Raw genomic sequence first — 144179 nt, forward strand, 5'->3', positions numbered from 1 at the left:
TACAATATCTTAGTACACTGCAAAGAACCCTACAAGTTGTAGTCGGCAGCATTTCATAATAAAAAATAAATAATACTGAGGAGTTTCATTTGTTCACAAACCTGCTGTGAACCAGCAGCGAGGTGATCTACAACACTGGTTCCCGATCTTTTGGGCTGAAGCAATGCAAATAAACCAGAAAACTGACATTGTACAGCACAAACTGTCTGCACGTGTCCTGACCTACAGGTTGAGAACCAGTGATCTACAGTAACGTCCTGCATTCATTAAAATCACTTCCTCAAAAACAGGGGTTCTGAAAAAGCTGGAACCGCTTTGCTTTGTTGAGCTGAACACATGTATCCTGTGTGGCTAACGCTAGCTGTATGCAATCAGGTTTTTTTTGGCCCTTTGGAGTTTACGTACTTTAATGTACAAACTTTTACTCACACAGGTGAGAAAAGAAAAAAGAGGTTTCTTCCAAATACAAAAGAGGTTGTCGCTTTACACTCACTCTTACGCTAAAACAAACGTGCGTAAGGCCACACTTCAACAGGGTAGAGCGAACAAAAGTCAATCTATACATGAATTGAAAACATTCAGAGCTTCAGTGTACGGAGTAAAATGTCCCGGCATTCATACTGTCTCCTTTTTTCTTTCTTTTAATGTTTGGCACATAAAATCAGTCACACGCGCTCTCACACAATGTCTCAAATCTCTTTTTCAAACACAGACATGATTACGTTTACATCATTCCTCGACAGTGTCGTACATTCCAGCTGTTCGTGATCTTTAAAGTCTTATCACTTCTGGTCCGAATATGAAGGATAAAGGACGGGAATGCAATGAGGAGAACAAACAAAACAAAAGATAAATACGCATTCATCTAACTGGCATTGCAGGTGTTTGAATCTTCATGGATATGTACAGTGAAGTGCTAACCGAGACTGGTTATGTTCAAAGAAGGAAAATGAAATGTTCAGGGTATCAAGTCCCATTAGGACTGGGCAGGCACTACTTTTTTAGGGGTGGCTGGCTTCTTGGTTTGCCAGAGGTGGTTGTGGATTGTCACTGCGTCCACGCTGGCTGACATGGTCTTAGCTGGTATCTGGCTGAACTGCTTCTTGTCTGAGTTGTACTTGTAGAGGCCATCGATCATCTTGCGTGTGATGCTCTTGGGGCCGATGCCCGTCAGCTTGTTGATCTCTTCGGTCTCGGGGCAATAAGTGTAGAGAGCGCGAAACTGGCATCCGGCATCTCGGAACAAAACCAAGAAGTTGTTGGCTTCTGATTTCTCCATTTCCTGTCAAGATCAGGGGAGTAAATGTGGTTAGATAAGTAGGTGACATATGCTTAAGGACACTTGATGTGCTATGTAGATATTTTTTCCTATTTATAAATCTGTGACTTAAAATATCAACAGGATATACAGCTTACAAAACACTCATGATACATGAATTGTGAAGTGGCTATGATCTCTGCAGAGATTATGCCAAATGCTGCATAACTAATCAGATAGTGCCTTACAGTGCGAATGGATAATGAAACATACTGCAAAGGCAAGCCAAGAGTTACTCAAGGCAAAGAAATGGGATAGTCTTCAAAAGGTTTGCACTTCAATCACATCTTGATTGTTTCAAATCCACTGTGATGGTGTACAGAGGCAAATCTACAAAAACTCTGAATTTAAAGACCACTTTATATGAAAATGTACACTAAACATACACCTCAAAGAGAGTCAAAGGTCCCATGTCAGTTTTAGTGCAACTGTAAGTATAGTTATGAAGGACATGTACCTCCAAAATCTTGTTCTTTTGCCCCTCGTTGACCTTCCCTGCAAGGCAGCAGTGTGCCAGAGCATTTTGGATGATGTGCTTGTTAGATTTGGCGCTGGGCTCCTTGTACAGCCTCGGTCCTGAAAGAAAGACGGAGGCAGGGAGATCAGGATGGGACTGTTGCCATAGCAACCACTCCAGTGATGTCAAAGGAAAGACTTGTTTGCTTGGTTTTACTCTTTCTGCTGCTGAATCGTGTATGATGATAGCTAAGGGTAGGGTTACCAGTTAGTCTGACAGAGGAATGTGAGCTATTTGAATCAGAAACAACTGTTTATATCACTACTTTGAACTGCAATCAGTACAAACGGAAACCCAGCTTCAGACAATGAGATCAACATAAAAAAAATAAAAATAAATAAAAACAAATCTCCAATGGATAGAACAAAGATCTAATTTAACAACTGTATGTTGTGAATATTTGCCACTTTTAATATGTGTCTATAAACTAAGACGTGTACTGAGTTAACCTACCAGTGTACTCTGTATTTGATGTAACAGAAGAGGTGGTGGATCCATTTTCCCAGTCCTTTTCTCCATTCCTGCTGCTGGAGCGACTGGGGGACAGGAAACCATCAGCAGAGTCAGGCCTAGAAAACACACACACACACACACACACACACACACACACACACACACACACACACACACACACACACACACACACACACACACAGACCGTTAGTTTACCTCTCTGGATGTGTGCTGATCCTGAACACTCAGCACAGCATACTGCAGGCACTGCTATTCAGTTCAGTTTGGTCATCAAAAGAAAGGACTTGGTTTGGGTTTTAGCTGTGTGACAAAGTCATGATAACCAGGGCAGCAGCAAAGCTTGCAAGCGCAGGCAGTGAATACAGTTTGGTGCATTAAGCTCAGTAAAAAAAAGTTCAGATACATTTTTTGTGCAGGATTTGGCATTTACTTGCTCTCACTGTAAGACTCTTTGCATTTGGAGTATTTTAACTTCACAATATTAAATCAAATGCTGCTTTTTACATGGACACCACCAAATTACATGATCTGTGCCATGCATTTGGTAAATATAAGCAAAGAAAATGCAAAGTAAGAGCAATTAGGCCAACTTGTGCAACTAAACTGACCATATTAACAAGTCATTTCAGCTTTCTTTGAATAAAAAAAATGTGTTTATGACTTGATAAGATGGATGCTCTACCTCGGGTGTGCATTGAGTTTGTCAAGCAGTGGTTCTGAATAAATCACCTGGTGTTTTATCAGACGTAAATAACCAAAGCAGGTGTGGACATTGGTGAGAACAGCACAGCAGAAGGGTAAGCAGGAAAGAAAAAAGTGATTGTTTTGTGATGGTGATACTGAAGGAAGCATAGCGGACCTGCTTTGAAGTTAGTTATGAGTGTCTCAACAAAAAAACATTTGCTTTTGCTTAAAGTGCTTACACAATCCCTAACAAAACCCATTGTGGTCTAAAGGGTTTTCAGTGCAGGATTGGGCTCAGGACAGCATGAATTGCCTTTAAGATTTCACCGTCAACCAGAAAAACTAACCTTCTCCTTCTCAGTTTAGGAGAGCCCAGAAAGTAGAAGAGACCGCTAGAGGCTAAACTAGAACTTCTGACGTGTCAAACAACATGAAAGGAAAGCGTTAAAAGGGAAGACTGAGAGAAAACAGGAAAAATGTTAGATCTGAGAGTTAGAGTTAGTCTGCTGGTCCAATTAAATGCACATCACGGCAGGTGTGAAGGATAAAACTCCTACTGTAACACCGGAGAGCACTTCAGCACGTGCTCTGCCTGAGAAGGCAGTGCGAGTTTACTCTGTACTATATATCTGGCATGGATTTAAGGCTCTTACAGCAAGTAGAAAAGGTTAAACCAGTAAAATTATTTACTGCTGAATGGAACACAAAAATCTAAACCAAGTGTTAAACCTGTTTCATTTTGGGGGAAAAAGAACCCAGTAACATCTCACCTTGCTGCTCTCTTCTCAGAGTGAACGCTGTCGTTGTCTCCCAGGTTGAGTGAAGCAAGGGACAAGCTGGAGACTGAAAAGACACGCTGGCGTGAACCTGGATGTGAGATAATCACACGTGGCACAACACAACACGACACGATTACACCACAGCACGAATGAAAACACCACCGGACTGTCCACGGTGTTTTGTGCCACCTGCGACAGCATTAGAGCCTCAGTGCTGCGACTGAAATGTCTCACAACCACAAATACATGCAAAACTGACTAATATGATGCATAATTAAACACATATTCAGTAAAATCAGATCATATAATGCTTTTTTAAAAATATACACATATCACACATGCATACACTGATGCTGCTTCCTTCAACGTGAGGTTTTAATTTGTTATTTTAGAATAATTTTTCAGTATACTAATTATTATTATTATTGCATTAATATCAATGCCATATATTAGCTTGATATTTTTACTACCGTATATAAAACAGCATTTAAGGAAACATCAGGAGGAAGGCAGCACTCAGCTGGTTGCTTAACACAGTCTAAGGTGGCACAATGCACTGCAGCAGCGAGACACTGATGTGACAGACGAGATGGCATTGACCTCTCTAAGAGAGGGGGTCATCTCCATGGTTACCTGTGGCAGCCCTCACAGGGGTTTTGGGTGAGTCCATGCTGTCGCGATGGATAGACTTCGGTCGCCCTCGCCTCTGTTTGGCCCCTGCCGCGGGTCGAGGTTTAATGACGGTGTCCATGTCCTCCATCAGCTTCAGCTGCTTCCTCCGGAGGTACTCCTGCTTGATGAACTCCTTCCTGGCCTTGTCCTCCTCCTTCCTGACACGCTCCTCTTCGGCTTTCAGTCTGAACAGATGCAGGGATGGAAGGAGAGTTAGCAATAAGATACTTTGAAATGCTAAATTCACCATATAAGAGACAGCCGATTGATTGGTAAATATTGCACTGCACCGCTATTAAAAAGAGACTAGTTATTTGGCAAGATGTTGAACGTTAATCAGGTCTATAAGTCTTAGATATATTAAGCAAATATTGGGACATAATGGGCTTTAGAAAGCTGTGACGTTACTATTACTATCTTGTGATGTTTCATAAATGGACAGAATGAAGAAAATACATGGAAGATAATACAAAATGGAAACAAAAAATATGAGGAAAAAGTAGGAAAAAGATTCTAGTAAAGCATCAAATAAAATCTCAACAAACAAGTTAATTTTTTTTCTCAGACGGACACACCGAGCTTCCTCTTTTTTCTGCTCCAGCTCAGCTTCCAGCTGCATCTTCTTCTGCTGGCTCTCCTTTTCCCTTCGCATCCTTTTCTCCAGCAGTGCAGCCCTCTTCTGCGCCATGTTCTCCTCTGCTTTTCCATCCTCCTGTAGGAACACAAGGCAGCTGGGTTAAAGTGTGTGTGTGAGGTAATGCAAGCTGCTGTGTCAATTTATGAATATTATACGTTTAGCTGTTTATCTGTTTTTCATCAAGCAAAGTTGACCTTCTGTGGTTGTGATGAAAATCCAGAGCTGGCAGAACCGAGTGTCATTTTGATACCCAGTAAATCCTTTTTATTGTTGTTTTGTTCAATCTAATCTGATATAATGAAGAGGTGACTCTAAACCTGGATTCAAAAGGGCTTGCAGAAGCCACAGAACAGAGGAATTTCTCAGGGCCAGAAAGAGCACATTCATTTGAAGGCTTTCTAAACACTTTATTATGCAACAGACGCTTTGTTTCATGTCCCTGTGGTTAACGCTGTAATATCTGAGTTCAGACTATAAATATAAACACACGTGACGAAATGAATTTGAATTCAGCTGTTTCTAATGGTGGCACAGCAAACTTCTAATGCAACTCAACTACAAATCTGATTCCTGTAGAGGTTAATTCATGTGACCGCTCATTGCTCATCCCTCTGTATCCACCCTCGTTTTCTAGCCGACCCATCTTCAGCCCCGTGTTTCCACAGCTGCGCCTGAATTATTCACAGCAGCCCCAGTTTTGTGACCCACATTGAAGCCCAGACAGCAGTTAGCAGCAGCCGTAGAAGCTATAAAGGGGAAGATGATACTATCCTCAAACAGCATATATCCTGTGCTACTTATCATCTTCACCTAGGAACAAAAACTGTTTCCCTATGAAAACAATCATTTCTGCCCAATTACAAATATGTCTGTAGGTTTTTTCAATTTGTTTTCAACTCAGCGACACGTTTAAATGCCACTCGGGTTGTGCGTGTGTTAATTTTTGTGATTTAGCCTACCTTGAAAAAGAAACCACGGCACAGCTTCTGTTCATCATCTAGGCTTTCCGCATCCCCCTGCTGCATCTCCAGGCTTTCATCCAGAGTTGGATCCTCTAGCGGTTTCACCACTGACAGAGGAACTTCAATCAAACTGCTTTTGGCTTGGCCAGACAATTCTGACTGGAAAGGGATCTCTGTTGGCATCACCGTGAAGGTCTCTATCACAGGGTGGGCTAGAACTTCAGGGAATGTTGACTCTAAAGTAGGTTTGAGCTCTATATCTGACTTCTGAGCTTTCTGGTAATCTGTTTCCATGTCAGTGGTCTTGGATTGGTGGGGAGTTTCTGTTTCCTGGGTTTGGGAATTAGTACCTACTTCACTTTGCTCTTTTTTGTTCTGCAGTTTTGGGGAGGGGGAGCCGGCTATACCCACAAGCTCTCGCTCTGGGGAAATGAGGGAATGTGTTTCCTTGTTTTTATCTGCAACTGGAGCAACCGTCTCCAAATTGGCGGTTGCTGGTTTCTCCCCCATGTAAACGAAGGAACTTGCCAGGGGCTGGCAGGGAGAAAATCGCCGTAGCCTTGGGATGCTATCGACAGACTGTGGCGCGGTTAGGACGCGACTGTAGGGGGCCAGCTTGAGCTCGCTGGGTCGAGGGGTGCGAGGATTACGTGAGTGGAAGGATGCAGATTTCCGTTTGATGCTGGTTGGAGAGCGATGGGTGGAACGAGGGGAGTCAGCCGGAGAAGAGGGTCCCGAGGATCGAGTGACGGCTCCGGCTCGACCGTGCTTCTGTGGCGAGGGGTTTGTATGTGGAGGAGGGATGACCCACGCCTGCTGCTGTTTTTGCTCCCTCATGGCCATGATTACTTCTTGCTGCTGAGCCAATCGCTGCATCTCAGTTTGGAGGAAGGCCAAAGAGTGGTTGAGTTTCTCAATTGAACGTGTATACTCTGTGAGATCCACTTCTGTCAGCTGAGCGTGGCTTTGTCCGCCTTCCTCACCTGCACCGGGAGATTTTTGCCAACAGGAAGCCGTGCTGCTTTGCTCTGCCCCGTCAGGTGTGTCTGCCTTGTTCCTCCCAAATTTAAAGGTAGGACTTGTACTTGCTGACTTTCCTTCTCCCTCAGTTTTTCCTCCCTCTTCTCCACTTGCTGCACCGTCACCTTTTCTCTTTACCACGTTTAGGAATGCTGAGTGGCCCATCTTTTGCCGATGCCTTGTAAAAGCTGCCTCCACTTTCTTCTTCTGCGCCTCAATAGCTTTCCGTTTCTCCTCGAGCCTCATCCGCAGCTGCACCATCTCTGTAGCCATGACCTGAGCGGGGTCATTGGGTGGAAGCTGGACAGGTGTGGGTGACGGCTGTGAAATAGGGGGCGGTGTGCTTTGTTGGCGGACCGGGCTGTGCTCAGGGGTCGGGGCCCATGAGACAGATAATGGGAGCCCAAATTCAGAGCCCTCCGGAGTGGTCTTCAGCGAGCTGCAGCTGCCCCTTCCTGAGTCTGGTGCTGATGGATTAAGCTTCTTCATCTTCTGCTCAGCAAAGCTAGTCATCTTTACTGCTGAAGGGGATTTGCTTTGACTGCTTGGGCAGGGGCTCGGCGTGTCCATGTCCAGCTCCATGTTCACAGAGCAGTCTTTCAGAGAGGAATCTTCATCCAGCATGTCCTCTGTTTGGATATGGATGCCAGTGTCCACTTCTGTGGTGTCCGTTGTGCTCAAAGGTCCTTTGGAGTCCACCTCTGACACTGGATCTAAAGCACCAACGCCGGCACCATGTTCCTGACTATGCAGAAAGAAACCATTGTTGATGCCCTCCACTGGTGGCCTGGTTGGGCTTTGGATAATCTGGAGGGCTTCCTCCGTGGACGGAGTTGTTTCTGTAACTCCTCTGTGTCCGTTGGAGTACCCTTGCTTGCTCGGCTCCATGCCAGCAAGGCTGTCTGGGCAGCCTTCCTCTTCAATGCCGACACTCTGACCATTCACTGGCTGGAAGGACAGGTTGCGCTTCATTCCACGGGGCATGTGAAGGACCTTGAAACCAGAACCATCATCCGTGCTGACAGACCTGACCATGCCACGTGTGGAGGGAACAGTGGCAGGCGCAGACTCCTCTTTATCAAAGGGGATGTCAAAGGACACACCGTAAGGCCCAGATCTTAACACAAAAGACAAAACAAAAAACAACAAGAAATTGTAATTTAATTTAGCAGATTTGGTTAACAAATGATAAAAGGTTAGACATAAAGAGGGCAATGATAACACTCACCTCTTCTCTTTTGGCCAGGTACCGAGATTGCCATCAACAAAGGACATCGAGGTTGACCTCTTGATCTCTCCTGTAAGACGCATATGATGAGTAACAATCACAACAGAATGCTTTTGTATATACTTTGTATGTATTTCCATAAATAAATATAATCACCTGAGTTTCGGGGCTGGGGCCGCAGGGGTAAACTTGAGAACGAGAGAGACAAACATGATGATGGGAACTGAGAATTTTCTGCCACCTGATTTCTTGTCATTGTAACTTGGTGCTAACATACCTGGGTCTTTCAGGGCTTGGGGGCCTTTCCATAAAACTCTTCTTAGTTGCCTTGGAGATGGGGATTACAGGGAAATTCTTCAAGAAGGATGAGGGCTCTGACGTGATAAGACAAATAAAAATGATCGCACTGTGGTTTTTCAATAGACACAATGTAATATTGCATGATCCTTATCTGATTAATTTGTGTATGATTCAGAGAAAAAACATTACCATACTTAGTTACTGCTGCTTCGCTACAAATCGTGACACTAGCATGACTATAGCTACTTTAAATTTAATTGAAATGACATTACATTTTAGGTTAGCTTCCCCTTCATCCATAGTTTACAATGATTTGTGTTTATTGGAATTGTGTATGTTGGAATGAACGTCTGGCCATATGGTTGATTATGCATCTTTGTTCGATCATGTACGCTTTAATGTCTGAATTTTATTCAAAACTGTGAAGCAATTTGTGTCTCTTTGAAAAATGCTATACAAATAAAGTTGCAGGGTTAGAATTTGACACTTGCCTGTGCCTTCGGTATCAAGCTTTCTTGGTTCCACAAATGACGGTTTGACCACCTCAAACCACCAAAACAGCTCTGCCATGAACACCAGGTAGTTATTCTGGGGAGGAAAACAAGAGCAAGATTGAAACCATTCAAAAACACGTAAATGCTACAGCACAGAGAATAAAATCCGGATGAGTCCAAAACAGCTTCATTCAACTGCATTGTCTGATTTGTCCAGCAGGTGTCTCTGTTAAGCTGAGGTATCATAAACTTGTATTGTACCCTGTGTATATATGACTAATTAGTTGATAGAATATCCTCTTTAAGAGAAACATGCCTCACAGTTCAAACGACTGTAGAGTCATTTACAGGGAAATTATATTTTCTCTGTGTTGGCTCAGGCAATGTAAATGATGCTAAAGCAAATAGTAACAGTGCTAGTCGAGAAGCGATTAAGACATTAACCTCATTTACAAAATAGAGGTCACCTGCATCCAACCTGAATGAGACTGAGAGTCAGAGCTCAAAGGGATTTAACACTGCTGTGCCAGGTCGTGTCCACGTTTGAATTGGGTCAACATACACGAGGAGGTGAAACTGCTGGAGGAGAGTGCACTGCGCTGCAAAAAACATCAATCTTACAAAGTCCCTGACTCAGTATTTCATTCTCCCAAAGCACTGTTGTTTGTTTCCTTATAATAATGGGAAAAAAGCTTATTCTCTAGAAACATTGCCTTTCTTCTGCTCCCTCCTTTATAAATTCTTTCAACCTGTCACTGTCTTGAAACAAAGAAATGACCAAATAACATGTCTCCAATCCAAACAGATGAGATTAATTTACAGTAATCAATTTATGCTGAATGATCAGGCCAAATTGTACAGTTTTTCTTTATTCACTCACAGACACACACAAATGCAAATGAGTGGAGTAAAGCACGACCTTGAGGAATCCCACCCTCTACCAGCTCTCAGTCCACGGTCTCCAGACAAAGACAATGGTGCGTGCTCCAGCTCTAAAGAAGCCTGACTCAAGTCATGAGCAGCATCTTTCTGTACCAGTCAAACACCAAAGCGCACGTGTCAACTGAAGCACAAAACCACACCAGGAAGGACGGAGGCAATTAACACCAGCACCCTGCTTGGCTGGAGGGGGGGGGGTGTTACTGCAGCATTTCACATGGTTTTGTTTCCCGTCTAATTCACATGCGAGCGTGCAGGGCTGCAAGAAGACGAAAAGGTGTGTCTGCTGCAGAATCCTGCTCCGCTGGTGTGAGAAGCAGTGGAGCACATGGTTAACAAAGTCGTTAGAGTTGAGTAAGCAAAGAATTACTAATGAACTCCAAATCAAATAGTGCTGGTTACCTTTTAGGTGTGTTCAGCATGTGAAGCACTCCTCAGAAGAAAGAAAAAGCAGGAAAAAAAATGACTGAATGAGAAAGAGACAAAGATCTCCTGTCATCCGCCCTTCCCAGATTGGTGCCACCAGCTTACTTGTTCTCTCCTCCCATCTGTTCGCCCGACTACTACTGACACACCAGGTGTGAGTGTTTTTGCTTAATACCCCCAGCCTCAGCACTCACACACACACACACTCAGTCTGATCCCTTAAACCAACCACTGCACCACCACCACACCTATCTCCCCAGTGAATGGCATTACTGCCTCGTGGGTTGCCAGGTCTGCAGCATTGCCAAGTTCCCTGTCTGCAGATTTGAGTGTGTGCCGCTCAGAATGAAGTCAGATTGGTGATTACTAGAAGACTAGAAGATCAGAGCTGAGAGTGGTGGGGTGGGGGAAGCTAATCCACTTTGCGGGTATAGGAATAAACACCCTCCCCCTCCTCCCCTGTATGTGCCACACACATACACAACAGTGAAACATTCAAATGCATAGGAAAATATATACCAACAAAGCCCCTAGAAATGATGTTGAAGATGCGGCCTATAGCCACACAGTGAGCATTCAGAGGGAATTAATCTTAACAGTCACTGGGCCAGAGGGTTGATTAAAGGATCTACGTCCAGCAGCCAGCCAGACAGACTCACTCCAATCTGGAAAAACCATCCTTTGGTCTTTCGCCAAGTTTATCAGACAGCTGCCAGACGCTTATTGAAAGACGGTAGGAGAAAACATTTGGATTTTTAGAAGCGATTGCTCAGAAACACGTAGTATCGAACATCATATTACTTCCTGTAACCCTGCCACTCTTTACCTGACAGTGAAGAGGAAATTATACTAGACTGCAATGTGCGTTGACTACAGCCACGGCTATTATATGTAATCCTGTGTGCCACTTTAGGAGTAAAAGTGCCATCCTTCACTGCTGACAGTCAGATCATAAACAAATGACTAATTGAGAATCACGTTGAAGAGGGAGATTATGAATTATTGTAAGTGTGTTAACTGCCTCCTCAGGGCAACCGCAGCATGTTTGCGAGGAACCTCGTGGTACAAAAGGAGCTGGTGAATTTCATTTATCTTCCTTGAGTCCACAGATAGCCACTATGATGTGTGAGGAATTAATTAAACATAGAGCCAGTAAATGGGAGCGGGTTGGGTGATTTAGTGGTCTGGTGTCCATTAGCAAATAATGGCCTTAGGTAATGTATGTGATATATGGCTTTTGGGTTCCTTACAGAAAGGAAGAAAGTGTTTTGCTTCTTACTAAGGTATACTGAACAAAATGTCAAGTCAACCTGTCATCACCATACATGCAAATTTTGTGTAACTTGAGAGGAAAGAGTGCAGACTCTTAATCTTGGAGAGGGCTACGTATTTACCAGAAAGAGACCTGGTGTCTGACATGAAGATATCAGGCAGACTAGTTTGGGGGTGTGTGGGCAATAAATGTTCCCACTGTAACGCTTCATGCTCTTTTCCAATTTTCTGCATCTGATTTCTTAGGAAGACTGATAACATCTATTAAATGATCTTCTCCACACCAGCTAGAGTTGATCATTTAAGCTAAACTGTGGCATCTTCCAGGTTCTCTCTTTACTGCAATCCTATATTCTGATGCACTTTATTGTCACGGGGGGCAGGGATAGCTCAGTAGGTAAAGTGGTCGCCCCATGATCGGAAGGTCGGCGGTTCGAATCCACTTAACGGCTACCCTGAGGTACCCCTGAGCAAGGTACCGTCCCTACACACTGCTCCCCGGGCGCCTGCTTAGTGGGCTGCCCACTGCTTCACTGAGTGAATGGGTCAAATGCAGAGAAAAACAAGTAATTTCCCCATGGGGATCAATAAAGTATCCATTATTATTATTATTATGAATTATGACTATTTTAATGTCAATCAATTGAGGAGTGTGTTTTTAACTGTGTTTGGAAACCACCAGCTCTAATCTCCGCTAACCACATCTGGCAGCAGCATTATCATAGGGACACTTTCACAGAGGCAAAGTGTGAGTCTATTGTGTGTGTTACTGTAACACGTGTGCCCAATCTTGTCATCACTTTCTCAAAGATAGTGTCCCATTTACTCTGTTTCCTCGCTCCTTCTCCTTCCTAATTGTTTCAAACTGTGTTATCACACCTTCTTGTCGCTTCTCTCCCGTTTCCACTTTTTTCCACATCAACACCTCGTGCGCCTCCCCTCCCCTCTAAGCGGAGGCTCATTCTCTGTAATATGGTCTCCATCAGCGTGCCGAGCAACAACATACGACCACCGAGGGTGTGACTCCCTGCAATCTGGGTCAAGGTTACTGAATCTAACTAGTTCTGTGTGCATTCGTGTCTGCCGCACTGCTTCTCTCAGGCAATTACTGTGCCTGCTGAGGCTGCTCTACCCCTCCTGAAATCAGTGTCAGCAAAATGCTGCTAATGGCTGGTTCACAAAGCTTGGTGATTATTTTTTTGACACCATGTTGAAAAGAACGCATGTGCTTTGGGCGGAAATTGATATGTCTCTTTTTGCTCTTTTTTTTTTTAGAAATTTTGTGCAAAATAAAGCATGTAAAGGGCACTTTCCTCTAAATATGAATACATTTCATTACTTTTGGCATATAATGATACTTTCAATACTTTCTACCTTCATCATTTTGCTGGATTTCAGCTTCAAAACTGCTTTTTTCAGCGTGTTTCCTTTAGATATTAGACATATTTTAGTCAGTTTGGACAGTCCCCTGAGGTTTGTCCTTTCAGTGACCTGTATTGTGTGTGTGCTCAGAGCTCTCCTACATCTGAGGACATGCTGAGGTGACAGTCAGGGAAAGTCAAACTTATCCAGACACATCAACTTATTTTTCCCCTGCCCGTGCAGCTCTCGGGCAAAACACACTGAGACCGACACACTAAAAACAAACTCATGAGCATGAGAGAGGGAACGTTAGATCAAACCACTGAGCAAACACAAGTGCACTGTGGTTGTGGCAACCACTGGCTATAATGGCAATTTGATGATAAATTAGTAGGTATGCAACAGAAATATATATATATATATGTATATGCAGTATGCACACCAGCTGACCAAGTAAACATACTGAAATGTTGTGGATTCAAAGACAGAGTGGAACATTAGTGAGAGGGTAAAATAAGCTCTTTCCTGTGTGTCTCGAGTGACCTATATATGTTTTTATGGTAACGGCAGAAAAGCAGGGCTGAGCTTAATGTAAAATGCGGACTGTCTCCATGGCACTCCAGCTGCAATACACATTCATACACCAAGAAACCACACACACACAGAGAAACAACAGTGTTATAGACGAGAGAGGACTGAAGGATTTATAAATCAGAAAGGTCTCTGTCAAGAGAAACTAATACTGTCTGAGAAAGGTCAGCAAACATGAGGAGAAACATCATTAGTAAAATTCCTTAAAAGCAGTGGCAACTTTTTAAATGAAATAAACGAGCAAAAGAAAAAGGATGGTTGGAGAAGAAGAAAGAGTAACTAGAGAAGGAAATTAGGAAATGAAGATGAAAAGAAAACAAACAATGGAAAGCAAGTTACAGGGCAGAAAAATGAACGCATGCATAGACTGTTTGGAGGAAAAGGCTGAGTGGAGCTCTCCAAGCTTGTGGCTGGTGAAGACGGATAGTTTGGACTGAAAGTTTCTTTTCCACAGCGTGACTCACCACACTGGCCTACACTGCTGCACACTTCTCTTGTTTCATTTAGCCTGAATCTAACACCACATGGGGTTCTAATCTGTGTCGGTACAACACTTATGAATAATTTTAAAGTGTTTTGAAAAAAAGTCATCAAGTCTGACTGGGACTGACATCGCAAACTAGTGTTTTAAATAGAGCAGGGGGCACTGCGGACAGGGTTTGGATTTTCTGCTAACAGACATTTTTTACTGGGTACCATTCTAACGTTTTAGCAGCTAAAATTCTATTTTTACAACACTGTAATGACTGAGAGTGAAGAATCTGTTTACAGTGAGAACCATGAGACCGCCAAGCAACCAGTAAACCAACAAACCAAAATCAGCATCACAATGCAAGCCTCAGATCACACCACAAACGCAAATGCAGTGCCTAAAAATGTATTCTTACAATCTTATATATTAACTTAAGCAAGTATATCATTAGACAGTAGTACCTTGACGGTGGAGGAGGCGTAGAGCATGTCTTCCAGGCTGAAGTGACAGCAGCTGTTCAGGTTGTCTTTGCAGAAGTCTTGTATTAGCTGCAGGTTGTACAGTCGATCAGCCAGACTCATATTCTCCTTCAGGCAAACATCTGGGAGGGCAGAGAGATCCGTCAGGTGTCACTGTGACGGAGTACGAATTTGATGATTGAAGTCGGTCTGGTTATAATGCAGACGTCAGTGTTTTCCTTTTTACTGTGCTGACAGTAATATTTAAGATCTGTGATGGAGCGCGTTCAGAACAATGCTGTGTCTCTTTTTTAGGAACTGCTGAGGCATTTAAAGCGTAAAGTTTTGAGAACGTCTGCCTGACCAATCAAAACACTCCACAGTAGGCATCAACTGGTGGTTGGACGTAAGGTAATTACATCACATTGCTGATGAAGTGTGTGTAATAGCTGACCAAACACACACAAACACACCCCCACACTACATACATCCACAGTCATTTATCCAAGCTGAAACAATCACAGGAACAAAAGATCAATCAGGAAACACTGTTCATTTAAACATGGTAAACAGCGTTCCCTGATTGATTTTTGTTCCCCTCATTGTTGTCTGTGCGTTTGCATATTTGTCCTGATATTAACTCGGCTCTTTGGCAACACAATGTGATTATCTTGAGTCTATTTTGATGTTTGATCTATTGAATAAACCATTAGCTCTTTCCCTCATAAAGACAACATTTGACGACCTCCCCCTGTACTCTCAATTATTACTCGGCCAACGCGGATGCAGCCTGTGACACTCTCCACTCAGTGGTCAGCAGACTGCAAACACAATCTCCGAGAGCCCTTCTCATAATATCAGGGGACTTCAATCATGCCTCTTTGGACTCCACACTGCCCACCTTCACCCAGTATGTGACCTGCTCAACCAGAGACAATAAAACACTGGACTTACTGTATGCCAATGCTGAAGAGGCATACAGTTCATCACCTCTCCCTCCACTGGGCAAATCTGACCACAACCTGGTGCACCTTGTCCCTGTGTATGAGCCCTTAGTGCGCAGGGTGCCACCAGCCACCCGCACAGTGCTGAGATGGTCAGAGGAGAGCGAGGAGGCTCTTAAGGACTGTTTTGAGTCGACTGTGTGGGAGGTGATCTGTGACGACCATGGAGAGGACATCGACAGCCTTACTACATGCATTACTGACTATATTAATTTCTGTGTGGATAACACCGTACCTACCAGGACTGTACGGTGTTTCTCCAACAACAAACCTTGGATTACCCCAGAAATTAAAGCTGTCCTCAAGCAGAAGAGGAGGGCCTTCAAATCCAAAGACAAAGAGGAGTTGAAAAGGGTGCAGAGAGAGTTGAGGGGACTGATAAGGAATGGGAAGGACAGCTACAGGCAGAAGATGGAGAACCAGCTTCAGCAAAACAACGTTGGTGAAGTCTGGAGAGGCCTCAGAACCATCTCAGGCCACAAACAGCAGAACTCTCTGCCTGGGAGGGATGTGAGATGGGCAAATGAACTGAATCATTTCTTCAACAGATTTGATTCAACCATGAGACAGTCTACAACATCGGCTGCAGACTCACCCACCCCCACTGCTGCTGTTCCACCTCTGACACCTCAGACACTTCACACCTCCTCTATTCACCCTGCTCACTCCCCCCCACCCCCAACAACAGCATCCAATACACACTCAACACAAGGCTCCAGCCTGTCTCTCTCAACCACCCAGGTTAGGAGGGAACTGAGGAGGATTAATGGCAAGAAGGCAGCGGGCCCAGATGGCATCAGCTCGAGGGTCGTCAGGTCCTGCGCGGACCAACTGTGTGGGGTGATGGAGCACCTCTTCAACCTGAGCCTGAGGTTGGGAAGAGTCCCACAGCTCTGGAAAACCTCCTGTGTTGTACCAGTGCCAAAGACTTCACGCCCCAAGGACCTCAACAGCTACAGGCCGGTGGCTCTGACATCCCACCTGATGAAGACCCTGGAGCGGTTGGTCCTGGCTCAGCTTCGGCGCCTAACAAGCTCATCACTGGACCCACTTCAGTTTGCCTACCAGCCTGGCATTGGCGCGGATGATGCCGTCATTCACCTCCTACATCGTTCCCTCGCTCACCTGGAGACCGCTGGAAGCACTGTGAGAATCATGTTCTTTGATTTCTCCAGTGCCTTCAACACTATTCTTCCCTCGGTTCTGAAGGACAAGCTGGAGAACTCTGGAGTGGACCATCACCTCACTACCTGGATTTTGGACTACCTCACCGACCGACCACAGTATGTGAGGACTCAGGGCTGTGTGTCGGACAGGGTCGTCTGCAGTACGGGGGCCCCACAGGGAACGGTTCTGGCTCCGTTCCTCTTCACCATCTACACTGCAGACTTCTCCCACAATTCCACCCAGTGCTTCCTGCAGAAGTTCTCTGATGACTCTGCAATAGTCGGCCTCATCACTGATGGGGACGACAAGGAGTACAGAGGACTGACTCAAGACTTTGTGGACTGGTGCCAGCTGAACTACCTCCAGATCAACGCCAGTAAAACCAAGGAGCTGGTGGTAGACTTCCGCAGGCACAAGCATTCTCCACTGCAACCACTGAACATCCAGGGTATGGACATTGAGGCTGTGGACAGCTACAGGTACCTTGGTGTTCATCTGAACAATAGACTGGACTGGACTCATAACTCAGACGCCCTCTACAGGAAAGGGCAGAGCAGGCTGTACCTGCTGCGGAGACTCAGGTCGTTTGGGGTGGAGGGCCCACTCCTGAAGACCTTCTATGACTCTGTGGTGGCTTCTGCTATCTTTTATGGTGTGGTCTGCTGGGGCGGCAGCATCTCTGCTGGGGACAGGAAGAGACTGAACAGGGTGATCCGAAGGGCCAGCTCTGTTCTAGGATGCCCTCTGGACCCAGTGGAGGTGGTGAGTGACAGGAGAATGGCGGCTAAGCTGTCATCCCTGTTGGACAACGTCTCCCACCCCATGCAGCAGACTGTGACAGCACTGAGCAGCTCCTTCAGTGGGAGACTGCGGCACCCATGGTGTGGGACGGAGAGATTTCGCAGGTCTTTCCTCCCCACTGCTGTCAGACTCCACAACAAAGACTTTAACTGAACAAACACACACATCCACACATGTGCAATAACACTAAGTGCAATAATCTTTTCTGGCATCGTTGTATTTTTACTCAGTTGTATATAGCATTCGTATTCTATTTTTATCTTATTGTATATTTTTATTCTATTTTATTCTACTGTATATAGTATATTATTTTATTCTATTCTGTACAGCTGTGTACTGTATTTATTCTTATTGTATTCTAATTTTTGCGTCATAACTTTTGCACTGTCCACTTCCTGCTGTGACAAAACAAATTTCCCACGTGTGGGACTAATAAAGGTTATCTTATCTTATCTTATCTTATCTTATGAATTTTGACACCTCAATATGTACCAATAAGATGCATTTTGGGTTTAGTTGTTTGGTCAAATAAGCAATTAACTGCTGGTAGATACATTACTGTCATGTTGTACTTTATTATCAAGCCTCCTTTAACTGCAAATTCCACTGACCCACCCACGCTCCTCATGCTTGTTTCTTACCATCCAGTGGCAGCAGCTGAGGACAGTAAAAGTGCAGCAGTGCACCCAGGGCTGAGCCATCTGTGCTGTCTTTTAGCAGGTTGTCCACTGGGGGGATCCAAGGAACTGGCTGGGTCGAGGCCTGCTCCTTCCTGTAGCGAGCCTGCAGAATGTAAAGTACTATAAACCCAGGCCCTTGAGCAAAATTACCAAGCCTACACCTACAGCAGGTATTAAGCCAAATTCCTCCTGCTGTTTCTTACCGTTTCACTAATGACAGCAGCAAAATTAGGGAAGTATAATGGAGCTTTAAAGCAGCAACAAGTGCTGCAAAGCCTCATTGAATTCACTCATGTATTAAAGTAAGTGAACGGCTCTGGAGCCTTGTTGGAACTGAAAGGGAAAAAGAACTGGCACGAGAATGAAGAGAGCTGCATGACTGAAGTAAGTATCACTGATTATTATTCCAGATGTCATGACGTGACCTTAATTATTTTCTCCTTGTATTACAATGAGCTCTTGTTTATGTGGACCATCTTCATCTTCGTACGGATTGAGGAAGGAAAAACATTGAAATATTGCCATTTCCTTATCAATTTGATATGTATAGTAACTGTGGGAGCTTCTAGATTTCTAAAAGCCAATAATAATCAGTGATTTCCCAAGATTTTATAGTTCAAGCTTCCAGTTAGCAATACAAGGAAGCACGTTAGAGACACAAATAATGGCTATATTGACTTTTGTAAACTCAGGCTCATATACAGAACATGGTTAATGATGGACACTCAGATATTAACTGTCATTTACAGCCTACTTTGTCTGCTTTAAATTAAGAAAAGCAATAATCACATGCATACAGCACTTGTAAATCAAAACAGGAGAAGAGAGAAAATATCTGGTTTATATCACAGTGACTGAGTGATTCACACATGACAAAACGATGGCGATCGGACAGAAAGAGCAATGAAAGACAGTCACTCTGGACACAGATGAAAGAGCAGCGCACTGATTAGTTCACTTACAGGCACAAGCTTCATGTACCACTTGGTTGGAGACTGCAGATGCACAGCAAAGGGAAAAGACAAAAAACAGCAACAAAGAAATACCTGTTAGTCAGATTAGTTAGTAATGGGATTAGTATTACAAGCAAAGACATGACAAACCTGCACTTTTTTCAAAGTGTACAAAAAGACTGTATACAGCAGGCTGTTACTGATTACACATATATTACGGTTGCTTTGGGTTACAGAGTTACCGTGTACTTTCCTCACATCAGCTTGGAGGCTCATTCTTTAAAGATACATGGAAACACTACACCACGACTATTTTCCACCAGCTGACAGTTGATGTGTTAAACCTCAAATGGAACTTTAGACTTAAGCATCAAATTCCCCTAAAAAAAGATCACATTGCATCCTGAAACATTTAACTGAAATTTTAATTGCTCACTTTTACCTCACGTTACCTCAGTGGAAAAAAATGTATTACTGTAACCAAACTGTCAGCTATCCAGTGTCACTGTAAGCTGATTCCAAAAAGGAGAGGATTGCCTCAGTTAACAGCTAATTCCCACGCTACGGAGAAGCATCAAAGACCTAAAATGTAAGTGCCACTCAAGAGGTCTGCGAGCCCTCGACTTCAAAGGCACGCAGTGACTCGTGAGAAGATACAGCTGCTTTGTTCTGAAACCCTCAAAAGTAAATATTAATGTCAGCCAGAGGAAAAATAAATATTAAAGACAGCAAAGAGGATGAAAGGATCAATAGTAGCTTTCGAAGATTCTTCTGATTTTATTGGTGCCACAGCTCTCTGAATGATAATTTGATTTGGCTTCTAACCTTCGATAATTCTACTTCCCCCTAAGCTCACTGAACCGGAACGATTCTCGACCTCAATAAAAGTATCATAAACCCTGCAGTCACATCACCTCTCCAGGCTGAGTGACATCAACAAAAACAACAACAGCAACAAAAAGCTGTACCCAATCCATGACCTCACAGAGTCAGTGCAGGCCAGCAGGCCAACTTCAAGATTTGGCTGTCAGTTGGGGAACACAGCAAACACAGAGATCAGGATTTGATCACTTCTCAGGCTCTCATCAACATTCTGTCTCTTTTGGAAAAATTTACTCACAAATCACAAATGTTTGAACTTTTATTTTCTCATTTTAACCCGAGTGTAAGGTTGTGTTTATGAAGAACAAACACAATGACATTTTGCAGCAAGGTAACCAAAACTACTCCAAACCCTGCTGTCCCAGTTTGAGAACAAGACACAGGAAATGGATGCTGTCTGTATCTAATGATGATTTAACCTCCTAGGACCTGGCGTCCACATATGTGGACATCACAATTTGGGTTATTTAGACCAAAATACTCAATTTTGCTCTACAAGGGCCTGATATCCACTTACGAGGACATTATACTGCTACTGTTCTATCGAAATTTTAAACGAATATCGTCATATGGCTCTGATTTTTCATAAAAACAAAAATAAGGTAAAAAAAAATCTGGTAATTCTTTGTTTTTACATTCATTGGGCCCCAATCAGCTCAAATATCAAAGAGAAATTAAAAATGCATAACATTAAATAGTTCGGATCTTAGGCGGTTAAGGCTGGTTAGAGAGTAAAATCTCCACCAATCAAACCCCTGGGGAGAGGTACAGTAATGCCCTCTTTTATCATCTTACAGCAAAGCACACACATGCAAGCACCCTTTATTTCTGTATTTAAACACACACACACCCCACCCAAATTCACCCCAGTCATTCCCCTACTCTCTCTCTCTGTGTTACTAGCAAAGTTCATCCTCTCATACAGAGGATGATGTCCGGTTGAGCTGCAGCTCAGCTTTGGCAACTTTAAAGGATTAGTCCTTCCTTCTCTGTCCGGACGTGCCTTTGCAGCTCCCTCCTCTTATTCTCCACCCACCATCACCTCTGAACATAATGCAGTAGGTTGAAATAAAAACACCGTTGCCCTGGTGAGCGTCAGTCTGTGTCTCTCTATGCCTGACTGAGACAGAGGCTGTGTGCGTGACTCACACTGCAGTAATACTGCAAAGACTAAAGGGGGGGAAGTATTTGGAGGTGGGGAGTGATGGAGAGAATAGATGAATGTGCTAGACATAGACACCCAAAAAAATAGTAGCTATAAATTTTGCATGTAATTGTATTTTTTTCCCTTTTGCTCTTCTGGGTGTTTGTAACTCTTACTTAAAAATAAAAAATAATAAAGAAGTAAACAAACAAACACAAAAAACCCAAACACTTTTTTAGGCTGAAGGCTGCAAGTGAGAAATACATAGTGCTAAAATGCTCTAACTTTGTGAGTCTTTGACAATCAAAGACACATGTTTGTATAGATAAAAGAAAAAAGAGGATGAAGAGAGCTTCATACATGGCTTCATCTGCATTTCATGAAATACTAAGAGGCAGAAAGAAATGGCTGGAATGACAAAGTGAGCTTAAACCTATTCCATCAAGTCTCCTGCTGGCTCAAATTTCACATCTACTACAATGCAGTTCAGTTCAATTCAATTAGTTTTATTTATAAAACTGAATCACAACAACACCAAGACATTTTATATTGTAAGGTGAAGACCGTACAATAATAGAGAGAAAACCCAAACAACCAAATCACTTGGTGACAGTGAGAATGAAAAACTGCCCTTTAACAGGAAGAAACCTCGGGCAGAACCAGGCTCAGAGAGGAGCAGCCATCTGCTCTTACTGGTTGGGCCTGATGTGGGGAAGACAGGACATAAGACATGCTATGGAAGAGAGCCAAAGATTAACAATAACTAACAATTAAACACAGAGATGTGTATAACTTTATAGAGAGTGAAAAACAGGAGGGGAAGAAGAACCACAGCCTATTGTGGCATAACTAACAGATGATTCAGGGCCACCTGATCCAGCCCTAAATATATGCTTGTTGTAAGCATAATCCTAAAAGAATCAAAGGTGTCTGACTCCAGAATCCAAACTGGGAGGGCCTTCCTCCCATTCTAATTTTAAATACCCTAGGAACAACAAGTAAGCCAGCACTCTGACAGCAAGTGACTTTGGGCACTATGAGAGATTATGGGAGAAATATGCTCTCTGATACAAGTCCATCAGTACGCTTGCTGCAGTTTCCAGTATTTATCTTTCTCATATCCATATAATAAGTGAAACTTTAACCATAGAAAAACTATTTTTAAGAAGTTAAATGCAAACATAATGACTGATAAATGTGGACTTCAATTCATCCAAAGGTGTAAAACGGCAGCATCCAATGACTGTGACTTTCTGCGGTGGTTGGACAATGTCATAAGCAGCCATAAGCAAACACAAACACACAACAATCCGCCAAAGCCACCCAGAGGTGACAAATGATGTTACCAAAAAGCCAGCTCTCCAGCTCGGGGGCCAAACATGTGATGACACTCACATTGACAGAGCAAGTTAAAGCTCTTCCGCTTTAAAAAGGGCTTTTCTTATATAATAAGCATGACAAAAATCCGATGATGAAATGATGATGTGATGGCACTTTTTCCTTCAACTTCACCAATTAAAGTGTGTGTCATCCTGTGTGTTTGTGGGGGGCTAGCTGAGGCATGCAGTGCTGTGTCTGCATACTGACTGGTCAGATCAGGATCAAACACTGTGGAAGTTTTCCCGAGCCCTGGGACTGGGACAGAAAATGCACACACACACTAAAACACATTGGACAGGGTTACAATTTTTACCCTTAGGTGAACTTTCTCACTCTCTAAACATCTCTAGGAAAAAGCATCACTGACAGTGTTAGTGCATGGAGTTTTTGCCTGATTTAACTCGGGTAGAAAGGCAGTTTGAAAAACCTGGAAGGCCAGAGGAGCAAGGGTCAAGAAAGGTTATTGGGTGGGATGATAGAGAGAGTCTGGAGAGGGAGGAATGGAGTAACTAAAAAGAAAGAAAAGAACAAACTGCTGATAAATGTCAGCTGAAGTTTATTAATTTTTTTATGGTTATTAAGGATGAGTTAACTTTCAGGGGTCAGCGGTACCCTCCGCATCATTAAAAAACTCACAGCAGGGTGACTTCATAGTAAAAAAAGTAAAAATAATGAATGATCTGGAGTCGAGAAACAGGCGCACAGCATGAAGGATAAGGATAAAGGTGAATACACAGATGACATCATGCATCTCCTCCTCCTCTCCCCCCTCCTCTGTTATCATTCTGCTTTGTCAGGTTGACAGAAAGTGGCTGCCATACCAACTTTGCCCCTTGCTGCTGCACCATAATACTAAATGTAGCTTGACTGTTAGCACACAATGAAGTCATAACAACAGTAAATCCACACGCACAGATGTTTCATCTGAAAAATATATCAGGATTTTATTGCTATTGTTATATGAGTTTCCACAATAATAAAGTCATAAATGACAAAGATGTGATTCCGGAAGTCGGGAGCATTTGCTGCGCCCCCTGTTATTACTGGAGCCCAACTTATTCCTCCTTCTCAAATAACCTCTGTGACAAAGAAAGCAAGGCAAAAGGGACAAATATAAGATTTAGGGCAGACTGGAATGTAGGCCATTTCTTTTTGTGCATACTTGATTCGTACAGATGCTTCATAGGAAAACCCCCGGTTGCTTTAAATCTGATAACACTGTGGCGGTTAACTGAATTAGCCCGAAATGCTAGTAATGCTTGATAAAACAATAGATAAGCAACATCATTATCACAAACTCTTACATCCATATTAACACTATTATATATAATGGACAGACAGTCCTTATGAAGACCCACATAATTTGTGTATCATTTAAAATACAAAGATAAAGGTGACAAAATTAATATTACCTATTGACATATTATATCATAACGTAACATGGCATGCCATCAACTATATGACACCAGTATAAATAAAACTTCAGATATTTGTTTATCTCTGGCTCTCTTGTCCTGTCACCCTCCCCTCACCACCCCTCCCTGAGCCTGATTCTGTTGGAGGGTTCTTCCTGTTAAAAGGGAGTTTTTCCTTCCCACTGTCGCCAAAGTGCTTGCTCATAGGCGGTTGTCTGATTATTGGGGTTTTCTCTCTACTACTCATTACTTGAAGTGACTGTTCTTGTGATTTGGAGCTATACACATAAAATTTAATTGAATTAATGAAATAATTTACATTTCCATATATATATTTAATAGTATTGATGACTAAACAGCACACAAGGTGATGCATATCAGTGGCAAAATGCAGTCAATAAAGCCTATTCTGTCTCACATTATTTGTTAAATAGTACATCACATATGTTATTTACTCCCAGTACTAAGTAGTCCTGTTGTAGGTATACTGTATCTGTGAACATATGGACTGGTATAGACCTGCTTAAGAGATTTATGAGGTATTTGAATTTAAAGAAGGACTTTATGAGATTTCAGTTAATTCATTTCCACCCATGAGAGGCATTACTCAGTGAATCACTAAATTATTTACTGCAAATGCAGTGTCAAACTACAGAATCCAGCATGGATTACTTAAATACAATAAACAGACACACACACAGGCCACACCAGCCTGTCTCATTGCATTCTAAATTACTGCTGATAGTAGAGTCGGTTATATAACTGGTTTGGACTGTGGGCTGGACCATGAACTTGGGTCACCCCTGATTACCTCATTAGACTGCAGAGGGCTGATGTTCTGGTTAAGACAAAGATGAAGTGATTGAAGCATGCAGAGTTGTCAGAGCAGATAAACTCATTATGGTGTTGAAGAAGTAACCTGGTCTTATCTCTTCCTCTCTCTGTGTGATTTAATTAAGACAGATTGAGCGTAATCTAAAGCTCAGACATCTGTGAGTCAGATTTTCTTTGATGGCATCAGGATTTTAACAGCTTAACTTCTGTCCAGGAAGCTGTTCACAGACATAAAGTGACATAGAGGTCTGGGACAAATATCTGTCAGTCAAAAGGCGAATGTGGCAATAATTCTATTAAGCAGAGCCAAGAGTTTTACTTTGCTTCTGTTTACTGTCCAACAAACATTTGTGTTTTTATGCCTAGTTTGTGAAGGACTAAAGATGAGAAATTGAAGGGGAAAAAAATCACCTACCCGAGGACTCCCAGCAGGCTCGGTGCCCTGCGTTTCCTTCTTCCTTTGCTCCTGCACCACAATCTCTTTCAGGTATTCATTTACCTGAAAGAGAGAGCACAAACAAGTTTAAAATGACCCGAGCCACAAAAGCATCAAGAAGCAAATGATAAGGAGTAGTGTATGACTCAAATTGCTCTCTTAGAAAGTGTAATAGCCAAATTAGTTTTGTTATTTTAAGTTAGTCTCATAGTTTATTTTCAAATTGGTAACCTTAATACTGAAATTTTAGTTTCCACATTATTGTCCTGCCAGTAATTAAAGTAACATATATAAAATATTCAAAAACAGTGACACCATGGTCATCTTTTTATTTCTTATTAAGAGCTGATTCAAAGGAAAAAGCAGTCCTGGTCCATTTTTGTGACTTTGTTCTGATTTCTACCAATGACTGTAGAAAACAGTCATTTCTACAGTCATTGATTTCTACAGTAAACCACAACACCAGTCTGTGGATTATACACATTTTACATTAAATTTACTTTATTAACAATGCATTTAAGTGGAGCTGAATTGATTTTATTTAAATCTAGCATCTAGCATGAGTTAAAAATGAGAAATCAGTAAAACACAAGTGGAACCCAACAGAGAGCCATATGTCAGATCAGTGGGACACCAAGACCACACCTCCTGTTTGCTGTTGTGAGTGTGTGCATGTGCGTGTATAGCTGAAAGCTGACAGCAGCTCCTTGTCTCTATTAGAGGAATGCAAACAGACTGTTGTAGATTCTGTAGTACTGTATGGAGGAGCAGCCATATGTGTCTGCAGATGATGACCACAACCACTTACACGCTTAGAAAGTCTGATTTGCTGTGATAGTATAAGTAACACTTTTGTAGGGCATGTTTCATAGGTCATATATAGCCTGATGTAACATGGTTTAAGCCTATATATTAAATGTGAGTTTGCGGATATAAGAATGTTTTGTGCCTGAACCAACACACAGACTGAACACTGACTTATCTCCTGCAGATGTGACTGTAAAAAAATGTGTTTATTGTGACACAATAGAGCTAAATTTAGTGAATTTTCTATAGGTATCAGGATAATAAACAATAACAGGATAATAACAAATAACAAACACATTTTGCTTTTCCAACATCAGCTCTACAAATTCTGTTTATTTCTTCATTTCTATTTGTCTTTTTTGAGTTAATACATTATATGTAGTACACAGTATGACAATGTCTAAGGCAGAAGAAAAAAAAAGGGGGGGGGGGGGATAGAGTACAAATAGACATGCATAATGTATCGCTAACTGCCTCACCTGTAAGGAAGAACAAACATACAACACCTGGAACACAAAAATTAGAAAATTCAAAAGTACATAAATCAGAAATCTTCTTGTGGGGTGTGTTTGTCTTTGTCATAAGCTACAACAACCCCTCCCAGGAGAACTGGGCCAGCCGCAGCCTCCAAGAGTACTGAAGACTCGAGGCCACACATCTCAGCAATATCTGCCTGCCCATCCTAGCAGGAGAAGTGGGAGGCCATAAATAGAATACCCACGGCCAAGGGGTGGGAGTCTCAAAGGACCAGAGACGATGGGCAGCTCACCCCGCTAGAGGCTGCCCTAGAGGCTGTGAGCTAAGATCAGGGTCCCAGGGCTCCAGGGGCCACACCAGAACATCCAGCCACGCGCCCCAGAACCAACAAGTACCCCCAGCGGGGGGTAGCAGCGCCCAGCGAGGAGCGGTGGGTAGGTGAAGTCTTAGGGTTCACCTGCAGACTGAGTCACAACAGTGTGCAGGTATTTTTTTCTCATTTGTAGTGAATCTACCTGTATGCATCATATGGCAGAACCTCAGGGCATGAAGGCAACATGGTGTATCTAGATCAGATTTCATGGTATTTAGGTCAGTGTTTTCGCTGGACTTCACTGTGCAATGTGAATTTCAGAGGTCAAGCTTCATGAAACCGACGTTGGTGAAACGCCCCTGTGTGAGACTTTTGAAAGAGCTCCTTAAAAAGACATTGAACACAATGAAAGGGGACACTTATGAAATGGCAAAATCTCAAAGGGCATTACTTTTGATCAGTCCTTGATGTTACAAAATATTATTTGCTCTTTAGAAAAAAGATTTTTATAGAGGTTCGCCTGTGAGGAGGACAAATTGACCTGTGCTGCACAGCTGAGAGATGACTGATGAGAAACGTTGTTTTGATGTCAGAATGACCTATGCTTCTGCAGGTTTGGATTTCTTGTGACAAAACAAAATGTTTAATCATACGTCGACTCATGGGATGGCTTACAGAAAGCAATACAACAACACCTGTAATCTTAAGACACTAGTCTTGTGGCCCAAACACTTTTTTTGCCAGGTACAAAATACCAGGCACAAACACAGTCATTTCTATCTCTCTATAACATGTCTTAAGAAAACATTGTGTACCATAACTGACCTTGTTGATCCAGGTGGTCACTGCATCCTCAGTGTCATAAGGTGTTTCCACCTCAGGGTAGCAGGATGGATATTGGCAAATGCAGGCCATCACCTTCTCCACGCTCACAGCCTCCACTGTGTATGCCATCATCAGAGTGTCAATCATTGCCAGATGGGCGCTCTGAAAGGGAAAACAGTAACACGATTAAAGGCTGAAAATTAAAATCTCCCAGCTAGCTCACTGTAGTAAAAGAAAAGCAGTCCATCTTGTTTCTTTGCCATAAAATAACAAAACAGTCCTTGTATTATTTGATCATATGCTTTAAGTAGCGAGCAAAGGGAATGAAAAAGCCGTCATTAGTTTCTTCAGTACTGTACAACTGAAACTTTTTCTGAGGTTAAATTTTCCCATGTGGCTGTTGCCCTGGAAACAAATGTGTCCAAGACCCAGTTTGCTCACAGTGGCTGCTGGGCTGTGATGGGCCTGAAGAAAACTTCTTCCTGACAACACTACTGGCATCCGTTCTCTGTTGATTGGCTCATGGTTATTGCTGAAAGCAGGGTGTGTGCTTTTAATTAGATAAAGCCATGTTTGGTGACAGCTTGTGTTATCAGACTGTTATCTTGTGAAGAAAAAACCCACCATACTCTGTACTCTATCGCTTGGCTGCATTTTGGCATATCTACTTTTTCGCTTATTCGGCTCCGTTTTATAACAAAAACAAATATGAATTATAAAAGAAACAATGACTATAACAAGGTGTTAAGTAGCAGCCTGCTCTATTTGGAAACATGCAAATATACACAATAATGTAACGTGCAATGTTAATGTTAAGAGTGGGTTTCAAGTAGTTCTCTTATACATCATCTTGACATCATCTCATCTGCTGACTCTTAGCATTTCCGCTCAGCCACCTCCAGCTCAGCCTCCCCTCTTTTTCTTAGTGGTACTGTCTCCAAGCATCATAGCAGGGCTCACTACCTTCTTGTAAACTTTCCCTTTCACTCTTGTTGCTATCCTTCTGTCACAAATCACCCCTGACACTTGTCTCCATCCACTTCAGCCTGTCTGCACTCTTTTCTTTTCCTCTCAGGGCACCATCCTTTGCTCTCAGCGGTTGACCCCAGGTATTTAAACTCCTCTACCTTCACTACCCCTGCTCCTTACAGCTTCCTTGTTACACTGGCTCCTTCTCATCACAAACAAATAGGGGCTATGTAACCTGATGTAATCCCACTCCCAACTTGAATCCATTTGTCACTGCTACTGCACACCTCACCACTGCCTTACTGTCCTCATACAGTATCATAATTCCTATCTTCCTAATTCCTATCATATGCTTTCTCTAGATCCACAAAGACGCAGTGCCACTCCTTCAGATCTGCTCACTATCCTTTTCCATCAACACTCTCAAAGCAACCCTCACATCTACCGCTGCTCACTGATCGGTAGTTCACTTCTTAATCTAGCTTCAACAAATTTTTTCCACAGCTTCATGTTATGGCTCATTGACTTTATCCCTCTGTTGTTACCAAACATCAACTAGTTCTTGAAAACATGTACCAGTACACTTCTTCTTTATCCCTCAGCCATCCTCTCACTTCCCAAGATTTTGTTAAGCAAAAAAATCTGCTGCCCGCACATCTGCATACCTCCACGGGTATGTCATCTGGACCAACTGTGTTTCCACTCTTCATCCTCTTCACAGCTGCTCTCACTTCCTCCTTACTAATCCTCTGGACTTCCCGAGTCACCAACTTTCCCCAATCCATCCTCCTCTCTCTCATTTTCTTCATTCACAAGCTCCTCAAAATACTTCCTCCATCTTCTAAACACACGCTCTATATTCATTAGCAGACTTCCATCTCTTAACCTCCCTCACCTGCTGCACATCCTTTCAAGCCTGAGCTCTCTGCATAGCCAGACTGCACAACAGAAAGTATTTACAATAATTTGAGACTATACTTGAGAACTACAATAGCTAAAGCCTTTGCTTACTACAATGTTTTGTTTTTATGATGTTAGCAAACATCTGCATCAATGACCAGTCTGTTTTCTTTCATCATGACTAAAAAATATTAATTTGATTGGTTCTTCTATATTTTTATGTCCACTTTTCTAGTTTCTTTTTGAACAACGCACCATTAGTCATGCTCATTAACCATATCAAGTCAAAGCCAGAAAAAATGCATAATTTGTAGTAGAGCAGGGCGATATGACCAAAAATATTTATCACGACATTTGAAAATTTGCGATAACGATATAACTGACAAAACACTTTACAACTCCACAACTTTGTTAGTGCTGTTTTTTATGTGCATTAAAGTTATGTAAAAATTTAACAGTGCAAATGCAAATTCCTCGCTGACAGTTTAACCAAAAGGCATTTCCAGTGGAAATTGGCCGACATATCCTCAGCATAACTTAAAAAGAGGTTATACATACACAATACGGTAATATTATGTTGACGCACAGTACGTATCACTCCGTGAGGCTCCTGCCTACGATAGCCGTAATGCTCCGACAATCCATCAAGCGGTGCGGGTTCGTAGCTTAGCAAAGTCGTACTAAAACATTTGACAGATTTTCGAGCGCCGTGTACCACATAAAATTGTTTCGAGGTCAGTAAACGTTTTTCAAAAAACACGGTAATAACGACGGCCCGCTAGCATGCTCTACCAAAAAGTGCTTTGTTGTGTATCTGACGGACGAAAGCTAAACCAGTTCCACACCATTGAAGTTGCAGCATTTTTACAAACCAATTCTGGTTCATCTGTTTCATTCAACGATCCGCTTTCGCCCTTCTCATTCTCCGTCGCCGCCATGCTTTTTCCGTCATGTGCGTATGAAAACAAAGGCACTGCGCATGCGCGTTTTACCCATATTCTATCGTGATATTTCCTTTTCTTATCGTTGCCCAGCATTATACCGGTATTACCGTGAAAGGTATGATATGGCCCAGCCCTAATTTGTATGATGACATTACTTCTCAAGGACAAAGCAAGGGAATCCTATTCTCTCACGTTTGCAAACTGAGCATATTTTATTGTATCTTTGCATGCACAGAAATGATATGATCTATGATCTTCTATGATTTTCTACTTTGCAAATGACATTTTTTCTTCAGTTCCTGCCTTTAAATCACTCAGTTAGTGAGTGATACCACGTGTGTCCTCCACACACAAAAGGAATCAAACTGCTTTCCATGAGCTAACCAAGTTAATCAGGCTGAAACTTTGAATGTCCTTGTGAAGATTCACAATTATGCAGTCGACCAAAGTTAGACAAAAAGAGCCAACGTTACGAAAGGTATTTCTGGAGAAAGATATTCGTGAGCCATTTATAAGGTGAAAGAGGGCAGAGTAGTAAGAGTCCACATTTACTTATTTACGTGGAGTAAAAAGGCTGACTCGGTCAACAAAGGTTGGTAACTTGTACTAGAAATGTCAGTCCAAATGTAAGTGACGATAAATATGACACAAATGTATTATTTGTATCTCTGAAATGAATTTTCTATCTGCCGTCTCCTTATTCCAATGCCTAATTTCCACTATCTGGCAACCAGGCGGCAAAGCAAACCCATTTAATAATACACTGCCGAGATGCTTCCAGTTGGCCTTCATTTAGCCTGTCCAAACAGTGTCCCAAAGACATACAAACAACAGAAAGTGTGCGCACACATATCCATAATCTGCCCTTTATTTCCACAACAAAATGAACAACTCCAGGCAACATCAATTTTAAAGGCCAAGGGAGCAGCGTAAATCCTCTGAGGGCTCCTTTTCTCTCTCACATCTCCTCCCCCTCTGCCGAGTAATGTGAGAATATCGATTTGGATTGGCTGCGGTCTGACGAGATAAAATGACAACAGTGAGAGTAAGTGTTGTTTACTCGACCGCAGACCTGAAGCCTCTAATTGGACTGAATGAAAACATACTACTGTGTGGGTGAAAGAGGTTAGCGTAGGACTGCGCGTTCATTCGGCTGTTAGTGGAACTGGAATCAAGCATACTTTAGAAAATGACACCTTCTGTCTGCGCTTAAATGTGAAAAAATGCAGTTTTGATTATTTGTGTAAACATTCGTGACATGAGAACTGAAGATGGCGACTTTTGTGTTGTGTTGCCGTGGAGATGGTTGACCCAATACTGAGACTGTAAAGGACGATGCTGAAGTAGGAGAACGGCTTACGTGAGCTCAGATGAGTCAGTAAGCATTCAGTTATTTTCACCTAAATCCTTAAACAACGTGTTTGAAGTATTATTAATAAAAAGCTTAAAATAAAAAGCTTTAGTACTGTGAATTGCATGAAATCAAGTGGGAAACTGTCAAGAGTTAGGTAGAGAAACAAAAGCACACTGTCAGAGCAACATTTCACAGTATTTGTGCTACACTAAACTTCCCCACTTTGAAAGGATTAGATTATTAGCTTCTGTGTTTCCATGTTCCAAAAAAAAAACAAAAAAAACAAATGTAACTGTCTTGTTATATTTGAATAAAGCTGAAAATGCCTCTTTAAAGGTCCAAGCTTTCATCGAGCTAAATGCATGCTTGGGGTGTTCCACTTCTTCGGGAGAGTCGCTGCTCCGTGTAACGGTCAAACAAATGGACTGTGAAGGATCAGCTGACCATGTGTGAATGTCAAATGAAATTTAGGAGACGAGAGAAAGCCTTTGGTGACTGGATGGATGCAAAGGAAAGAGTAAAGAAAGAGGAGAAGAGGCAGATAGGTTGCTGCCAGAGGAAAGGGTCAGCTTTCCTCATTGACTGCAGACCTCCCTGTTGTTTAAAGTAAGGCTTGTTTCCTCTGTTTTATCCCGTGATGTCATGTTTCCTAACCTTTTGGTTTGTGGAGCACATATGCTTCCCCTCAACGATGCTCTACCTCATATTCATGCATCTGCACATATTAAACCTTGCAGCAGCTCTGGCTAGAAGTAGCTCCACTGGGGTATTCAGAGATCAAATGCCCTGCTGGAGGGTATCTAAATGGCTGAAAGAGGGGGAAATGTCACTTATTCATGCCCTTTGATGGAGACTTTTTAATCATAAGGCTGCTTCTCTGTCCCTTAATTCGATTCATCCCCAAGATATCACTTTTATCTCATGGCGATTACAAAAACTGTACAAATAGTTAAATGCTAAGTCATTCTGATTTAATGAATAAACAGGTTACAGACACAAGCACACATACACACACACTATTTTGCTTTCTCATCTAAGCTGATTGTGTCTATAAATCTTGTTTAGATTTCTCAGGAGGTGAGAAGATGCTGCTTCACGGTCAATATCCTGTTTTTATTGTGCTGCTGTATTGCTGGCTTTCTGTATTTCCACCCGGGCAAACACAAAGAAGGCAAACACGGCTCATCCTTAATATGGCTTCATGGTTGAAAAAAAAAAGAAGAAGGGGGGGAAAATAGCAAAGATGGAAATCCACCACAGAAGCCTGATTTAACACAGCACAAAAGAATTGCAAATATGAACCGCAGTGACCTACAAAAGACAGCGCGTGTGACGATTTTTTTCAACCTCACAATCTGTTGTAAATAAACCGAAATCTCAATGTCAGAGCTCTGAGCTGCTTGCTGATCCCTGACACAGGTATTCAGAGAAAGATGCTTCTATAGACTGAGTTTATTTCGACGGAAAATGATCTGGACAGAGTTAATGACTAAACAATACTCGCTTACAATAAAAGCTTGTAGGACTGCACTGAGTCATCATGGATAATGATCCGCTTGTGTCTGTTTTTCTGGTTGTTCGAGGCTTCGCTGATCCTCCCAAACTTCTGCACAATGGTCTCCTGTGCGACCACATGGCCATGGTAGCACACATACTCAGGGGTGATGTAATATTGAAAAGCAGTCTGCTTTTAGAATTAAAGCTCTCCTGACCTGGCACTGAGTCTCGATGCTGGGGCAGATGTCTAAAAACTGAAACTGTCTAGCTTCAGGTAAATTCACGCCAACTCAGCTGGACATGGAAAACCACTCAGCTGTACCTCTCTTTTTGAAGGTCAACACAAGTACCAAAGGAAAGGCAAAAAGCTGGACCGAGAGAGCTTTACTTTCTATTACATGGAGTGAAAATAGGAGAAAAAAACCCCAACAAGGTTTAAGATTTTATCTTTTTTTAGAGTTTATTCCACTGTGAAGGAGCTGAAATGAGTAGGATTTGCTATAGTCCCAGTTACCAGGTGCTTTTGTTAGGATGCCTGGGTTGTTGACCCAGGGTTTTTGAGTTTATTATATTATTTATAATTTCTAGTCTTTGGGTTTTTGTTAGAGTCATGTCTTATGGTTTGTCTCTGTGTAATCCTTAATTGCTGTCTTCCCTGTCCGCTATATCCCCGTGTCCAGTCAGTGTCTGTGTCTGCCCTGGTCCCACGTCTCTGTTCCCTCTGTTGTAGTGCCTGCATGTGAGTCTGTGTCTTTTGTTCAGTCTGTGTTATGTGTTTCCTGTTTTACTTTGAAGGTCTCTGTCTTATCTCAGTGTGTTCAGTTTACGCTTCCTTGTCTTGTCAGTTCTGATTTGCCCCAGCTGTGTTTCCCTCCTGTTGTCCATTCCCTGATTGCTCCCTCTATGTATTTAAGCCCTATGTTTCAGTTTTTTATTGTTGCGATCTACCCTGATCTAGCTGTGTGTTTTGTCTGCCCGTGTAAGTTATTTGGATTCTTACTTTTGTTCTGTTTGAGTTCAGCATTAAAGCTGTTTCAGTTTACGTTTGTCTCTGGAGTCTGCACCTTGGGTCCTTTTCCTGCCTGCACACAGCCGCCACATAACAGCTTTAGACAATCATAGGAAGATTATTTTTTATACAAAGAGCACTACAGGAACTAACTCGACAAGAACAATCTAACAACCACACAGTGAGACTTCAAATGAAAATTAATGAATTGGCACTAAAGGAAACCAAGAAAATGTGAAGTTCATCAACAAAGTTATTACAATTAATCCTGCATGGAATAGTCAAAGGAGCTTGCAAAGAAAAGCGTCTGGACTTCTTTAAGTTGCTTGAAGACGTTTCACCTCTCATCCGAGAAGCTTCTTCAGTTCTAAGGTCAAATGGCGGGGAGTCCCAGATTTAAACCTAGTGGGAGTAACCCCCCACAGAGGGACAAAAGGACCCCCTGATGATCCCCTAATCGCCTGAGCCAAGGTGTGAAACTGGGTGTGGGTCCCAATCAGCCAGGGTTTCGGGTGAGCTCATTGCGAAACCTGGCCCCACCTTATCATGCGAATTCCTGAGGTCAGATGGCCCAGGATGTGAGTGGGCGTTAAGGCGTCTGGGGGGGGAACTCAAAACTGGATTATAGATGGCAGACAGTTGGTGTTGTAAACCACCGCCTCTGTTCAAAGATGGTCGCTCACAGTGGACATAGATGGCTTCTTTCACTCCTCTTTCAAACCATCTGTCCTCTCTGTCCAAAATGTGAACATTGGCATCCTCGAAAGTCTTTAAGTTGCTTGAAGAAATGTCTTCAAGCAACTTAAAGAAGTCCAGCTGCTTTTCTTTGCAAGCTCCAATGACCTGAATGACTGAGAACCTTCATAGACACCTGCATAGAATATTTATATCTTTACTTTTTTCACACCAATGTCAGTCAAGACCAAAATGGTGGCCTGACCAACACAAATGCATGACAGTTTAATTAACTTTAAGCCTTTTCCCAGTAATTCTGCCTGATCTGTCACAAGTTAATGTTGCATTTTCCCTGAAAAAGCTTCTGGTGTGACACAGAATTGCAGGTTTAAGAGATTAAATGTTTTTATGAAGATCATTGCTATAAACCTAAAATTTAAAACCTTCCAGTTTTCTGTGCCTTTAATTACCTTTTCTTTACAAAATGCACAAAACACCAACTGAGAACGCTGGCATCAGTTGTGGGAATTCAGCACTTAACCAGCATGCCTTCCATATGCTCCAAACCCGAAGCTAGCAATTATTTAGAAACCTCAAAGCTACCCTTGGAACTTGACTGAGGGACAGTACCATGGCTTCCATCCAGTGTTGACCTACTCTGTTGAAATGCATGCACTCCGAGTCCTCCCATCATCTTTGAAAACTCCCTCTGTGTTGACATATTTTCATGTGTGGATCGTCTCTATTTCACAGGCTAAATGGATCAGCAAAAACAGGAAACACTGCTGCAGATTTTCTGCAGAGCACTGACTGATTTTACCAGTTATCGGGAATTCTGGATTTCTGCTAGCCAAGCACTGTGGCTTGCTCCACATGTTTGACTTTGCAGATTTTTACCCCAGATCTCCACTAGCATAAAAGCATTTATTTACTATAGAAAGACGCAGTTCTCAGGCCATCACGTGACATTGTGTAATGTGGTTCGCTGCTTATCCATCCATACTGTACTGCCCTGAGTCACTGCTGGCATTAAGCATAACTTCCTGCCTGTGACTCCGCTGAGGCCAGCAAAGACAGAAAGAACTTGGATGTGCCTCTCTTCAACCCTGCTGCTTCAGCTCGTCTTTGTTCACAAGATCAGTTGCAATACAAGAAGAAAAAGATTCTGAGGAAGCCGGTCTGATGTTGACAAGTGTGTTGTTACATGCTTGGCACATAATTTTCTGAATTCATCTTCTGTGTGTGCCTCTTTGCACACGAAGCAGCGTGACAGCGTTGCCGTGTGCTTCTATCAATCCTGCATTTCGGCGTCTCTCCTGGAGTCCATCTCCTCTACTATAACAGCCACTACACACACACAGAGCACACAGCTGCACATACAAGTTCATATCGCAAATAACGACATATGCAGCATAAGCACCCCCACTCTTGCGCCCACCTACACACAAACGCAACACCCAGCCAACTGGTGTGTAACCATGGAAACGGAGTGCCTGCCCAATAGGAGGAGTGATGGAGGCAGCAAAGGAGAGGGAGAATAACAGGAGGAAGTGTACGCTCCTCCATCCATCCATGGTATATATATGTCTTGATGAATCAGTCTGTCACAGTAAAACTAATATTTGGTACACACAGTGTGTATATGGCTGTTGCAATCATTTTTCATCACTCCAAGCTGACGAAAATCCAACTGGGATGGAAATGTACTTAAAATGGTTGATATGGTGTCCATGTGCAGGCCTTTCATCACATTATCAGTAGCAGCTTTATTTAAATAAATAAAGTATTAATGTAGGACAAGTCCTATCATACAGACCAGCAATAAAAACAGTTGTATTATCAGCTGCTAGAGGGAACTGTTGTCCTGCAGAGGTAATGCACGTATGACACAGTTATGTTTCTTGATGCTTCAAAGCTAGCATGTTGCAAGATGACATTCCTCGTCCAGTTTGTTCCAGACCAAATGGGCTCAAATTAAGAAGCTTGAATATAATGTGAAAGTCTAACTTGTGCAATAAATGTGTTATATAATTGGCAGGCAGCTAAACAGAGGGCCAGAACTAGGTTGAATGTAATTAAGTTCGCATACATATAACGAGCATAGCTACCAATAAGGTAAACCTCTGAAAGATTATGACTATAGTGACTATAACCCTGTTTTTGTTTTATTGTTCGTCTTATATACAGTCACAGAGACACATAAAGCCAGTAAATAACCCAGAAAAAAGGACGTGGTGCTTCTACCGGTGGTACTACCAGCAGAAGCACCAGTTCACAAAGTTCTCTTAAATCTGACTTTAATCTTATAAATCTCTCTTAAATCTCACAAGTCTGATTTTAATCTTATTTTGACTTTAATCTCAAAAGTCTGACTTTAATCTCAAAAGTCTGACTTTAATCTCAAAAGTCTGACTTTAATCTCAAAAGTCTAAGCTTCATAGCTTCATAACATGACTCAAAAAGTCATGACCCCAAATTATAGACTTTTACTGGCTCTAATCCTCTTCTGTAGGTTACACACACACACACACACACACACACACAGAGTTTGTCCTTTGGCTACATTCTCACCCCAGCCAATATAATTTAATTTCACCATGGCAACAGAGTGACTTTCTCCAGGATTAATTTTTCAAGTGAAGACACTGCTTGATATTTGATAAGGATTATCTGTTGATTATTGTCTCAAACTTCCTTTTTTGTCACATGCCACATGTACAGTGAAACAACACAAACATGATATTCCTGCTGCAGTACACACCTTTGTGTTTTAAATAAATCCTCCATCATTCCAGAGGACTCACTCAAAGAAGGCCACTGCACTTCCACAAATGAGCACAAGCCTAGCAATTAAAGCTTTTCTCAGCAGGTAATTGTGTTCGCTGTAGTGCTGCATGGGAGCGACAATGTTTAACGCTAACAATATTTCAGTATTGCCTACCTTGACATCCCTCTTTATTCTTTGAGAGCACTACAGGTGGGGAGAGTCAGGGATACAGAATGTGTGTAGGCGACCGAGTGGGAGGAAACTGCGATTTGGATTCTGCATCTTCACGTGTAGAAATGTGTCACATGGCAGAAGAGAGAAGGCTGAGTGGGCAGAATAGTGGCAGAAACGAGAGGGAAGGAAAAATACGACTATAAAGCAACGTCGGGTCGGCAACCTAACGAAATGTCAGCAGTGTGCTCGGTCCTGACACGTGTCAGACGAGACGTCAGCAGCATCTGATTCTGTAGCTGCCTGACCTACTAAAGCTGCCTTCAACATCCTCTAAAGTTGCTTATTCTGAATATTCTTATTCTTCATGCAAACTGCTGAGTCAAAAAAGATGCTAAGCCAAAATGCCACGAAGCATTATTTAACGACACTGCTGGTGCTCTTATCCCGAGCAGCTTACATATACAGCTGCAGGCAGGTGCTCGGTCTCTGCTTCTGGAGTAAAAGCAGTGATGTTTTTCTTTCACTAAAACTTCTCAACACAGCAAACCACCTTGTCTGATTCTTCCAGAAGAAATGCCTTTTTCTCTATCACATGAGTTCACGTCAGACACCTAACAGCCAAGGTAGACACTCAAACAGTCTCTTAATAATTAATAAAGCTCTTCTTGAGCTGCAGTGTGCAGCCAGCTGATCAATATTAATACTGTCTCGCAGTGCTTATCAAACTGCAATCATTCCACTAGTGGAAACACTTGCTCGGTTTGGGTCAGGTTGCTGCCCCAGCAGTGTTCATGAAGACAATGCACTAGCTGTCAGTTCAGTGGATTATTATTTATTCTCACATCAACGTAATTCAGACACTGCACAGATTTTGTACACTTTGTGTGAGTTACATAGAATCTGTCTGCACCGGACGTTTAGATTGTTTGTCGACTTGTTGGGTAACATTTATAAAACTGAGAAAAATCACATCTTCGTGTCTCATTTAATGTCCAGTCTTGGAAATACCAAGGATTTAATGACAACTTTTAACAGACAAAGACCAATGGTGGTGCAGACAAAGAGCCAAGAACAAAGCAACGGGATACAGCAAAACAGGAGGTGGGAGGAATAAGGAGCAAGGAAAAAGACAAGTGAACACAGAGAGGGAAGTGATTGGATTTAATGGGAATGATTAAAAAAGGGGAAAGATTTGGAAATAAAGTAAAAGAGGGGATTTGAAAGTGTCAGGAAGGTAACTAGGGAGTAAGGAAAAAGCACAGAAAGAAAGAAGATAAGAAGAGATGATTAAAACAGAAGAAAAAGGCCAGGACAGAGCATGGAAAAGGAAAGTAATTTCACACTCTTCTAACAGCTCATTTTCACATTCACAAAAACCTGCTCTGTCACACAAACACAAATGCTGACACCCTCTAGCACAACATTCAGCCATGAACCGCAGTGAATTACAATCAAATAAAGAATCCTTGCATTGGGGCAATTGTGGCTCAAGAGTTGGCAGTTCGTCTTGTGACCGGAAGGTTGCCGGTTTGAGCCCCGGCTCGGACAGTCTCAGTCGTTGTGTCCTTGGGCAAGACACTTCACCTACCGCCCACTGGTGATGGCCAGAGGGGCCGATGGCGCGATATGGCAGCCTCACTTCTGTCAGTCTGCCCCAGGGCAGCTGTGGCTACAACTGTAGCTGCCTCCACCAGTGAGTGAATGTGAGAGTGAATGAATAGTGGAATTGTAAAGCACTTTGGGTGCCTTGAAAAGTGCTATATAAATGCAATCCATTATTATTATTAGTGAGACTAGCCAAATAACACTCACATGTGCAAGATTTCCCTTACCTTTAAAAACCCATTAAAATTTAAACCTGGGAGAAATGGTTGCACTGAAACACTTGTTGTAATCTGGAAACTAAGTGCTTTAAACGTAACCGCAAGCAAAACTTAAATAACTTTTACATTAGCATTGGAGGGAAATTAAAACCAGCAAGACTCTACAAGCAGACTGCAGGCATACTGTGTGCTAATTGTGTTGCAATTGCAAATTCACTGAAGCAATAAAGCCTCCTATTGGGATTTTGCCCCAAAATAATGAGGATACCTCAATCTCGCGCAGTATGCTTCCTGCAAAGTCATCTCATCTCTGACACTGACAGACTGAGAGGAGCTGCGAGTGTACAGTAAATCCCACCCTACAGCATGCTTTCATGAAGAAAATACCAACCTGCACAGAGCAGTAAAAGCCTTGAGGTGTGAATCGGCTTGAGAAATGACAAATTCAAGACAAAAATCTGTATGAGAGATGTGTGTAAGTGACACTCTCCATCTTGTTGCATTCTCTTGTTACACTTTGGTCATCTTGCATTGTTATTCTAATGCAATGTGTAGAAGCTGTTGGTGTCCAGCTATACTCCATTAAGAGACTATGTGATTTCCACAAAGTAGTTTAATCACAGTTTAGTATGAGCCAAACTGTATATATATGAACATGAATAAGAACTACTGTGGTTTGTCATGTTTACCTGAATTACCATAGAGAAATGTTTTACAAATAATGGAAGGAAAAAAATGTCCTGATCAGTAAGCAATAAAGGTTTGCACATAAGTTTAAATAAGGGAATACATTTAGTACCTTAGCAAACAATATTAAACTTGGCTTGATCAAGCTAATAAGTAAAATGCATTTATTTACTCTAATATTCTAAAGGAACAGCATACTCTATGGAAACCATGAAATGTGAATATACTATGTAGCTGGGAGAGAAAAAGCTGCAGGGTGATCTTGTATTTGAGTGCATGAAGGCGTAAAAATATGCGTTTCTGCACCTCGACAGACCAGAATGTCTGCTTAAGTAAAGTTTCAGCAACAGCAAGATCAAATAATCGGAAGAGGAAGGAGACTGTATGCGTGATAGATGTCTGAGTTACTGAGAAAGCAAAGCAAAGGTTTACTACCACTGTATTACCACCAACAGCTGGGTGCACGCCTAATACATTACTAAATTCACGCACATAAGAAAGAATCTTTACTGTGTACAGTTTATCAGCTTTCACACAGCTCCCCTACCATTTGCAGAGGCCTCTTTCGCAGGTCTCTCTCAGTCACCAGTCTCTCCTGGTCGGTGACATACAGACCGCGTTGAGCTAGCGCCTGGATGACAGCATCGTGACCCAGCAGCGGCTTGGCAGCGTCACTCTTTAGGATAAGGCTGCCGGCCCTGCAGTAGAGGTCTGCAGATAGCAGGAGGCTGGCCACAGGAGGCTTCAGGTGCTCCTGCTCATACTGGTCTGTGTAGAAAGGGTCCTTCAAGTCTGCTGGGATGCTGTCTGCGTGATAGAGCAGAGGAAGCAGAATCAGCTGACAAGCAGAGCTTAATAGCAACATGGCGCCAAATCATTTAAATAACAATTTATGAATCAATTCATATTAGACATTAAAATGCTGGCAAACATCAGCATGTTTCTAAATTGCTTGCTTTGCCACATCATTGAGGATCATATACGAGAAGGTAAACAAGTATATAATTAAAAGCGCTGATGTAAACAGAGGAAAACAGCTGAAAGCATTCTGGAGCATTAGTTTTCTACCTTTCTAATGAATAGTCATTTAAATTTTCTAATACGATTAAAAAAAAAATAGGATAAACTCAGATGAGCTAATATCAAGTTTGGGCCGTGTTATTCTAAATCTGTCTTCACTGAGGATTTTTCCCTCTGTGGACAGATTGTCTAGCAATACTTTGGCACAACTACTTGTTTTCGTTGCCATGCTTTGACAATAACATCACATGGATATGTGTGGATAGACCTTGGCGTTGCTATAGCAACTGCAGGATGAGCGGTAACCTGATCGATTCATCGAGTGTGTATCTCTGCAGCTTCCAGCTCCCTGGGAACACCCTTCTCACTGCCTGCCTCATCAAAGAGAAAGGCTGCACGTGAGCGTGTGTGCATGTGTGTTCATTACCTCAGGCAAGTCCACTGCACGGGGGATAGCGTACAAATAATTTGAGCAATTCTGGCCCACACCTTTCTATCAAGTGTTTTCACAAATCCACGTCTGGGAACATAAAGTATGTTATGCACAGTTGTTAGTAAAGCTACTGCAAACCCTTCTTTCCCTGGTGCAGATTAAGGAAGCCATGATTAAGCGTTTTCAAATGAGACTATTTGAAAACATTAAATTATGTCTGCAAGCAAAACAGACGCAGGGCTCGTCCCTGTCTCCTTGGCACGGAGAATGGATCTTAATTAGGATAAAAGCCTGTGTGTGTGTGTGTGCGAGTGGTGATCCACACACTGACAGCTTTATGCTGCCCATCCTCCAGCACATGCACACGGAGGTCAATGAATCACCTGCTTTGACTGACCGCTATCAGCAAGGTCATCTGTACACAGTGTTATTACAGCAGAGAATCGCAGGCAGAAGTAGCAACTATCCAGGTTACAGGGTTTCCTGTCAGCACTATATTCATATTAAAGATCCTAACAAACAACAAAAAATACACTGTCTTTATATTAACCCCCCGCACCGCCTTCATCATCCACAGGGAGAGGTCAGAGGTCAGGCTGAGCTCACGGAACACCACCTCTGGAGCTGCTTAGGAGACGATTTTTTATGTTATCTTTCAACATTTTGTGTCCTGGTTTATATTCTGGCATGCTCCTAATCGTTTTAAGGACAAAGAAAACGTTGAGCATGAAGAAGTCGGTTTTATCTTTTTCATTAGCTTGGTAGTATTTGAGCTTTTACGCATGCAGACTCACAATCTTCCATTCAGTCATTGTTACAACTTAATACTTTAAACAAGGACATCCGGAAAAACGTCCTGTTAAGTGAATACAGAGGGAATTACACTCATTGTCTGTCAGCCTCTGGTTTTTACCTGGTATTAAATGGCGCTGCTGTTCTGAGTTCTGAATCAGGACACTGTAAATGTTGGGGGATAGCATTTGACAGCGACTCCTGACAGCAGATGATCTGCTGTACAGCTCACATCTCGCATGTACTCGACTGCATATTCTTGATGTATTCTCGCCTCAATCTAATGAGGCGGATGCATGTAAAGCTTTCACAGCAGCGTAGGCTGGGATCTGGAGATGATTTCGCTCCCTTTCTCTTTCTTGCCCTTCCCCTCCCTCTCTGGGGGGCTGTATTTTTGGAATCAGCCCATTTCATTCAGTTCTGACTGAAAATACACAAGAGAATCAGCAAGGGATCTCATGTTTGCTGAGATATAAGCAACACAGAAACAAGGAATGACGCTCTCAAATAAACTGAGACGATGTGTATGAATCAGGAATATAATACAATAACAACAAAAAAAGAGATAAAGATGAACGAGTTGATAAAATGGGAAAAGGATAGCACAGAAGGATCTTGCACTGCATTTATTAAGACACATTTGCAGTTACTGCTTGGATCCTTTTTATAAAATTGAAAAAGCACCTTTTCCCGCTGTTGTTCATTTTACCTCGTGCATCCAAAAAAGATGTGGATACTCCACCAAAACAGATGTTTGTGCTGTAGTTTTCTATTATAGATGCTCAAATGGGAGCCACAAAATCACACTGATTTGCCACTTTATTATCACTGCATTGCTGGATATGCATCCATGCATCCCCTATATCAGTTATAGTATTTAATGCTAATTCCACTGAAACTGTGGGATTACATCCACTTCGTTAGGTGTCACAGGATGTCAGGCCATACTTACTTTGCAGGCTATTTACTTTGCAGTTCTGACATGGATGCAGCACCCTGGAGGTGACATCATTTGAAACAGGTACTTTAATATCTCTATAAGTATTCTCCATTAAATACCACCCACCCACCCCATTGATTAGGGACCACAGGAAGTGTTTTTTTTTTTAACCTTTCTTTCGTTTGGTATAACACGTATTGCTTTCCTCATAAGAAATGACTGCAAACGATGGTAGTTTCCATGTGAACCAGCCCATATGGGAATTGACTGATAATAAATCATAAATCTCCATTACACATTTGTTGCTTTGGGTTTATTTGGATTCTGACAAGCATGCATTAAAAACAAACAATCAAAAGAAAAGCATTAAAATCATAAACAGACTCGTGCTGCGTCCGGTTAACTGTTGCAGTCGGTGCGGTGAACCTACCTGTCCCGTATGCTTTGGCCACCAACCATGTGAGGCTGCAACACATTTTGGCTCGGGAAAAGTCATAGTGCTCAAAAGACTTTATTGCAGGAGCAACGAACGTCTTCTTAACATCCCTGACGTCCTGAACTTCACCCATATTTCACCCCTTGATTGTTCCCTCAAACCCTACGAAGCGAAAGCATCCCAGTACTGGAATTTGGTGGAAAACTATAAACAGCTGGAAACTGAAGAGATGGTCTGTCTTTCCGCAGATTATTCACAGATATGCATGTCCTTCCAGTAATAAAATGCTCTTGGGGCTAGGTTTGTTTTGTTTTTTTCGGTCTCGTTCACACAATAGGTCGCTACTCCTGGTGTTTTTCATCCATTCTGTTTTCTACCAGTTGAAAGGCTCTCCGTCTGAACAAGCTAGGTTTCCTTGAAAATCAGAGAGGAGGGAAAAATGCTCGTCGACTGGAATGAAAACAACAATATTTCCATTATTTGAGTTGTTTGGCAGCAGACGGCTTCTTCCTTTCATGGCCATGTGTCATTGTATGAATAACCTGTGTGTTTTGCATTCGGTCCTCTATTCGGTGCCGTGATGCGGTTTTCCTGCCGCACTGAGGCTTTCTCTAGCTCTGCACGTTTTGTTGTCCAACGCGCATGTGTGAACGGTGCTTTCAAACTCCACTGGGAATTTTAACACTTTTATCTTAATTCTTTGGAATCAACCGCCCACAAACATATTGTACCGCAATATAGTCGGTAAAACGGCATTAACTTGCTACACTGCAAAATTTCCAACCCGGATTCGTTTAATGGGCTGCATTTTTATTACTTTTACTCATACTCTGTTACCCTGAACGCACCCTTAACGTAAAATATGACATATTAAAAAAATGAAATGAATAAGAAGAGGTCAGTATACAAAGATACACATTTTTAAAACGTCATGTTTTAAATACAATTTTGCTAAAGACAGCGATGTAAATAACAGGGGGGAAAGCGACTCAGCTCTACGAACTACAATTCCCAACGTGCAAAGGAAGCAATGTTGCGGCATCAGTGTGCGTCGGGAACTGTTTGCGACTGTCGGAGGATTTGACGCGAAGAGGTAATGTTGTTTTTGTAAGTAACAACCAAATGGTGGCTCAGAAGTGTAATTTCAAAATACTCAAAAACTTGGTTTCTTCGCAGCAGGAGTTATTTAAAACTTTTATTTGGAAAAAGTCAATTTGGCCCTTTTAAAAAAAGTGAGCTATGGAGGTTCTTCATACTCAATTTATTTGCAGCTGCTGCCATAACATGTCACCTAAATCTTTTGGCGTAACTGAGCGTTTACATCTGCTTTGTTGTGGTTACAGGTAGTATTTAAACATGTTTCTGCCACGAGCCCTGAAGGTGAAGAGACCTGCCGAGGGATCGGCTCAAGTTGTGGTTAAGAAAAGCAAAGTTGTTCAAGAGGAGGATAGCAAAAGTAGCTCCGAGACACCTGCTCAGAGCGAGGAAGCATGTGAAGACACCCAAACACGAGATGCGACAACACACGCAGCTGCAGAGAGCTTAGCACCCGAAGATGGACACAGCTCCCTCTCAGATGACAGTGATGTTGATGATGATGATGAGGAGGAGGAACCAGTGAAATCATTTAAAAAGAACCAGAGATGGCCTGGGCCAGGAGAACCTGTCTGTGTGATGTGTGGTCGCTATGGAGAGTACATCTGTGATGCTACAGATAATGATGTTTGCAGTCTCGAATGCAAAGCCAGCCATTTAGTGCAAATGGGCATGGGGACTGGGGCAGATGCATTTATGCAAAAGGACCAAAATAGACATGAAAGGACTGTTCAAAGTCAACAGCCAGCTGCTGACCCTGGTAGGGTGGTTGAAAGTGAACCAGGCTACTCCTACAGGGAAGATCGGTTCATATCAGGCCTAACAGAGGAGCAAGTGCAACGAATTAAACAGGAGCTGGGCATAGAAACCCAGGGGAGAGATGTCGCAAGACCTGTTGTTGAATTTGAGCACTGCAGCTTCCCTCCCACATTAAGTGGTAACCTGAAAAAGGCGGGGTATGACACACCTACCCCAGTCCAGATACAGATGGTCCCTGTTGGCCTCACAGGCAGGGATGTGATTGCGAGCGCTGACACAGGATCGGGGAAGACTGTAGCCTTTCTGCTGCCAGTGGTCGTGAGGGCACTCGAGGTACAGTATTGAAGCTAATATGCCACATGCAAATGCCATCAAGTTAAATTATATTTGAGGAGGCAGACATTTCTACAGCCTGGATAAATAGCACCACAGCCCAGATCTAAATATGTAAATCTGGACTGAATCTGCTTTTGTATCAAGCATTTGCCCTCCTGAGCTACCCCTTAGGAAGACACTAGACTCCAGTATCTGACAGAAAAGCTGCTCCGTAGCTGCCAGTGACCTCTGCAGATAAAAGAGTCGAATTGAATAAATGTATTCTCAAAAAGACACAAACAATTTTACATTTAAAAATTCACAAATGCTCTCTTGGTGACATGCAGTGTGCAACATTGCTTCTGCTTTCAGAAATCAGCACACAGAGTGGGCAGCCCTGTGGCTTTGATCCTGACCCCCACCAGGGAGTTGGCCATTCAGATAGAGAGACAGGCCAAGGAGCTTGTGATGGGACTCCCCAACATGAGAACTGCCCTGCTGGTCGGAGGCATGCCGCTTCCCCCACAGCTCCACCGCCTGAAGAGCAGCATCAAAGTACAGTCTCTGTTTTGTTTTGTTTTTCTTAAACAATAATTTCCTCCTGCTGCAGTCAAAGCTTGAGGCTGTACATTTGTCCCATGCCATGGTTTTGTTCATTTCTAAATCTCCTTTAGATTGTCATCGCTACTCCTGGGCGGCTCATTGAAATCTTGAAGCAGAAAGAGCTGAAGCTTGACAAAGTGAAGATTGTGGTGGTTGACGAGGTAGGACAAACATATTGAAATTCACAATTGACAAAAACTGTGCACTTTAAGACAAAGTAATTCAGTTCAATTCAATTTATATAGCTTTAAGGATTAGTAATGTAAAAGTTGTGTCTTTTAGAACAAACAACATAATGACAGCTTTTGAAAGTATTCATCATTCAAATCAGTTTTGAGAGTCCTGCAACATGAAAGTTGTGCTGCATCCTGTAGGTGGACACTATGTTGAAGATGGGCTTCCAGCAGCAGGTTCTGGAGGTTCTTGAGCAAGTCCCAGAAGAACATCAGACTCTTCTGGCGTCGGCCACCATCCCCACCGGGACGGAGGAGCTGGCTGCCCGGTTGGTCCGTGACCCTGTACGTATCACTATTGGGGAGAAGAACCAGCCGTGCGCCAACGTCCGACAGATCCTGCTTTGGGTAGAGGAACCTTCCAAAAAGAAGAAGCTGTTTGAGATTCTCAACGTAGGTCATAGATTAGATGCTTTTCAATCTTAACTTTGAGTTTTTAGATTAAAAATCATGAAGTCTTAAAAGGTTTATTATAAGTGGAGTATTTCTGGACACACCTCCACTGCCAGCATATGGTTTCTTTTACTGGTCAGTAGATATTTTTAGTTTTTGAATTCAAAAAAGGTCTAATTGGTCATTGCACTCAAAGAAAGTACTTTAGAAGAAAAACACAAAGTTTTTCATTAGATCAGTTTTAGGTTACAGTTCATTTACTGCTCAGTCTTGACATGCACTGATACCAGCTTGGTATTTTAACAGCTGGCTATTGTTGGTGGGAATATTATAAAGTCCAATAAAGAACCAGCCTCCCCTTCTGCCATATTTAGACAGCCACTGTGGACACTCTGGCCTCTATCTGAAGGAAACGGGTGGGCACAGAGCCACGGCACCACTCCAGGAATCCCAGCAATAGTTTGCACTGTTTATATAAAACAGAAATGGTCGACTTTAATTAACTTGAAGTAGAAAAGTGCTCTTAGGTTGTAGTTTGAGTAACATAAGACTCTTTTCTTATAACTCAGTAACTCATAGTGTAAAGCTATTGTCTCACGAGTGGTGAGTGAATTGTGGAATTGCAGAGGTACAAAACTGGGATTTGGACAAGACACGACAAGAAAACCAACTATCTGGAGTGGACATGACTCAAAAACTAATCAAAGCAGTTGCTTCATATATTGCAGGTCTTACAGCATAGTGCATAATAGTTGGCTCAAGATTACAGAATGTTCTCCTAAAGAACAGTGAAATTAAGAAGGTATGATTGGGAGTATGCATTTCTTCCTTCCTGTCTTGTCAAGTTACAGTTACCTGTTGGAGTGCTGGAATGTATCCAGATATGTAGATGCCTCTACAGGCACATAGTATACATAATGTATTAGTTGTATAGCTTTTTTGGCAATATTTTTGTATAGAAAATATGTAAAATGTTTAAAAAAAATTATTTTGTCACTTTTCAGGATGGTAAGCTGTACCAGCCTCCAGTGGTAGTGTTTGTAGAGAGTAAACTCGGCGCTGATCTGCTCTGCGAGGCAGTCGCCAAGGTGACGGGCCTCACTGCCGTGGCAATCCACTCTGACAAGAGCCAGTGGGAGCGCAACCGCATCCTCCGGGTGAGACCAGTGGGAAAACATGCACAGGGAAGAAAAACCAAACAATGCTTCCATGTTTGGTGTCCTAAAGTGTTTATCTTCAACAGCACAGACAGATACCCACAGCTGAGGCTTTCCCCAGGGATCTAGCTTTAGTCTGCATGTCCAATGCAAAGAGACACAATGCAGAAAAAAACACTGTTTTTCCATTTACGTGCTTTTCTTCTTAAATACTGACAATTTTTTTCTTTTCCAAGATCACAACTTCTATAGGTGAACAGGTGACTAAAGAGGTGTGACTTTATTGAAACAGTTAGACAAGGCCTGAAATAATCCAGAATAAATCTAAATTATTAGGAGTCAAAATGATTTATAATCCCAGAGTCCCACTTTTAGAGTATGTAATTTTACTGGCTGATTGTATCAGACATAAATATGCTGAATTATTTTATGGACACCTTGCTTTGTTATCTGCTGTGTGTAAAATATAATTATGGGAACAACATGCTAATAAAAACAGGCTTGCCAGTAAATGCAGTTCATTATTAATGTCTGCTGTATGTGGTACATACAGACTTCTAATTGTGGTTTTCTCTTCAGGGTCTTCTGGATGGTGACTTTGAGGTAGTGATCAGTACAGGTGTTCTGGGCAGAGGGCTGGACCTGGTCAATGTCAGACTGGTGGTTAACTTTGATATGCCAAACACAATGGATGAGTATGTCCACCAGGTTAGTCAGCACTGCTTAGTATCACTTTGATGTAGTTTCATTAGGAAAACCTTTCAATTACAACAGCTAATCTAATATTACCTTTTTTTCCCATCTAGGTGGGAAGAGCAGGTCGGCTTGGACACAGAGGAACAGCCATCACTCTTCTCAACAACAACAACAAACGGCTGTTCCTGGAGGTGGTGAGTCGAGTCAAACCCACTGGCTCCATTTTGCCCCCTCAGCTCTTAAACTCACCGCACCTCCATGAACAGCAAAGGAGAGAAAAGCAGAGAAACAAGAAGGACCACGAGGATTCACTGGTTACCACAAATAACCTCCTGGACATCATAAAGAAACATGACCGTCGCAAGAAGTAGCAACTTCTTCCAATCTTTCATGGAATGGTGCTTATTTATTGAGTAACCTGTAAATGTTTAGTTTGTATATTTCATTTATAAATAAATGTGTTTTCTGTATCTGTTTTTTTTTTTAGATCTGTGTTTTGTATGATTAATGCAAAGTGACTTAATCAAAAAGCTCCACACAATCTTCCACATTTTTCCGGGCTTGGAACTGGCACTAGTGGCACACGGTGATAGAGGAGTATGAAAGGGGCACTGAAAGAAGAATAAGAATCCTCATTAATCCAGACTTGAACTAAGGTCCAGATGCTTTTGAGCAAGGCACTGAACGCACCCTGCCATTTGTACAAACTTTAATCAGTCTGATTTTATTCTCATATATTATTCCAACTAAAAGGTAAGTTTTTCTCAAAGTTTCTCTGGATGTTTTATTTATATCTCACTGTCTTCCGCAGTAGATGTTAGGGAGTTTGAGACATTTCGTTTATTTTAACGGTAAAGGACTAAATTTAGATGGGAACTTATGACTAGCACATTTTTTCCACTGGTACGCAATCTCAGAGATGACTATCGTTCACAGTTTACTTATTGTGGCTCGGTATTGTGCTGCCATCTAGCGGTATCATAAAGTGCCTACAGGTCGCGACCATGACGTGACGTAGCACTTTCAGAGAATCCAGCCAATCAGCTGCCAGTGACGGTGACGATTTGAAATTGAAGCGGGTAGAGGCGGAAGCGAGCAGGCGAACATAAACAAAAGAAGTTTTTTTTCGCAAGTGCAAGTAATAATTTATTCGAATGGATTTTTATTTTCCTTTAACTAACATATGGAGTCATACTTACGTCCAATTTACGTGGTTTTTAAATGTGTAAAGTGCATCTGCCGTTAACTCGCCTGTCTCGTAATTACACCGTTTAGGTTTCTAACAGTCCACAGCCATGTCGATATTTAGCGTACAAGGGCGGAAACACACCGCTTATTACGACAATCTGCTGTCAACATCAACGTCCAGGACACCCGGCCGAGAGCGAAAGATAGCCGACACGACGCTGGGCAAAAGTGTGACCGCATCAGGGGAGTCTGCATGTGAAGACAGCAGGTCATCAGATAAAAGCCGTCCGGTGAACAGGACGTATGTCGTCTCTGCCCTGTCAAAGAGTGGCAGCGGGCAGCAGACCCCTTACCGAGCCCGGCTCACCCTACAAAGACGGTCAAAGAGGAAGACCGGGGCCGAAACGGCTGAACAAACGATGACAGACAGCAGCCAAAGCACCACAGCAGCTCCGGAGAAGAGACTGACTCTGCAGCGCAGGACCAGGACTCCCTCCATGGACAAGAGCGGACGTGGGCAGCCTGGTGGCCTGCAGTCAACGCCCAAAGTTCTCGGTGAACCAAACGGGAGGACACCTGGTTTATTCAGGTCAATGAGCTTAAGAGAAACTGCGACTCATGTGCAAACACAAGGGAGGTTTGCGCAGAACAAAACCTCCTCCTCTTCTTCATCTTCAAGTAGAAACACAGACGAGACCCATACCTTTAAAACGCCGACCAGAAAGACCCCGTTTGAGAGAATCGCTGCCAAACGAGACGTGTTTGAGAGACTGGCAGGGAAAGAAGCTCCCAAGCCAGCGTTGGTCAAATCTGCCAGTCTGGAAAGGCCCAAACCCCGAGCACAGCAAGCCGAAAACACTAAACCCTTCCCGGCTCCTCGGATCAGCAAGACGACCTCAGGTGTGCGAAGACCTGACACGACGCTGCAGGTGATAAAGACAAAGACCTCGAACCAAAAGGGAGACGTGACCCAGGTCAGGACATCCGATCCTGCTCCTCCTGAACAGATCCTGCCCAGTACCAGTGAGGGTCTGAAGCAGCAGGACTTACTAAAAATGGAAAACAGTGCTGTTACGGTGGCTGTGCGTGTCCGCCCCTTCAGTGCCAGGTTAGTGTTTAACTGCTGGGTGACTGAGAAGCAGGCCCCCTTGTCAGTATATTAAAGTCTGGTTCTGGAATCTGTGTATAAAACACTGGCATGCTACTTGTTTAAAGAAAGACAAACAACACATCTCTGAAGTTTTTTGTTCTGCTCTATTACAGGGAGAAAGCTGAGAAGTCCTCACAGGTCATCTTCATGAATGGCCAGGAGACTGTGGTCCAGCATCCAGAGTCCAAACAGAGCTACTCCTTCACCTACGACTTCTCTTTCTGCTCAGTGGATGCCAGTGACTCCAACTTTGCCTGCCAGCAGACCGTGTATGAGACGCTGGCCAAACCTCTGCTGCTGAGGGCCTTTGAAGGATTTAACACCTGCTTGTTTGCCTATGGCCAGACAGGTTCTGGTAAATCATACACGTGAGTGGACTCACTTTTCATTTACATCAGTGTTCTCACTTATGTGGTCATTTGTTTTGTTTTGTTTTTTACTTTTGTACTGTAATCTGTCACTTTGATGTGTTAAGACTGATTGTTTTGCAGGATGATGGGTTTTGAGGAGGAGGTAGGGGTGATCCCAAAATTCTGCCATGAGCTTTTTTCTAAACTGGCCTCAATAAAAAGTGAAGAGGTAAGCTCTCTCTTTGTTTTTTTACATTTCTATTCCAATTTCATTTTTATCTGAAAAATAATTAAATGATCTGTTTTGGGTCCCTTTTGAATCTCAGGTCAAATGTCATGTAGAGATGAGCTACTTTGAAGTGTACAATGAGAAGATCCATGACCTGCTGGTGACCAGAGAAGAACCAAACCAGAGGACGATGCCCGTGAGTAGTTTGCTGTTTAGTGACACTCATCCCTGCCACATGTTTTTATTGCTAACTTGCCACTGTGGTTGACTTACCACAGGGGGGGGAAATGTAGAAAACCTTTGTTTGGATTTGTTTTCCAGCTGAGGGTGAGAGAGCATCCGGTCCACGGGCCTTATGTCGCTGAGCTCTCAGCGTAAGAAAATCTCGTCTTTCTCTCTTTATTCGCTGAAAGCTTGAACATTCTTGGATGGTACCTTTTTCAGAATTGCTCAGCTTGCTGTTTCTTCACAGGAATGTGGTGCGCTCTTACAATGATGTTCAGGTAAGATGAACCAGTTGTCTTTTTATTAGTGGGTGCTTTCAAGAACAAGCTAGGTCTTCAGTGTCAAGCAGACAAAAAGCCTGTTAACCGAATCTGAAAGGCTTGTCATGGAAATGAATATCTTCAAGTGAGATTTCACACAGAGAATCAATAATAATTTAAAGTACTTTTTTCTTCTTCTTTAGGGCTGGCTGGAGCTCGGCAATAAGCAGAGAGCCACAGCAGCCACAGGAATGAATGACAAGAGCTCCAGATCTCACTCTGTCTTCACCTTGGTCATGACCCAGACTAAGGTACTGTCTTCACTGTGTATTTACACCTCTTTTCCCTCTTTGAGTTTTTATGTAAAAAAATACGTTAGCACGGGGGAGCGGATGAATCGTGCTTACATTAAGTGCCTGTGAGTCCATTTGTGTTTGTGTGTGCAGACTGAGCTTGTGGAAGGCGAGGAACATGACCACAGTATCACCAGCAGGATCAACTTGATCGATCTGGCAGGCAGCGAACGCTGCCACTCTGCCCAGACCAGTGGAGACCGACTCAGGGTGAGCACATGTTAACTACCATGTGTGGTTAAGTCATTAAGCAGTTAATCATTGCTTGTTGGAGATTGGAGATGGAGACTTTTAGGTGAACCACGGTATATAATTTTATCATTCACAAATCAGAGTACAGTCTCTTGTCTCAGAAGGCTCTGGTTTCTTTGCATTGTTGGCCTGTTCATTAATTTTTCTATGCTTATTTTATTCAAAACGATGTCTTTATAGGAGGGCGCCAGCATCAACAAATCACTGCTGACGCTCGGAAAGGTCATCTCTGCCTTATCAGAACAAGCGCTGACCAAGAAGAAAGTCTTCATACCGTACAGAGACTCTGTCCTTACATGGTGAGGGAACAGTGTGCTTGTGCACAATTTCTTTATTTGTTTGTTTGTCAGCAATCACAGTGACGGTTCTCCTCTAATTGTCACCTGCAGGCTGTTGAAGGAGAGCCTCGGCGGTAACTCTAAGACGGCCATGATCGCTACGCTGAGCCCGGCGGGCAGCAACGTGGAGGAGAGCCTGAGCACTCTACGCTATGCCCAGCAAGCCCGCACAATCATAAATGTGGCCAAGGTCAATGAGGACACCAATGCCAAGCTCATCAGAGGTCAGGCATCCATAACATGCTTAAAAATTTGTATACTGTAGACAAAAGGTATCTATTTATAAGCCTTATGTCTAAAGCAGGGTTTCAGGCACACTTACTGTGTTGGTTTGACATGTGAGCCTGGACAAATCCTTGGTCACCTTATAAACTAAAAAAAGAGAGGGAGGGAAAGTAATTTTTATATGAGAGATTCTTTTTCCTTTTTTCCCCTGTAGTTCTTTGTAAACCTGAACATCTGCCTTTCAACACACAAAGCCACACCTGTATTTCCTTTTTTACAACCAAAACCACAGAGTAGCTTCACAGGTGTAGTCAGTATTTTTGGACTGTAAGAACTCTCTCTCACACACACACATATAAATATTTTCATGTCTGTCCTTCAGCTCCTCCTTCATCAGCCTTTTTCCTCTCTCTCTTTTGTTCATCCCTGTGTTTTTCTTTATATGTGATTGTGTTCCTGTTAGGCACTCGCTCCCGATCGCTTTCGCTCTCCTCCTTTACCACTCACCCTCCCGCCTGTCGGCCCGTTTATCCATCACCAGCTCTTGCGCTATCCAGTTGAAATTAAAGCCTGGCCCTAACCTTGCCTCCAGGCCATATTTATGCACTGTCAGTTGCACATGGCGGCTAACTGTCATGCAAGTATTATTTTTCCATAAGATGATAGCGCTGCTGTTTGACGTTTTTAGCACTAAGGGGAGCTCTTGCTGTGGATTTCATTCACGATGCCTGTCAGCGGGAGATGCTCAAAGTGAATGTGACTCAGACAGACAAACCAGTCAACTTCAGTGAGGGACAGTATCGAGCAGTTTGCTGACCAAATCTGAATATTCCTCTCTAAAGTGGCATCATATCTGCACATTTACATAATCTTGCTGCAACAGTTTTCTCAGTAGGAAACAATCTGGATGAATTTTGTGTGTTTCAGAGCTAAAGGCAGAGGTGGAGAAGCTGCGAGCAGCCCAGATGAGCTCCCAGGGTGTCGAACCAGAGAGAGTGAGGCTCTTCCAGCAGGAGATCTCCACCTTGAAGAATAAACTCTGTCAGCAAGAGAGGGAAATGATTGAGGCCAATCGGTCAGCATTACTGCTATAATCCTACTGAATCCTCAAATGAACAGTTCTCTTTTTGCAGTGGAGGGGGTCAAATGAAAGCTAGTTTTAAAGTTATTCTTCACACTCACACAAAGTAATAGTATATTTACAGTGATCTATATGTTTCTGTGTATTTGTGCAGTCTTGATACATACAGTTTGTTATTGAGTTCTAATAACAGAAAGATTTACTTCTTTCCAGTGTATATTTTTATTAGGCTAAAACATTCAACATTCTGATATTAGAAATAAAAATCAGACATTTTTAGCATGACAAAGATGTTAAGTAGAGCCCAACTAATATAGAAATTTTAAATAAAATATTTGTTATGTGTGGTTATTTAGATATTATGACAATGCTCTTTCAATATAATCAGGATTTATTATCACAGGAAGTTGTGCGCTACTCATTTATCAGAATCAGAAATACTTTATTAATCCTGAAGGAAATGATGGAAATTATGCTCTGCTTTGATCAGCTGGTTATTTTTGCTGCTTTCTAAACACTTGTGTTCTCAAGTGGAAAGCTGCAGAGTGCCCTCTGGTGGATGAACTAAGCAACGTCAACCCTCTTAACTTGGTTGAAGGGTGTTTCTCCCATCTCTTCTTTAAAACCTTTTTATTTATCGGCCATTATAAATGCTGATATCAATATATGACTTGGGGTTTACTTAGCAGTGGGTGATGTTAGTGGTAGAATTTGTTCTTATGTCATTTTTGCTTTTGGTTATAAATTATTATTTTTTTTTTTCAAATTTTCCGGCAGGGCGTGGAGGGAGAAACTTGAGCAAGCAGAAATTCGCAAGCGTGAAGAGACCAAAGAGTTGCAGGTAATTTCTTTTTTCGGTGTAACCTTCATTTTATTAGTCTACTCTCTCTATCATTCTGCACCCACCATGCTCGTGTTCAAACACTAATGTTGTTAAAGAAGAAGCTGAAAACAAAGGAGATGAACCCCCCCCTCTATAAATAATTTTTGGTCTGTGTGATCAGAAAGCAGGAGTGACCTTCAAAGTGGACAACCGTCTTCCCAACCTCGTGAATCTGAATGAGGACCCTCAGCTGTCCGAGATGCTTCTCTACATGATCAAAGAGGGTCGCACTACGGTGGGCAAGCTCAAGTCCAACTCCAGCCACGATATCCAGTTGACTGGCGCCCTCATTGCTGACCAGCACTGGTAAGACCAACTCCTCAGAGAGGGGTGAAAACAGTAGCATATTGTTCAGTCAGGTGGAATACCTGCATCAAGATGGATATAACCAAGGAATATGTAGCCCTACGAAGATATTTGGCCACTTTTTTTGCATTTCACCTAAAATAGTTTTTATTTTCTTTATATATATATTTTTTCAGTGTTATATCCAACATACACGATACTGTCAGCATCATTCCGATGGAAAACGCCAAGACTTTTGTTAATGGGAACCTCATCTCTGAATCCACAGTCCTACACCATGTAAGTAAAGCAGCAAGTTCTAACTTTTTTGTCCGTCTATCGCTTCATTTTGTTACTCTCTGTAAATCAAACAGAACGGTCTGTCCACGCAAGGCCCAAAGCGTTTCATAAATGGTTTCTCTCTGGATCTGTGTCTCTTGTCCGGCTTCTAGGGCGACAGGGTGATTCTTGGAGGAGATCACTACTTCCGCTTTAATCACCCAGCAGAGGTGCAGTCTGGGAAGAGAGCGTCATGCTGGACAGGCGAAGGCGACGGTCATAAAGATTTCGAATTTGCTAAAAACGAGCTCCTTGCAGCTCAAAGAGCGCTGTGAGTGGAGGGAAAATCGGCCAGACTGAGGCTTTTCTGTAAAATGTTATTCCGTACTCTCAAAATCTGAATTCCCATTTTTGTGTTTCTCAGGCTTGAGGCAGAAATTGAAGAAGCCCATCTTAAAGCAAAGCAGGAGATGATGCAAGGAATCCAGATGGCAAAAGAAGTGGCTCAGAAAGAGCTTTCTGACCAGAAGGTGCTCTATGAAGAAAAGATCCGAGCCTTGGAGAGAGAGCTGGTATACGAGACTTTCTCTTCTTCTTTTTTTTAAAATCTAGAAATAGGCCAGTTGGATGATATCATCAGTCATTTATTATTGTAACCCTGTATTAGATTATTGACAGTCTGTAATTTTCATTTACTGTAATATTGTAAACTAAAACCTCAAATTGAAATTGCTAGGTGTATTTTCTTAACACTTGTGCATTTTTAAAGAACCTTTAAACATAGTAGAGTTTTGCACGCTCTCATACCCTGTCAGATTATGCAAACTGCAGATAAATGCCAGCATTTCGTTCCTTCAGAATGAGGAGAATGAGCGGAAGCGCCAACAGGAGTTGGAGAAGCAGAGGGTTGCCAGCCAGATGGCAGAGCTCAAAACTGCCAAGCTGGAGTTGGAGCAGGAGGTGGATGTCCAGAGGAAACGTCTCCGTATCCACATGGAGACCCAGGTTAGGATTTTTGATTAAATTAAGGAAATGACAAAAACAGGATGGGCTAGATTATTTTGATTTGTGCACATGTTTAAAAAAAAAAAAAAAAAAAAAAAAAAATATATATATATATATATATATATATATATATATATATATATATATATATATATATATATATATATATATATATATATATATATATATATATATATATATATATATATATATATATATTTATATTTTACACACCCAATTTACATTTGACCAGTCGGCCTTTATGGGAAGCCTCCTGTGTGAAGGTTTTGTGTGTTTGCAACCCTTTGGATCTCAGGTGCTACATTATGAGGTACAGGTGGAGACGGCCTTGCAGGGGAATTGGGCAAAATTAAACAGGACTTTGAACAATCACTTTTTGATGGCATTTTTTTTATGGATGAAAGTGAAAATAGCTCAGGAATGTGCGCCGTACCATCAGGTTTTCCAGAAAGAGACTGTTGCCTTTTCTTTTATTTCCCCTATGACTGTAGGCGGGAGGGAGTAGGTGGGCGAAATGTGTGATATTTTCAAGCAGTCATCTTCTCGCTTTTCTGGAAGTAGGCATACAGGAAATCTATATTCATTAATTATATCACCTCTTTTGTTCGCTCATCCTCATGTTTTCTGATGTTATGTATGAGCATTAGCAAATATGCTGACTCTGGGCTTTATGTTTAACCATTTGGGATGCGTTTTGAGCCACCGTGGAGCTTGGCTTCAGGCGGAATGTTTTACCCTGATGGTTTTTAATGTTGTTTACATTACCATGACTCACTCAAGGCTATGGAAGAGCATCGTGTGCGCCAAGCGAGGATTGTCGAGGCCCTGGAGGCGGAAAAGAAAAAGATTGGCAAGGAGCTGGAGGAGATTCAGAAGAAAAGAGCTTTAAGGGAAAACCATACGCCCCAACATGGTAAGAGTTAAGTCAACACTGAACGTGTTTGGGAGTAAGGATCACATCGTGTAAGCAGAGTTGTCCTGAGCAGCAGAAGCATTAGAGAAAAGCTGTTTGCCACTATATCAACGTACACTGAAGGTAGTAAATATGTAAAGCACTAATGGGCCTCCATATTATTAGAGATGCAGGCTTTTGAACTAGGCGGCGATGACTAGCCAGATGGTCTGTCTCCTCTTTAGACCAGTTTAGAAATGGTTTCCACATTTATCTAAAAGAACTTCAAATTTCAATTTGTCTAACCACAGAACAGTTTTCCACTTTGCCTCGGACCATTTTAGAAGAGCTTTGGCCCACTGCCGTTAGCTTCTTCTTTGACACAGCATACAGTGTTTACAGACAATGATTTCCATGACTGAATCGTGCCTGTTTTTAATGCAGTGCTGCCTGAAGACCTGACGATCACAGGTGTTCAGCATTAATCTTTGGCCTTGTCCCTTGTGCACATATTTCTTCAGGTTCCTGGAGTCTTATAATAATAGTATATTTGTTGGTTTTTCTTTTTTACAAACATTAGACACAGGAGCAGATAGTTGAACCTCTGCCCATCTTATTTTCTAAGCCCCTCTAAGATGCTCCTTTTATAGCCAATGGTTTTATTTGACTCGAGACAATGTTGCGTTAAAATGACTTTTTGGTAAGGAGTGTTGGGGAGTCTGACCATTATGCTGCCCTCTTATTCTGTTCATTTGTTTGTACGAGGATCATATTAGATGAATGGATGCAATGTCGGAGTTTATGAGCCTCTCAACCCTAATCGGTAGAATGTGGAGCACAGCGATCTGCATCTTACTGTAATTCCTTATAAGGTCTTTGAGAATTGTTGGTGGAAATGAGTGCAATAGCCAGTGAGTAGCTTATTTCAACTGTTCCTTTTTACAGTGAATCCCTGCTGTGTACTGTCTTGTACTGCTAAGTAAAGATCATCTGAGCCAAATGATATTTAACTCTGGGCTATCAGTTGAAGGTAGGACTGGGCGATATGACCAAAAATTCATATCTCGATATTCTTTAGCTGGATGGCGATATATATCTCGATATTTTTTTAAAGCCATAAAGTAACAACAAAAAGAGAGTTCTTAGTCACACTGTGTCCCAGATCTCACACTGGCACTTTTATTAACATACAGGGTAGATGTACATGAAAAAATTACTCAGAAATAAATTATCAGCATTTATTAAATAATAATGCTCCATAAATAAAATAAAACAATGTTGTTTTTGTGCATAACAAAAAGCTCACAATTGTGCAGTCAAAATGTAAACTAACAGACCCTGAGCATAATAACAAAGACAAATTTCGCATCTGCTCTGTTCCCAAGTTCTACTGCGTGACTGACAGCCTGGAGTTTGAAATCCTTGTTGTAACCACGTCTATGAACAGGTGCCATTTGTGGTCCTTAAACGCACACAATACGGTAATATTACGTTGAAGTACAGTACGTAGTACTCCACGAGGCTCCTGACTACGGTAGCCGTAATGTAACACATAAAAGCGGTTCGCGATCAGTAAGCACAACCAGAACTCATACATAAGGTGCACTGTCGAGTTTTGAGAAAATGAAAGAATTTTAGGCCGTGCAGCCCCCGTGCATGGGGCTGCATGGCGTCAACGTGTGAGAGCTGTTAGCTCGTTAACACGTTGATGCCATCCAGCCCCATGCTCGGGGCGATCCGCGGTAACTCATTAACAGAGATTTGCCGCATTAATGCAGTTATGGCGTTAATGTCATTCTAACGAGATTACTGCTACCAGCAGTAAAATAGTAATCTCCAAATGTTTTCTTTTTACCGACCAGCTCCTCTTTGATAGCTGATCTTGTTGTTGCCTGCAGGTGAAGCGATAGGGGAGGGGGAGTTGTGTTCAGTGAAGTAGAGAGAGGCAGAGTAACGTTGCGTGGAGACAAAAGTGGACGAAAGAGAGGCAAACTTGTGGCTCCACAAGTATAATTATAACATAACATAGACTATATCGATATAAACAATATTATCACATCTCATATATCATATAAAAATATTTCAATATATTTAAAAACTCGATATATATCGCCCAGTCCTAGTTGAAGGTAATGTTTCATTTCTCTGTCGCAGTCTCTCCACAGTGGGATGCCATGAAGTTGTCCTTGATGATTGAGGAAGCCAATAAAATCAGTGCTAAACTGAAGAAACACACAGTGTTCAGCAGGTAGGAAAGAAAGGATGGGCAAAAGTCGCAGATATTTTTTTATTATGCATCATGTAAACACAAAAATGATGAAGAAACCAGTGGCATTAAAAAAAAAAAAAAGTAAAAGCATGTAAACCTATATCCAGTCTTTGTATTTAGCTACTCCCTAAAATACAGCTGTAAATGAACACGTGGCTGCTGTTAACCTTTGACCTTATTATTTTTATTGACTTTACTCTCCTGTTTTAGACATGAGAGCTCGGAGAATGAGAAGTGCGGTGGTGTGCTGCAGGTGCGAGTTCAAAACACAAAGCTGGGAATTGCCACTTTCTGGTGTCTGGAAAAGTTCCAAAATAACATTGCTGCCATGAGGGAGCTCGAACGGGTAAGTCTGGGATCAATTCTGCGTTCAAATTCATAACCTTTTTTTGCTATCATGTCTTTCTCACATTAACCTGTGTTCTAGTAAGACATAGCACACCTGTTCAGCCTGCACGACTCTTCCTTGTTTTGCAAATTCAGAGCCTGACATCAGCTCCAGTCACTTGCAAATTTCCTAAGTGTTTGACCTCATTTATAGTCCAGAATGGATTGTTTTATGCCCGACAGAGGGATGCTGCCTCACTTTGCGATGCTTTTCTCATTAAGCTGAGTAAATGAGAGTGGACATGTCATCAGGAGTTTATTCACCACAGGGGGATTCCAGCTCTAAAGATGACAATGTGTTTTACGACCCCGATGATGAGTGGGAGCAAGATATATCAGCCTCTTCTTCCTCCGCCGCCTCCTTTTCTCGACGAAGGTAATTATCCAGCTCCTCCTATCCATAAATCCTTCTTCCTAGCATCTTACATTTACATAAGATTAAATATGGAGGTGGGAAAGTTTTTAAAAACACTGCTTGTCCCTTAGGGAAGGGTGTGTGTGTGTCAGTGTACCTTAAATTTCATCTTCATCAGAGCTTTTAGGAAGGAAAAAATAGAAGTGAGCATTTTTGCACTGATTTGCATTGACCCTCTCTCTGTGGACACAAAGCGTGCCACAAAAACAGTTCCCTTTTTAAAAAAAATGTTTTACTTTTCGTATGTGGAAAGTTGAGTGATGGTAAATACTTCAAGTAAATTTGGAATACTTGAGTTATTTTCACAGCCCTCCCAGTTTCCAACATTGTGATTTACAACCTGGCACATATTTCTTGATAGTTAAACAGTCCTGTTTTCTCTCTTTTCCTGAAAACTTTCTACCCAAAAATATTCCCCTCTTTGGTGTATTTCTTGTGTTTATTAATTTTCGCATGCAGGTCAGGCTAAGGTGTTTGTTTGGGAGCGGTATGGAGGACACACACACACACACAGCACCTGCTGTACATGCAGAATATATTCCCCCTCACATTGTGGTTATTCTTGTCAAGCAGTCCTGGTGTTCCCAAACTACCACTAGGCACAGCCAAATGAAACACTGCACAGGCTCTGGGGCTCCACCATATTGCTCTTTTACTCCAATAAACCTTTGCCTAAACAATCATCTCTATTTACTGACCTTTCCACCTCTGGGTTTCTCTTGCAAGTAAAGTTTATTCTCCTGTGTCTAAAGAAAAAGTCAGTATAAATGTTGAACGTTGGCAGCGGTACCAAGTGGGTTTCTGGTTGGTTTGGCTTTAGAAGCAGGAGTTTGCTGAAGAGCAGAAGGATCTCAGGGCGTCTCTACGAGATCCGGGTGCATCCCATTCAGAGCCTCCACAGTGGCTCCTCACAGTCTGCTGGTAAGAAACACAAGTAAATATGCATAAAATATTAAACGTCGTGTTCTTAAAAGGCAAATGTCGGTGGAATTGAGTGGCGAAAAGCTGCCTCTTGTTGTCTTTCTAAAATGCGACATTGTTACATGAATATACATTTTCAGACCTGCATGCAGCATTCAGTGCTACAGCTGTTAAACACTCGACTACATTTGCTTTTTGTGACAAATGATCATCACCCACTCTTCTCTGTGTCTGACCCAGGGTTAATGGGTGTGACCAAATCCCCCTCCCTCCATTCCAGCATCTCAGACCCTGGGATGCCTGGCATCTGCAAGGAGCTAGTTGGCCAATCACTGGCCCGTCTGCGTAGTTCTACAGGGTCGGAGGAGAGCATGGCAGATCGGTTAATCTCAGATCTAAACCTGGTCTACATGGCTGTCCAAACTATATCTGACCTATACGACAGTCTGGATGATGACAGCCAGGATAGTGGTGAGTTCCAGTCAACTTCATAGACATTAGTAAATCACTAGCTACCGATGGATAGGTAATGATTAGAAGAATAATTTGTGGATATTCGTCCTCTGCCAAGGTAAGAGCTGAGCCAAAAGGCATGTATGACCAGGCCACATTCATAAAAGTGGCCTGGTGTTTATTGGGCACAAACTTTTATTGTGGTGCTTTTTGGTGGTTTCTTTTTTGCAGTGTTTGTGGGTAATTTGGTGGCACAAACTGAGTTGGTGAAGGCCACGACAGCCATAGAGAATGCAGTGTTTGTTACCATGCAGTGGTTGGCCAGTGTTAAACCCTCCTCCGGTCTGCTCTACACGATTGCTGAGGAACTTAAAAGCCAAGTCAAGAAGATGGGAGGGTTCTTCCAGATGTTGATTCAGGTGAGGAAAAAAAATACCCAAAGGTATCACACGTTAAAGTGACAGTACACAAGTTTCAAACTGAGGTTTCTGCTTGGTGACGATAAAAGGCTAAGCCAGCCTACATGCAGATTGTATCATTATTCTCTAATCATTACACTCCGCCCATTTTGAGTTCAGGCAAATCAAGCCTTTTTTTTTTTTAAGTTAAAGGCTATGCATTGACATGATGTCTGGGTTTTCTGGCATTTGCAGTATATGAATGAGTCAAAAAGAGTGCAAAATCTAAGCTGACAAATGATTTTCAATTTTGCGTAGTTTGGAGACGGGTGGCTAATCAAAATGCAGAGCATTGATTGACGGGTCTTAGCTCTGAGCTGTTTGAGCTCTGTCTATGGAAATGGCAAAGCTGAGGGAATTCTCAACCTTGAAGCCCCAAACAGAACATGAATATATGGAAACTAAATCTAAATTCCTTGCCACTCTCAGCACCCAAACACACAATTTTCCCCTCTCGATCCTTACTTTTAATTTTTTCTAGCATTTTAATTTATTTACTGCCCCTTCAGACTTTGTTGGCTGTTGTGCTCTCTTGCTTGCATTGATTCACTATTAAATAAATGTGAACTGAACCTGTGTATCAGTTTGTTTGTGCCGACTCGATGCTGAGTGAAACATTCCTCTCCCGCCCTCACATCCAGGGTTGCGAATCTGAGATCACATCGATGGTGAAAGAAGCCCGAAGGAAAACTAGTCAGTGCCTGGATAAAACTTTACTTGCGCTTGGACACATGGCAGTAGTGACAGGCATGTCATTGAATGTCACGGGACTGGGCGCCCAGGCTATGGGCAAGGTAAGACCACCAATAATTTAGCTGGGAGGTCTCTGTTTGGGCACTGTGGGCCACTCTACTCATGCCCCCTCATCACAACTATTAACTGTATGAATGTGAGTGTAAGGTACAGCCATGGTAACACGGTGCACCAATGCTAAGGTTTTATGTATTGGGATGTAATTAATTATCTGGTCCTTAACAGGTCATAAACCTGATATGAATAATAAAACATGATACCACACACTGTCATTATTTATTTAACAAAAATTAAGCCGAAATGTAGAAGCTGTGAGTGGTTAAAACCAAGTCCACCCTTACTGCTTCCACTGGAATTGTTGCTGCCCATTAATCTTGGAAGGGTGAAAGTTTGTTTGAAAATTAATCTGAAATCTGTCATTCTTTGTAGCTCTGGTAACTGACTGGAATAATGTGGTCATAAAAAGTCATTTGTGTCCTTTTGTTTTTTTTAATCGTTAGCCTTCAGTGGTCACGTGTCTAATGAAGGGAACTGGTAAGGGTGTCCGATCTCTCTTGGAGGAGAGCCTCACCATCACGAGGGAAATGCTGAGAGAGGCTCAACTGTCCTATCCCAGAAGCTCAGTAAGAGATCACGCACTTATTTAAAATGTCGTGCCTTTTTGTGCTCATTTATATCACAGAAATGCTATATCTGGTGTGTTTTTAAAGTGCTTATTGAGTTGCTACCCATGATACCTGTCATCTTTACACGCAGGTCCTCCAGAGCCTTAAATCAAAGACTCTTGATTTAGCTCGTGCTCTGGAGAGCTACATGTACTGCCATATTTTGGTAAGTTTCATCAACAGAATCCATTAAAAATCACAATCTGTAGCCTCTAAACCAGGGACGTCCAACTCCTTTTCATTGCACAGACTGTCCTGTAATTATAAATGTTTGTTTTTTAATTTACTGCAAGCGCACCAAAAGTGGAAAAACTGTAATTTTCCCGTCATTTAATTGTTTATCTCTTAACTAATGACTTTATGGCAGTAGGAGTGGATGGGAAAAGCTGTAAAACCTAAGAAAATGCAGTTAGAAGTTGAACATTTACATACTCCTTCATATTTTTTTCTAAAGCTCTCTACTGGGCCAGTTTCAGGTCTTCGCTCGGCCGATTCTTGCCCCCAGGCCTTATGTTTGACACCCCTTCTCTAAACCCTTTAGTTTTTTTCACAATCAGATCTACAACATAATGCAGCTTAAATTTCTTTTTTTTAGCCTCTATTGTTTCATTATCTTTTTTTTTTTTTTTTTATTAAGAATGTAATCATTAAAAAATATGTGTCAAACTTGGGGGAGGGAATAAATGGCATTTGTTATCTGCTTTGTGGAGCTTCATTACAAAAGTCCTGGCACTTGTTTTGGTTTAACCAGAGCAAAAAGACAACAGTGCACGCTCAGCTGAGCATCCTGTAGGTAAAGGTTAAAAACGATCCTCCGTCTTGACACAGGCTTAAATGTTACGGATTAAGACTCGCTGCCACAACAGCCCCATTAAAGATGCCACTCAGCCTTTATTGCTCCTGTAAAGCTTAGTGTGCCGTAAGCTTATCTCTCTGCGGTCATCCCTCGGTGATTGTTCACATAATGAATGTGTTGAATGAAGGGGCATAAGTCACAGCTAACAGGCTTGTTTGTCCTTATCTTAGCCACACAAAGTAGCAGGTTTTGTTTTGGCCTTTTTACCTTTTCAAACCAATACATGACACATGTAGGCAGCTGGGCTTTATGCTGTCCACAGTGTTATTGTAGTCAAATAAAACTGAGTTATATCCTCCAAAAGCTATTTTCAGGGTGTTTTTCTCACTATTGGTAAATGTAGCAGAGGCTTGAACCCAAAATATTTTCAACTTGTAGTGATTCAGGCACTGGCTGCAATTCTTTTATTTCACTTTTTGTGTAAAATCTATTCTGCTCACCCGTTAAAATATAACTTAAGCAAAATACAGGAGTCAAAACTGGTTGCATTTAGTTAATAGTAAATTTCTACACATTATAGTAGGATCTTTGTTGTGTTTTGTATGTAATTTAACAGATGAAGTTACAAGCATGTCCTGTTTGTTTGCAGTCTTGTTGTCATTATGTGTAAGTGCTAATGTCTGCAAACAGGAGAGGGAATCGGAACCACAGGAGGCAGAGGAAGGGGAGGAGGACGCTTTGGCTTTACTTTTGCAGAAACTGAGGACGACATCAACCAAACTGTTCCAGCTGAACCAAGCCATTAGACAGTTGCATTCATCTCTGTCTACAGCCTTACGAGGTAAAGCTTTTGATTCACAGTGTCAAGACACTTACACTAATGTACTTCCTTGATGGGCAAAGGCCAACACTAGCTCTTACAGATTATTTTCTGATAGTTCAGTGGCAGCAGTGTTGGTAGATTTAAGGATGGTTGACCAGTCTGTCCCTGGTGCCCTCCTCCTAGGAAAAGACTTCAAAAGCTGCAGAGATACGATCTCCTCTTCTGCCAAGGCTGTTGACGAGCTGATCACCGGCCTTTCCAAGGATGGAATTGGGGCCCCAACCCTGCAGCTTCCCTGTCTTCAGACCGTAATGTCTGCACGAGATGAGCTCCACTCGACCCTGGAGTCCTTGTCCTCTCTCTGGAACCAGCAGGAGGAGGGAGAGAGCAGAAGTTCAGCTAGTTTTGAAAAGGATACAGAAGAAGAAAGCTCAGCCAAAGAGAGAGCTGCCACTCACAGTACTGTTAGACATCGAGTTGTGAGCAAGATTGTGTACGCCCTCGCTCCAGGTGTGCAGTCTAACAGCAGCCCGCACTGGGTATAGTCTTTATTTGTCGTATCACATGCTGTTTTACAGACTGGTAACAGGAAAACTGCAGTATAGCATCTACAAGCTGTATTTACACAACCATCTGCACACCAGAGCAGTAGTTCCTCTAATTTGTCTTACTTCTAATGTTCTGTAAAGGCAGCTGTTGTTAAAATATTCAAACTGATTTCCCTAGCTTAGTAAAAATGTTGCTTTTCAGCAGTTCACATTTATTTTAATAAAAATCAAGTGTTTTGTTAAACATTTAAGCCACCAGAATGTGTATAGCATTACAATTAGCAGATTAACAGCATTAGGAGTAACTAGCTGTAAAGATGTGCTGTGCCAGGTTTTTGCTCCTTTACTTTATATATTTTTTTCAGAAGCATTTAATAATTTTACTGCTGGTTTTTCTTATTAGTTCCAACATGCAGATTCAATAGTCAGCACCTTAGGTACAACATTTTGTTAAAGGTCTTGATTACCCACATGTTTTCTTTCTTGCATGAAGTCATTTTGTTGTCATGTTTGGATCAATATTGCTTTTGTACATTGAATAACTCGTACTGTAAAATTTGCACTCAGGAGAGACTTGTATATTTGGGGTTTCTTCTCAATACACATACTTTAACAGGGCAAAGTTTTTAATCGTGTTGGTTACTTTTGTTTTTTTATTTAGTCCTTTATATGACTTGGTTTAAAAAAAAAAAATGCTACTTGTACTTCAAAAATATATGCACATGGTTTGATTTTGCAAAGATCCAAACCTTTTATCTTGAAGGATGCTGCTCAATAAACCATGGAGCTGTGGTTAAGACTGCACTCATAATAAAATAAGACTTTGTTGAATTAAAATCAGACCTAGTTTTATTCTTCTGCTGGTCTAACAGCACAGGTATACACAGATGCTAAAAACTAGTCTTGCCCAGCATCATTGCTCCAGTTCAACATCCAAATCTGCGTGAGATTAATATCCTTTTTTTTCCATGTTTAAACTGAAATATCATTATGCAACATTATGCCTTTGGACCACTTTTCTAAGGGTAATCATCATACTATAAAGATTTTATGTATGTGTGTTCCTTATTTCCTCCTGGATGAAAAGAGTGATCTTGATAAAACTTTGCATAAAAGATTAAATATGTAAATCACATATCGAATTTTATACAAATTCCACAGTCATATTTGTACATTTGACAGGTCCGCTGAGTATAGAATGAAATGTCAGATTAGAATGTGGAGTTATAATTTAAACATAAAGATATTTGCATGTTCCATAGCCCAGTGAGGAGAGAGGCAAGGGTTAAAAAAGCTATAAAAACACTGCTTGAATATATATGAAGTTGATAATTGTTCAAATGAAAGAGAACATTTTAATCAATTTCTTGTTTGCTCCCAAACCTATGGCATGACTATACAGAGAAAAGCTTGACAGGGTGTGTAAGGAAAAAATAAACAAATGCACAAAAAGTTTTATGACTCAGTTTCATAATTTCAAAATTCTCCAAAACTAACATTTTCTTTAATTCACTCATATTAAACTCATTAGGGTCAAATTTAGGGTGAACAATATTACACAAGTGCACATCCACACACATCGGAATGCCTTTGATTCTTTGTGTCATTGTGGTGGATCATAAATTTGATTAGTTTTGGAGTTGTACATCTCTGTTCCTTATATTTCGTGTCATGCCTTTATTATTGTTTTATTTGTTGTTTTGCAGCCAGCAGCACATGCGCGCCTCCTCCTTCACTCAATACAGACGCGTGAGAGAGAGCTGTCTGTCCGTGCCATTCTTTCACCTCTCCTCACTATTTCCCGTGTTTAAGGTCACAACATCATCACAACCTTGCTTTGATCTTTGATTCCACTAAACACTTAAATAGGAGCTTTAAACTGTTAAACTTTACTGCTTAACTGACGATGACCTGACAGCAACCAAAACCCTTTTGAAAAGTTTTGCGAGAGTTTTGCAACATAAACCAAAAAATTTTGAAACGTTTCTCACCAATTCACCAAGCAAACAAACACATTTCACCATGTCAGCCAACTCGTCCTTAAGCTCAGATGACCTTGAAATATCTAAAGGGACCATTTTGGGAGATTACTATGAGGTAGAGGGTTTCCTCGGAGAAGGGAGCTTTGGTATTGTAACCAAATGTCGCAATACACAACCCAACAAACTTGTTGCTATTAACCTAAGACCCGAACTCTTCCATGGCATGCATTTTTAATTTCTTTTTGATATTTGGGCATATTGGGACCTGATGAATGTAAAAACAAAGAATTACAAGATCTTTTTTTTACCTGATTTTTGTTTCCAAGAAAAATGAGAGCCACATATGAGGATATTCGTTTAAAATTTTGATAGAAGAGTAGCGGTATAATGTCCTCATAAGTGGATATCAGGCCCTTGTAGAGCAAAATTGAGTATTTTAGTCTAAATAACCCAAAATGTGATGTCCACATATGTGGACGCCAGGTCCTAGGAGGTTAAAGTCAACAAGAGCAACCACGAAATTCTGCAACAGGCAAAAATGGAAACTTTCATCCTGGAGCAGCTGCAAGGCTTGGATGTAGATAGATGCAATATTGTGGAATGGAACGGCTTTTTCCTCGACCACCAGCGGATCTGCTTAGATTTTGAACTCCTCGATCAAAGCCTGCGGGACTGGAATAACCAGGGTCTCGCAATAAGTGAATTGAGGCCAGTGTTACATCAGCTCACAAATGCTCTGTCCCACCTGGGTTCTTTGGGAATAGTGCATGCTGACCTCAAACCTGGAAACATAATGTTTGTGGACCGCGATGAGTGTCCCATCAAAGTCAAACTTGTTCATGTTTTAGATCATGTTTTAGACTCTGGCTTCTACACCAATTACTATTTCATAAAAGACAATGATAATGGACAGCGCTGGACATTTAAGACTGAAAGGCAATTTCAAGATGAGACAGATTATCAATCCAAGGATATTCGATACATAAAACCAGTGTCTTGATGACCTTGAAGAACTAGTACTGGAAGATAGCGAAAAACCTGAAAATAGACAACATTTATTTGTCAGCCTAATCAAACAGATGTTGGCCCTGAATCCAAACCAGCGGATAACACCCTCGGAGGATCTCCACCATCCCTTTTTCAACCCAGGCCTGCACTGGCATGGTCTCTCAGCAGCCTTCAAGTTGGAAAAGAGAAAGATCACACAGAATCAATCTCCAGCATTGCTTCAACCCTGGACAAAAGTAACAAAAACATATACAGGGATTGGAAAAGGCCATTAACAGCAAATTACACTGCAAGAATTAATTAAGCGGCTCCAATAATTATCACTTTGGCTTTTCTCTTTTTCTTTGAAATTTTCACTCCCCCCACCCCAACCAGTCATGGCAGATGGCTGTCTCTTTCTGAGCCTGGTTCTGTCGAGGTTTCTTCCTTTTAGAAGGGAGTTTTTCTTTCCCACTGTCGCTAATTGCTTGCTCATAGGGAATCACCTGATTGTTAGGGTGGCCAAAACTCTAGGGGAACTACCAATTCTTGTGAAAATTTAAAAGAAAAAAAAGGCCTAAAAAAATAAAAACAACTGATGAATATGTTCTTAAACTTAGGCACAATTTTGCTTAAAATCCATTAAGTAATCTCTGTGTCAAGTTCTTACCAATATTCAAAGCGGAGCAGCGGACAACTTACCATCATATCAGTCCTTCAATCAGACCTAATTTGATACAAATTGGATGTTAATTAAATGAACCAGCTTTAAGCATCAGCTAATTGTTAGTTGTTTTTTTTTTAAATATAGTGCTACCCTTTAGCCTCCTAGTACAGCGGTCCCCAACCCCCGGGCCTCGGACCGGTACCGGTCCGTGAGTCGTTTGGTACCGGGCCGCGAGAGTTGAGGCTCAGGTGTGAAATGTATAGTTTTCAGGGTTTTTATCAGTTTTCAGTGTTATTTTGTTATCGTTTTTATCGTTTACTCGGTTTTCCTTGATCTTTTCACGTGTGTTATGAATAAATTTTCTTTTTTTCGGTACCGGTACTAGTTTTATTTTGTTGTATTTATCCGCGACACCTTAAAGGCTGGTCTATGAAAACATTGTCGGGCAAAAACCAGTCCGTGGCGCAAAAAAGGTTGGGGACCGCTGTCCTAGTAGACATGCCTGCGATATAAATGTGAAAATCCTCTTTTCTTTAGAAAAGTTGAGCTCTGAAATTGAAGTCAAGGTCCCTGAGATTTAAGCCTTACAGAGATTTTCAGTAGATACAACCATGGTATTGATTTGAAAATTCTGTGTTACCTCATTTACCTCATTCTTGAGTTATTGCATTCACAAACCTGGGGTCCACAGCAACCCGTCATATAGCAAACTCAAAAGATTAAGAGGTGAAACATGTTGTGGACTACATTTACAGTGGGAAATGTGCACATTCTCTAAGTACCTTGAACTTATTATTTTATTAGAAGAGTCTTATACTGTGTGAGATGTTTGTGCCTATTCTGGGTCAGTTCCAGAGGAGATGCTCGACAAAATCGGGCAGCCAACTGTGACAGTTTGCTTCAAGCATAAACAACCTTTCTTAATCCACATCACAAACTGGCATGGATAATATCTATAAACACACAGTACATTTATAAAAAATTTACAAGTTTCAAGTGCTTTGGAGAGAGCCTCATGAGCTAATAAGTAGCCTACTTCCCAAGGTCTGAACTGCATAGGTCCATTAATGTTCTCCTCAGTCATGATTCTACTATTGGTCGCGATGCCCAAAGTGTGGGTTGCAAAGGTACTGTGGGTACATCAGAAATCCAGTTTGAAATTACTCACAAGTATGTACTACTGGTAAATATTTAGAAATTAATGTATTTATTTATATGAAAAGTTAATTGAAACATATAAGGTGGCTCGTTTGTGATATAGCAGGTAGGTCACACATTTGTCTTACCTCTTTGCATATAACTGGGTAGCAATGGCAACAGCTAACAACCTGCGTTGTTTATGGGTTTTAATAACATTTTCAAGTAAATGCATAACTTTCTGATAGATTTTGTTTAGAGTGATAATTTAAGATTTGGTGTGGCCCATGGGATTTTCAGAAAGAAGTTAGCCACAGTACTCCTGACCTGACTTTGGGAATGGGGTGCTTCAAGCTGCTATTGACCAAATAATGACACAGGCTTGGTTGGTCCTATTGTTTGGAACAGAGAAATGTGTGAATTTATAGGATTTTATTTATTTATTTTTTTATTTTTTTATTTATTGTCAGCAGTGTTGGGCTTAATTACTTTGAAAAAGTAATTAATTATAGTTACTAGTTACTTCTTTAAAAAAGTAACTGAATTAGTAACTGAGTTACAAGATTCTAAAAGTAATTAATTACTTGAAAAGTAACTATTGTGTCACTTTAAAAAAAAATGTTTTAACCCTCTGGGGTGCAGGGTATAATTGGCTATTTTTAACTACTTTTGATTTTACATCTACATTTCACCTTTAAAAACTATTTACTTTGCCTTGTTTGGTATCATCCTTTTCAGCACAACCACACTCGTCTGAATTTACAGTTATGTTTTCATTTTGACATATTGTATTAACACAATTGATCTCAAATCAGACAAAAAACTTAAAATCTGAGTAGAAAAAGTTATAATTTTACTGTAACAACCACAAACATGTTTAATGAAACATATTTCATAACTTTAAATGTAAATATAAATAGTCAATTTTAAAAATCATATGCACAAGTTTTGCAAACAACAAAGCTATTTGCAGCCACCTTTTACCCCTCTTTTTTTTCTTTTTTTTTTTACAACTATTTTAAACTATTTACATAACAATCGGGTTTTCTAGATTCAATAAGATGCCACACAAATTATTTGTGCCACTCCAAAAATTTCTGTCCACTATAAAGAAGAACATCACAGCCTGATACCTGCAGGCCTGACAGCAGGTGTATCACTCCTGTTTTCTACCTGGAGACAGCAGTCACAAGACAACACATTAACTACACACTCCAAACACGCTAAACGTCACAAATCTGTCAGATCTCAAAACTCTCTCTCTCTCTTTTTCTCCTGTCTTTCTTTCTCTCTCTCTCTTTCTCTCTCGCCGTCACTCCTAAAACTTCCCCCTCTATCTAAACAACCAAATGCGCAGCGCAGCTGCTTAAAGCTGTAGCGCCCAGATTACTTACAGCTACTTCCCTGCCACTGATATAGGATGCGGTAAGCTGAAGACAGCTTCAAAATAGTAAAATGGTAATGCCACCGCATCGCATTTTCTTGTTAGTAACGGTAACGGCATTGCAACGATAGAAATAGTAATTAGTTAGATTACTCGTTACTGAAAAAAGTAACCCCGTTAGTAATGCGGTTACTTGTAACGCTGTTATTCCATCACTGATTGTTAGCTCATAATTTTTTTAAAGATGTCCCTGCACTACACTCACTTCACAGTAAATACAAAGCAGCCAGTCTTCTAGTTTCAGCTCCAACAGCACCAGTTATGCATACAGGGACGTAATTTCCAGGGGGTTTGGGGGGGGGGAGGGGGGGGTTATGATCCCCCCAATATACCCCCCCCCCCCAATAAAATTATGAATTATCTTGCATAATTAGGCTGTTGATTTTCTTTAGTCAATTTCAGGTATTACCAGCAAAATAGTTGCATGTTTAACCCTTTAGAGCCGGTCGGAGCGGGCACGCTCTGTTTTGCGTAACTATTTTTAAATCCCGGTAGCTCTGCAATCACGTAAGCTAGCGCAATAATTTTTTTTGCATATGAAACCGGAGGAGTTGTACTTACATCTTATGCCATCAGCTTGTCCTAGGTCACGGTTTCCTTCCACATAAAGCTTTGCAAAAACTGCATAAAAAGCGCTTGCAGGAACAAAAACATAATATTCCAGAAACACGCCTTGCCGATCCGATCAGCTGTTCATACCACTTCCTACGTTGGAATAGACGTCAGCGCAAACCTTTGCATGTCCGCCGTTAGCTGCCCGAAACCGGAAGTGACGTCATTTTCGCGGAAATGTAGTCTTTTTTACCATCAGGGCCTCAGGGCCTATACTGGTCTTTTTAAAAGTTATGTTTGACTTTATGACTTTCTGTGTCGTTTCTGGGATGCTTAGGACTCATATTGCACTGCTGGAAATAGTTTATTTTGATGCACATGCTGCTTTTTTGCAAATTTGCAGTATAATATTTATTTTCGTTTTTCCTGCAGTGTATAAAAATTGGTGTATTTCAAAAATAAAACTATGAAGACACTCAAAATTAATTTCCTGTGGTAGGAAACTATTTTGTGCAACTTTTTTGTATTTACAGTTTTGAGGGATAAGCCTCTTAAATTTCTCTAACTAGAAATATATGTTAAAAAAGCAAAAACGATTTTCAATTTTTTTGTAGTTTATTGCACTTTTTCGCAATTTATGTAATTTCTATGCACTTAATGCAAACATATTATTAAAATTTGGGGTATAATGGTTGTATTGATAGCAACTTGAAATGCTCCCAAAAATGGCACTACACCATGTAAAAATATTATATAAGCTCTGGCGGACTTGATTCTATGGTAGGTCTTAAAGGGTTAATCATCTGGGAATTTACCCAGATTTATTTATTTATTTAGACAGAGATCTTGACCCCCCAAGGTTCAACACAAAGTTATGCTGATGTATGTATATAAGGTTTTCCTTATCCTCATAATAAATTTTGACAACCTATAGATTGTCCAGTCCAGTTAACTTGGACTGCTAGATAGATTTACATTTGCTGATGAGTGGAAGCCTAACATTTAAAGAGACCAGTCGGGAAAAGCTGTAAGGCCTCCGGAGGTCCCCGAACCTTACTTTTATAACCCCGCTCTGCCGACTTCAACAACACCCACGCCTCTCTACTGCTGCCTGCCTCTGCATCCTCCTTGCATACTCTCGGGAGTCTGCTGCGGCTGGTAGTCTTCTTGTACTTTAGTAAGCGGCTGTGAGCACACAGCAGAGAAGAAAACTTGGGTAAACTCTACGACTTGAGATGTGAAGACGCACAAAAAGGAGCGAATAATTCAGGTAAAAACAGCTGCTTTGCTTAACTGAAACAAGGACTCATAGGAGCAGGAAACCGAATTGGATTCCCTGCTAATGTGCATATATTTAATTTCAGGATGCAAAGGATATTGTTCTGCAGTCTGGGCCTGCTTGTGAGTAGCTGGCACATCTTTGTGTTTTTATGTTTTTTTCTTATTACATTTTTTGTCATCTTTTAAATGAGCTCATTTCTCCTCAAACAAACTGGGGCAAAAAAGGTTTTATACCTGAAGCGGTTCACTTGTTTCGAGAAGGTAAAGAAAATCAGAAACCTTTTGTTAGTCGAGAGGATTCATTTTGGTCGCTGTCACTTTTTCTCACTTGTCATTTTTTTGTAAACATGTCTTGTGAACAGTGTGAGTTTTCCCAAGAAACTATCATAATTTTAGAGAAATACAATGAACGGACTTCTGTGAAAGTAGCACAGCTGGATGGTCAACAGTTTTATTAATGTCTACTTTATATGAAATAGTCTTTTAAAGGAATACTTTACAAAAAACACGAGGAGGCTAGGCTGGCAGTGATATTATGGAGGACCACGAGTGCCATAATTATTTAACCAAACAAGTAGTTAAATTAAAAAAAGTAAATATAGTTAAATAGTTGAAAGATAAATGCATCATTAATTATGGCGAATAATCAAATGGGACAATCATTAATTGATTAAAATTCAAAGTAAGTAAAATATGCATCAAACATTTTAAATGAAGTGAATTACTACTTAATCATTATTAATGTACTGAATTTATTAATTACTTCAAACTTTAATTAATTCCCGGCCCAATTAATTATTTAATGATGTATAGTTTAATTCATTTTGGCACTTGCTGCACTCCTTAGTGAACAGGTGCCCAGTTATCTTTATTATTTTATACCTTTAAAAATTAGCTACATAAACACCTGTGCTTGTCTTACAGGTTTGCTTTCACAGCTATAAAGCAGGTGAGGCGCTCTCTCTCTCTCTCTCTCTCTCTTCACCCATGATGTAACGAAACTAGGAACTGCAGTCATTTATGATACATATGATTAAAATGTGTGTTTGTGTGTGTGTGTGTTTGTGTGTGGGGGGTTATTTTGTTTTGTTTCACCCCAATGATGAATGATCATGAATCAACTGCTTTGTTTGTCTGAAACTGCTTGCCAGTTAATTTTGAGCCTCTGATAATGTGCAACTGCAAAACCACTTGAATTAAAGGTCTCCATTTGCACTTCAGTCCTAGGTACTATAGTTTTTTTGTGTTTTTGTTTTCGGGAAAACGAACAACTAAAATAACTAAACTAAATATAAAATAAATATAAGAATAACAAGCCAGAGTGAGATGCAGGACAGTAGTAGAGGTGGGTTTTTTGTTTGTATGTTTATACTATTTTCTGGCTGATGGTTAGTTGTAAATAGCATAAAAACCAAAGTTGAGAACTGGCAGGTGCTTTAAACCCTAACCCTCCTCTGCATGAACCGAGAGGTTTGGAAAATGGACTCGTTCAAATGTTGAATGAAAAATTTCATTAGATGTCATTTGTATGATAAACAAGCATGTCTGGCCTGTTCTCACAAATATAATTGGTCGTGTTGGCACTGCTGATATTGTAACCATAATAATAATAACAACAAAGCCCTGGTCAGGATATGGGCAGGATTAAAACTTCACTTGAATCTCAGTCAGTTTTAGTCTGTATTTTACCACTTCAGTTTGGCCACACCTCCTTACCTGTCTTCTCACGTTTCTTCTTTTTTTGAGCAGCCTTTCTCCTGGAAACCATCACCCAGGTTTGTGATGTATCCTACTATGCCTATGTTCCTGACAGCCTGCAGTGGAACAGGGCTGGAGAAATGTGTAAGCAGCGCACTGGGGCGTTAGCTACTGTCTCCAACGCAGAAGAAAACCGGGAGCTTACCAAATTTTTAAAATCCTTGAACATCTCTCAGTCTGTGTGGATTGCCAAGAAAGTCATAACACGCATCACAAGTAGGTTTAGTAGGTTTTTTAAAACTTTGCATTGACATTAGTGCTGGTCCTTTTATAAATTGTTTTCTTTTTGCTTTTCTTGTCCAGACAAATTCCTGCTTACTTAATCATTTAAATGTTTTCCAGCTGTTTACAGTAAAAATAGGATTGCAAAGTGATTTTTTATAATTAGCTCCTATCTTTTCCAATATTTGTGACAGCATTTTTTCTTAATAGTCTTTTTTTTCCCTCTCTCTCTCTCTGTGGTGACACCAAAGCGTCCTCCAAGACCCTCATTCTAAATTTCACTGGGCGCTCGAACAGGACGCATGCCCGTCTTCGGTACAGCTTCCCCTCCATGGGATCATTGACTGTTTGCACCCTTCTGCGCTTCAATCCGCACTGCTCTGGCCATTCCACAGTCTTTTCATATTCCATTCCGTCATATATTAATGAGTTCCAGCTCCGTGCAAACCTGAACCAGGGCAAGCCTGTGCAGCTGGCTCTGCTCGTCCATGGCATTCACGGGCCTTACCATGACGCCTTCAACTATGATGACTCCTGGCACTCTGTCTGCGTTTCTTGGAGCCAGAATGGTGGACGCTGGGCAATATATGCTCATGGTCACGTTGTGTATGCGGCTGAAGGCCTAAACAGTATGGACAGCATTGAAAATGGTGGCTTTTTCATTATCGGGCAGGAGCAGGACACCTTTGGGGGGTCATTTAAGAGTGACGAATCATTCTCGGGGAGCATAACAGAACTCCACATTTGGAATCGGGTACTGAACAGCAGCGAAATTTCCAGCATGGAAAAGAAGTGCTCACCCGTTTCCTCTGGGCTGGTGTTCAAGTGGAGCGAAGCAGCAATGGAAATAGAGACCTCCCTTACAAAGCAGTGGAGTGACAGCCCATGTCAAGGTACATTAATCAGGATGCAATCAGACGACATGGTCAAAAGCTGAAGGGTTTTTAAAGGCTATGTATTATTATAGCAAATTTATTCACCAACTAGAGGAAAGTATGGAGTTTTGTGTTATTTAGACTATAAAAGACAAAAGAGACTCAATCTATCCACAAGCTCCAGCGGTAGAATTACTTATACTTGGTGTTTGCAATTTAAGTAGGTTGGCACTGGGCCTGGGTGGAGCTGCTGTACAGAAAAACGATTACAGAGAGTCCATTTGAAAGTCATTTTTGACTGCAATCATTTCAGTAACGTCAGACATAACAAAAGATCTAAGCTGGCCTGTTGTAGTTAACTCCACCTATATTACTGATATAACCCTCAGTCTCTGTCCCATCATCTTCTACACCCACATTATTAACCAGTCATAATATGATCACATCTAAAAAGTCTAAAAATGCTTTGACTTCTAGAACCAAAAGTGATGTCATGAAATAGTGAAACTGTTTAACTGCACAGAAGCAGTTTAATCATAAATGACATCTCTTAGTATTAAAAAAAAATGTAACTAAAACTGTTAAATGTCATTCATTTTATTTTTATTGGCTCTTTTACAAAATCAGATCATTTACAGATTTAAAAAAACAACAACTAGATGTGTAAATATCCTATGATCACATGTTATGTCGTGTTTGCTATAGTGGCAACCAATGACCATTTATTATTCAAGTTTTAAACATTAGTAAACAAACACAGGCACACTCTCAGCATCTGTCTCCCTCCCTCCCTTCCTTCCTCCCTAAAATGAATAAGGGAGCTAGTGACCAAGTTGTAATTGGCAGCTGGTGGGGCTGCTGATGTTTCTGGTAAATGCTTTTTGACTCATATCACCCCGAGTCCCACCCTTCAAAACAGACGTCTCCCCTTCTGACATCATGGTCTCTAATGAGCAGTGAAATTCCAAAAATCTCCCTTTCCCTGCTGGAGCCGAGCGTGTAGAAAGGCAGCGTGTTGGAATTCAGTCACTTATTTTCTCTCACACAATCAGAATTTAATTGCAGGTCTTTTAAAGACTATCTCTGTGTGTTTGTGTGTATTTAATGCGATCAATGTAATGTTTGTAGGGTGGCTGTTGCCTTCCTTCAGTTACTGGACTTGAAAGATCTTGGCACTGCCTGCTACTCTGTCAGGCGGGTTCATTTTTCCCTCTCTCTCTCTTCCTCATCAAACCATCTCAGACATACACAATCCAGCATCAACATTAAAAACTCCTGCCAAATACTGGCTAGATCACCATTTGTACATCCAGAGCAATTATGGCTTGGCGTGGACTTCACAAGGCCCCGAAAAGCATTGTGTGTTATCTGGGACAGAGGCGTTAGTGGCTGATCCAGTCCTGTGAGCTGGAAAGCGGAGCCTTCAAGAGTTTACACATGTTTTTCCAGCGCATACCACATATGTTCAGTCATATTGAAACCTGGAGAATATATGGGTCAAGCCAGCACCTTATAAACTCTTGCTTCTAATGTTGTGGCAACAAGGTATAACATGGAAAAGTCCTCTATGGATACAAATTATTATTATTAGAAATAATATCAGCTTTACACTTAGAAGTTAAACATCATTTTATACTAAATAACATCATCTAGCAGTTTATAACCATGACTGTGCTTTAGCATATATAAAAGCAATAACTTTGATCTACAGCTCCACTCCTGCTCAGTTTGAATCGAATGCCAGCACATGCCAAGACCAGTTTCATTCAGCTTAGCGCTCAGACTTTTCTTTTACTGGAGAGCTATGTTGAATGCGGTTTGGTATTGTATTGCTGCAACAAACAGGTCGTCCTGGGTGTGATCAATTCACTAAAAAGTCCAAATACATTAGAGCAGCGGTCCCCAACCCCCGGGCCTCGGACCGGTACCGGTCCGTGAGTCGTTTGGTACCGGGCCGCGAGAGTTGAGGGTCAGGTGTGAAATGTATGGTTTTCAGGGTTTTTATCGGTGTTCAGCGTTATTTTGTTATCGTTTTTATCCTTAACTCTGTTTTCCTGGGTCTTTTCACGTGTGTTATGAATAACTCTTCTTTTTTTTCAGTACCGGTACTAGTTTTATTTTGTTGTATTTTTCCACGACACCTTAAAGGCCGGTCCGTGAAAATATTGTCGGGCATAAACCGTGGCGCAAAAAAGGTTGGGGACCGCTGCATTAGAGAATATCGGTGGTCACAGTTACTTTTAATATTAAATCGCAGCAAAAAGATGCTTTTGAGCCGTGATATTCCTTAGTGTACCATAAGTCATCAGTATGGCTGCCTGTGGTGCTCCAAAACCTCTATTCGTCTTTCATTGTCAATGGGGCTTTTAGTAATCCCCCAAACATCACAGTTGTTGGCTTTTGAGTTGTATATTAAGTATTAATTGTATACTCTTATCTTTAGCTAGAACAGGACAGTGTCCCACTTGACCCCAGTCTATTTTAAAGGAGCTCAGCCCCAGGAAAGACATGTTTGTTTCGATAGTATAGAGCTACAACATAACATGCTGGACTATCCTCATGTATTAACCAGAAATTTTAAAATGCACCCTCCGAATTTGATGGCCTACATAATGTTGCTGCTGCCCTTCATCATTTCCCGTTATGTCGACCCCTCAGCCACCCCAGCATCCACCTGTAGGCTCCTGGGGATGGTTAACTTTTAGTCCCTAGTTTCTACTATGTGTGCCTGTAAGATCATGGATCAAATCATGTTAAGCCTAATCATTTGTAAGATGTCCTTTAGTAAAGCGCTATACAAATACAGACCATTTACCATTTTACCATTTAATTATTAAAATTTCTTTTTAAATTAGTTTAGTTTAGTACACAACTTCCCTAGCCGTTTGCTTCCCCTGTCTTAGTTTTTTTTCTTCTGATCCTGGCATCAAATTCATAACAATCATAAATTCTTCCTCAGAAAAACTACATTTGATTAATGTATTTTCTGCTATTTTTAATCAAATATAGGCTTCAAAAGATTTGCTGATCATTGCATTCTGCTTTTATGTACATTTATTTACATTCAATAAAACAGATTTAGTATGATGTGTTGCAGACCAAAATAAAAGCTTACGATATGTGTCCAGATTCTGCTAGCAGTGAATAAAAACTAAGATATACATAAACATATATATATATATATTCATACAGTGTTTTAGTATACAAGTAAAATATTTTAATATGAATAAAGCAAAACAGATTTTAAAATGCTACAATGGAAAAATAGATGCCTAGAGTGATAAAATAGAATAGAATAGAATTCAACTTTATTGTCATTGCACATGTCACAAGTACAAGGCACCGAAATGCAGTTTGCATCCATAAGTGCTTTAGCCATAATAGATATATTACCAAATATATATTGGCAATAATATAGATATATGGATATATTATAGAAATAGGTTTGTTAGGTATGAGGGTACAAAATATGGGTCTATTATGGGTATGCATGTTGAGTAAAATATCCAGAAGCATTTGCTAACTACAAATGAGTAATTTGAAACCATGTTTAATTTACTATTAGTGCAATATTTATACTTAGCCAAGTTAACAAACTTACTCCATTTCTAACGGGGAGAGCAGGTCAGGTTATGCCTATCTGGGTCAATTTGAATTCACCCAGTTACACCTTATTATATTGTATTTGTAGACTTGTTGATTAGTTTAAGCACTGCTGTGTATTGTTAGTTTCCTGTATGAAATGTCTCACATTTGCAACATTTCTCTATTTTGTATTATCCAAACTACTGTCTATCAGCATAATATCAATATTGATATTTCCCTACGCGATTTTCAACAGCTTAATAATATGTATAAGCCTCACTATTCCCTTCACCATGTTTGCAGAGAGCCAGAGAACCGATGAAGAGTGCGGCATTTTTGACCCCGTCACGGAGCATTCCCGCCTAGCCAAATGCAACTCCTCCAGAGGAGCTGTCTGTCAGTGTAGGCGAGGTACAGATAATAATTATTGTGCATCAACAAATGTGATTGAATTATGCAATTCAGTTTTCTTGCTTTTAAATTATTTTTAAATAGGTTTTTAGGGTGCTGTGTGTGCTTTTGTGTGCTAATGGATTGCAGTATATTATATTATATTATATTATATTATATTATATTATATTATATTATATTACATTATATTACATTATATTATATTATATTATATTATATTATATTTGTCCGTCTCTGCAGAGAAGCTGGGTGTTTTCAGTTTACCAAAGGCACCATTCTTCAGGAGGCTGAACAAGGATCTCATCAATAAACCTGTGAGTCAGCCTGTTGAGCTTTGAGGTGGTTATTAGGTAGTGCAGTGGTGGTACAGTCTGATAAACTACCAAGTATTCATGTTAGTGAGCAGATCACCAAGTTAACACGTGCTAAAAAATCCCCCAAAAAGAATATTCTTTGATTATTTACGTTTCATTTCACTCGCTGGGCCCACGTCCTCATTTTGGGGTTGACAGTGTTTTAGTAGGTAAAGGTGAATGGCTTGGACATGAATTGAGCTGCGGTTTGGGGAAGGCCTCAAAGGGGACTGGCTCCCAGGCCTGGCAGATCCCCATGTACTAAATAGAAGTGAAGAAGTTAAAGAATTGAAAAGGAGAGGGAGGGTGGGGCACATGAACGAGAATGACAACTTGTAGAACTGGGGGAACATATATAGATAAGAACCAGAAGGAGCGTGTCTGGAGGCGTGGTCCCACTCCTGAAATTACGATACTTTATCTCCAATTAAGCTGTTTTGTGGAAGATGTATCCAAGTAAAAAATTGACACACTTAAGAAACTCTTGGAACTATCTGATCCAATTTTAGGAGAGTCATCATCTCAACTTTGCACATTTGTTAGGATCAAAATCCCAGAGAATCACCTAAGAATGCTTAGTGAATAGAAGTGATTGAAGTATAAAAGGACCAGTGAATCAGCAGTTAAGTTAATGTTATAACTTTGTTCTATTCTGTTTATTCAGGTAACAGGAGCGGTGGGTGCTAACAGCTCCTGGGACAAATTGACCTTGCTGCAGCAGCTGACCCAAGCTGTCCTACATAAAATAGAGGCAAGTGGCCCGCTCCTCCTGACCGCCAACGATGTTTTCTACCTCTCTCAGATGATGGACGTAACTCCACCAGCTAGATTTCACTCCGCCGGAGATAATGCCACAGAGGTCATGGTGTCCATTGCCACCAACTATCTAAATATTGCGAGTCTGATCCTGGAGCCACGCATGGCTTCACAGTGGATGGGTCTGACGGATGATGGGGTGAGGCGTAATGTTTCTGTGATGATATCTCTGTGAAATCCTCCAATTTTTTTACTTAATTAAAATTGTGTGTTTAATAACATTTTACCTCCTTAAATTATTAAAAGCATTGTAGCAAATTAGTGTACCCTGGGATTTAAGCGCATACGGACTATGAGAACCTTATTTAATCCATCAGAAAAGAATTTAAAGTTGTTTCTTAACTATACATAAGAAACCTGTTTGCATCACTTAACAGTCTGTGTTTCTATCCTTTATTTATAATGCGGATTTAGATTTAATTACTTGCTGGGTACACCCTGGATATGTCACCATCTATATCTATCACAGGGCCAACACACAGAGACAACTATTCATGCTTATGTTGCACAAACAGGCAATTACATAGGACATGCAGGCCCCAGCCAGCTGGTGCATACATAACCCAGGACTCTGTTGCTTTGAGGCGCCCTGCTTACTTACTTAAATATAATCTACTCTCCAAAGATAGCTCTTCACCTCCATTAACCTGTGTTTGATCGATTTGTTCAGGTCAACATTGGCCCATTTACGCTTGTCAAGACCATTGATAAGTTCACTGAAGCTTTTGCAGAGATGCTTTGTACTAAGGGAAGAAGCTTGAGTCTTTCTACCAAGAATATAGGTGAAAGGACACACACACGCGCGCAATGATCGAAACATTTGGTGGCTCTTGGCTTTCTAACTTATGGTTTCTGTTAATATTGTCATTGCATCTGCTTGGCTGTCAGATGTGTACATGAAGTGGCAGAAGCTGTCCCAGGAGAGCTGTAATCAAGTCTACAAGCCATCTGCGTTTGGCTCTCACAAGCCCAGCAGCAGTAGCCACGATGAGTTGCTCATTCCTGAGACCGAGCTCCAGAGGATACACACGCTAGGTAGTAAACACACACACACACGGAAATGCACTTGTTCTAGAGGCTAACCGTAACCGTTAGTTTACACTACAAATGCTATAGACACATATTACATTGTTAGATGCTCACCTAGATGAACCACTGACCCACACAGTGTTTTTGTCCACTATCTCTAAACAGGATATGAGGAGGTGATATTTATTCATACCCATTACAACCAGTTCAGTGACATTGTATCAGGAACAAAGGAGTCTGCACTGAGTGACCAAGAGAAAGTGAAAAGGTTTCCTGTTGTTTGTTTCTCTGTTTTTAATGAACTGTAATTTCTTATCTTATCTTTGTGGTCTGGATTCAGCCACTTTTACTCTAAAGCATGGGGATTAATCTGATGGTTGTAGTTTGAATTGATTATGTAAGATGTATCTCAGTGATAACCATTGCCTGTTTTCCCAGAACTCTCCCAGGAGATCTAGCATCGGCTATCATATCAGCCACGGTCCGCCATGCCTCGAACCCCGAAACCATACCTGTTGCTGTCAAGTACACCCTTTCATCATCACAGGTGGCGCAGCCTATTGTGCAGAGGATGTCACACAGCATGATATTAGCAGCTATGCAATTTTCGTTTATTAAAAATAAGTTACAGCATTTTATTTTACAGTAATTTTCATCACTTAGCAAGCAGCACATGGAATAGAAAGAAATAGTCATTTAGAATAAGCCAAAGTTTGATGACCAACCACAGATAAATTAAAACGAGGATAAAGATTAAAACAAATGCAAACATTATTCTGTTTCTAGGTGGAGTATTCAAAGAGAGTTATTCCTGTTTGTGCCTTCTGGAATTTCAGCCTGACGTAAGTTTGACCAACAGCACAGTCACATGACTATGCCTGAAAATTGTATTATTTCAATTAATTCGATAAATGATGTAGGAAGTAGCCTATTGTTTGATGTTTTATAAGACATGTCACTATCCCTGCAGGATGTCTCAGTCCTAAATATGAGTGTGATTCTTTACCAGTGAGTGTGTTTGTGCTTGTGTATAGGCACACCAATACCAGTAGCTGGTCCAGTGAAGGCTGCACAGTGATCCTTGATGGCTCTAGTGTCACGTCCTGTTTGTGTAACCATACAACAAACTTTGCAGTGCTGATGAATTACCTCGAATCACAGGTAACTTGAGCTCGATTGTGATGCCCCCATTTAAATCACACACATCAAGTTTTAGGTTATTTAAGGTAAACTGTGAACAATCTTGTAAAGGTATGAGTTATGTGGTGCATTTTTTTTTACAACATGTATATTATGATACATTTCATATTCATGGTAAAAATGGCATCGCATATCCGGAATAATAAAAATAATCAGGGTTTAAAATGAGGTAAGTATAGTCTCAGACGTGTCACATTACACCACATCTTTATTAATTTATCAAATATTAGGCCAAAATGCGAAAGCAGTGTATGATAAACTAAGTGCACTGTTACTTCTTCCATACATATTAAATGGTAAATGGCCTGTATTTATATAGCGCTTTACTAGTCCCTAAGGACCCCAAAGCGCTTTACATATCCAGTCATCCACCCATTCACACACACATTCACACACTGTGATGGTAAGTGGCTGCTAAGCAAATAGAAGTGAATAAATGTTATTGATAAGTGTGCCCACCTCTATAAAAGCAGATGTTTTAGCAGTTGGCTGGTCTGGAGCATTCAGGTCTGCTTTCAAATTCAGATAATGTTCAGAGAAAACCCCAAAGCTACACTTCAGGCCTCAGTTATGATGCTAAAGTTCATGAAAGTACATTTGATGAACATTTCATGCAATTTTGCATTTGCAAAATCACAGTTGTGCAAGCCATGAGACCCAAGTGGAGATGTTTGGCCAGAATGCACAGAACCGCCTTTGGAGAAAACTAAACACAGCATGTCGGCACCAACACCTCATACCAACTGTCAAGTACAGTGGTGGAGAGGTGATGATTTGTGCACCTAGCAGCCGTTGGTAAATGACAAATGTAGCACTTTTCTACTCTACCTGAGCACTCAAAGCATTTTGTACAACTTACCTTATTAGCCCATTTGCACCTATTCATAAAGGAACTTTTTTTCTATGCTTTTTCTAGGTAAGGACTTTCTGTCTATCTCACCTTCATACTCTGATAGATGCAAATGAGAACAACTTGGGCTCAGTAGCTTGCCCAAAATGAGAAAAATGTGAGAAACAATTAAAGTTACTTCAAGTTATTGCAGATCAAGGTGTTTCTACAAGCTGCTGGGCCTTAAGTTGCACTTAGTTTTTCACATACTGCTTCTGCATTTTGCTCTAGTTTGTGTTAAATAAATAGTGACGTGATATAGTAGGTCTTTTATTGTTCATCTAAGACCTGGTAAGGAATACATTTTGAATAAATGTCCTAATACGGTATAGTATTATAGCTGATGGAGAATGTACTTTATTCTTTATTATTGTAGGGTTTTTAACTTTCAATACAAAGCACTTTAAGGTGACTGTTGTTGTGATTTAATGCTATATAAATAAAACCGAATTAAATGTATTTGAATTACTTTTTACCGTGACTGCTTGTCTAAATCAAGATCCAGTTTAATATTCGATCTTGGGGATAGGATTTGCAGTACATGATGTCTGCCAGCAGGTGTCACTCATACTGCGCCTGTTGTGTTGAAGGATGTAGAATGTAGTACAGCTATTCTCTCTGTTTACCTGAAGAACATAAAAGTTTGTAAGTTCATCAAAGAGCAATACCATCGGCAAGATTTTGAGTTTATAAAAATGCAACCATTTATGTATAGCGATGACGTAAGAAATCACTTTCTTTCAGATCAAATGAGGGATTTTTCAGATATTGGACGGCTTCTCGTCAACCTCTAGGACTCTCTGACAACATTCTCCCCTCTTTTGTCTTTCTCCCACAACTTGCCTTTCCTTTCTGTCCCAGTGGAGTCCAGAGGAAGAGCTTATTTTGACCAAGCTGACATTCATTGGCTGTGGCGCATCTCTGTGTGCTCTGGTGGTGACCTTGATGCTGTTCACTGTGCTGGAGTAAGTAACTGATTTTTCCTGACCTGCTTGCCTATGATGCGAAAATAGCTGCCTGTTTTCTGTCTGCCTGAGCCACGAGACGCAAAGCAGCCTCACCTTTTTCTGTGCTGCTAAACACAGCAGTCACTTTTTACACCTGGTGTCAAGCAGATGCAGTGGTTCTGCTATACATATTTTATGTTGTATACTGTATTGTGTTGCTCAAGTACCTACATACTTTTGAAAACAGGTTCATCATTATTTCCAAAGTCAAAATAGCAAAAAACTCTCTTTATAATAGTGGTCTTGAAAATGCTAAAAGCTTATAATTTGGACTCATTATATGGAATTTATGTAGCACAAATATCATTTAGGCATTTTTTTGTGTATTTTTTACACCTTTTTGGGCATTGCCATGTTATAAGAAAGACACGCTGAGATAACTGATCAGTAGTATCGTTGCTGCTCTGTTCCTAAAGCTATGATAGTATTGACTTGTGCTAATCCAGTAATTACTGTTGTCTACATGTGAGTCCACCCTGAAGGTTTATGGTGGCATTCTCTAGCTGTTAATTAACATTACGGTCATTGAGGGATCGCGATCAGCTGGAGAGGAGCTGCCTCGGCAATTTACGACTGCCCTAAAAACAGAGAGCGCAGGCTCGCGTTTCACGCGCGCTGATGTATGATGTACATGTGTTTGTGCGCTTAAATTCACTCGCAACCAGAGACAAAGCTGAGGCTCACAAAGCCGAGGACGCTTGTATTCATGCGGCGGGATTACAGTGGTCTCAAGCAGTGATGCAGACATGAAATGAGCCTGATGGGCAGATAATGAGAGGCTCTCTAGTTAATTTACCTCTCAGCCAGTTTCAGCTGTCTCTTGTTTTTCTGTTTTCTGTTTGATATTTCAGTCTGAGATGGAAATATTCAATGTATTGATTAATTAATACGAGTAGTTGTTTTGATCTTTTTGGGTGTTTGAGGAAACAGTGACATATATGGTTTCCTTATTGTGGTGCCATTGACATTTTCAGTTAGTTATGCGAACAGGTGGGGGGGTAGAAGGCACAAAGCACGTTGTCAGTATTTTACGTCACATCTCAGAACCAAGTCAATCTGTGAATTAGTGAGATTCTGCACAATTCTTAGTTCTGCTCCTTTATTCTGTATGAAAAGCTTTTCTTTTATCTAATCCCTGCAGCCGCCTGAAGGCAGCATTCCAGTTAACTGTTGATCAATCTGCTGCTATTTTTGAGAAGTGTAGCACCGGAGCATAGTGATATTATGTACCAGCTTCCCTTCTTGTTTACCTTAATATAATCATGTAAAACACGCAAGTGCAAGACCACTACACATACCATAGTGTCTGTTACAGCTATCTGTCTCTTATGACCAGATATTTGGCTCATTTATGACTGGTGGCTCCTCTGTCTTACATTTCGATTGATGTTATTGGTGACATGTGTTAAACAGCAATGTTGCAAAACCAGAGAAATAGGGTAACAGTTTTGTGTAGTGCCGACGTGGGATAGCTTCCAATTTTGTTGTACTATTGTACTAGGTATGACTGCACAATGACAATAAAATTTATCTTATCTTATCTTATCTTATCTTATCTTATCTTATCTTATCTTATCTTATCTTATCTTATCTTATCTTATCTTAGCAGTATAACTGAGATAGCATTTGATTGGTGCAATGCTGTGTAAGCAGGCTCCATAGCATATATCTTCCTTTGGATGAGGTTTTGTTATCCCCCTCTGTATCCACAGTATCCCCAAATCCGACAGGACGTCCATTCACAAGAACCTGTTCGTTGCCCTTATCTGTGCCCAGGTGATTCTGCTGTGCAGCGGCTCAGCCATTCACAACAAGGTAAATGTTATGTTGATTTTTAAAAGTAGGTTTGCAGATTTCATAACCTTTATAGAGGGTATCATTAAATATTGTTAGAGTTACACCTATTTGCAGTATTTTTACAGTGAAACAAGCAAGTGATTTAAATCTAGATTTAAGAAAATACAGAGCATTTATAACACCTACATATGAATTGTGCAGTATTTAGCTGAAGCTTAGAAATATTTGAAATGACTGTCTAAATGAAAAAACATGTCTTTAGTTGGTTTTTAATTCCTATTGCAAATAAATCATAATCATTCATTTACACAAACTAACATTTGCTGAATAGAGGCTACAAAAGCATGCATACAGTTATCTTGTGATCGTGGGATTGATAATGATGTCAATGGGATATTTTGTCTTAAACATACAGTTTAAACATTTTTCATTTGTGTGTGTAGTTAAGGCTTGTAGCCATTCTTGACTTTTATTACTTAGTATCACTAATGCAACTTTCATCTCATAATGACAAATCTTATGTTTATGCCTGTGCTTGTGTGTTGTAAGGTGGCTTGTACGCTCGTGGCGGCGCTGCTCCATCTCTTCTTCATGGCGGCATTTAGCTGGATGCTGGTGGAGGGTCTGCTGCTCTGGAGCAAGGTGGTTGCAGTCAACCTAAGCGAGGAGCAACATATGAAATATTACTATCTCATCGGCTGGGGTACAGTTACATGACCAAACCAAATTGTTCCTTATCGTTACACATGCAGACGGGCTGCCAGGTTTTTCTTGTGGAAGTAGTTGATTTGTCACACTGTGTAATGTGCAGTGCTCTAACTGACTCTCTATATGTGCGATTCAACAAAACATCAGTGCTTTTACCTCCTCTGTGTGTATTTTTTAAAACCTCTCAATCTAACCAGGTCTGCCTGTGCTGATAGTCACCATCACACTAGCGTCAGCCCCGAGCAAGTACTCGGCTGATGACTACTGCTGGCTCAGTCTGCAGAATGGCATTATCTGGGGTTTTGCTGGGCCTGTCATCTTCATCATCATGGTCAGCAAATTGAATTATAATTAGCTGAACTGATGTTGTTAAAATAGAGCATAACAGGGATGATAGTTTTGGACTATAAAACCTAATGTTACTACCTCTCCTTAGATATTTGTATTTACTTTCTTTTATGACGGTCTCTGTGGAATCTTTGCTTCTTCCTCATTTCTGTACTCTCCTGATTTTATTTTGAAGGTGAACATATTGGTATTAACCAGGGTTGTGGTCATCACAATCTCCACAGCCAAGAGAAGGTCCATCATGTTGGCCATGGGAGCCAGTCCGGTGGAGCGAACGTATGAGCAGATCAGGTACCAACCACAAGGAGGCACCATTTGTCCTCTTTTTAATGTGTATTGGCCTCGGCCAGAGGCCTTGAAACGGACAAGCTGTAGTCATTAAGTGATTTTGTACTGCATTTTGTCATTTTAAATCAGTGGCTTTTGTTTGTCAGGCGAGAGAGAGGAATACTTTTGAGTGGATTTTATTAGTGATAGCCATATAAAGGACTTAACTGATTGCAATGTTATACTCTCAGTGTTTAATATCGTTTAAGTCCTGCCAAATTGTATATATTGTCTTGCAACAGTATATTTAACTTGTGCTTATGTCATAGAAATAATTCAAACTATGGTGTTGTTTGGAATTGAAAGATTATGTTACTAACTGACAAATTTATATTCTTTCAATTTAAAAGAAAAATATATAAATACATATGATATGTTTGTTAACTTATTTTAGTTTGGATTAATTTAGTGTTAATTTGAAATGTAGCATGCGTGCAAATCACTAACTCAAGTCCCGGAGTTTTGTACAGTTAACGTTTCTTGTTCCATACCATCTACCATTGCTAAACCTGCCTTGGTACACTGACGTCTCCGTTGCTGTTGCACTGTGATGTCAGTACAAAAGCACCATCCCAGGCTGCGTCCCTGCTGTCTTTTCACTTCAGTGGGATTGGAGTAAAATCCTGCAAGCTTCTATGTAATCCTAGCAGATGAAATCATGATTGTGGGCGTGTTTGAACCTACCTTAGTCCACTGGGGCTCACAGTAGGTGCTTTATGAAGGTTTTCAAAACAGGCCTTGAACTATTTGCCTGGGTGGCAGCCATCTCGGAAACTCAAACACATTCCTCCGCTGAATAAACTAGGGCCCGTCGCATGCCATGTCACACACACGAGAACACACAGACAGCTGTTGCGGTTTGGCGGTCACCTAAGCGGAACGCTAATTCCACTCTAAACAGAATTAAGGTGGATTTAAGGTGGGAAGTTTTCACCCCGTGAGCCTTCCAGCTGTATAGGCTTGTATATGGAACAACTGGCTCACCGGAGCTTCTCAGTTTTGACAAAAAAAAATAAAAAGTTGGGAAAGTTGGAAATTGAATAGATGATCAGAAGGAGAACCTGAAGGAAATAATTAAATACATTTTACGTGGTTTGCTCAGCTCAATCAGCTACTTTAGAGTGGTGTGATTGGTTGTTGTGTTTGTGGGTACAGGGCTGCAGTGAAAGCAGTGTTGGTGTTGCTGCCCATCCTTGGACTGACGTGGCTGTGCGGTGTTTTGGTTCCTCTATCCATTGTAATGGCCTACGTCTTCATCCTCCTAAACTCCCTACAGGTACACACACACACACTCAGCTCACAGATGTTGTGTTCAGTGTGTGAAAGACTCGAAACCTAAACAATATTCGGGAAAATAATATCAGTCGTGACTGCAATACGTTTACGCATGCAAAAGCTCGCCTGGCGATCTGTATTGATTATAGCGTATAGAAATAATACGCTTGTTATTTACACTATAATTACAATGAGACGTCTTTTGAAATAAACAAATCCAAGCATTCATAATTCTCTCAGTTTTAATATCTCCAATGAGAGAAGTACCTTCACGTATTTTTGAAAATCTTGTCATAAAGAAAAAAAATGGAATAAGGCTGTGGCGAAAACTTTTGAACAACTTGAAAAAAAGTTCAGACTTTTAACAGCTTTTTTTCATCAGTGAGAAACAGAAAGGTTTTCCATTATACATTGTAATTCTGCCCTTCTCGCATGGTGAGGGTACACAGACTGTCAAGGTTTTTATTTGTCAGTGACAAGGCTGAGGCAGAAAGGGGAAAAAAAGAGCTCCGGTCTGGCTTGTGTTAAGGAGGTGCTTCATTTTAACAAGGAAAGTGGGTTTGTATTGTTTGTTTGATTATTTGTGTTTTATGTATTCAGAGGTCAGCATTACTCTTGTTTTTTTGTGCCTTATCAACGTTGGTTTTTAGGCTTTTAGTGCTGAAAGTTAGCAGTTTGACTGCCACAAACTTTGAACAAAGATATATATATATATATTTTTTTTTATTGGCACTGTTTAAAATAATACAACAAAATTCATGAGGTGTGTCTGTGGCCATTACGGCTCCATTTTAAAATGGTCACAATATGAAACAAACAAAAAAAAGAGTTATCTGAAGCCTTACTTTCCTCAGCAGTGATTGCGGGGAAGCCTCGGATATGAAATCATGTAATTCTCTCACTGCAGCGGGCGGCCCCGGGTCAGCCAGCCTCGGCAGCGTCTCCAGATCTGCTGCTGCGATTTGTAGTTGTCTTTTAATCAGCTGTATCTTTAATTGAGTTGTATATTTAAAGGGAAAATCAATAGAGGTTTCAGCTGCGGTCTGATCATTACGTCCAGCTCCTTGGTTACCATAAATAGTTTCTGTTTCTCCCTCATATCTCATTATATTTTTTTCTGTGTCGACAGTAATTAATGAAGAAGGTTTTCTTTCTGGGCTCTTATTATACAAATGCACTACTTTGCATGCTAATGCATAACATGGATTTCTATTCTTTTCCATGCAGCGGCGTGTCTGCCGCTGTCCAGCCTCTGTTATTCTCTTGGATCTCTGGTTTTCTTTCCAGCAATGTATTGTGGGTATATTGCAAAATGGCAAAGTTTGGGATCAAAAGGTAAAATAAGCAGCCTCAGAGACGGCTCGCCTCAGGCTCTAGGTTTAAATAAAGAAATGAAATATTTGCAGTTACACTTTTGACATCACAGATTATATTTTCTTTGTCTTACTACATACTTTCAAAGGTAATGGACAGACCATGCATAGTTCCTTTGTGTGTTTGTGTGTGTGTGTCTTGGTGCTGTTGGGATTTTTGGGCAGCAATAAGAGGCCTGTGGTAATACCCAGCTGCTCTGTGATAAAAGAGCTACATAGTGGCTCTTTCAGGAACCCTACCAGGCTGCACTCTGCTCTTTTGACCCCGCTGTTCTCACTGTGACAATTAAAGATGGAGAATTTTTACTTCACCTATGAAACGAGCTACCAGACAACATGCTAAAAACAAATGAAATAATTAAAAAGGTTTAAGAGGGTTGTTGGTGTAAATGTGCTCCAACATGCTCATGTTTGTGCTTTAATTTTCTTTACTGACAAAAGTCAGATAACCTGGGGAGGAAGGGGAGTCAGCATGGTATTTTTACTTTTCCTATTCGCCAAAAAGTAACTCTAAGTTGTTCTATCAGTGTCTGCTTGTGGGTGTTGGTCAAACTTTTGTCCATACTGAAATATCTTGACAGCTGCCGAATAAACTCTCATGACTCTTTGTACAGAAATTCATTGTCTGCAGAAGACTTTTGATTTTGGCCCCACGTTGTTCAGCCGAGTTTGGATATTTTTCTCTTGCACAACCGTGAAAAATCTGGTACCATGATTCGTTCTCCAGTGACTGAATTGATGAACTGATCCTGTAATCAGGACAGTCATCATTAATAATTCCTCCTCAGCCATCTCTGCTTGCAGGTGCCACTATAAACCGTTTAACTGTTATCCCTACACTTTTGAGTGACTTCTGTTCTAGGTTAGGTTCTGTGTGAGCATCTGTTTTAAACAAATTCAACAGATGAGGTCCATATATGTTTGACTAAACAATTTTAACTTGCAGAAAACACTGAAAGATTCATATGATTCTTTTTTGGTCAGCTGCAGTTTATAGAATGTAAAAAAATAATGACAGAAATAAAAAAAAATAAAAAAAAATTCCAAAGGCTAAAATGATACTAATTTTCTTTGCAAATTTTTATGATTTGAAGGTTTAGGCTTAAAGATTTCCTTGTGTTTAATTGAGCCTGTGTTTATATTTTAATTTTGTTTAATGACCCTCTTAATATGTTAATTAAACCTTGTGTTACAGTGTATCACTACGGTCGTGTAGATGCTATTGCCTTCTATAGTGTCATGGATCCCTTTGGTGTGGGAGAGTCCAGCAAAATATGGTCCCTCTGTAATGATGCTCGTAAAAATGATGAAATGTGTAAAACCCTAACAACGATGCATGCACAACCTGAGCTAGTGAGTGGGCGATAGGAATAAGCTTTAAAAAAAAGAAAAAAGAAAAGCAAATAAATAAATAAGAACGTTCAGGTTTTTTAGGAAATCGTTTTTTATTTGCAGCTGTTGTATTTTCAATGGGCCAGCCAAAGCAACATAAAGCTTAAGCGGCAAGCCTTTACTGTTAAATCAATAAAACAGATAATGTTGACAAGCCTTTTTCATTGCTCTCCCTCGTGCCCTCCTCGCTCGTCTTCTTCCTGCTCCCTTCTTCCTGAAGTATGTCTACCCTTACTGTTATTTCTCAGTGCAAACCAGCTGCAGCGGGCCATTACGAGCAAACATACTGAAGACCGGGCACACAGATGCACTGTACGTCTGCTTCTCTGTGCAGCGAGGGCTCTGAATCTCATCCCTCGCTGCTGCTTCGTTTTGGGTGAAAGTATCCGACATGTGCGTGTCATCTGTGCAGAAGTTATTTGAGTTGTTTAATAATTCTGTTTGGCAAAACAAGAAGGCAGAAATGTTGATATTTTTCTTGATTGGTCCGATGGCTCGTGTGTAGTGCTTTCTTGTAAAGCTATAGAGAAATATTTTTATTTTAGGGAGTATCGGTCAATGCGGCACTATTGTAAACACTTCTAATGCTCAGTAGATGTAAAAACCCACAGCAACAGCTGCAAGTCACATTTCATGTCAAACCAAACACATCAGAAATGAAAAACTAATATATGGCATTTTAGTTTTTAAAGAGAACCATGTGGAGTTTGGAGCAGACATGATGTCCCCCCGACTCAGTTCTAACTTCCTGCTCTGAGCCGGTAGTTTTTATGAACATCTTCACCATAAATGCAGACATGCCTCATCTGCCTCCTTATCAAGCTAGAGATAAATAGCAGCGAATAGCGTGTGCGCGTGTCAGCGAGAGCGAAAAGGGGAACAGGGGCTCTTTGGGGAGGCCATAAATTGCTCCATCCTCCGTCATCCAATCTCTTGGCAATGTCATTCAAAATCCCCTCACTATCCATTACCTGGGTATAATAGGCTCCTGGCCATGCAGTGTCCATCTTATTATTAGCCCATAACTTTAAACTATCAATAACTTTGAGGTGCCGAGAGAGACATTGGGCGGGCGGGGGGATGAAAAGAGGCAAGGGAGAAAACAAAGTAGAGAGGAAGGAAGTTACGGAGTTGGAAAGAAAATGTTAGGGTAACGATTGTTCTCAGTAAGTCGTGGAGAGCGCAACGAGTCCCTGTGGTTTGTTTTCAGTTTTTTGGGTTTTTTTCAAGAATGCATCCTTTTATTTCTGTTATGGCCATTCGCTTCCTGCGGAGGGCAGCCCTGTGCCTTGTCGTTACATTGCAAATATATAGAGAAATCATTGAGATAATTTATCTGAGCTGTTTCATTCATATCACATTAAGTTCTTTTATATCATAGGAATTGATGACAACAACATTTTCTTTTTTTTTTTAATGACATGAACACGGCGGCGAGTCTACAGGTGTTCTGTCCCTGTGGGATAAAGATGACTTTAGAAGAGATATTTGTACACACCAAGGAAGAATGAGGCAGTTGTATGCTGGTTTGGTTTTGCCAAAAAGTTGGTCCGTGTAACTGTCCCCTCCCCCCGCCTCCACTTCTTCCCTTTGCTTATGATAACATTGCATTGCACTCCAGTTACTTCACTTTAGATGCTCACAAAGTAAATAAAACACTCCTGATAATCCAAAGGAAGACTGAGGTGTAATTTTAAAGCAGCTAAAGGTTTCAAAAAAAATATTGTTTGCATTGTAATGAACTCCTCTACTCAGTCCACTTACATCAACACACATTTACACGCGCTTGGCTGGTGGACGTCAGTATGCATCCGTGATACAGATATGATCAATAGAGTCTCGCACCGCTTATTGATTTTTGCCATATGGGAGATTTGCTGTATAAGTGAGCCATGCTTTTACAGCATCTGAAGCGATTGTTCGAGAAGAGGTGATTTCTCCTCTTTGCTCAGTAGGTCAGAGACTACAAAACATCAGAGATTACTTCTGTAAAAAAATTGAGATTAAATTTGATGTTAACAGATTTAGTGTAACTGGATGTTACTGCATTGACTGGACTTTATAATATGCTAATATCTGACCTCTGCTCACGCTGACTGACCAAGTGGAAGTGAAAAACCACAGCAAATGTTTTTAAAGATTAAACACTCGTAACTTAACGAGCTCTCAGCTAAACAGAAAAGTACTTAATGTTGCCCCAAAATACAAACCGACAGCTTTAACACAGAATCACCGATCTGTATCCAGTTTTGCCTGCCAACGCTTTATCCCTTTCAGGTAAAAATGTCTCAAACAAATTTAAAAGACCTCACATTCAGTTTTAATTCCACTTCCTGTCTGAATGTGAGATGAGAAAAATGCACAGTGTATTTTTTTATGCTTTCATTTAAATTTGCCCAGTTTACAAGTACCAGCTCAGTTAGATATTTGCTGATAGATCAAGCAATGCGCTGCCTGTGCAAAAGTGTAATTTTGCTAATGGTCCTCAGCTTTGCCATGCAAACATCAAGTCAAAAAAAAATCAAGAATTTAAAAAAAGATTTTCATGTTCTTAAATGCAATGCTCTGGCTTGTAAATATTTCAGAGCTCAAATTAATTTTCCGTTTCTCATGTTGCTTGTTTTTTGTGCAAACAAAGCAAATATTGTTATTTATTATATACCTTTTACCTCAATTCAAAATAATCTCACAACAAAAATTTAAAAGAAGAAGGAAAGTGTATGCAAAGAACTGGCACATAGTGGTACATGTGTGATCCTGCATTTCGATTTCTTGTGTAAAGTCTGGCTTTTTTTTTTTTTTTTTTTTGCTGAACATAACGGCCCGTTAAGCATTGTGAATATCTGTGTGCATGTGTATCTGGATAATGTGTGTGATCGCTTGTCACCGCTACCATCAACGCCCTACAAACCGAGGAGTTAGAAGTTATTTTAACTTCTCATTTGGCAGAAGAAACCAAAACAGCAGGACCTGGATCCAGTTTCACAGTCAGGCATCTCCAGCCCATTCATCTGGACCTGCACAACTGGCCCATTCACAGCCACAGCATTCCTCTCCTGTACTCCTTATATTTTCCTACTGTACCATTTATAACTGCAGCTTGCCACGTTTTTATTTTTATTTTTAGGAATGCTACTTTTAAATGTATATATACACTAAGATTTTTGTAGAAGTTATGCTCGTGGAATTTCCGTTCAATGTAATCAAACAAAGATTCAATGAAACACGTGCAAAATATCAGTCAGCAAACGTTGAAGTGGTCCAAACTGTGTTGTAACACAGTTTTACTGCCTATAAACTCACTCTGCAAACTAACGCAGTGACACAGTCGAGAGTGTCGATGTGCACACATGGCAGAGCTCTCACTGGCCAGATTACAGAGGGAAATGTTTTTCATTTTGGACTGTTTGAGAAAACAGGAACCATATTCCCCTCAATTCCCCTGACATCCTTATTCATTGTCTGCCGTAGCGCTGATCACACGCAATTTAAAGCAGCAGCCATCTCTCCCAGTACAGTGGAATTTACTGGTTGCACAGAGATAGCAAGTGATTGTGAATATTTCATCATTTCTTGTATTAGTTAATATGCTTTCACTAATTATTTTCTAATTATTGAATTGAATTTTAATTCCTTAGCTACTGAAATAAACTAAAATACTGCAAATGCAACTTTGTAACATAAATATTTTGCATACAAATTATTATTATACAGCAGTGGGTGATGAAATGTTTAAATTAATGTAGTCATAGGTAAAATCATGGAGATTTATTTATAAATCCATATTTTAATGAGTCTGTTGGATAATTATGAACAAACAAATAAATACACTTCTTTCATTGTTTGCATTCCCACTGCCTGGGAAAATAACTTTCCCTTTGAAAAAGAGTCCACTGTTTGCGTTGCGTTCTCAATTACCAGACGCGGCATTAAAACAATATTCAAACGGGATACCAAGGTCAGCACCGATTCCCACCATGCCCGTCTGAGATGGCATTTATAATGAGGATGTAGCTCAGCTTTTTTTTTTAAAAGTAGTATATTTATAGTGTGTTTTGTCTCAACTTGTACTTTTATTTTTTTCCCCTGTTGCCTCTTTTCATCTTTTTTTGTTATATTTTTAATGTTTATTTTAGTTTAAATAAACAACATTAAAATTAGAGCTGTGCTGCAATATTTCATACAAGCGCTTGTTCACCTGTTTGAAGGGAGGATTTCTTACAGATGGAGAGGCTTATTTCACAACCTTAGCATCAAGGTTTGTGTACAGAAAATACTTTACTAAAATGTTCACCTAAGTACCCTTGAAATTAACTGAAGGGTAGACAAAAAAATCAGCCTTCATTCTCATAGAATGTAAATATTAAGTCTAGGGAGTAAAGACACAGACCAGCAGAACCAAAGAACCAGCTGCAGTGGTTCAGATGGGGAAGGTCTGATTGTTAGGGCGGGGAGTTCTCTTGGAGAGATCAGTTTTAAAAACTAGCCTGGGAAAATAAAGCGGCGAGAATAATAGGCTTCCTGTCAAAAGAGGCCAAAGAATTTCTGTCATTGCTCTTGCCGCCACCCCAAAGACCTCTCCTTGTGTTAAACCTGCTGGCATTTATTTGCCTTAGAATTACCTGCCAGCTCAATTTAGTAATAGACTGTGTCATAAGAAAGCAAACCATCCCCTTTGCCCCCTGCCCAATGATAACTATGTGTGTGTGTGTGTGTGTGTGTGTGTGTGTGTGTGTGTGTGTGTGTGTGTGTGTGCGAGTGTGTGTGTGTGTGTGTGAGAGAGAGAGAGAGAGAGAAAGAGAGAGGGAAGGCGTAAAAGAGAAAAAAAGAGTGCAATTATGCTCAATGGCCTTAATGCATGTTATAGTTTGTATTTGATTCCATGCTTTGATGCTATTAGTAATATTTATTTCTCTGTTTCTGTGTGTATATGCATGTTATCCCATCAGCTGACTCTAGACTTCATGACCTCACTCATCCATCACCCCTGCCGCCTTCCCCCTCAGCTAAGCCACACAGCTGACAGTGTCAGGAACAATTCCGACACCCGAAATTACCCATGTCGAAACAATGACCGTTCTATTTATAAGTTCACCGTCGTGCCTTTTGTATCGGCTAACACCACTTCGCACGCATGCACAAAAATACAGACAAACTCACGCGGCTGTATCGGTAACAGCTCAGGGTGACTAGGTTGGGGATAGTCCTGTTTTTTCTTACTCTGCCTCGTTGTCGCAGATCTGTAGATTTTCCCGGCTTTGATGTATACTTTGTGGGTAATTAGTGGGAACTGGGTCAGTGCAGGGCAAGAAAGCAAAACCCTGTTGTTCTTTTAGTGGGTGGGTGGTAAGGAGCTGCCGAGGCGGGGGCATGAAGGGTGGACAAAAGTGTCGGAAGGTTAAAAGGCTGTCAAACGTCAGATCCAGTTTGCATGTGATAATTAAAAAAAAAAAATCCTCATTTTTAAAAATGTATTTAAAATAGATAAAAAAATATTTGATAACTTTTGAAGCTGTCAAACGGATAGATAAAATATATGTTAATTATAGGTGAATTTATATTGATTACACCTTAGCGATTACACTGAGTGACAAACCAATGGGTCACACACTTGCCACACAACGTGCTCATCTGGAGCGACTTTGTGTTAAATTATAAGGCAGATAAAATGAAATGATTTGATCTAGGTTACCCAAAGCTGCGCTGTGCTTTTTGCTTGAAAAGTAGCATGTGAATTCTCTCCTCATTTTGGCTAATGTATGTGTGCTGCCACTATTTCTGTTAAGTAGCTGTAATCAAGAATGTGAAGTACAAATTACAAATTAAACCTACAGAATATTCTGTCAAAATTTTTAATATCTGGCAACTCAGTTTCACTGAGTAATACAGTAAATTATAATTTCACAATTTAAACATGACAAGTTCCCATTCTAACTGTACACAAAGGCAGGTCATTAAGAGACCGTTTAGCAGAGATGATTTATGAGCACTATGTGGATGTGTCTGGGAAGAATTGCAGCTACCTGAGTATTTTACTACTAGTACAGTGTAGCATTGTGTAAAAGCAAACAAAACAGTGCGATAGGAGCTGGAGAACAACAGCTCTGGCAGCAGGACACTGATTGGGATGTTGATGTCCCCACTGGCCTCTTGCCCTTCCTGCCGTGGCCCATAGCCAGTCCTCCACAGATACTCCGGGTCATTTCCTATGCATGTCAACGCACATAGATATACACTCTTCCCGTCGAGTGTTTACAGCCACATGCTGATTCATATTAATCTGCTTCTCGTCGGGACGGCGTGTAGGGAGGGTCCTGGAGGGTTTATGCAGGACTGGGGGGCTGCTGAAGGTGGGTAAGGCATTCACACACACAACCTGAAAGCCCTGTCTGACAGATTGCACCAGGCCTGGACTTCTTTTTACACTGAGCAGATGTGCTCTCCCACTTGTTTTCCTTAGTAATTATCCCTCATTAAGTGAAAGCATGTGCCAATCAAACAGCTTAGAGAGCAAGAGCAGAGCCTGGGACAGAGTGCAGAGAGAGAGAGAGAGGGAGAGGCGAGGAGGTCTATACCAGGATCTTTAGTTTTTTGTTTTTTTTTAAGCATACTGTCATTTCAGAGTCATTACTAGATTAAAAGCTACCCTTGCCTGCGCTGAAGCAGTTAGAGAGTTGGCATTATTGCGTCTCAGTTGACTTTTTAGCAGTTACAAATCTAACAAGTTTAATACTTGCCATTGTTCACATTAACTTTCAAACTGAAATATTGCTGTCATTCTCTGCATTGTCATCAAGGCTTCATTGGGATGGAAGCATGCATGACGCATCTTCTTTGTAAATTTTCTCCCTTTGGATGCTTGTTACATTGAAACGAACAAACAGAGCCCAGTTTTGCAAACGCAGCATCATTGCTTCAGCTTGTGAGAACTTGTGAGAACTTGTGAGAACGTGAGTTGAAAGCCACGTCCCCCAGTGGCGCGGTCTCTAAAATAAGCTCCTCTGGAGTTGCAAAGGTCAAGGGTTTGAATCCCCAGAGTGCAGCAATTCATGCATGGGTTATGTTTTCAAGTGCTCACTGAGGTTAACAAATACTGATAGTTTAAAAGCTGTATCTGTATTTTTATGCTTTGCTTCGCTTGAAACACTGTTTTTACTATTAGTAATCAGTAACTTAGATTACTGTTACCTGATAAATGGTGGCTGCTTGGTTAATAGCCAAACATAACAAATGATTACAGTTTTTCTCAAATGTTAAAACACAAAAGCCAATCCTGTAACCCAAATGACCAGTAGTCTAAACACATTTACTAAATGTAGCCACCATATTCCAGTACCATAAACACATGTCACATGAAGACACAATTCACAAAACACAACCCTCTGTACTCATAAATCTAAACACATTTTTCCTTGCTAAAACACATGTTGCAAAACAACTCTGCTCATATCCTCAAATGAAAGCCCATGTGATGCAAAATGCTTGCCACAGTCACCAATCTTTGAACACAGGGAACACACCTGGCGTCATTCACTACACACAATGACTCAAAATTGAAGACACTTGTTGCTAATGCTGTACCCACATGTAAAAGCAAGTTCAGAGTGCACAGTATGCTGAAGGTTCCAAACAAACACAATGGATGAAGGCAGAGTCAGGGGAAGAGGAATTTGATGCAGAGGAGGGAGAAGAGCTGGCCCTGGAAGAAGAGGAGCAGGCCAATGAGGAAGAGGAGTTCAAATGAGAGGAGGAAGAGGAGCGACCAACGAGGAAGAGGAGAAGGCCAACATGGGAGAGGAGAAGGTCCAGGAGGGAGAGCAAGACAACCTCGCACCATCATTACGGACGAGATGCGAGCAACAGCTCAGCGACATGATGCCGCACAGTGATTGTGGTGTGTGTGTGGTGTGAATAACGTAAATAAAAAAACTTCACACCCTGTTCATGTTTTCAAGATTACTGTTGTGTGCAATAGATTCTGTTTTTGCATTGAGTTGTGTTACAGTAGTGTACGTACATGCAGGATTTTCTATAGATTTATACTACTCATATGAAACTCACAAATCTAAATGCCTAATCCTCTGCAGAGATCTACGACGATCCGTTACTGTATAGCTTCTAAAATATGCATTGGCAGTTATGAAACAAAGAACCTTCTCACAAATTGAGCATTGTGTTTTCAATTGTTTTGCTGTAGTGTGTAATGCTGTGTATAGTGTTTACAGTTTTGACAGCTTCGAGCTGCTCTCTTGGTGTGGGAGTTTGAGTTTTGCAGTGGGAAGGTGTGGTTGTGTTTATGTAGCTTTAGAGAAGGGTGTTGTGTTTGGACATTGGGGGACCTGGTGGTAACGTTTGTGAAATGTGTTTTAGCATTTGAGAAAAACTGTAAACAAGTCAGGGATGCAGACACTTTCTTTGATGCTCATGTTGGCAAGGTAGGATTATGTTTATCGATATGTCAGCAGGGCTTGATAAAGTAATATTGGTATGTTCACAGGGGAAACACCAAGTGCAGGACATTGGGATCATGTACAGGATCGACTGCAGAGAAGTAAATAAAATTACAAGAGGTGATAACAAAGGAAATCAAGAAGGAGTCCAAGTAGATAACCAAAAAATAAGGAAGCAAAAGTAATGAGGGCACAGGGGAAGGCACACAGCAAGATAAACAACTGGGAAGCACCAGTAATCTGCCAGATACGTGCATTAAGCAGCGCAGGGTAAGGATGGGGTTACCTGCTTGCAAAAATGCAAATGGACAGCAGCCGACACCACTGGTGTAGTTGTTCTTAATGCGTTATTTTCTAGTCTGCTTGTAGTTGGCTTATAGATCCTTGCTTGTAATGTCCATGTGGAAAAATGTCAGTCAAAACAAGTTGGAGGGCATGCTGATCCCAGCAGTCACACTTTGATGGCAAAATGTATTCAACTCAGACCAACGCAAAAGAGCAAAGAAGAGTAACAATGGTGTAATGATGATGTCAAAAAGACAAACCAAACCAAAAATTGAATAAAAAAGAAAAAAATCAACACCCAAGACATAAAAGGAAGGTGACATGTTCCTAACAAAACAGGAAATAACACAGAATAAGAAAAAGAAAGAAATAAAAGAACTCGTTAACCCAATTAACATCACGACAAACAGAATGCACTGGTGAGGTACTCTTGGAGCCCCCTGGTGGCCATACAACGCCTATTGCAGCTTTAAGTCTGTTACAGCTTTACTCACACTTTACATGAATGCAATTTGTGGGACAAGCAAACTTTGAATTTATTTCTGAAAATCTGTGTTACTCATTTAGATTCTCTTACAAACTGAGTGGGCAGAATGTATTTTTTTATTGTTTATTTTTAACTTGTGCGTCCAGCCATGGGCAAAAACGATTAGCCTCACAACGAAGGGGGGCTGGGAGAAAAGATACAAGTCTCTTCCCAAAAATAAAAGACAGAAAAGAGCAAGAAAAAAAAAAACGAAGATATATGAAGTCTTCATGTCGATGAGCTATCATTCATTTTCACTTTGAAGTCCTGTGAACCGTAGTGAAGTGTGATTGCATGTGACAGTCGCCGAGTCTCCCGGTTTATCATGATGGATGCACCCTGCCACCGCGGTGGTGTTGTACCGCATGTGTATGCGCGTGCACAAACACAGACAGGCGGATGAATACAGAAAGACACAGAAGTGGGATTATGTTGGGTAGGTGTACGCAGAAACAGAACTACAAACCCAGCGGTTACACTCATGCACTCACATACACATTATTTTAGACACTCTTTCTTATTGTCCTTTTCTCTCTATTTTTTATTTTTTATTTTTGGGGTGTTACTAACTCTTAGTGGTTTAATAATTAATTTCTATGAGCTATTGATTTATGTATGTATTAATTTAGGCAAATAAAAAAAAAACACTATAAAACCAATATTTTGCATCCTAAAAAATGAAATTATTTCCACTTTTATCAGATGTGTGACAGATTGACAGCAGATTGATGGAAATGCAGTAGGTATGTGAAGCTCCTGCTGCTTTGTAAGGACACTACATTATAAGTTAGATGTATTACTTTTATTTTATTGCTCTGTTTCTTTATTTACAAAACATGACAGTAAGAGTCTCGGGGATAGAAAACGACTTATTAGTTAAAAATAATTTATAGGTTTTTAGAGCACATAATTTTTTCATATGCTGCTAATGTGTCTTTAGTCACTTACGTCCTTTACAAATACAAGGTCACAGATTCGGCATAATAATAGATAATGAAGCAAGCAAGACACCAATCGGCAATTCACATGTCTAAACGAGAGAAAGAAGGTCCGTCTTTCTGTCTCGCTCTCTCTGATTTCTCTCGACAGACATCACTCACCTACACTTCTCAATCTTAACACGTGCCATTAACCTCGGCTGGGCTCACCTTAGTTGAGAAACAGCATAGCAAACGCATCCCATAATGGTACCCGGAGCAACGTTTTTCCTATTTTGCACCCAAAAGCAACTTGTTCAGACTTTGCATATTGCATCCATTTGTCATTGTTAGTCAAGGGCACTGCAACACGGTCTTGTCAGTGGTGCAATTTGCACAAAGTATTCTGCTCAAATGTTACTGTGCATGCGTAAGAGTTGTTTGTTTGCAGGTTCCAATGTACCTTTCAGGTGCTTTAAAACTGTTTTCATGCCCGCGAATGTATGCATATGAATAAGTCGAACGCGCACCGGCACAAGAACAATAGACCAAGGGCAAATGTGTCATAGTTCTCTAGGCAAAGCGTACACTCTTTATAGAAAAATAAATAATACAAACAAACAAAAACATAATGGTACGTATTTTGGCCCATTAGGGTTGGCACACTTTTTTGGAAAAATGGTAAGTTGAGGCTCAGGTGGTGTTCAACTTCCAGACACTTGACTTTGATTCTGAGCTTGCTTGTACTTACATAAGAGTGCAATTACTGTTTGGAAGCCACTAAGAGTGCCTGTGCTTGTGGTGGTATATTGGAAGTGTGTGTGTGTGTGTGTGTGTGTGTGTGTGTGTGTGTGTGTGTGTGTGTGTGTGTGATGCCTTTCCAGCTCCTCAATGCCACACGAAAATAAGTGGCTGGCAGTACATGATTATGTTGCAGCTGTCTGTTAATGTGAACTCCTTCTGACTTGAAAAATTAAAAAGACATCATATTAAAGACGTCACCTATTTGTCCTTCCCCCAAATATTCTACAATAAAACAGTATATATCATAAATTATATAATTTATCTATGCTATGATTGCAAATCTCTGCAAAATATCTGGTACCTTCTATATTCTGAAGGCAGTTTAAATGGAAGAAGCTTACATGTTTATGAATTACCACCAAACCACAGTTTGGTGGTAATTCTAATGGTATTTTAATACCAGGTCCAACATATTACTGTGTCTAATTCTGTATAAGTATACGGTTCAAGAGTATATACACTAATATGGTATTATGTCTGTTACTGCAACCGACTGTGCAGATTTATATTTGTGAGTGGCCTTTTCTCTAAATTTACCCAGGATCCAGCTGCTGTTTTTAGGAGAACTTGTTCCCATCTGACCCCCCCCCCTGGTCAGCGGAAAACTGTGAAATTAAAAAAAAGATTGACAGCAGGCTCACATACAATTTGACAAGAGGGCGCCCCAAAAAGGCCTGTTGAATACCTAAGTATTTTTAATTAAACAGCTTTCTACACTGGCGGCCGGCTTTCCCTCGGCAGTTCAAAGACTCCCGCTTTGACCCATGTGTTAAAAGTTTGTATCAGTTTTCCGTGGCTGTGTTTTTCTTGGCGCCCAAGACACGCAACTCGAAATTGTCTTGTTTAAAAGCTAGTTTGTTTACAGTTCACTCTCGTTCTCGTGCTCTCTGTACCGCTCCTCCATTACATTCCCACATGTGTTCCATGTGATCAGGTTCAGGGTGTAGTTGCCAACTCCCGCTGATCTCGTGGCAGGCTTGGTTTCCGCAAATGCTTCGAAATTTGGTTTATATTAAAGAAAAATTGTCGTAAAAGCAAAAGGAGAGATCTGCCATGTGACAATTACTGTCTTAATTTGCTGTCATCCTGGTTTATTTAAACGCTAAAAAAACAACTCAAATGGGGCGGTCATCTGTTTTTCTGGAACTTCATCAATAACGTTCGTCCATCTGATGTAAAATCAATATGACACACACTGACACAATGCCAGAGCAATGGCAAATGTGCCGTCATTTGTCATCGAGTGGTAATAAAGATATGTCACAATTGATTTTTGCCCATTTTCTCCCCCTTTCTCTTTATCTCTCGCTCTCCCCATCTCTTCCTTGCCCTTTTTCCCAGTAGCGGTGATGGAAAAAATAAATGAACGTTATTAGGATTAAGTGTGGCCAGACTTGCCAAACTCAATTAATACTTGAGCAAAAGCGCTTTAATAATATGAAGGCCTGTGTTTTCACTAGGACGCCTTACCAGACGTTCTTAAAAGAAAAGACAAGGGATTCATAGATGGATGGATGGATTGTTGGGTGGGTCTCTTGTCTAGGAAGAAAGATTTTGTTTTGGCCTCTGCTCCATTTTTTCTTGATTTGTTCTCTTTAAATATATTTAAACTGTAGTTGCCACTCTGTAGAAAAGTGATGAAAGAAAAAAGAGAGTATAGAAACTAAAAATAAACGTACAAATCGCTCCTCGTTGCTGTCCTTGTAGACATCTGCTGCTGCTGATGTTTTCCTTTGTAAATTTTGTTCCTCCACAGTTTCATGTGGCTCTGTGGTGTAAGCGTGTGCGCTCCACTCTGTGTCCGTTGTGTGTATGTTTGTGTGTCAGTTTTGCCATCGCGGTTTGTTGCCGCTGGGTTGTGTGTACCCAAGTTGCACTGGTGGTAGTGAGCAACATCTGTTTCGGGCTTGTTGTTCCTCTTGGCTGCTTTTCAATTGGATTTCCTCAAGCAGGGCCAAAAGCTGTCACCTCTGCCAGGCTCTGTTAGCGATCACCGCCGGCCCCTATATTAAGTAGGTGGTTCAGGGCTAAGCTAATAACTCTCCCTCCTCTCCTGAGCCATCGCACACCAGCACTGGTGTTGCTGCTGGCTTCACTGTGTGCCTGTTTGTGTGCGAACACTGACAGTTTTCCTCTGCAGCTACACACCCCGTGGAGGCAGGCTGGCTTGGGGGGTCCCCTCCTCAACGTGACAGCCCGACTGACTGGATGTGTGTATGGGGAAAGAAACAGGGAGTCCTAAGGGCTCTTTTTTAATAGAATAACTTTTCCACTTTCTCTAATAATGTGCAGTGAGAAAGAAACAGGAAGAAAACTTTGGCACATACCCAAATCAAAATTTAGGTTATTCCAGTTGTCAGGACTGGATGTATTTGGTTGCATTTTGCACCTAACAATCTTTTTCAATTGTACAAATTCTCTATAAATGGTTGATGTCATGCTTTTGTGCACAACAGAGGCCAACTTTAAGATGATTGAGAGTGTGATGATTTATTTTCACAGCCATCTTTACAGTAGGGTGGACTGAGTTTGCACCATAATGAATACGGTGCTCACTTGCTGCAAAGGCGAGCAATTTCAGCTTGAAAGATGTGATGCCACCCAAATCTTAAAAACCTGTTTGGTTTGACTTTTATTTTTCCACTTCAAGCATCTTCTCTAATTCATATCTTGAGCAGTTCTGGGTGCTACAAAGCATTTATTGGGCGGTGTTTACCTCAAACTGACAGAGTGGCAGGCTGCCCGTCTACCTGCCCTGTCTGCCTGCCTTCACTTCTTCTTGCCAGTATCTCTTTCCAGCTGGAGCAGTTGAGTGGAGCTGGATTCAAACCGAGGGCCTGCAAAGTATCAACTCCTTGTTTCACAGCTTTGACAGACACTTTGATTTGACATGCCATGAACAGTTAAAGTGAAAGTTATGTATACATGTTAATTAAACTGTTTATGTGTGGAGGGGTCAGAGACATTAGCAAGTCCCAGCGCAGAAGTGTGAATTTCTTTTCTTTTTCCCCCCATCACGGTGTTTTAACCTCTTCTGTCTCTCATTTCTTTAATGATTACCAGGTGTGAGGGCAGAATTTTTCCTCCCCTTTTTTTGCCAAGTGGAGATGCGGATAGCTCTATTTGTGAAAAGTGTCTCTGTGTGTTTGAATTTAGGCGAGGATATTTGACGTCGGGCCCAGCTTGTTCAAAAGGCTCTCGTTTCTGGCAGAGAGTGACTCTGGAATTCACTGAGGGGATGTGGAGGTGGTGGTCTTCAGTTGTTGTTGTTTCTAATACTGGGATCGAAACTTTGAACTAGAAGTTTTTTTCTTTATGCATCTCTATTGCAAAAATAGAGATACAGAAATATTCACAAAGGAGAATCAAATGTTTAAAGTAAAAAAAACCCTGTTACTTGTCTTATAAATTAACATATTAAATTTTGTATACAGTAGTGTGCATAAGACTAAGCTTCTCATTTTTTATAATTTGCTAGGAAAATGGGAAATACTGTACAGTTTGCAAGGCAGATACTCATAGGCAAGCTTTCTTTCCTGTCAAAATGTCACGTTTGGCATTTTCTATAGATGCGACACAAGAAATGTATTTTTGTGACATGTTGAGAGTAGCAAAATCCCTAAAGATACAATTTTAAATTGGTTCTTTCCTAAATTGTCTTTATGTCTAGACAGAACATTGGTTCATCTTTTGAGTTAGGTGCCCTTTTTATGCTTTATTGATTCACAGGTCAGTGTTAAGTGGCTTAACTAAAAAGAAAAACTACAGCTGGAAGTTATCAGGTACAATGACTGGATTGAAAATAAGTGAAAAAGCAGCCAATGTCCAAAGAAAAACTGCTATAGAAATCATAGAAACTATTGCTCAAGACCACGGTTATAAAAATATTTTTAAAAAGGGGTTGGCTGAAAATTTACACATCTATTGTATATAGATCTGTTTTACTGCAAGTCATTTGTACCACTAAGTAAAAATAATAAGGAGGATGACAAAATTGCAGCCATACTGGTTCTTTTTTCAATATAACAAGCAGACAGAACAGCAGAGTTCCCTGTCATTATATCTCATGTTAACGTTTAAGCTCCTTCTCATACTACAGGGAGCGTTGGGCTGACTGAGACAATACATTCCAGCGAGAAAGAAAAAGCTGCCCTGCCACCCCCTCTCCCCTTGCCAAGACACTGCCCTTCCACCTTAATCATAGTTTTCATATCTGTACATTGAAAATTTGTTTCCCAAGGACGGTGCCATAAAACTACTGCTTTTTGAGATTTTTACCTGCCAGCTCTCTGCTTCCTTTCTCTACACACGTGGGGAGGTTGATGGAAGTGGGAAATAGGGGCGCTGATAGTAAGTGAGGGGAGAAATGTAGAGGGATTATTCTCTGGGAATTCTTTGAGAGGTTGAAGGGTTCAACATTGCATATGCCATAAACAAATAGTATAATTATTATTATTTTTTGTTATAAGAGAAAGTGGCTTTTTTAAAACACCCTTCCCTGCAGTAGGCTTACTGTCAAAATGAGGACAGCGTATGTGCTTGGGAAACTTGGAGCTGTTGTAGGGAATTTAAAAGTGGTCAGTGTTTGTATTCAGGTTGGAGATTTGTGTCACTGCTGAACATATGCAGGGATGAATTCTCAGTGTTAAAGACTGAAAATACCTGAAAATGTGAAAATTGTGTTTAATTGATCATGTTGATCAATTAAAGACAATCAAGTTAAAACAATAGGAGAAGTTGTGTGCACAAGTTGTATCAGCCTTTAGTGGTCAGCCAGTGTGTAAGTTATGTTTTAAATAATTGTCTTGTGTTATCTTGCTGAACTATTGTCGTACCGCACTGTACACTGTCCATCAGCAACCTTGTATTCTGTAGAAAATATTATTGAGCTAAACGATCAGTTGCTACCAGCTCATTCATTTTGTCTTGTCATAAAATCAAATGACTGTGAAACGTGAAAAAACCCAGAGTCAGATCTGTTCTCTGGCACCTGAATCTGTTATCTGAAATTCGAACTGCTTTATTATCTAATAACGCAGGAGTTGCCCGTCTTAATTCATGCAGATAGGCAAAAACGACGTCTGTATTTGCCAAAGATCTGTAGTTTTTTTTTTTTTTACATTTGAGGGAGTTAAGCTTCATTTAATATATTCTCTTACAAAGCAGACACTTAAACACAGGAATAAAGCTTTTATTACAAGTATAACCAGCGGTTAATGGCTCACCTTAAATATTTAATGCACTCAGCTGATGCTTTTACGAAGAGTGAGTTGCAAGGACAACAGAGGTAAATTTCCAAAGGAGGTTGTCGACATCACAAACAGCCAGTAGTAAACAATATCAGGGCTAGCCGCTTTAAATGGCTTGACTCAGAGTTCTTGAAAGTAAATCGATGTCTGACTTTCATTTGTTCTTTCTGTTGTCCAGACAAAACTCTCAGTATCTCTGATAAGTAGGATCGCGCATGCACGTTTACACAAATGCACTTTCCTGCCCGGCACTGCGGCAGAGCACATCTCTCTGAGGCAATGGTGTTTTTGGTCAAACACAGTAACTTTTTAAACATACAATTGTTCCATAATTAGTGAGATGCTAATTAATTTATGCTCCCCTGTTTGATGTACAGTATGGCAATACTTTGAAAGCAACTGTGTTCGTTCTTTGCATAAATTTGTAGCGTTTTCTGCAGAGTTCAAAAGAAATGCGGCAGAGTTTAGAAAGGCACGCTTGCATTTAAATAATGCGCCCCATTTTCCCGTCTGTTTGTTTTTAGGGATAATATTAATGAATTAACATTTTAAACAATCCGTCATTATTGTTGCGCTGCCACTTATTTTTAACTCAATTAGATTTTAATAGATCATTTTTTCCTAATGTGCACACTATGTTCTCCCCACTTTGTTCACTGCACAACAAAAGATTAATTACAAATAAGAGGAATGATCAAAAACATGATAATCAAATTGCAACAATAAGTTGGGAATTGCAATTCTAATGCAATACAATGGAGTATGTGTTGCAAATTAACCACCCACTGTCTGTTAGTGTGTGTGTGTGCTTGCTAACATGTGTGCATGTGTCTGTGTGTGCAAACAGTATGGAGCCACGCTGAGTTTACATACATGATAAACACTTTGCTTGTGCTTTTAAATAATTCTCAATGGACATCAGAGATTTTAACGTTTTACCTTATAGAGGTCTAATTATTATATATTTATCAGCAGAAGGACAGACACCCCAAATACAGCCCTATAGTAACAATTCTATCTCACATCGCGAGTGATGTGCATTTAGAGTCAGTCCATATTATTTTTAAAAAAATGACAAAAAACCATATCTCTTTACTTTTCAAAAGCCTTTTACTAGCTGACGTTAAATAATATACCCTCACCGTCCACTTCATCACGCACATCTAAGGTTAAACTGCTTCTTACCACAAACTTGCATTTAGGCATGCAGACATGCTCAGGATGCCCTGCTGAAGTTCAAAACGAGCATTTTCCCCAAAGAACTATATCTTTGAGCTGATAGAAAGGAAACGATAACTATATATAAATAACCATTGATTACAACCAAGGTATGCAGAACAGCATCTCTGAGCACCCCATCCCTGAAACAGAGGGGCTAAAGCAGCTTCCACTCATGTCGGCCTGAAAACAGGAATTGATACAGTTCACACAGGCTAAACAAAAGACTAGAAGACAGGAAGACTGGTCTGATAAATGGTCATTTCTCCTGCAACATTCAGATTTTAGGCTCAAAATTTGCCATATACAACGCTGGATCCATTCTGCCTTTTATCAATAGTTCACACCGGTGGTAGTGTCGAAATGGTGTGTGGGATATTTTCTTGGCACACTTTTGGGTCCCTTTAGTGCCTTACAATGTGACCAGTAAGTGTATAGATTCAATTGACTGCTAAGAAAAACTGCTGAAAAACGTCCAGGCTTGGCATATATCTAGAGTAGCCTTTCACCTTTGCAGTCCAGTCTCTTTGAGCTCGATGGCTGAGTGTCATCTAATGCTCGTAAATTGGAGCAGAGATGATAACAGATGAAAAGATGATCTTGCTGTCACACTTGGAAAACAACACAGTCTCATCCTTCATTCGTTGATTCATTTATTTATTTAACGTGAAGACAAGGTTTTGTGGGCGCTGCTCTTTTTTTAACATTACTCCTGTGTATCGGGTAGTTAAAGTATAAGCTATGGGATGCACTTTGAAAACCAGAAACCTCAGCTCACCCACTGTTATCAGGTCACCAACCTCACCTATGCTCTCATGGTCACACTGTGCTATGGAAATTATTTTTATTTTATTTTTTTTTCTTGTATCTATTTTTTGGCCACTTCACATGAGTATGTAGTAGGGCTGCCACGATTTGTCGACTAGTCACGATTACGTCGACTATCAAAATCGTCGACGACTGATTTAATAGTCGACGCGTCGTTTGAAGCTTTGTAAGATCACAAAAGACGCAGGAATAAGTGGCAGGATTTAAGAGTGTAATAACGGACTGAAACAGAAGATGGCAGCATTGCATGTACAAGGATGTCAGCTACCGCTAAACCCCGAAGAAGAAGAAGAAGAAGAAGAAGAAGAAGGAGCAGCTGTGTCCCAGAATTGATAGCGCGGCCCAGCGCAGTTTCCAACAATGGCGGCAGCTAGTTAGTTTTAATGTTACTCTTATTATTCTTTCTGGGTCACAAAATAAACGTTTAACATATTTTCAGGCGAGAATGTAGCTGTGTAAACCTCAAATATCTGCTCAGTTTATCAGGACACCACATATTTTCAAAAGCGCTCCGACGTTTTCGGAGACATCTGTTACCCACTAGCTCGTTAGCGAGCCGGGGGCTAGGCTCACTAGCGCCGCGAGAACACCGGACTCCCCGCAAATCGTTTTCAAACCCACCGCCGTCTTTCGCTACTCAGGTTAAATATATATGAGTCACTTAGATAACTTAAAATGTTATTGTTTGGCTTTTTTTTTTGTATTTTATTTGTTCCTGAGTAAATCGGTTTGTCTGAGATTAAAGTTATAGTTTTTACACAGCTGAATAAACGTCAAGCAGACAACTGATTATCAGAAGTGTGAGATGCTCCAGAATATACTCCAGTGTCCTGTTATATTTTAGATAGCAAGGAGTTTATTAAACTTCACCGAAACAATCTGCAAATTTCATTAAAATTTAATAAACTATCATCTTGTCTTTATTTTTAGTTAGCACAGACCTTAAACACTTAAAGCTGTAAGCTAATGATAGTTATATAAGAGCAGATGCTGCTGGTGCAATAAGCTGTAGTTTTACGTCCAATGGATGATGATCTGATTAGTCGACTAATCGCAAAAATAATCGGTGACTAGTCGACTATCAAAATAATCGTTTGTGGCAGCCCTAGTATGTAGCAGACGGATCTCGGTGTGCGATTCCTTGTTGTGTCTTCAGAATGGCAGAGACAAGAGAAATTGTCAGTTGTACGCAAGGTGTCACCAGCCTGCGCGACAGACGGGGCAATTCAGTCCCCGGAGGACAATGCGGCCAGGTGAATTTGTAGTAGCTTGGCCTAGAGGTCATCATCGTCAGCCACTGTCGCCCTGTCACTCCGAATGGGCCCCCAAATCATGTTGTCAATGGTGATGCATCGAGATCTTCCTCGGGCAAAAATTGGATGCTCCAAACTCAGCTTGATTGATGCATTGGGCAGGTTGTGCCTGCCTGTCTTCGGGATGTGTCCTTACCCTGGTTTAAAGATGAAGCAACAGAGACGTACTTGGTTGCGGTGAAAGCAGAGAGATGTACTTTTAAAAGTTTTTTTTTTTTTTTGTGCTAGCGGTTTTCTTATCAAAGAATCTACCATATCTATCAGCCTTGAAATTTATAGGATTTTAACTGCCTTTTCATTTTTCTCGGTACATCTTTTGTGGCACGGTTCAATCAGTGTTCTGAGAATGTTCTCACTGTTTTCATTGAGGCATCAGGATTACATTATGGCTCGAAGGCGAATGCACAGCTTGTACATTCAGTGGATGCCACAATGAAACGGAATGAAAAATAGCTGTTTTTCTGTGACCAAAAGTGCAGCCTTTATGCATCCAAGGGCATGGCATTCTTGGGCCCTGGGTACTAGCCGTGGAGTGTTGTGAACATGAAATATCTTCTTTTATGTGCCATTTTTTTCATTATGCTCCCTCTGTCTCTTTCTTTCTCCGCTTTCCTCCAATGGTTTTTCCTTGATGGTCTCGTCTGGCCCGGGTTGCTCTCTTTCTGTGTGTGTGAGTGTGGGGCTGTGTACATATGAGTGTGTTTTAATAGACGCCACTGTTAATGCTGTCTTTATTGCCTCGTTTCTTGCTATTTGCGTAGATTTATGAGCACAGATTTTTTGTTTCTTTACATAATGCGTGTGCTCTGTGTGTATTTGTTAATACTCAATCATATAATTGTGTTTTTTTTAATGTCAGAGAACACAGTATGAATATAGGCACTTGAGATTTTCTATTTCAATAAAACTGTGTGGAACCTTGGGTTGAGGCCTTTGATGGCTTAGCGCAGCCTGCAACGAGGAAGAAGTCTTGCAGACGAAACAAATGCAAGCTGAGCTTTATACAGTGGTGGCCCACTTTGGAGAAGTTGTCCTACTTCTTTCCTCATTACTTCCGACTAAAGTCTAATTCAGCTCTGTGCGACTAGAATAGACTTCAAATCAACCTTACCTGCATTAGTTTTGATCTTTTTTCTTCTTCTTCTTCTTTTATTTTTATAAAAATATAAGAGAGAAAACAGGTGTAACAACTTTGTCCTCCTCTTCTTTCTTTCTCCCTTTCTCTCTTTCTTTGTCTGTGTTTACAGGGCCTGTTCATCTTTCTGATATATGGGGTGTACAACACAGAGGTAAGTCTGCATTGTGTCTCAAGGCTGTTGGAGTGAATGAGAGAAATGACAAGTTTCTGATGGGCTCCTTGCTTAAAATCAGTGTGGGTGGGGTGCGCCAGAGTGTGTGTGTGTGTGTGTGTGTGTGGATGGGTAGAGGGATGAGAAGGAGGGGAGGGGACATCGTTTCCATGCGAGCGTCCCACTGCCCTTCATGCTTGGACTAACTTATATGCATCTGAGTCCAACCATTTAACACTGACACGCTGCAGTTCTCAGCCACTCATTCCTCACCCACATTGGCTAATATTTCACTGCCTCTTTAAGTTTTTAAACTCACAGCCCTCCATTTAGCATCCTGACAAAGCTGCTGGCCAGGGCTTTGCAGGGCTCCAAGCAGTACCCGTAATTGAACCGAAAGAAAAAAAAAAAAGGTAGTGGTGGTGGTGGGGGGACAATATGCAACAAACAATATAGAATGAAGGGTGATAAAATGCAATCTTACTGCCTTATTACCATTTACCAAACCATAGCTGTGCGGGGGTGGAGAATGGTTGAGCGTCTAGACGGAGAGTTGTGATTTAATGGATGAGTCGCATGTCACAAAAATCACTCTTGGTCAACTGTGGCTCTTTGTAAAGTCTGCATAGGTGATGCTGCGTTTAAACTTAGGCCCACCTTCCAAAGTTGCATGTGAAAATTTAAAATTCAAAAGTCTGAAAAATGTGCAAAAATAAAGAAAGCAACAAGCAAATGGAAAAGACTGTAAATCTGAATGTAAATGCAGCATACGAAGCAAAATCTAAGACACCGTTTCTGCGGCTTGCTATTCATTTATGGTGAATACACATATACGCTGTCTTTTTGTTAGGCTTTTCTTTGACTGAATACACAAGGTCATTGGTCATTAGTCCATCGTCCTCCACTGCTCTTTTCTATTTCTCTTTCTTCAGTCTCTTTTATTTCAGCTTTCTGTCATTATCACCTGGCTGCTGACCATCAAAGAGAACATCTCGAGTTTTCTGTCCTTTTCCATTTTGTTTTCTCCCTCCTTTCTTCTCGAGAGCGCCGAGAGCAGCGTCCCTGAGTCATAGGCGACGTACTGACAATGCAGAGCCAGGGAGGGATGACCTTTCGCGCTGTAAAATACATCAATATAGCATTCTTGCTTAAGTGGCTTTTCAGTGCTCGGGAATTTGTTTTCTTACACTCATGCTGTCCTTGACCCTGAGGTCCTCGTGGTTTGTGAGCAGCTCCTCTTCAGGTTTGATTTTCAAGAGGACCTCACTGTTGTGGTAAAATTTGGGGGAAACAAAACAAAACAGAAAACTGAGTGATTATTTCATCTGCTCCCACTGACCCCGCCATCACCTCTCGAAGAGTAGGGAGCTTTTCTTTTGTTTCTACTTTTTCCTCCAGATTGTGATGCTTGGCAACGTTGGCTTTAGGTTTCAGCCTTCGTGACCCCTTAAAAGAAAATATTTGCTTGGTAAAAATTTTATTATTTTATTTATTTTTTTGTAAGGATCCTGTGGGCAGGATATACGGTGTCCTGGCATTTTGATTCATTCAAAAGCTGTCTTGGAAGGGACTTTCAGCGACAGCTGGTATAGCACATGGCAGGTACACAAAACACACAGTGAGCACACTGTGTGTAAAAAGTTTGCAAAGTTGCTGTTAGTTGTTAACATTTAAAACAGATGAGTCTAACCGCCTCTGTGTCAGGAGATTTCGCTTTGATATTCTTAAGGTGGTGAATTAACTAGTGCCTGAAAGTCAGGACATGCTCCATTTATGAAGCCGGTTTCTAGGCTGAATAATTACAATTGTGTATGGTATGGAAGAGAGACTACATCTGCTGCTATTACCCTCAAAATGTATCGTTTTAATTGCTAATTACCTGACAGTAGCTTTCCATTATTCATTGCAATTAGCTTTTCCTTGGTGGTCACCTTGTAATCCCACGCTTTGATGACCTTTTATTTCCATCAGCTCCAAGGATGTCGGCAGGTGTTGTCGGGCAGACTGCTTTAATATGGTAATCGCTTAGCACCCATTTACATGGGAAACCATGCTTTGCATCCTTTGCATCATTGCGAAACCTTGAGTGTGCGCAAACCCCTTAAATGCATAACGATCATCTAAAACAATGCCCTTCCCCTCATTGTCAAATGATTAATTAAGTTGTGTCATGTAATTGCCTCAGCTCACTGGCTGCTTTTGAGATCAGTGAAACCCTCGCGTCTCATTTTGCCCATTAAAATAATGTTAAGATAGTGTCTATCCAACATCTGCACTGTGTTGACGACCTCCTTAGTATCTTGTCAGAAATAATAGAAGGGCTTTTGAAACGCAATGCTGGCATTGTTGATTTTGCCTTGTCACGAGGCTTAGGCTCTCTTCATTATGTCGCCCTTCAGCAGTGGTACGTATGCAAAACATCTTCTGCATACACATGCTGTCTCTGAGACCGTGTGTATGCGTTCACTGTGGTGTCATAATTTATAACACGGCGTGACTTAATGAAGCCATAAGCCATAATGCATATTCACTAACGTTGTGGGCCGGGCTGGGACGGGCTGTAGTGATAAGGGGCCGGGCTGGGACGGGCTGTAGTGATAAGTGCCCAGCCGATACAAATTTACAGTTAGTGCTGACAGAGGGCACAAACACAAGAGCGCGCATGCATACGCAAACATACACATGCTCACTCTCACAAGTACCAGAGGATTTTGAAGAAGATAGGAATAACTGAACTACCGGCAATTTTTTAACCTATTTTTATTTACTTATTTATTAGTATTTTGTTAGTAAACAGTTAAAGAAATTTTAATAACAAAATAATAACAGCGCCCCAATAGAAATTAAAGAATAAAGTTGGTTTAATAAAGTATAGGAATAGAAAAAATGTAAGAATTAATTTTTGTATCCTGTAATATTTATTTCACTGTACTGAGAAATTAGCAAAATGTAATCGAAGCAAAGCAGTTCTTGTAAAAAAAAAAAAAAAAAAAAAAAAAAAAAAAAATATATATATATATATATATATATATATATATATATATATATATATATCAACTTCTGTCTGGTATTTTATGTGTTAAATGAAGGTGTGCAGTACACTGTTTCATCTGAGTGTAAAAATGTAATCTGTTCTGCTAGGCCAGTCCCTTCTCCTCCAATAGCTCCCATTTGTTGGTCCCGGCGCTCTGTGTTGACAGATGATAGCTTGAAGTCGTCTCCTTAGTTTGCCAGCTCTATGTGTCACTTTCAAGTCCCATTAGCCGCTGGGACATGCTGGAGCACCCTCTCGCACACACATACACTATCCCAACCACTGCGTGTCAGTGTCTGCAAACTAACCCTCAAAATATGTTCCTTCCATTCCACATTTTATTCTCCCTTCTCCATTTTTACACTTTGCATACTCGCAGGTGTTTGCTGTGGAAGATATTTTGTTTTAATTCAGCGTGTGCTGCAGTTATCTCTTTTGCTCCCATTCTCTGTGTCTTTCTTTCAGGTTCGAAGCACGGTCAACAGAATCAAGGAGAGGAGAAAAGCGCTTAATTTTTCAGTATGTAATCTTCCATTTTCCTGTGAACAAGTGTGTGTGCACGTCTTTATTCTGTTGTGTGTGTGTGTGTGATAAACACTGGTGTGACAGACTCAATTTTCCTTACAGCGTTTGCTTCTCATGAAAAAAAGAAAGAAAAAATTCCTACTACAGCAATGCCACAAAGAGTCTCTGTACATCGGCTCACTAGTCGACAGTCCGTGTTAGATGCCCTTATACATCAAACATACACCCATAATAACCCCCCCCCCCCCCCCCCCCCCCCTTCCCTGCCCTCCTCACTCTCCCCATTGCAGCACCTTCATCGTAGCAATGTCAAGCTCCACGGTGGGTTACAAGTTTCTAATCCAGGACAAGCCATCCCCTGACATTAAAGTGTCAGGCCAGTATTTATACCTTGGTGGACGCCGTTTGGCTGAAATTGTGGGATGCTGCACGTGTGTCTGTGGTGTGTGTGCGTCTTGGGAGATTATAGCCTAACCAAAGGACATTAAAAGTAGTCACAAGTCTGTAGCACACACAAACATGCACATGTCAGACACGCATACGATTGCAAACCTTAACGCCTTGACAAACTCTCATTAAACTTATACCCAACCTCATCTTCCAATTGCATACACAGGTGCATGTGCATGAAAAGCCTCTGCTCCCATTGGAGCACACCACACAGCACCTTTCTCTGTATTCTAACCCACATATGTGACCCACCTTATAATAAAAAAGGAATGCAATAAATAAGTTGGTTAATTAATGTTTTCTGCATGTCTCCCTGTATGCATGTCTATGCAATGGGGTTGTGTGTTTGGGGGGGGGGGTTGGGGGGGACTTGCCTCCTGGTGCAATCTGATATATTGGTTGCTCATGTTATCAGTGAGCCCCCCCCCCCCATCTACCATCATTTTTACTGCTTCCTCTCCCCTCTGTGGCGGCAATTTTCCAATCCTGCTGGGTTCCGCTATCAGAATGCGTTTTTTAGCCATCACCGCTGCCTGACAGTTTTTAGCTAATGCTATCTTGTGCCATAAATCCTGCTTGAAATACTGTATCTACCTGTCCTTTGGTTAGATAGGAGACATTTGGCTCTAGATGACCGCACATGCCCCTATATATCCCCTTGTTGTAAAACATAGGATTGGGTATTGTGCCTTGCCGGGTGAGGGATAAAGAGGCTTCAGCGTGTTACTGCATATGGGGTCATTTGAAGACAAATGGCTCTTCAGAGATAGAGGGATTTATATGTTGCATTACTCATGAGTGAAGATTTACCCCGAAAAGGATGATTCACAATAAATTCATTTTAGGAATTGAAAGTGGTTATTTAAATAAAAAAAGACCATTTTAAGCTTTCATTGTCCTCTTATACCTTTATCGTAAAAACATTAAATGTAGCCAGTACTAAGCCGAGTTATGTCAAAGCCACCGCAGTACTGACTTTTGGAATATGCCTTCATCTCTAGGCTGATGTAGTGTCTCTAAACAGTGCAAAGGGTATAAATGCACAGTATTCTGCCAAAACCTTGATCCACCCATCATTTCTTTATATTTTGCTAGGAAAAGGGGAAATATGTATAGAGATTTCTTGAAATATGCAAAAATAAATGGAAAAAAGTATATAAGGCAAAAACAGAGTTTGAAAGTGCATATTTGGTTTCACTATCTTTACTCTTCAACGCAGCCTGAACTCTCACAAGCAAGCTTGTCATTTCTTATGCTTTTACTGCACTGGCATTGTGTTTCTTATGCTAAACAATGAAGCTGTTGCCAATCACACCTTTCCAGATTATGTAACTGTACTTTTCTGTGTTTAGAATTCCATGAATGGTGGCACAGTCTCTACTACCACCAGTTGAAATTCAGCCTCAAACCATGACAGAGCCTCCACCGTGTTTTATACCTCCCTGTTTATTTCTGCCATACATATTGATGACTATTTGAACCCACAATTTAAAATTTGGATTCATCAGCCAGCTTTATCTTGTGTAATACTTCTTAATAGTGGTTTCGTCACAGTCAATTTTCTAGTAAGACCATGTCTGATGAGGCTTCAGCTAACAGGAGAGCAGGAGATAAAGGACCATATGTATCTCTTAGAGCCTATGTGAGGGCTTTGCTGGATTTTTTTCTCTATTTCTTAAATAATTTATAGCTTAATGTATCATCCAATCTATTATTTTTTTCAGGGGAGAAAAAACCCGCACCAATGATATAAAAGTTTCAAAAACCCACAAAACCCGTATATGATATATTAGGCATTAAGGGGCTAAGGACATAATGTTCATGCTTTCATCAGCTGTAGATAGTGTTTTAGGCCTGCCACTTGTGACCCCCACCAGTCTAGTTTCCTCAAGGACACACTGCATACTGTGCTAAGATATGCGAAGTGTTTGGCTAATAGCTCTCTTAGAATTTGCCATAGTATTTCTTGGTATTTTCCATTTCATTTAGAGAAATTGGAACATTTTTGTTCCTGCTGCCAGTAAGTATTTAAGTTATTTTTATTTACTAGTATTTTTCTTCCTGTTATGTGTAGACACATCACTGGTTCATCATTTCAGGTGCTTCAAATGTTTTTTTTTGAATACTTTATTGATTCATACGTCAGTGTTCAGTGGAAATGAGTGTTGGCTGAAACCTTTAGACAGTACTGTATGACAGTCTGGCACAAACACATCATTTTTCCCTGGTGTTGCAATATTTAACTTTAAAAGTCGTTGGTCTTGCTATAGTCTGCTATCGTTGAAGAATTTGCAGGTGGCTAGATTTATAACGACCGATTAATCTGCTATACATGGCTGTGAACTGTGGGAGAAAGCTGGAGCACATGGAGAAAAACCACACAAGCACAGGGAGAACCACCTACTTTGACAGCTTCTTGTATAAATTCCACCAAACCTAATCACACACTATCCCCTCTTTAATTCCCCACCACTGCTGACCTCTTTAGCCCTTTTCCTCTACTTGGGTGTGGATCTCAAACAGCGTTGTTTTCTTGTTTGACCCCAGGGAGCACAGTTTTATACACACACACATACACACAGCCACTTTGAACAGTGTCGCCTGTCTGTTTGATACCTCGTACCTCTTGACCCACCCTGACCTTCTTGTACACTCACAGCCAGATTGCTTTGTGAAATAAAGCTGTCAGTTGTAGGACCCAAATAAAAAACAACCCCCCCCTTAGTGCTCCGTGCCCCTGACATCACTGAAATATAGATATAAATTGGAAGTGGATTAGTTTTTTTGATCTTAATTCAAGTTTTGACAAGACATAGGAAGCTACATGTAGAAGTTACAATTTAAAAGAAAAAAAAAAAAGGGACTAGAATTTGGTGTTGGTGTTTCCTTTCTTGTCTTTATCTGGTAGCACAAAAATATGTGTTGCTCAAAATACTTTTAATAAAATGCCATTTATTTATGTTGCTGGTTAAAGTGACTGACAATGACATGTCGCAGTGCATGCATTTGCCTTTTTCTATTTGCAGTAAGACAGAAGAGCAGGGTATAAAAGACATTCCAGTCTGATATAGTACAGTACAAGACTTAGGAAACCCTGGAACCTTGTCATTGGCCTCCTTGACCCCACAACTCCAATTGAGAGCCGTGCAAATAAGTGGGTTTTGTGTGATTGCAGTTTATTTTGGTCTGGATGGAAGATGCATGTGCATGGTGTAAAACAAAGAGCTCTTTCACTTACTTTTCTGCATCAGCTGCTCTAGCTTGCTGGCCACACTGTGAAGAATAACACAGTACGTAACAATAGCCTATATGATTTTTCGAAATCGTGATGAGGGGTAATCAAGGGAAAAAAGGCATAATTTAACATGAAATATCTACCACTCGTCCATCTGAGTTTAGTACACATTTCCTAATATATGTTTATGTATTTATTTTCCAGTTTTTCTTGAAAGTACTGTTAAAGTACCTTTCTTTAACATTTTAAATGCATAAGAGTGCCAAGTGGAATAGATACAGAAGGCAGCAACATAAGAATGATGATAATTGTATATATAACTAATTCGTATCACTAATGGGCAATTAATAAGCTGCTGATGATACTGCTTTCTTATATCTTATAGAACTGTGCCAGTTCCCGACCATCCAGTTCAGTTACCAACTCTCGTCCTGTCAGTTTCCCACTTGGAACAACTCCAAGCCAGGAAGAGGAAGGCTATGCTTGCAGCACCACGCTAGGCCCGGCAATGCAGGAAGAGAACAGCCAAGGTGAGCTCTGACTCCAGTGTCATGCAACTGTAAGTGGAGTTCACAATCCTGGAAAAGTAAAAAATGAAAGAAGTTGTAATGTCCAAAAATCACAGTGAAGCAGTGATTGATTTCTGTCCAGTGATAAACATTGAAGACCAATCATGGTGCATGTATAGTTGGCAGTCATGAAGGAAACTTTCTATTGTTTCTTCTGATTAACTAAAAAATTCATTTAAAAAAGACTTTTGTCTCAATTTAACCCTTTAAAGCCGGTCGGAACAGACACGCTCCATTTTGCATAACTATTTTTAAATCCCGGTAGCACTGCAACCACGTAAGCTAGCGCAATAATTTTTTTTGCATATGAAACCGGAGGAGTTGTACTTACATCTTATGCCATCAGCTTGTCCTAGGTCACAGTTTCCTTCCACATATAGCTTTGCAAAAACTGCATAAAAAGCACTTGCAGCAACAAAAACACAATATTCCAGAAACACGCTTTGCCGATCCGATCAGCTGTTTGTAACACTTCCTACGTCCATCAGCGTGAACTGTCGCATGTCTGCCATGAGCTGCCCGAAACCAGAAGTGACGTCATTTTGTGGAAATGTAGTTTTTTACGATCGGGGCCTTATGAGCCTATACTTGTGTTTTTAAAAGTTATGTTTGAGTTTATGACTTTCTGTGTCGTTTCTGGGATGCTTAGGACTCATATTGCACTGCTGGAAATAGTTTATTTTGATGCATATGCTGTTATTTTGCAAATTTGCATTATAATATTTATTTTCGTTTTTCCTGCAGTATATGAAAATTGGTGTATTTCAAAAATAAAACTATGAAGACACTTAAAATAAATTTCCTGTGGTGGGAAACTAGTTTGTGCAACTTTTTTGTATTTACAGTTTTGAGGGATAAGCCTCTTAAATTTCTCTAACTAGAAATATATGTTAAAAAAACAAAAACGATTTTCAATTTTTTTGTAGTTTATTGCACTTTTTTGCAATTTATGTAATTACTATGCACCTAATGCAGACATATTATTAAAGTTTGGGCTATAATGGTTGTATTAATCAGAAAGTCGGTGGTTCGATCCCAGGCTGCCTCCTGGCTGCATGCCAAATATCCTTGGGCAAGATACTAACCCCGTGTTTGCCTACTGGTGGTGGTCAGAGGGCCCGGTGGCGCCTGTGTCCGACAGCCTCGCCTCTGTCAGTGCGCCCCAGGGCAGCTGTGGCTACAATGTAGCTTGCCATCGCCAGTGTGTGAATGTGTGTGTGAATGGGTGAATGACTGAATGTAGTGTGAAGTGCTTTGGGGTCCTTAGGGACTAGAAAAGCGCTATACAAATGCAGGCCATATTGATGTATAGCAACTTGAAATGCTCCCAAAATGGCTCCACAGCATGTAAAAATATAATATAAGCTCTGGTGGACTTGGTTCTATGGTAGGTCTTAAAGGGTTAAACAGTAAAAGGGCCACATTTCCAGCATAATGATTCCACCTAGAGAAATGTAAAGCAGTTACTGTATTGTATTGCTTTAAATAGTAATATTTGTCTTTTCTTGTATCACTTTAAAATGTAATACAGTTGCCCTTTTGTTTGGCAGTTGAAAAAAAGCAAAGCCTTCTCTGATTCAGTTTTCCACACAATCTTTTCTAGTTCTGCTCAAAAGATGTGCAATAGCATGCAGTCTTTGGAGCTAAACATAATAGCAGGTCACAATATTGCTTGCTAATTTGATTATTCTGCTGGCCTTACTTCTCAAAAAGCACAACCAACCCACCATCACTTAAAGGAACGAGGAAGGTCACCTATTCTGTGATTTCTTTAAAAAAGTATTATTATTTTTGTTATTTGAATGAAATTTTCATTTCTTTAGAATAGCTGAAATATTTTCTTGGTCGTGTGTCTTTGTACTTCATCTTTTTAAGACGGCAGCACCTGTAGCCTTGGTTGTTGAAATTTTCTGCTCAGCAGTAGAAGTTTTCAAGTGAAGGACTTTAATTTTCACTGAACACTTCAGTACAAGAATAGAAGAAACTTTTTGAAAGATTTTCTTTAAGGAAGCAGTGAGAGTGATTGTTTAGAGGGGGAAGGGTTGCAAAATAGGCAGCCAAAAGATGTGAAGATGGGGTGTTATTGAATACGAGACTAAAGGTTTATTTTCTGTGCACAGATTATAAATTAAAAACAAAACTAATAAAACACCAAATTCATGGGGTGCAACAGCCATCCAATCAGTTTCGTCTTCATTATGGTATGGAATCTATGCATGCAGTTCAAATTAAAATGCTTTTCCATGGTTTTTTTAAGGGGCATTGGGAACAACGCTGCACTCTTAACCCATTATTACCAACACCCCTGATCAGTGTCCAGTTGAATTGATTACATATTGCATTGGGTCTGAAAGCCACATGAATTCATTGATGAGTAATTGATGAAAAATTTCAGATTCACATTTGCAAAGAAACAAAAGGCACTTTAAGTTTTAAGAGTCTCGCATATCATCATAGTGTCTACTACAAGAAAAATAATGCCATCTCTATACTAGTGCGACACCATCCCTGGGAGTGTACCTCATGCCTTTGATTCATATCATATTATTTTGAAGAAGAATACAATGACCTCAGTGCATATATTGAAACTTGGACATCACTATACTTGGACCTGGATTATAGGTCTGAAGGTTTGGTGTTGCAACTTGTGCGATCCCATGCAAGATGATCTGTAGTTCTGATTGCAGCAGTGTAAGTATATTCCCCCACTAGCATATCTGCAAGGCATTACCGCAAAGCGTTCTCAATCTGAGAGTAGCGGCTGGCCCTATTGAGTGAAATCAGACATCTAAAGTATTCTGTTAAACTTTAACACTAACCAGACACCCTGGATTCAATCTAGCTGCCTGACCCATGCTGCACTCAGCAGGGTTGAAACTCCTTTTATTGTTGAAAAGATCGGCGATACCAGTTTCAAAGAAGGCTAAGAAAGCGGTAAAGGTCAATCTCAGGTTTCACTCTGTCATTTTTATTCTTTTTGCTCACTTTCTTTTACTGTTTACTAAAAAGTAAACAGTATTGAAGCCAACAGTTTAAGACCTTTGAATGTACTTATATGGGAATATATTTGTGAATAATTATGTATTTGACATGGCATGGACTCTACCAGTTAGAAGCAAAACTGATAACTTGACAATCTTTAGAAGAACTTCTACAATCTCTACAAGACAGCCTTCTTTTAAAAGTGCTTTCTTCTATTTGGAGGCTTAGGATAACAAAATCACCAAAACTCCACAGGTCATCGATTTCTACTTATGCCCAAATAAAAAAGTTTAAATTTGTAATAATTTAATTCTGAAAAGTAAACTTTCATATATTCTATATTTATTAGATATAAAGTGGAACATTTCAGACAGTTCAGACAGATTATAGGTTTTTTTATATTCAAAAATCAACTATCATTTTTTATTATGCTTTCTGAAACAGGTCTCTCTTGTAAATTTGTGTCAGCCCCACAAAATCCAGAGCCTTAAGGGACTCAGGTCAAATCTCATCCACCCCAATGACTCAGTTAAAAAAAATCTGGTGGCTATCTCATTGACCTCAGCCACAGTAATGGGTGAGCCACCCCCCTCATCTCTAGACTTTTAGACTTTGCTGGAGCCATATGATTCTTAAGATCCTCCAGGCACCTTCCAGACTAGGTCCTCTGCAAGATGCTCCCAGTGCACCTGCACTATACACCAGGCCTGTACAGCATCGTTCCCCGCCACCTGATCCAACTCACCACCAGGTGGTGATCAGTGGAAGCTCTTCGCTTCAGCTGAATATCCAAGACATAAAACTGTAGAACTGATGATACAATTACAAAATTATTTATTGAACTGTAGTCCAGATTATCCTGTTGCCAGGACTGAGCATTGTATTATCGGCAAACTTTCATGGGACAAAAGCCTAATAACAGAAGGGCTTTGCACTGTTATTTCCCATGTAGTACGTGAACATGACAGTGGAGTCTGCGGATGGGGCACCTTCCAGTGACCCACCCAAGGACTCATGAAAAGGCCAGTACCTTTGAGTTGTCAGTCAAGGCCCCTTCCCCAACCAAAATGTATCAACTGGGGTCATTTTGTGCATTGGAAATATCTGAATTAGGCAGATTTTTCCATTTAGAATAGAGCAGAGGTCGGTAACCTTTCTGATGATGAGTGCCATCTAAAATCTCGTCAGAAGTCAATGTGCCATATGATTGCATTAGCAATAAATTTAATAACGCTCTATACTAACAGTTACACACTATATAGAACAACTTTATAGAATTATTTTTCTTCGCAGATGTTGGCAGCTATCAGGAAATAGTTATAAGCTATATTTGAAACACACAAAAAAGACACTTTTTATCCATAACAAGAACTCCATAACAGCAAATGAACTGTACAACAGAAAATACAAATGCTATTTATGGTCTCCTCACAACAATGATAAGAAAAATAAACTGGGCCAATATGGCATGTTTGTTGATACAGAGATACACATGTTAATGTGATCTCTGGTCTCCCACTCAGAGACACAGGTCTCTGAGTGTCCAGCCTTCAGACGGTTACCTGAGGACGCCCTTCGTCTGAGAGAAAATCTGCTCACACAGTTCTGAGCCAAATGTCAATAAGGCTTCTGCAATGTTCTGAAGACAGTTAAACTTTACAGGTAGTGATGTCCAGCAGGTGAAAATGCAGCTCCATGAACACGCACAGCTATGGATTCCAGCTGCAAACTTTGACCCCCACAGACTCGAGCTTTTCAGTTCAATCAACTGCATTTCGATGTCCTCTGTGTCCAGCCAGTTAATGCGAGACAAACCCAGACTGCTCATTAAAACTGGTTCTGGTTTGATCAGAAAATAAAAACATTGGTCCATACACCTGAAAGTCCCGAAAACGCACTGTGAATTCTGCCTCAAGTCTACGGATGTATCCGTGTATTTCCGCGGTGCTGATGCTGCGTTGAGCGGACAGCTCATGATGCATTTGAAGTGTCAGAATGTGGAAATTTCAACATTGCTTGAAAAAACTGCCAGCTAGCAACATCCCTCCCACCGGTAGGCTAAGTTATTTTTAGCCAATTACAAGTTGAATCTGGTAGTTGGGGTTGTTAGCTAAGATACTGTCATTAAGAAGCTGCACAACTAATGTGTGTATGCGAGCTAATTTGCGATGTGTACCGCTGGCCCGGCCATTTATTTTTTAATGCACCTTCTCAGATTAATTCACTGCGTGTCGGGCTCGTGCCATCAGTTAACCCTTAGCGTGCCAATGGTTGCTGACCCCTGGAATAGAGTACACTCTTTATATAACCTGTATCCTAATGGATTCTCATATTATTAGGATAGTAGTAGAATATAAGTCTGTACAGATATATTTAGAATAAGTAAACAATGCCTTGTTGATTTACTTGAAGAGGCTCCTTATGATTTCTTTAATCCAGTGACATCTAAATGTTTGCTTTAGTAGAAAGAAGTGAATTAAAGGAAACTGGTTTTGTTCACAAGTTTTATTGGCAAAAAATGCAAAATTGTGTCAAATTTGATTGCTGACCTAAAAATAGGAAAGAATCTTTCACCTTTATTTACTTATTGTTAATTGTTAGCCTCATGATTTATGATCTGTATTAGAAAATGTCCATCAGCGAATTAGTCCTTTTGTCGCTAACCATGTGTCGTTAGAGGACGTAGGACAATCGAGCATCATATTACAATCTAGGTCTTGAGTAGATAAATATTATGTGGGTAAGAGTTTATGACACTTACAATAATGATATTCACATTTGAAAAGTACATATGCTGTGAGTTATTGCTCCTTGTTGCTGTTCTGTGCACCTCTCAAACTGTGATTTATAGCATTTCCTTTGCAGCTGATCTACATGATCCTCAGCAGTATTGCCGCGTCTCTTATTCATATGGGGCACAGTATATACAGTCTATATGCCACAGTTACATGACTGAACCTGCCATGCACCAAGACAAATTAAACTGAGCAGGAAAAAATAATGTTTTTGATGTAACACAACTGTAGAAATAATGGAGTGTCAGATATTATTACTTAGCCCATTTGGTGCTCTTCCAATTTGCTGCTGTGCTATGAAGTCCACTGCAAATGCAATCACCTGCATGTGATTTATTGGGACTTGGGTTGTTGGCCAAGAACTCATACACCACTACATTGCTATTATTTTCTTGCTGTAACTTCTATTATTACTGTTCTAACACAGAGTGTGTGATGCTGTGAAAACACTAATATAGTAGTTGATCCATTTCTCAGAGTGACAAGCAGGCATTTCTAATGCTTGATTGAATCAGTAATAAATTCACAAAATGACAAAGTAACAACTTTTCAATGATTATGTATTCCATTAAAGTACAAATAACAAACAGATAATGTTCTTTTTTCTAACAATAACCATTGGATCTGCTGAGTGATACTGGTATCTTACATATACTGAACAAAAATATAAATGCAACACTTTTGTTTTTGCTCCCATTCCCCATGGGATGGACGTAGAGACCTAAAATTCATTCCAGATACACAATATAACCATCCCTCCCAAACAGTGGTCACAAATCAGTCCAAATGTGTGGTAGTGGGCACATCTGCCATATTGAGATAATCCATCCCACCTCACAGGTGTGCCACATCAGGATGCTGATCTGACATCATGAGTAGTGCACAGGTGTACCTCAGACTGCCCACAACAAAAGGCCACCCTGGAATGTGCAGTTTTGTCTCACAGCAAAATGCCACAGATGCCACAAGCAATGAGGGAGCGTGCAATTGGCATGCTGACAGCAGGAATGTCAACCAGATCTGTCACCCGTGCATTGAATGTTCATTTCTCAACCATAAGCCGTCTCCACAGGTGTTTCAGAGAATATGGCAGCACATCCAACCGGCCTCACAACCGCAGACCTCGTGTAACCACACCAGCCCAGGACCTCCACATCCAGCAGGTTCACCTCCAAGATCGTCTGAGACCAGCCACCCAGACAGCTGCTGCAACAATTGGTTTGCACAACCAAACAATTTCTGCACAAACTGTCAGAAACCGTCTCAGGGACGCTCAACTGCATGCCCGTCGTCCTCATCGGAGTCTTGACCTGACTCCAGCTCATCGCCGTAACAGACTTGTGTGGGCAAATGCTCACATTCGATGGCGTCTGGCACGTTGGAGAGGTGTGCGCTTCACGGATGAATCATGGTTCACATTGTTCAGGGCAGACGGCAGCTGAGAATGTCCCAGTTCTTGCATGGCCAGCATACTCACCGGACATGTCACCCATTGAGCATGTTCGGGATGTGCTTGACCGGCGTATACGACAGCGTGTACCAGTTCCCACGAATATCCAACAACCTCGCACAGCCATTGAAGTGGAGTGGACCAACATTCCACAGGCCACAATTGACAATCTGATAGACTCCATGCGACGATGTGTTGCACTGCATGAGGCAAATGGTGGTCACACCAGATACTGACCGGTTCTGGGTCCCCAGACCTCCAATAGCGCAAAAAACTGCACATTCCAGGGTGGCCTTTTGTTGTGGGCAGTCTGAGGTACACCTGTGCACTACTCATAATGTCAGATCAGCATCCTGATGTGGCACACCTGTCAGGTGGGATGGATTATCTCAATATGGCAGATGTGCCCACTACCACACATTTGGACTGATTTGTGACCACTGTTTGGAAGGGATGGTTATATTGTGTATCTGGAATGAATTTTAGGTCTCTACGTCCATCCCATGGGGAATGGGAGCAGTAACAAAGGTGTTGCATTTATATTTTTGTTGAGTGTATATACGGTCAAGTAGTAATTGTTTCTGAGTGGGTGTAAATTTCTGCATGATTGGGACAAATATTCAAAGCAGACAGTGAGTTATGTTAAGGAGTGATATTCAGTGAGAAATCGGAAAGTAAAGCAAGTATTTGCCACGAAGAAGGACATGCGTGTGATGAAGGAAGGAAGGAAGAGTTTATTTAGCTTTTCTGTTGGGTCTCCTTTGCTTCAGTGGACTGTATTATAGAGCTTTCTATGGCTTTGTCACTCTTTTTTGTGTCCAGTTTATATCTAATAATTTCTCAATGTATTTTTATTGCAGTTCTAGTTGTGCACTTTATAGATTTTACTAAAGGTCTGATGTAATTTTAATTTAAAACCTACAGGCTCAGTTATAAACAAAGAGAAACTGATGGGTCACCTGCCCTAAATTGTTTTGCTTTCCAGGTGACTATAATGAAGAAAAGGTGTTGTGAAGTGTTGTGCAGTCTTATAAATTTATAATAGTAAACCATATTTCTGATGTTGTTTCCAGTTTGAGTAACCTTACTTGTAGGAACCATATGCCTGCACATTGCTGACATCTGACACCCATTTCTCTTCCTCTTTTTAGAACATGTGTTTCTCAGTATATCTTGCAATTAGGGGCCTTGTTAATAGAAAGTGGTGTGGCGGTATATTGCATGCATCTTCTGCAGATTACACACAGATCACACAGACATTACCAGAGGGTTGTCTCCCCCTTACATCCCTCCACCCGGACACCATCACTTGTCATGCATGTTTAGCCCAGTTCATTGACATGCAACAGGATCCCCTGCTCCAGAAATGCACAAAAAAATTGAAATATTCCCTTGTGGAATGACAGCATGTTTCAATTTCATGTGGGTGATTGCTGTAGTATCGCTTTCTGGTTTTGCATGACCACGTCTATAGGCCAATGACTGCCAATGTCATGATAATTTCACAAATAAAACCCTAATTCACTTGTTGTTAAACAACAATGTTAACATTAGTAGCTGTATCATTAGATTATGAACAGCAGTTTAAATATATGGAAGCTGATTTAACATTTACAAATGTTAAATCCGACACAGCTCAACTAAACAATATCTAAGCTGCTAGTGATGAACACCTGTTTGACCCTTTTATTTCTGCACGTCTTTTGTTTTAGTTAGATGTGCATATGTAAATCTGTCAAAATGAATTACGATTAAAATTTCCTTGATTGCAGAGTGTGTAAAATGAATTGAAATGCGATTACAGCTTTTCATAATGTCAAGTTATGATATCCTTGCACCTTGCATACAGGCCGTTTGTAATTACTGTTTATTTTTCCACTTATAAGACAAACTTAAATAGCTCAAGTGTGTGTCTGGTGTCCCTGTTTTGACTTAGTTTTTCTTTGGGGACACCAAATCTACTTCAGGAAGAAGAAGAAGAAGAAGAATCCATTGATATCAAATTGATAATTGCCACAACCAAATCACAGATCCTGGAGGAGAGGTGTGCATGCATGTGTCTCTGTGACAGAGAGGTATTTGGCCTCTGAACGGCAGCTTGTGTTCAACGTCTCGCTGATGCAAAGTGATGTGTGCTAATTCTACATCTGCTTTAACCAAACAGGGCTCAAAAGTTCAGCCAAGTCCCCCCCCCAAAAAATCACTTCCTCACAAGTTACCTTCCCTTCCTCTCTCTGTGTGCATGAATTAAAGTGTATTTCCCTTGTATCAGTTTTGAAGAGATTTGGAAGTGATAGATGAATAACTGGATAAGTCTTTGGGGTTTGGTGTGTGCTTGTGCGTGCACGTGTGTTTGTGCAAACTGAGACTTGGCTCGTTGGTTTGGATGTTTAGAGCATGTGTGGCCCTGAAATGTGTCCTGTCATGTGGGCTTAAGCTTTGAGGAGTTGATTGTAGCCTCGCAGTGTAAATACCCAAACAAACAGCCAGCAGTCAGTTTGCCATGTATTTACATTCCTCTTCCTCTCTCCAACTCGGTTTCTCTCACTCATGCTCTTGCATCTGATTTGTTAACTGGCATTCATCTTTCTTCTGCTCCGCCTCTGTGTGACCTGCTCCGCTTCCGTGGTGTCGCTTTTCTATGTAAAAAATCTCTTAGAAATTCTTAGGCCATTTGAAACACTTAAACAACTGCATTTCCTGAACTTGTATTACATCCTGACATTTTGTTATTTATCACACCCAATAAGAGAAACCCCGAGATGAAATATTGAACCCATTTGGTTGTTCTTAAGTGGCTTTAAGCGCAACTGTTTATGCATATTTGCCCAACCGCTACCGAGCGTTCCAAGCTTTACAAATTTGTTTTCCACAGCTGTTCTGCATAACAAATCCACGCTATCATGCGCAGGCGAAAGTCTGGTGGAGAGAATCTATTCATAATTCAAAGAAACAACACGGCACAAGCTGTGGCGTTGTCAGATATAACAAATTGAGGAGGAAAAGAGTTGAATTTGTATCTGCTTATGGAGGTTGACTACATTATACATACTGCAGGAGCCGCTGAGTGTGGGGTAATAGGATATATGATGGATGGCCAAGCTGCACCGGCTCCCATTCCTCTGGGTTATTCATCTATTTATCTGCTTATTTATTTATTCCTTCACCCAGAGAGACCCTCACAAACCTAAGATTTGCTTAAGGTGCATAATAGTTCAAAAAAGGAACACTGGTCAGTATGGAAATGGGTTTGAGTTCTTGAAGTCCTCTGTTGGTGTTGTGTCTGCTGCACTGATGTTCACTGGGCCAGCAGTTTGTTGGGTTTTATTGCCTCTTTCGAGTACACTAAACTACAAAGACGTTTCGCTGGAAACTTTTTCCAAACCACAAATTAAACTCATATCGCGCACACTGAAACACCCATGCAAACTTGTCCAGTCGAATTTCAACACAGCCAAATCTTTATGTCTTGAAGGATTGCTGCATGCAGATGCTTTAGTTGTTAGGAATGAGTCACGTGTAACTCTTTTGCTGTTGAATCCCCTGAAAGCATTTTCACATCTTTGGCTGCTCAGCAATCCCACGATGTGTAAATGTGTAATATTATATTTTAGTTTATGATGTCAAAGAGTATAATAGTTCAATTAAACCTAAATGAGATCAATCAAACCGAGACACCTGAAAAAAATATTAGATTTATTTAATTCAGTGGCAATCAGCTTTCCAACATGAAACCAAATCTTCAGGGATTCCCGTGACATAGAGTCAGCACCCGCCACATTTAATCGTCAGCTAAATGCCCTTTATGTTTAACCCTGTCACTGCTCCACTATCAAGGGTGTCATTCAAGGTCCTGCATTTGGCCAGGCGTAGGTCACCTCCCCTGGGTCAGGCTGTTTTGTAGGTTACCTCTACCCCCTCCCAGCAAAGAGGGTACACTGTGCTCTAGTAAGTGTGTATTTCATAAAGCAGAGCCACAATATGTAGTTTCTTCTATGCAAAATCAACCTAGTGACCTATCCAGGGTATATTCTGCCTCTCACCCAAAGTCAGCTGGGTCCCTGAATTGCAAACATAGTTGAGAAAATCGATGGGTGAATGGATTTCCATACTTTCTCTTTTTACATGCACATTTTAATGTATGTTTACACACATTACACATCACACAAACCAATCTTTTCTGAAAGTATCTTAGCATAGTGCTAAAGCATTTACCACTACTTCCATCGTGCTCCTTCGCCACCTCCCTCAGAACATTTTTCCATCATCCCAATCTAAACCGCCAATGGCAACGACATAGCTGCTAGCTTACGACAAAGCAAAGTGGGGAAAAGGGAGAGAGGAAGGCAGTAAGGAGGTGGGGGTGGGGAGGTTAGGCCGTAGATCAGGGCAGGGAGGATGGCGGCGAGACCAGGAGGTGACAGGGGAATAACATCCCTTTCTCCTCAATCGACAGGGACCATAACTCCTGCCTCTCCAGGGACAGATTGAGAAAGGCAATAGCCCTAGGGGCTGTGAAGCACGGATGCTTAGGAGAATTGAAAGTTAAAAGAAAAACGCAGTTTGCCGAGCCACTGCCACTGATTGAGCCAACAGCAACACTCGTAGCTAGTGGAATTTTGTCTCATTTCTTCTCATTTTAGAGCTACAATAGAAAGGCCCAGTAGCATACCATTTATACTGATTCTCAAACGACAGGTCCCCGGGGTTATTGTTGAGCATTGCACAATTTTTAGACCATGTTCTTCTTAACTAGCTGGTAGTATGAGCATGTCTTGCTTTTGCAGTGCCGTGAAATGCTTTTGGATTGGAAAGTCAAGAAGATGACATGAAAGTGTCTATATAGAGTTGCACTTCATCCTTTTACTTCTTTACTTCTAGTTTTGCAGTGATCTTGTGAACTTGGTCATTGTTGCGACACACAAAAATAACATTTAACAGACTAAACCTAACCCTGTAAAATCATTTTCAAGTGTAGCCACATGATAGATATGCTGACATACTTGCTGTACTAATTACATACTAATTATATTAGACATGGACTAAGTCAATGACATGCCAGTTCTAGTGTGCCCTAAACCTGCAATCTTTCTACTGACCTACAGGAGGCATACACACAGACTTTATTCAATCCCACACAGGGGAAATTCACTGGTTATAGCAGCACAAGGGACAGGAAGAAAAAGTGAAGCAGAAATACATTAGACAAATTAAAATAGAAAAAATAAATAATACGCATAGTACAAGAAAAGTTTTTAAAACAGCTGAATTTGAACTGTAGAGGATCAAATTTTCAGGGCAGCTAAATAAAGGTGCTGACCTAGTGCATTACAGTTTCTTTGTTTGGTTTAGCTTTTACACAAAAGCAATAAAAAGCGACAAAAAGAAGACTGGAAATGTGTAAAAACTGTAGGGAAGTGTACTGTATGCCTTGCTGTGTTAAACATAGCGACTAGCCAGTTATGCTGTTTAACTCAATCAGCAAATAAATCACATCATCATATAATAGATTATAGACTATAGACCTATATATATATATATATATATATAGTTGTTTTACGTACATCTTATCTCCTTTTATAGCTTTCTGCACCTTTAAAAAAAATCTCTGTGTCTCAGTTTTGTGTCTTTCTTTTCTGTGGTCCTTCATCCAACTTCTCTCCTCCACAATCATGCTGCCATCTTTGGGTTTGGAGCAGCTGGACAGCAGAGGGAGGCAAGGACGTAGCAGCTTTTATAGCTGGATCAATTTTACAGTGGCTTACCGAATAGCTTTTAATGCTGTCCTTTATTTTCAGTTGTAAGCCTCAGAGTGTCTGCTGCTCCAGAGGGTGCGAGAGAGAGAGGGAGAGAGAGACAATAAATTTTAATACATTGTCTCTGGAAAATTACACATGTTTAATCATTGATTTTTATTGGCTCATCATGATAACATTATCCCAGTGGGTGAGAGTGGGCTCATAAAAGAAAAGTGACTGAATTAGTTATGACATTTTAAAGACTACATTTGAGAAAATTAACCACAGGCATAACCCTCTTTTTTGGTCTAATACACTGTTTATGGATTGGTGTGGTAACAGTTATATCCATCGACAGTTTGCCATTCAAACCAATTTGTAACCATTTAAATCTTACACTTCTGTGAACTGGAACCTAGCTGCTCTGATCTTTAATCTGCCCTTACGTCACCTCTTCTGTTTGGGAATTCATCATTGAATGGAAATTAAATCTGTAAAGAAGGACATGAAAATGATTTGGAGCAAAGACCAATGGTGTCACCATCAGTTTGAGATTAAGTCTACAGCAAAGACCGACTGATAAGAGCCATTTGGCCTATTTTTATCCTTTACAGAGACTTGAAAATGTTCCCATTAATAACCGAAATTTAGTTCTATTAAGTTTGTGCAAAGTTTGTATAAATACAAAGACATATAGAGTTTATTTCTTCCTTGCATTGCACCTGCTCTTTAGTTGTCCTATATTTTTTTTTAGCACCCTTGTAGGGTGAACCCTTTTTTCTGCTCTTCTTTTCTTTTGTGTGTCCTAGTTTTGTGTGTATGGTTATTTATCTATTGATAAATTTGACTGTTAACCAGATGAAATTAGAACAAAAAAGCAATGCATGTTATTTATACCTGATGTAATGAAGCTCCTGACGTACCCGCACTATTATTATAATCTTTGCTTTGGTCTGCCTTTAGCGCTGTCACATTCTCTGTGATTTCACCTCAGTGACTACAGTATAGTGCAAGAAAGGTGAAATTTAAGTGTGTGCACCAAGATTTATCGACTGCATATAAAAAAGATATCAGGGTCATTAAGTCCAACTGTACTGCCATCAAGCTGATGAAAACTGGCAAACACATACTCTTCATAATGCCTGCGGTGTGTGCTTGTGTGTGTATAAGAGATGTGATAAGGTAGATTGACTTCTAATATAAATGGTAGAGGTGTCTACTGACACCCGTATAGCAGTGCCCTTTGTGTCCCTGTCTGGCAACCTTATTCTGTGCTTGTGTGTGTAGGGATACTAGTTCTCTTGTGTGTGCAGCCATTAAAGATTTGTATATCCTTGTGTGTCTTTGTTTCTTTCTTTATTTGTTACTTGGTACTTTTAGATACTATTGTTTGAGATGCACAAGAGAGTAACTTTGGATAAGTTAGAGGTGAATTGAGGGAGCAAATGTGTGGACATGTGTATCCACAAATTTCTTCATGCATGTTTGTTTGCTTCGCTGACACACACACGCTCACACATATATACACACGCACACACACCACATAAAACACACAGGTTAGCCCTCCTCTACACCGGCACCTGCTCCGCTGAAGGTGAAAGAAGTGCTCACTTGAGCTCATTGAAAAGTAGATGTGACAGTAAATTTTTCAGGCCCTTGTGAGATGGGAGATCTTGTTATAGCATTCAGGATGGGGGTCAGGGCAGTGGCTGCTTGATGATTGAGGAAAAGAGAAGTAAATTCATTCTGCTTCGGGCACTTTGTCAAGTGCCAGTAGCTTACCGTTGAGAGCCACTCACCCATCACCGTGTTACGGCCCCAGAGGTCACATCCACCGCCATAAATCTGCCTCGCCTCCTCGCCTGCTAAACCTATTGCCTTACCCTGGCTGAGCACGAGTAGGGAGAGAGGCTGCAGCTGGTGCTACTGCTGCTCATAGTCACTCAAATGAAAAAAAAAGGCAGAAGGGAGGATATAGATTCTTCTTTTGATGCTGCTGATGGTGTAAGAGCAGGACACTGGGTGTGCTGTGTAACAGCACGCGAGAGATGTGTCCATCGGGACGAACGGTTCTGTTGTGTGCATTCATGTTTGAAAGGATGGAAGTATGACTATAGATGTTTCTAAAGAGGGCTAAGGAGGGCTCACATGTTTTATTTGTGTGTTTAGAGTTGGGTTGAGATTTGTGCCCAGTCTTCACTGGGACGGGAAAATGTACCAGAAAAGTTGGCACTTTGAAGATGCAGAGTCAGCTCTTTTGAAACAACTGTGAAAGGAATAACTGAAGTTTGTAATCAGTTATTCTAATTCTGCAGCTGATTTACTCTTCCTGCATGTCAACATCAGAAACTTGATACACCTGAGCTCAATCAGCTCATCATGCCTCCCCTCCCTGGAGTGAACTGGTTCTGAATTGTTGTTGTTGTCATGTGCAGGATGCCAGTGAAAAGCTGCGTCCGTGCGTGTGTTAAGACAACAACGGGAACTAAAAGGAAAATGCTGAAAAGTGTTGAAACATGGTCAGGTTCGTCATGCCTCTTCTATAGTGGTGCCAACCTCCACTTCCACCACCAGCTCACTCACCTGCTCAGCCTGAAACCGGAGGTCGGGGCACACGAGGGACCTGCTCTGCCTGAGACGGAGGTCGCCACCTTCAAAATAGCTCAAGAACAGGGCATAGAGAGCTTTATGCATCCGAGCCTTACATCACCAAGCACAGTGCAAAGCATTGCATGCAGTGATGTAAAGCACGCTGCCACTGGACTCTAGAGACAGTGGAGACGTGTTCTCTGGAGAGGAATCACACCTGCAATACAATGAACCCATCTGGGTTTGGTGGTTACCAGCTGCATGGTAGTTTTCAGACTACGTTGTGCTAACTGTAAAGTTTGGTGAGGGAGGACTATGGAGTAGGGTTGAACAGGGTTTTTTTTGGCAATTTAATGCTCCCAGCTTTGTGGGAAGATTTTGGGGATAGTCCCTTCCTGTTTCAACATGACTGTGCACCACTTTACAAAGCAAGGTCCATATAGACATGGATGAGTGAGTCTGGTGTGGAATAACTTGACTGGCCTGCCCAGAGCCTTGACCTCAACCTGATGGAACACTGAGTGAGGACTGCGAGCCAGGCCTTCTCATCCAACATCAGTGCCTGACCTCACAAATGTGTTTCTTGAAGAATGGTCAAAAATTCCCATAAACACAGTCCTGAACCTTGTGAAAAGCCTTCCCAGAAGAGCTGAAGCTATTACAACTGCCAATGGTGGGCTGACATCATATTAAAACCTAAGGATTATGTCACTCAAGTCAGGCGAGCAAATACTTTTGGCAGTATACTGTATATGACTTCTTCTCTCCATGAAAGAGCTTTAACCTGCATTTCTGGGTGGCACAGAAAACCTTGCTCACAGTCAATGATTTCTGGAAGTGTTTCTGAGCCTATGCAGTGATTTTCATGGCAGAGTCATGCCTGTTTTTAACGTAGTGCTTGATGAGGACCTGAAGACCACAGGCATCCAGCATGGATTTTTGTCGTTGTCTTTTGCGCACAGAGATTTCTTCAAATTTTTTGAATCTTTTGATGATATTATTTACTGAAGATGAAATATTTAAAGTCTTCCCAGCTTAATTTTTTCTGAGATTGTTCCACAATTTGTAGATGCAGTGTTTTTTGCAGAATTGACTCTACCTGTCCAAGACACTATTTTCATAACTAGTCATGTTACTGACCTGTTGCCAGTTAACCTGATTAACCTGAGCTTTCTTTTAGTGCCATTTCCTTTTACAGCCTTCTTTTGTCCCTATTCCAACTGTTCTGAGACATGTTGCTGCCATGAAATTCATTCATTCATTTTGCATTAAATTGTAAAATGCATCAGTTTAAACATTTGATATGTTTTCTGTGTCCTGTTGTTAATGAAATATGGATTTGTGAGACTTGCAAGTCATTGCAGTCTTTTTTTATTTACATTCCACACAGCATCTGTCATTTGGCAGGCTTGGGATTTTTGGTTGTTTTTTTTTATTTTCCAAAAGAGCTTCGTCATACTATAATTGGGAGAGAAGAAGAAATGCATGCCTTGTATGTTCAACATGGTAATAAGTCACTCAACTAAAAAATTCCAAGCACGTGGGTTATAATAGTACCACACATTTATCAAATGACACATTTTTTTCTTTTTGGACAACCTAAGAAATGTCAATAGATGAAACGGCTGAAAACCAAGGTATGTATGTTGTTTGTCCTTTTTTGCTTACTGGCCAGATCCCTAAAGGTTGCATTTCTCCTGCTTCTCCAAAATTGGTTCCAAGTCCACGTATGAAGACTTGATCCTAATGGTTGAAAGCCTTCAGACCTCTCTATTTCGTTTCTGGAAAATATCCCTTGTGAAGCCAGTATTAACTGGTGAAGGTAACTTTAGTTTAAGAATCATGAACCAAGGCTAATTCTTTTTAATATATGCCAACTGTACTTTGAACTACCAAAACTATTACTTTTGTTATATGGACATGCTTGTCCATATATGTACAGAGTGTGTGTGATTGCTTCTTTCTGAACTTTGTCATTGTACACCATAATTACACCTGCCCCAACTCTGTGTCCGTATGCATTCTTCTGCCCATGTATATTTGTGTATGTGTGTGCACTCATCTTCCAAGCTTGTTATATGTAACCGACAGCCTGCTTTCAATATAACCTCTTATTAGATGGTGATTATCCTGCCTGCATCTGGCTTTTTTCAGCAGTTGACTGAAAGTTGGAAAGGCCAGGGGCATACTGGGTGGAAAGGAGTGAAAGCTTCCTGTACCTGGCCCTGGTTCACAGCTGTCTTTTGGAATGTAATTTTTTTTTTTTTTTTTTTTACAATAGCTTTAATGCAACTTGGTAATAATAATAACTGTAGTTTAGCAACCGTCTTACATAATTGTGCTATCCTGGTTGAATCTTTATATTTATATAATCACCAGCAATGTTAGGAAGGTTACATTTGAGAGGTAAGTGAATAGTTAGGGGTGGGTGATATAGCCTCAAGATTATGTCACAATACTTATGTTTTTTGGGATAGTGATAAATATAAAATGAAGATTTTACCAGGGAGTGCAGCTTGTTGGATGACAGCATTAACAGCACTTTATATATACATCTAGTCATACCGTTTCCTTGGTTTTCTTGTTTAATTAAAAAGAAGACATCTGCTTAACACTTGGTTACTTGGGATGTGTCTTGGGCCGAGCTTCTTAAAATTTTGCTTAAAGCTCTGCTTTTCCACCGTTTCCACCCCATCAATAATTTCTATCCATCATTTAATCTGCGTATCGTATGGTAGCAACTACAGTAACTTGTGGGCAGCACATCAACTGCTATTAATATCTTCTCATTGTATGACTTCATACCTTGGCTGTAGTCAACAGTGTATTTTTGCTTCAAGTGTTTGTTGCATTTCCAACTTTAGCGAGAACACTTTTCTTGCATATTTTGCAGCGCTTTGTCAGAGGTGTGGACTCTAGTTGCCAAACCATTTCCTTACTATTGAAATGCCGTTTAAGGCACTAAATCATGATAAGAGGCTTAGACATGTATGGGCTTGCACTAGGAAACATAAATGCATTGCATTGCTATATCACTGATAGCATAAGACCATTTTTTCACACAAAAAAATTATACTGGTATTCTTGCAGATGGGATGATATGACACCACTTGGTAGTAGATCAGAAATTGCTAGCTAATACAAAATTAATAAGTAAATAATAATTGGTAAATGTAAAGCAACTCAGCTTGCTGGATGCACAAATATAGAGTTTGCTCTAACAATGTGGGCAAGAATAAACTATCTTTATATACTAATAGTGATGACGCTGCCCTGTAGGGTTTGAGCATTTCAGTCTTGACATAATTTTCACAGCTGGAAATTAAGCTTTACACCTTGATGTAATGTTAGAGCCAATTTTGTGATTTAGCAGCTAAATATTGTAGAATCAGTCAGTTTCCTGACAAATATTGCCATTCAAAGAGATGGTTATTCATGTTGGAGCAATCGTCTGAACTCTGGTTGGTCATGTAGTATACAGTGGGTTGGTTTGTAGTCGTACAAACGCATATAAGACAACCAATAAAAAAATAACTTTTAAATTTAGATTACAAACTGCCGTGGGTTCTTCTTGAAATCAAACTATGGTGTTACCCTGACATCTGTCTCAGTGGCTTTTCTTTTTGTCAGACAGAGAATTAAAAACTGTTATATTGTGACTCGGTAGTGTTTATCACTTTATAGCTGGAAGTATATAGTTGGATTCAACCCTTTTACATCACCAACATTTGGATTATGATCTGAATTTTGATTGAATATTTTTTCCTAATGACAGAGTAATAGATAGCACTTACATTTTATTTGTTTATTTAATTACATAACTTTGTATCTATAGCTTCTATATCTACTGCATCCAAAACCACAGCTAATAAGTGTCACATTTGGATCCCTTCCATAGCCTGTCCTGTGTTTGTGGTGAAATGATAACGGAGATGCTATAACATGCAAATTGCTACATGTCAGTCTGCAAGCTACTTTATAAAGCAAAACACAGCCAAAATAGGAGGGAAAGAAATGGACAGTACACAGTGTAGCAGGATCCCGAGGGCCTGGCTGGGATCTTTGTAAGAGCCCAAACATCAGCTGTTCTCCAATGGGCTTTCAAAGAGCCATAACAGAGGAACACAATAGACTGGACAGATGGTCCCAAACAAACTGCACCGGGTTTGATGCTATTGAAAGCTGTTTACCTCATGCCAGACGCCAGCAAGTGCAGAGGATGCATTGTGTGATCATTTCTGGATGGCTGAATGTGTGCTTCTGTGTGTTTGAGTACCAGCTTCTGCTGCTTCTATAAACCCCCTGGTCTGTTTTAACCACCAAATGACTACTCATAGCTGGTAAGATGTGAGAGTGTGTGCACTTTTGTCATAATTAGGCTACAATCAAAGAAAAGACATGATTATTAAATGCAAACCATGAGTGATTTTCACTCAGTGGCTGCCAGCCAAGTCTCTGGGCCATGACAAACCTTTGGCTGATAACCAATAACCACACAAACGTTAAACAGACCCCCCCTTAACCTCTTTCTCTGTTTCTCCCTGCCTCCCATGCTCTCCTCCCTCATCTCCCCTTCATCTGCTTTCCTAAAGAGCAGTGCTGACACCTCAGAATGATGAACTCCTTCAGTGCTCTGACCTTTCTCCTTCGGACTAGTCACCCACCCTCCTGCCCTCTACCATGTAGATGAGACAGAGACAGATGAAGATATTTTGTAATGTGTGTGCATGTCTGGGGTTAGTGGGGATGGTGGGCGGGAGTGTCAAGCAGTGACACAGTTAAATTAGTTTTGCTGTTGGTGGATGGTGGCCGTTCCACCTTCAGATCAGCAGTCAACCAGGGAGATTAATCCTGACACTGGGGGCCTGTTGAAGAGCGGTTATGACAGGCCCTGAACCAGAAGAGCGAGGCAGACAGGTAGACAGACAGAAAGGGCAGATGGGTTCATGACTATGATAAAACCGACCAAGATTGTGTCCATATATCTGTGTGTAACTTTAATGCTTAACATACAGATTGTCAGATAGCCGGGGACATAAAAATGTAAAAGTCGAGTTTCTGCACTATGACATGTACAAATAATTAGTAGGTAGCAAAAATCCTACGATTGACTTATTAAAAAATGTCTACTATGTCTGCTGGTGCTGCTTCAGACAGTTTCCCTAGCAGATTTAACAAAGATTTAATTTTTATTATAGGCTAATCAAAAGAAATCAAGCATGATACCCAGTCGTGATTCTGATTTAAGGCGTGTTTATTAATTTGCAGATTATTAGCTAGCTATTAACTAGCCATGCAGCATTTTATATTGTATTTAAATTAAATTACTAGTGTAAATTAACGTCACTTTTGACTAAATTAAAATACAGTGGCTAATTGATCTGGAATAGGGTGACTGATTCTTCAAATTGCTGTTAGCAGTATTAGCACAAAAATACACATCTGTAATACAAAAAAAGAGAACAAACCAATTATTGTTCTGCCTCAAAGTAATACATTTAGATGAGCTGTTGCATTTTTATAATTTACATTTTATTAGTTTCATGGTTATTGTAGTGTTATAAGTATATGGTTAGTAAAGATTTGAGACTGGAGCTAAATTCTGGAGCACATTTTACAC

General features: G+C 40.7%; 4 protein-coding genes across 7 annotated transcripts in view; 3 read left to right on the forward strand and 1 right to left on the reverse strand.

Moving 5' to 3' along the window:
• Positions 1-976: 976 nt before the first annotated feature.
• On the reverse strand, positions 977-44276 carry camsap2a (calmodulin regulated spectrin-associated protein family, member 2a). Of its 2 annotated transcripts, XM_085373662.1 has the most exons (19): positions 44138-44276; positions 41070-41329; positions 27724-27885; positions 25281-25364; positions 19220-19252; positions 18219-18360; positions 14609-14748; positions 9083-9179; positions 8569-8665; positions 8448-8479; positions 8292-8361; positions 6041-8180; positions 5020-5156; positions 4406-4629; positions 3764-3860; positions 3341-3406; positions 2289-2404; positions 1776-1894; positions 977-1282 (listed from the first exon to the last, which is right to left on the reverse strand). In XM_085373662.1, the coding sequence occupies exons 1-19, from the start codon at positions 44274-44276 to the stop codon at positions 977-979; spliced, it is 4461 nt and encodes a 1486-aa protein (XP_085229788.1). The 2 variants fall into 2 exon arrangements, with proteins under 2 accessions (XP_085229788.1, XP_085229789.1); XM_085373663.1 differs by lacking the exon at positions 3341-3406.
• A 921-nt stretch (positions 44277-45197) lies between these two features.
• ddx59 (DEAD (Asp-Glu-Ala-Asp) box polypeptide 59) lies at positions 45198-49765 on the forward strand. 2 transcript variants are annotated; one of them, XM_085372702.1, is made up of 8 exons: positions 45198-45250; positions 45487-46330; positions 46685-46867; positions 46987-47076; positions 47290-47541; positions 48546-48698; positions 49278-49406; positions 49505-49765. In XM_085372702.1, exons 2-8 carry the CDS (start codon positions 45500-45502, stop codon positions 49763-49765), a joined length of 1899 nt encoding a protein of 632 aa, XP_085228828.1. In that variant the 5' UTR covers positions 45198-45250; positions 45487-45499. The 2 variants fall into 2 exon arrangements, with proteins under 2 accessions (XP_085228828.1, XP_085228827.1); XM_085372701.1 differs by having other exon boundaries at positions 45204-45236.
• Positions 49766-50689: 924 nt separating this feature from the next.
• kif14 (kinesin family member 14) lies at positions 50690-66895 on the forward strand. 2 transcript variants are annotated; one of them, XM_085372752.1, is made up of 29 exons: positions 50690-51690; positions 51846-52100; positions 52224-52311; positions 52409-52507; positions 52633-52685; positions 52784-52814; positions 53000-53107; positions 53243-53359; positions 53582-53700; positions 53791-53963; positions 54892-55039; positions 55823-55886; positions 56050-56234; positions 56411-56513; positions 56666-56823; positions 56917-57064; positions 57351-57497; positions 58299-58431; positions 60565-60658; positions 60890-61025; positions 61336-61442; positions 62302-62402; positions 62643-62873; positions 63087-63274; positions 63955-64107; positions 64567-64689; positions 64823-64897; positions 66218-66387; positions 66550-66895. In XM_085372752.1, the coding sequence occupies exons 1-29, from the start codon at positions 50690-50692 to the stop codon at positions 66893-66895; spliced, it is 4854 nt and encodes a 1617-aa protein (XP_085228878.1). The 2 variants fall into 2 exon arrangements, with proteins under 2 accessions (XP_085228878.1, XP_085228879.1); XM_085372753.1 differs by having other exon boundaries at positions 66218-66368; positions 66534-66895.
• Positions 66896-74873: 7978 nt separating this feature from the next.
• LOC146617943 (adhesion G protein-coupled receptor D2) overlaps positions 74874-144179 on the forward strand; it is a 96575-nt gene continuing 27269 nt past the window's right edge. The window contains exons 1-23 of the mRNA XM_085372288.1: positions 74874-74937; positions 75032-75068; positions 75873-75897; positions 76698-76922; positions 77180-77821; positions 81692-81799; positions 82040-82113; positions 82817-83107; positions 83639-83750; positions 83857-84003; positions 84163-84265; positions 84436-84544; positions 84784-84839; positions 85032-85158; positions 86948-87051; positions 88806-88908; positions 89440-89593; positions 89796-89929; positions 90122-90237; positions 91429-91549; positions 115151-115192; positions 118692-118745; positions 122822-122966. Coding sequence (XP_085228414.1) covers positions 75033-75068; positions 75873-75897; positions 76698-76922; positions 77180-77821; positions 81692-81799; positions 82040-82113; positions 82817-83107; positions 83639-83750; positions 83857-84003; positions 84163-84265; positions 84436-84544; positions 84784-84839; positions 85032-85158; positions 86948-87051; positions 88806-88908; positions 89440-89593; positions 89796-89929; positions 90122-90237; positions 91429-91549; positions 115151-115192; positions 118692-118745; positions 122822-122966 — 3028 coding nt within the window. The 5' untranslated portion in view covers positions 74874-74937; position 75032. The remainder of the gene's footprint in view (positions 74938-75031; positions 75069-75872; positions 75898-76697; positions 76923-77179; positions 77822-81691; positions 81800-82039; positions 82114-82816; positions 83108-83638; positions 83751-83856; positions 84004-84162; positions 84266-84435; positions 84545-84783; positions 84840-85031; positions 85159-86947; positions 87052-88805; positions 88909-89439; positions 89594-89795; positions 89930-90121; positions 90238-91428; positions 91550-115150; positions 115193-118691; positions 118746-122821; positions 122967-144179) is intronic.

The sequence above is a fragment of the Diplotaxodon limnothrissa genome, linkage group LG15 (genome assembly GCF_057381915.1).
Source record: "Diplotaxodon limnothrissa isolate DT_005_m linkage group LG15, D_limnothrissa_male_GT1.1, whole genome shotgun sequence".
NCBI classification, from domain to species: domain Eukaryota; kingdom Metazoa; phylum Chordata; class Actinopteri; order Cichliformes; family Cichlidae; genus Diplotaxodon; species Diplotaxodon limnothrissa.

Excerpts from the sequence above, each read along its gene's own strand:
- camsap2a (XM_085373662.1), bottom strand. The coding sequence starts at position 44,276 with ATGGGTGAAGTTCAGGACGTCAGGGATGTTAAGAAGACGTTCGTTGCT. Across the intron at positions 18,361-19,219 it reads GGTACATGAAGCTTGTGCCT|GCTCGCTACAGGAAGGAGCA; the intron begins GTAAGTGAACTA and ends TACATTCTGCAG. Across the intron at positions 4,630-5,019 it reads CAGAAAAAAGAGGAAGCTCG|ACTGAAAGCCGAAGAGGAGC; the intron begins GTGTGTCCGTCT and ends GCATCTGTTCAG.
- ddx59 (XM_085372702.1), top strand. The coding sequence starts at position 45,500 with ATGTTTCTGCCACGAGCCCTGAAGGTGAAGAGACCTGCCGAGGGATCG. Across the intron at positions 46,331-46,684 it reads TGGTCGTGAGGGCACTCGAG|AAATCAGCACACAGAGTGGG; the intron begins GTACAGTATTGA and ends TTCTGCTTTCAG. Across the intron at positions 47,542-48,545 it reads AGCTGTTTGAGATTCTCAAC|GATGGTAAGCTGTACCAGCC; the intron begins GTAGGTCATAGA and ends GTCACTTTTCAG.
- kif14 (XM_085372752.1), top strand. The coding sequence starts at position 50,690 with ATGTCGATATTTAGCGTACAAGGGCGGAAACACACCGCTTATTACGAC. Across the intron at positions 52,312-52,408 it reads CCTCAATAAAAAGTGAAGAG|GTCAAATGTCATGTAGAGAT; the intron begins GTAAGCTCTCTC and ends TTTGAATCTCAG. Across the intron at positions 64,690-64,822 it reads TGTCCTATCCCAGAAGCTCA|GTCCTCCAGAGCCTTAAATC; the intron begins GTAAGAGATCAC and ends CTTTACACGCAG.